The sequence below is a fragment of the Leiobunum rupestre genome, chromosome 9 (assembly GCF_980474605.1).
Source record: "Leiobunum rupestre chromosome 9, qqLeiRupe1.1.hap1, whole genome shotgun sequence".
In the NCBI taxonomy this organism is placed as follows: domain Eukaryota; kingdom Metazoa; phylum Arthropoda; class Arachnida; order Opiliones; family Sclerosomatidae; genus Leiobunum; species Leiobunum rupestre.
In genome coordinates this window covers 16,311,887-16,456,065 of record NC_143392.1, presented here as the reverse complement: position 1 = coordinate 16,456,065, position 144,179 = coordinate 16,311,887, and the positions used below count along the sequence as shown (strand labels likewise).

Genomic DNA, 144,179 nt, shown 5'->3' with positions numbered 1-144,179 from the left:
GTAAAGACGCGTTTACCCACTTCCGGCTCATGACCTCCGAAAAATTGGCCTCCATACGGCCAAGTTGAATTTAAGGTACGAGGTGTATAGTATCTTTACCACTACGAACTATGAATATTTACTTATTCGTAGTTCCACCACACTATTTTTTCTTTGAAAACGAATTTTGAAAGCACTAGCGTAGCCAGGATAATGCTTAGGGGAGGGGGGGGGGGTCACAATTGCCAAAAATAAACAACAATTGTCGTACATACAACCATACTTATTAATATAAATTTAAATGCATGGTGGTTACATATAAAATTAATTTGGTTGAATTATGTTTTACCTAAAAGGTTAATAATCGTAATAATAATGATACGAAAAGTAACATAAGAACCAAAAGTGTGTCAGCTGTATTAAAATTTTTAGTGAGACCTAGTCACACAATAGACTACATAACCTACTAGTTGGAATCGTACTAGCAACATTATATTTAGTCTATATTCTCTCTTCGATTAATTCACCCGTTGACATACGTTCTAAAACGCCTCACTCGGTGGCGCTGGAGTACCTCGAATTTGATGACGTATTTTCTGACCCCCCTTCGTTTCCCTTCTTTACTTTGGGACAAACTCTTATTAACTACTATACCGTTCTGACTCACTTTTGGGTCTTATGCTACTTTTGATGATACCAATATTCAAATTAAAAATCAAAATTAAATCGAATCAAATTTATTTAGTAAAGAACACAATTTCACATTCCGTAGCTGTAGAAGTAAGTAGTGACTTTTAAGTATTTAATTTATGCGGTTTTATTCGCCATTTTTTTGCTAGGTACGGCTGTAATGGTTCATCGATGGCGCCAGTGTAACGACAGGAATTTCCAATAGGTGTAATCTTTAGTATCATTTTTTATAGAGCTAGGGTGGTATCGCTTGATATTCCGATTACCCAGTGACCAAGAATCTCACATACATTTATTTTTGCGTAACACACTCGCGAAGGGTCATTGAACTGCCGCCACATAGTATACAGAATAAAGTTTCTTACGGCGGCTATTATCCGCGAATGTCGGAATAAACGGAATTTTTTTTAAGTTCAACCTCAATCCAAAATAAGCTTTGACGGATTTACCACGCTAAATTTCTCTGGCTTGAACTAGTGAAAGCTGGTTCGCGTCCGATCGGGAAATCGATTTGTTCATTGGGTCATATGCCAAAAACAATAAAGGCAGGTTAAGACACTCCGCGGAGGAACTTGTAGGAATGTAAATCGTAAACTTGTAAATGGAATATTTAATAAAAATGTCAAACATCGATATCACCTTTGTGTGACCAGAAGCGTATAATATATTTCGAGATAAGTATGTGGACACCGGATCACGGCTTAAAATATACGCATTTATTACTCGACTTGACAATGTAAAATGACAAAATGACAATTCATAGGGATATTTAACGATTTAGGGAGCGGTTGGCTCGCGTGGCTTGCAGGGCTTGCCACCACCCTCCTACGCATTGTAACCCGACCACCTGAATTAATGGCTTTAAAAGTAGCTTGATGACTTAGGCCTAAGGTGGTACCTTGGGTATTAGCTTAGCTGATTATTATTACTATTATTATTATTATTATTATTATTATTATTAACCATATTTTCCTTATCTAAATTATTATATTAATAAGTAACTAATAATACCAGAAGTAAATGAACCGAGGTTATCAGACTGCTATAGTCCCCATGTTGGAGGCGTTTTCTTTATGAATTTACATTTTGACCTCGAATTTGAAATTTGGCGCGCTCCTAAGCCGAAAAAGTTTTTTTTTTATGAAACCATTTTTTATACATTGAAATAGCTATACCCACAATTCCCAAGTGCAATTTATCGCGTCAAAAGACCGGGATGGAAATTAACTTTTATTTGACTCGATTTTATCATAATTTTCATATGGAAAACGACCTCCAACTCTGAGCGCTATTTCGATAACTTCGGTTCATTTACTTTTGATAATACGTATAGCGCCACGAACTTTGTTTCGCCTGAAACGTGTTTCGAAAAACCAGCGGTACATGTACCAAGCGAATAACAATAGCAGTAGTGTACACTTATCACGTAGACATATCTTATACACTTCTGGTATGACGTAATATGCTTCTACGAGCGTAATTTAATGTGGTCTTGTTCAGCTACGTTTAGACAGATGGCACTGCGACGTTCATTTGACAAACTCACGGGATTCTAAAAATTCTAAATAAAAAAGTTATCTATAAACACGCTCTCAGACTTATTTTTAACGTAACTAGCGCAAGCTACCTCTAGCTTCTGATAACTCTAGTGGCGGAAATGTTAAATTAGGTGATCCAACATAAATATGGATCTTTATATTCGTTATAAGATCCGTGCTGCCATAAGCCTTAAAATATAGTTAGGCCTATATTATGGTACAATAGGTTGATTCCGATAGTCAATGGAAGAAAATTTCGTCCCCCCTAGCTATCTAGAGTTTTTCCTATCCGTTTTGCTAAAGAACAATTTAGCAATCTTCTTTCAAATTCCTTAAGTGTGTCTAGATAACTAGCAGGCTACCAAAGCGCTATAGACTAAGAATGGTGTAAAAAAAGTCTTTGCATTATGTCAAGAAAAACGCGGTATCTTCCCTGGAATATACCGATAATTGGTGGCTACTTTTCGCTGGTTCCTGGATTTCGGAGTATGGTAAGAAGAGTAACGCTATGACTTCATTTTGCTGTTGGCTCGCCACCACCCTCCTACGCATTGTAACCCGGCCACCTGAATTAATGGCTTTAAAATTCACTTGTACTGTATGCAACAAGCGTTCCCCTTAAACCAAGTAGGTTTTTTTGACATCTTAAGGCTTAGAAAAAACACGAAGTTCTGTTTACACGTGAAACGTTTCCATTACTTCAACAAGCACTATATAAACAGAGACTTGCAGGTCCTGGCTCTCGAAAATATTACCTCTTTTCAATTTCCTTGAAGATGTTTTATTGCGCAGCGCCTATAGCGTTTACCCACTTACTGTCGGAACTCAGAAAAAATAGCTCCCTAGTTACCATGGTAACCAAATATAGATAAGACTACGAGCGCGAACAGTGCGTCATCAAAGTTGGCCATGATAGGACTATGGCAGCTAGCAGCAACAAACACAGCACCCCACACAAGGAGAACGCAGCCCGTCCAACACTGCCTTAGCGTGTTTAAAGGCTAGCTGCGTTCTCCTTGTGTTTTGTCGCTTCTAGATGGCAGCTAGGAGCAACAAACACAAAGAGAACGCAGCTAGCCTTTAAACACGCTAACCCAGTGTTGTGTACAAATTTTATTGGAACAACTTTACGCTGAACGTTTTACGGAAAGGGGGAAGACAATTTCCGTATTTTCCCCTTCCGACGGCAGCAGGCGCTAAAACGTCTAACCAATGAAAAATGTACACGATAAAATGCACGACTATTGACAGGTTGCGTTCTCCTTGTGTGGGGTGTTGTGTTTGTTGCTCCTAGATGCCACCACTGATGAACGCTCTCCCTAGTGACGGGCCTGGTTAATACAGAATAAAATTTTGAGATTTCGTCTGCTATGACAATAGGCGAGATCAGCCACAAACCAAGAATCTAGAGAGACACGCTGCACCTGGTTCATTGTCACGTGAGCTATACCGAAATGCTGTACGTTTGCAGCTTCGAGTCAAATCGACTGCAGCGACACCAATTTTTTACCAAATGAACTAAACTAAGATGTAGCTAAATCTGCGAGGCAACTTTATTGCGGAGGTACAATGAAAATTAATTAACATTTACGCCAAACCTTCATCGAAAATTGTCTTCGTCTTGTTCAGAAATATGTGTGAACTTTGAACGATCAAATTTGCTATGGTTGCCATCAGGGCGATCTTAAGGCATGGGCTAAGTGGGCTACAGCCCAGGGCCCCTAGCCAGTTTTGGGGCCCCGGAAAAGCTAGCCATACCACCTCTATTCTAGGGATAAGGGTTTAGTTGGTTAAATATTATTTATGCTAATTTAATAATTTGTATCTTTTAGTTACGTCTAAAGGAATTTGACTCATCGCCACATCGCGTATCATACGGTACCAACAATTTCTAAAACCTAACAGCGAGTCACTGTCAGTAAAACTCATTGAATTGGGAATAATACTGCTAGAATTACAATTACGATTTCGGTTGCCATGGTTACGCGGGACCTGTTCTGAGAAGGCTGTACGAAATTCATCTTTATAATTAGGCGGTAGCGCCATCTATATTTTGTAAAGTTATATGATTCGCGCAAAAATTCAATTGCAATATAGTTGCCACCACCAGAGACAGTTGCCGCCACGGTTGAACGATATAGTTGAAAAAGTCTCCATATTGAACGAAATTGGTCTCGCGCCAGCCAGATTTAGTTGTACCTCTATTTATTCCCAACTCAATGGTAAAACTCTTATTTTCAGTAGCCCTATGTTATACTTTTGAAATTAAAAGTTTTGGTTTGATTGTTGTGTAGTTGAATTTAGACAACGGACATACAAAGGCTAACCGTTGGGGATCGCAAAGGTCTTAAGAAATATTTTAGCCCAGGGCCCCAAAATGTCTTAAGACGGCCCTGGTTGCCACGGTTGCCTACGTTATTATAGAGGTCCGTGCTCACGAAATTTCATCAAACTATTTCTTACAATTTTAGTTGGCCAATTCTAGTGAATTCACGACCGAAACGAGTCTAGGTGGCGTAACGGCGCAGCTTCTCCAAGGTAGCGACTATGATCTAGCGTCTGCTACAGCTAAATTTAAAAGTCATAAGAACGTTTTTTCTTAAATAAACTTATCAAAATATAAACGAACGATAAAAAATTATAATTAAATGCAAGTATCGTTATTTATAAAGTCAAATTTACTAATTACGATGAGGGAAAAACTTACTAAGTTTCAATGGCGAACCAAAGGGGGCGTAGCGATAGTTTTTAGTATAGGGTCCCAGTTGCCTAGGAAACAGCGAGGTTTAAAAAATCAAGGACAAATGGCGTTGCAAACTGTTGCGTTATAATGAATTTGGAATGTAACTTACGATTTGTTTCACTTCCTTAATGAGGTTAAATTCGCCGAAATTAAGAAAAATAAAGATGAGGATCCATATTAATTAATTAAACGCTCACCTTGAATAAGTTCATAACGAAGTTCGTGAAAACCTCCTTATAGTCCAGATCAGAGAGCCATCTCTCGTGAATCAGAAACAAACGAAAACATTTCATCGCTGTAGGGCGGAGGGGTACTCCGGCCTTTATAATAACGTAGGCAACGATTCCGGTGATCATGGAACTAATCAAATATACGTCTGCAAAAAGTCCCTAGCGTTTAATAGTTCCATGAAGTGAGAAAGGGACAGCTTCCATTAATTTCATTTTGGTTGACAACAATTCCAACGGTAAAGAGGACTCTCAGACTGGTTATCTGTAGAAGTGAAGAGAAGCACATTGTGAAAAACTAAATGAAAAGAGACTTAAATCGGTTTTAAGTCTCTTTTCATTTGATTATCTGTAAACTGGCTCCCAGGGTATAGACGGAGAGTACATCGATAAACGCTTTTGAGTTTCCTTCGTTGTCCGTGGTAGGAATATGGAGCCCTCTATCTAGTGGGGATGGACGTTAATCTGAAAAGCCTAATTTTAAAATTAAATAAATATTTGATGAAAATTAAGAATTAAAAAATTATTAAATGATAATTAAGAATTAAAAAAATTTTAAATGATAATTAAGAATTAAAAAAAATTTAAATGATAATTAAGAATTAAAAAATTATTATATGATAATTAAAAATTAAAAAATTATTAAATGATAATTGAGAATTAAATTTATTAAATGATAATTAAGAATTAAAAAATATTCAATGATAATTAAGAATTAAAATTATTAAATCATAATTAATAATCAAAAAATTATTATATGATAATTACGAATAATTAATTTAATAATTAAATTAAAATTAAAAATTGAATTAAAAATTAAAAATTAAATTAAAAATTAATAATTAAATTAAAAATTAAATTAAAAATTAATAATTAAATTAAAAATTAATAATTAAATTAAAAATTAATAATTAAATTTATATTAAATGAAAATTAAGAATTAAGTTATCATTAAATGAAAATTAATAATTAAATTATTATTAAATCAAAATTAAGAATTATGTTATTTTTAATTAAAAATCACGAATTGAATTAATAACTAAATTAATATTAAATTATAATAAATTTAGAGCGATAGTAGTTGGCCCATGAAAAAGCACGCTTGAATACTGGGAATTGGAAAATCACGGTTAATTTTAGTTCAATGTCGTTGAATTAGATTTCCGATTTAGTTTCGTAGAGAAGCTGGAGCGTTCACGTTCAATTTTGACAAAATGGCGCCGTTGTTGTCGGTTAAATGATTCGGTTTAGTATGTTTCAGACCTTTTATTTTAAGTAAAAATAACCAGCAAGCCGCGTATGGCTGATGTTTTTTTTTATCAAATTCACTGGAATCCATTTCATTTCTAAACATTAAAATATTTATGAACTAAGCCTATCCTAACTGTCGCCTAAGCCCCGACTAAGCCTCTCGTAGCCATAGTTGAACAGAATTCTTAAGGCGCTTTAAAGCGGCTGGTGTACCACAGTAAGCCTTCCGATTTAGGCCACGCCTACCGTGTCAAAATATCGGGAACAGTGAGTCCCCTTTGATTCTTGGTCCAGGATAGGGGCTATACACCATGGACTAAATATTTGGTCCATAAATACACCAAACCAAAGACCAAAAATTATATTTTTAAATCAACCGTCATTCGGTTTTACCGCCATCTGTGCGAAAAATTTCAAGAATTTACCAATAGTTAATTATAAACATCAAAATAATTCGTAAAAATTACACTTATCCATAGTAACTTCTTTAAAATTAACCTAAAAAATCGTAATTTTAATAATAGTTTTGACTAGTTTCACGATACTTGCGATAGATGGCGACTGTTGTCTCGTGCAAAAAAACCCGGGCCTCCGAAATCTTAGCTAGGTTCCCATTATAACTAATCTTTTCCAGCTGGATAACTTCATCCAAACTAGTTTGGTAATATAACTGTATCACAGTATCCAAGCGCGTATGTTGCATTCTCAGTATGATGTGTGTTTTTTTCCGGGCGGGTTGATTGTTAACACTTGACCGACCAATCAATTTTCGCTCTTAACAGTTTTTATGTCGGAAACGTGTTATTTTTCAACAATTTTCGGCGCCTAGAATCATCAGAAAATCCCTTGAGAAAAGTCTCACAACAAACGCCGAAGCCATCCCCGGTCGCTGACCTTGCCATTCCCAATTTCAGAAACCGCGTGTTTTCTAAAATCGATCTTTCATCAATTTAAACAGAAGTTACGAGTTAAGTATCCAGCTAGGCCATTAAAATAAAACATGTACTGTCACAGGTTCGACCGAGGGTTCGACGAGGATTCCAATGGACGCGTTTTTTTATCGTCAAACCGTGGATGTGTACACCGCAAAATTTACCGAGTCTATTAGTTCACTTAAAGGTGTAAAATTTAAAAATTACACCGCGTAGGGATATTTACCTATTGATAAACCATATTTTCCAGATTAAAATAATTAAAACATTTTTTCGAAAAATTAACGTGAGGCTGCGTAAGTGCATGTTTCAAACCAATAACATAATAATAATAATAATATTTATTAGTCAGGAAAGGAAAGTGCAATACACTTATTGCACCCCGAAATACGAAATATACAAACAAAAGTGACATACAATTTGGGTATACAGCATATAGATATATACATTTTTTTATTTATTTATATCTTATTAGAAAGATATGTAGATAAATACTTATCTCTAAAGATAAATATTTTTTACTTCTGATTTAATTAATTGTCCCCTATAACAGCTTTTATTATCTTTGATACTCTATCCAGGTACGCCGAGAGCGGGCCCGGGCCCCGGTAAAATATAAATTTTGTGCCCTAAGAGGGTGGTTACTCCTGTAGATAGCTATCCTTTTTCGGAGAGGAACCCGAGATAAGTATCCCTCGTTTGTTCAAACACGGGCCCCTAGGGCCCTAGGCTGCACGGGCCCCGGTAATTTCTACCGGTTTCCCCCCTCTCTTTTTCTGCCTGACTCTATCATACGAATTTGGTCTATTTTGACACACAATTTCCGGCCCCTAAATTAAGCGTATAACCTTGGATGCCTTAGAGGAAGTATTTAACATTTATATTGATTTGACCTTTATGAGAAAGCGCCGAACGCCTTTCACACGTGAACTCACTGCCCTTTTTTCTGAACGATGTTTTCCAAATGTGTTCTTTATTTTTGCCACGACCCCTGTTACGCCAGAATGCCCCTTGTTACCTCCCTGATGTTGATATGATGGCCAAAAGATATTTTCTAGAAATGCATAATGAAATCAAATTAAAAGTGTAACAAAACCGGTTTTTTGTCCCTATCTTTTTGACCATACCGTAACTCTCTCGATATTCAAGTTTATCCCTATAATTTCCGATACCGATTTATTATTTTGGTTCTTTATTTATATATTTTTTTATTTTTATAATCTTGTTTTTGTAGTTTTGAAAATATATAATAGTGGCTAGTACAAATTTTATCGTCAAATAAAATTTTATTTACTACTACTATTTTTTCTTATCAGAATTTAAGGAATTTCGTATTAAATCTTCTTTATTTTGAAATAATCCGATTTTTCGACTTTTAAATGGGGTAAAAGGTACTTGTACTATAATCCCATGGCGAACTTGACAATGATTTAAAATTGATTACACTTCGGTCTTTTTTTTATTTGACTCAGCGAATGTCGTTCAATTCGTTAAATAAATGGGCCCCTTTTTGTAGCCTTAAGCTTAATTATAAAAGTTATATTTCCAAAAGGTGTTATTATTATTTTTTAATTGTTAATGAGAAATAATTGATTACGATTAAAAGTTCACTCAACCCGTCCCAAACGAGAACTAAATAAATAAAATATAACTAATAGCAAGGATGTATTTGTACTTAAAAAGAATGCCTATTTTTTGTTTTGCTCGCTATCCCCTTTTTGGTCTAAGACTAAGCTCCTCCCCCTTAAAAGTGAATTAAATCCACCCGGTATCTGATTGGTTCTCTAAAACTGACGTGTTCCGACGTATTAGAAGCGCACGCCAATGACGTCATTCCTTCCCCTCACGTTTCGGGGGGGGGGGGGGGGGATTGGATCGTATAAACAGTCAATATAGTCAAATAAAAATAAATTTTTATTTATAAAAACATTTTGTTATCGTTTTTAAAGCTCCCAGTCTAGGAATTTATCAGTTTTGGGTGGTGACATTTTTTCATCAGATATGTTAAGTACTTTAGAAGTTTTAACAGCAGCTCCAAAATGCTTTGAAGGTATTGGCAAGTTAAGGTAACCGAAGCTTCACCGAAGGCATGAACTTCCCGTTCAAAGTAGATTGCTTAATCTCTGTTGTAGCTGCAGGGTGTTTATTTCTGAGTTGTCGGCATACAAGTTTTTATTTATATATTGTTGTTTAAATTAATTGTTTACTATCGTTAAAATAAAAGTTATTTTCCCACGAAATATAATTTTTTTGAGTGGTGATTATTCAAATAAAATTTATTTATTTCATACTTTTATTTACAATAACAGCTTATTTTTAACTTTAATCAGAACTGTATTGATAATGATATTCGCAGGTTTCAGGTGATTATCAAAATACGATTAGGAAGAAAAATATATAGTGCGAGGTGAAATACATTAAATAGTGATATTTATCTGTAGTTACATCGGCAAAATATGGCCTATAAATTATAAATTAAATATTTTATATTTAACATCTTTGAGAAAAATAATCATCTCGGTAAATTTTGAACCGTGATGCGGTGTATCCATCCGCGATTTGACGGGGAAAATTAGCTCCCATAGCGAACTGCCTTTAGCCTGCGAAGGTTCACGTTTCAGTTTATAAGCCTAACGCCAATCACCAATAGCTTCTGTTCAACCTGGTGGGTAGTAATGTGAAATTCGTTGATTCACCATCAATACGTTAGTTCCTTCTTCCTTTAATAGTTAATACAATCGGGAGACCTTCCGCTACGATTAGAAGAAATTTGTAGTTTTAAATCATCCGTTCGAAACATATTAGAAAGTATAAATCTATCCAGCGCATAGTGCACGGCTTACAGATTTCAGTATCAATGTGGGTTCGCGGAAATTGCGCACCGGACTCGCGAAATCATAATCATAAGTGTGTAGGCTTTTGGCTTTGGGACCGCGAATTAGAAGCGCGTCTGGGGTTCGATGACCGGTAAACGACTGGCGATGCTCCCCTGGTTCAACGGCCAATCGCCGCCTTCGGAAAAACGCGTCCTTCACCGTGAAAATTGGCGGGAGAATCCGGAGAAAGTTGGAAATCTGGTAGGAAAGATACCATCCCCGGTATAGTTTCTCCCAACCTCCCCCCTTCCGAGGATGATACTTCCTTGTCGCTAATCTTCCGCGCGCGGAGGGATGATTTAATTTGATGACCTTCCTTCTTCGGGACCGACACCTTTCTCGCTCTCTCTCTCTTTCAGCATTTTGGAAAGTCGTCCGCGTGGCCCCCCTTTCTCTCCGGTGCCGGGGGTGGACGAGGATCATCCCAAATAATTCTAATCATTTCTCTTTCCTTCTGCAGCGGCGGCTTGAATTCCGCAGATGCTTCGTAATATTATTCCCCTTTTATGGTACGCTTGCTACGGGTCGCCCGAAATTCTTCAATTTAATTATGTTGCACGATTTATTGCTACTTGATAGAATGCTATTCGCTTTACTGGATTTTCTACGTTTCTTAAATTCAATTAAAATTTTAACCTAATGTAATGTGCATGAAGGTTAATTTAATATGTTAAAAATATATATTTAGTTGAACATCATTGGGTTTATTTTATTTTAGTATAATTTTTTATAATTTAACTTATTTTTTTACAATTTTATATTATTTTTTATAATTATAGTATTATGTTTTATAATTTAAATGATATTTTACAATTTTATATTATTTTTATAATTTTAGTATAATGTTTTATAATTTAAATGATATTTTACAATTTTAGATTATTTTTATAATTTTAGTACAATGTTTTATATTTTAAATTATATTTTACAATTTTAGATTATTTTTTTAAAATTTTAGTAGAATATTTGGTAATTTTAGATTATTTTTTTTATAATTTTAGACTATTTTTTTATAATTTTAGATTATTTTTTTATAATTTTAGATTATTTTTTATAATTTTAGTAGAATATTTGGTAACTTTAGATTATTTTTTATAATTTTAGTAGAATTTTGGGTAATTTTAGATTTTTTTTATTGTTTATTATAACAGTATTTATAATTATTTATTTTATGTCATTGAATTTATTAGATGAGCGACTACTAACGCAACATTTAACTTCACTAACTTTAACTAAATGTAACTCGACCTTTTAATAATAAGTTCTTTGTCGTTTGCCTAAGATCAAAGTGTAGTATATTTTCGCATCAACAAAATAGACGACTTAGTAAAAAATATTTTATTAATTAAATTAATAATAATCTACTCTTTTAAAAATTTATAATAAAATTTGGGACTTAATAAAAAGCTACTTAGCTAAGATCAAAGTGTAGTATCATTTCGCATCAGCTGTTTTACGTCCAAAATTAACGTTGGATTGGTCTATACGATACCTACTCACTCGTAGATTAAACTAAATCTTAATTTAAACTTATCATACGATTTGTTAGTAATTAAACTGTAAATTATTTTTAAATTGACTAAAAATTAAGAAAATTCAAAGCTACGTTTAATTCAAACTTCCCAAAATAATTCTAATAAAAAAATTATTTCCTAAATTGCTACTTGAGTGCAAAAGTCGAGTAAGTTTAAAAAACCGATTTTGAGAAAAACAAGTTTTTTAGTTTATAATTGCAATAGTACTCTAATAATTGAAATATACTAAAATAAAGGTGTAAGTAAAATTAAAAATTAAGTAATGAATCAGTCTAATGTAAAAATACTTGTGGATTTATTACTTCGAATTTATTTCCAAAAGTCACGTATCTCGACTTGCGTAACTCTTACTCTAATCCATTTGCCTTGGAGGCAAAAGTAACAGAAAAACAGTAATCGTGCAATACCGTAAACAAAAACTGTAACCCGCTACGTCTGAACTTCGAAATTAATTACTATCAATTAAAGGAAACCACAAATTATTGTATACCATTAATTAAAAACACGCCTAATGCATCTGGAAATGTCCCCATGGGAAAAATGTCTTAGGAATCCAAAACAATAACAACGAAAAATGAAATAAAAAAGCGAAAAGTTTGAATGACGGTACCGTGTCGAGATGCGGGGCCACCTCGCGAACGTGTTTATGCTCGCAGCGGATACCCGGTAATCAAGGAAAATGTTTATCATTAAATTCCCCTTTATTGAGGGCCGCTCGAAATCACGGAAAGTGGATCTAAACAAAAGGGAAAACTTGATAATTTTTGGCGATTTGTGGCGCCTCTCGTAATCCCTCCCGGCTAGTTCCAAATCTGCCATTCTTTTTTCTTTTACGCCTTTCCGGGTCGCCCGATTCCCAATTGGCGAAATATATCCCGTTAATTAAAGTAATATGGTTCCCTTTCTGCGAGAAGGAAATCGTCGCCTAGAGACGCGCTCGCATTTCTCGTTCCTCGCCAGAAATTTCGTTTCAAGGGCTTCGACCTTCGAACGACTCGAAAACCGCTAAGTTTGCGATGACGCTGTTCCAATCAAGTCGCGTTTAATTGATTTCATTTTATTTTTTCACATCCTTTCCCGAGAATAAAGGATGTTGATTACCGGTATATCGGATGCTTTTTATTATGTATATTCATAAGCTTAATTATTTAGTTGTGATTTATACTTCTATTAAAGCCTTATTAGATAATGCTATTTACCACTTTACAAATATTACATTATATATGAATATTTAATTTTTTTAGGTCCGTGATAATAACATAATGAAGTATTTTACAAGAATTCTTTGTAGAATTCAAATTTAATTGTTATTTCAGCTTAATTGATTGTTCATAATTAGTATTAGATTAGAGTTAAATATTTTGACTGGCCAAAAATGAAATACTATCTTTAAAATTATAATTTTATTATTATTCTAGCTAAATTGATCGTTCATAATTAATATTAGATTAGAGTTAAATATTTTATCTGGTACAAAAATTAAATTTAATCATTAATATTATAATTTAATTATTATTTTAGCTAAATTGATCGCTCAGAATTAATATTAGATTAGAGTTAAATATTTTATCTGGTACAAAAATTAAATTTAATCATTAATATTATAATTTAATTATTATTTTAGCTAAATTGATCGCTCAGAATTAATATTAGATTAGAGTTAAATATTTTATCTGGTACAAAAATTAAATTTAATCATTAATATTATTATAATTGAATTATTATTCTAGCTAAATTAATCGTTCATAATTAATATTGAATTATATTAAATATTTTTTCTGACACAAAAATGAACCTCAATATTTAACACGTCTACTGAAAAATTAATATTTTATTAAAATTATTTTATAACTTAAAATTCAAATTTAAAGTAACACACACCTTCATTCATAATAACAACTGCTTCTATGATAAAAATAACATGGCACCCCTATTATAAAAGAATTCGTAACTAAAAACTAAATTAATATGATTTTGCTTTGTGAGCTTGTGTATCAAGTACGTTTAAAAGAATACGTAACCAAAGACTAACAATTGGATGGAAAACTATTAATTTTGCTATGCAAAGTAACAATCTGGGTTTGCTTTGCGAGCTTGAGTGCCAAGTCCGTAGGTTGTAAGATCGTTGTAATCGTGTCGATCTCATTTGTAAGCCATAATAGCTCCTTCGTAGGTTCTAAAACCTTCGTAGACCCTAGGCACTGTACCTAACCCTGATTATAGTTATTTATTTGTGGCATCAAATACTTTAATGAAACTTCCAATGATTACAAAAAACGTTAATATAAATCATTTAATTTATGATTGAAGTGTTCGAGCTAAGCAGTACACCATCCTTTAAATCGCCTCGATTGAATATCACATTCAGCATAATAAAATCTATCTAGGGCGTATTTCAATTTGAAAATCTTCGTAACAAAAGCGCCTAGTAATAATATTATTCAAGAGCTATATCATTCTACCAAAAAAATTAAAATATACATTTAATATGATAAAATATTTTAAGTTTGTTGTACCGCATTGAAGGAACTGGCATAATAGAGCCGTTTACATTGTTGTAAAAGCCATAAATTTGCATTTTAAATAATTTTTCGCGTTTTCCCCGGCCGCTTCTTAAGCTTTCGATAAAAGTAAATTTAAGGGTCCATCAGCGTAATTGTAATTCGGTTCAGCGACTTTTCCGCCGTCCCTGTATTAATAGTTCTTACAAAAAGATAAAGACTCTTTTTGAGCAAATTATCCAAAATTTTCACTGAGTTTTTTAACTTCGTAAAGTCACTCAATCAAGAAGTTCTATTCCTCTTTATAAAATCAGAGTATAAACGAATATTTTGTAAAAGTTTTATTATTATATTATTTTTATATTGTCGGAGAGCGCTTCCGGTAAAAAAGTCTTTCTTTTTACCTTTGTAACTGTGGTTTGCGAATAATTCCTTAAATGTTAAAATACGCGAGAAGGCATCGCCGAGTTGGTTGGCCATTTCGTGAGTTTGGCCCGTTTGCAAATTATACTCGAGATGATCGAAGTGTAGCCTCGAAAATTGGTAGTTCACGATTTCGCCACCCCTTTCCCTTAGAGGTCGCCGTATAGTTGCACCCTCGGAGAAAGTTATCATTCCGTAACAGGTGCTTCTAGACGTTTCTTCCTTGACAAGAAAAATGGTCGGTCTCCTTGTTATTATTTAAAATAGCACTTCGAAATCTCTCACGTTTGATTCTGACGAGCTAGCGACTAATGTTCCGTACACATGCTTGTTACGCATGCGCGCGTTTTTCACAAATTCCACACTTTTAATTTTTGATATCTTCGACCATAAACGCGTTGTTTTCCGCCAGGCACATTTTACAGCTTCCTAACTTGTTCCGCAACTCGGAGCCGACAATAGACTCATTTCAACAGCTTTTGTTTCACTCCACGAATTCCTACATTTGAAAGCGAAACACGTAGTCAGTGTTTAAATAAAAATGGATTTTAAGGGAGAGTTTCAAGGTTTCGAACTCGCACTTATAAGCTCTATTGATAACCATGATGGTGTAATCGAAAGAAATGATTTCCTTAAATGTGTCTACTTGGTTGATACAGATACTAAACAAAGTTCTAGTAAATGTTTTAATTGGAACAGTGATTTACCTTGAAAATTTGGTGTGATATGTATTTGTATGTAAAAACGATTTTCTTAAATGTTGTCTACTTGGTTGATACAGATACTAATCAAAGTTCTGTAAAAGTTTTAATTGGAACATAATGATGTACCTTGAAAATTTGGGTGTGTTATGTAATTGTATGTAAAAATTATTTTCTTAAATGTTGTCTACTTGATTGATACAGATACTAAGCAAAGTTCTGTAAAAGTTTTAATTGGAACATAATCATGTACCTTGAAAATTGGTATGTTTTATGTAAGTGTGGTTTATGTTGAATTTTAAACGGATTGACTCTTGGGGAAACTTTGGGATTTTGTGACTTTTGAGTGTTTTTTCCTTTAATTCAATTTTGAGCATTCTGACTTTTGCGCGAGATGTGAACTTCAGATTGTATGGTCATCATTACTAATTTTAGCTGAACTTTATCTCCATAAAGTATTGTGGAAGCATTGACATTCGTTTTAACAACGTCGAGTGTTGCATCTCTATTTTACTATGAGCATAAAAATATATCTACTTCAGCCTTGACCACTGACAAATAAGTATAAAGATTATTGTAAATTCGTTATCAAAAGGTCTATGATTGCTCAGCCAAAAGTCTACATGGTTTCCCTTTTATGATGCTCAGCCAAAAGTCTACATGGTTTCCCTTTTATGATGCTCAGCCAAAAGTCTACATGGTTTCCCTTTTATGATGCTCAGCCAAAAGTCTACGAGGTTTCCCTTTTATGATGCTCAGCTAAAAGTCTACGAGGTTTCCCTTTTATGATGCTCAGCCAAAAGTCTACATGGTTTCCCTTTTATGATGCTCAGCCAAAAGTCTACGAGGTTTCCATTTTATGATGCTCAGGCAAAAGTCTACGAGGTTTCCCTTTTATGATGCTCAGGCAAAAGTCTACATGGTTTCCCTTTTATGATGCTCAGCCAAAAGTCTACGAGGTTTCCCTTTTATGATGCTCAGGCAAAAGTCTACGAGGTTTCCCTTTTATGATGCTCAGCCAAAAGTCTACATGGTTTCCCTTTTATGATGCTCAGCCTAAGGTCTACGAGGTTTCCCTTTTATGATGCTCAGGCAAAAGTCTACATGGTTTCCCTTTTATGATGCTCAGCCAAAAGTCTACGAGGTTTCCATTTTATGATGCTCAGGCAAAAGTCTACATGGTTTCCCTTTTATGATGCTCAGCCAAAAGTCTACGAGGTTTCCCTTTTATGATGCTCAGGCAAAAGTCTACGAGGTTTCCCTTTTATGATGCTCAGGCAAAAGTCTACATGGTTTCCCTTTTATGATGCTCAGCCAAAAGTCTACGAGGTTTCCCTTTTATGATGCTCAGCTAAAAGTCTACGAGGTTTCCCTTTTATGATGCTCAGCCAAAAGTCTATGATGTTTCCCTTTTATGATGCTCAGGCAAAAGTCTACGAGGTTTCCCTTTTATGATGCTCAGCCAAAAGTCTATGATGTTTCCCTTTTATGATGCTCAGGCAAAAGTCTACGAGGTTTCCCTTTTATGATGCTCAGGCAAAAGTCTACATGGTTTCCCTTTTATGATGCTCAGCCAAAGGTGTACGAGGTTTCCCTTTTATGATGCTCAGCCAAAAGTCTACGAGGTTTCCCTTTTATGATGCTCAGCCAAAAGTCTATGATGTTTCCCTTTTATGATGCTCAGGCAAAAGTCTATGATGTTTCCCTTTTATGATGCTCAGGCAAAAGTCTACGAGGTTTCCATTTTATGATGCTCAGGCAAAAGTCTACGAGGTTTCCCTTTTATGATGCTCAGGCAAAAGTCTACATGGTTTCCCTTTTATGATGCTCAGGCAAAAGTCTACGAGGTTTCCCTTTTATGATGCTCAGGCAAAAGTCTACATGGTTTCCCTTTTATGATGCTCAGCCAAAAGTCTACATGGTTTCCCTTTTATGATGCTCAGCCAAAAGTCTACGAGGTTTCCATTTTATGATGCTCAGGCAAAAGTCTACATGGTTTCCCTTTTATGATGCTCAGCCAAAAGTCTACATGGTTTCCCTTTTATGATGCTCAGCCAAAAGTCTACGAGGTTTCCATTTTATGATGCTCAGGCAAAAGTCTACGAGGTTTCCATTTTATGATGCTCAGGCAAAGGTCTACGAGGTTTCCATTTTATGATGCTCAGGCAAAAGTCAATGATGTTTCCCTTTTATGATACTCAGCCAAAAGTCTACATGGTTTCCCTTTTATGATGCTCAGGCAAAAGTCTACATGGTTTCCCTTTTATGATGCTCAGCCAAAAGTCTACATGGTTTCCCTTTTATGATGCTCAGCCAAAAGTCTAAGAGGTTTCCCTTTTATGATGCTCAGCCAAAAGTCTACGAGGTTTCCCTTTTATGATGCTCAGCTAAAAGTCTACGAGGTTTCCCTTTTATGATGCTCAGCCAAAAGTCTACATGGTTTCCCTTTTATGATGCTCAGGCAAAAGTCTACGAGGTTTCCCTTTTATGATGCTCAGGCAAAAGTCTACATGGTTTCCCTTTTATGATGCTCAGCCAAAGGTCTACGAGGTTTCCCTTTTATGATGCTCAGGCAAAAGTCTACATGGTTTCCCTTTTATGATGCTCAGCCAAAAGTCTACGAGGTTTCCATTTTATGATGCTCAGGCAAAAGTCTACATGGTTTCCCTTTTATGATGCTCAGCCAAAAGTCTACGAGGTTTCCCTTTTATGATGCTCAGGCAAAAGTCTACGAGGCTTCCCTTTTATGATGCTCAGCCAAAAGTCTACATGGTTTCCCTTTTATGATGCTCAGCTAAAAGTCTACGAGGTTTCCCTTTTATGATGCTCAGCCAAAAGTCTACATGGTTTCCCTTTTATGATGCTCAGCCAAAAGTCTACGAGGTTTCCCTTTTATGATGCTCAGCTAAAAGTCTACGAGGTTTCCCTTTTATGATGCTCAGCCAAAAGTCTACGAGGTTTCCCTTTTATGATGCTCAGCCAAAAGTTTACGAGGTTTCCCTTTTATGATGCTCAGCTAAAAGTCTACGAGGTTTCCCTTTTATGATGCTCAGCCAAAAGTCTACATGGTTTCCCTTTTATGATGCTCAGGCAAAAGTCTACGAGGTTTCCCTTTTATGATGCTCAGGCAAAAGTCTACATGGTTTCCCTTTTATGATGCTCAGCCAAAGGTCTACGAGGTTTCCCTTTTATGATGCTCAGCCAAAAGTCTACATGGTTTCCCTTTTATGATGCTCAGCCAAAAGTCTACATGGTTTCCCTTTTATGATGCTCAGCCAAAAGTCTACGAGGTTTCCATTTTATGATGCTCAGGCAAAAGTCTACATGGTTTCCCTTTTATGATGCTCAGCCAAAAGTCTACATGGTTTCCCTTTTATGATGCTCAGCCAAAAGTCTACGAGGTTTCCATTTTATGATGCTCAGGCAAAAGTCTACGAGGTTTCCATTTTATGATGCTCAGGCAAAAGTCTACGAGGTTTCCATTTTATGATGCTCAGGCAAAAGTCTACGAGGTTTCCATTTTATGATGCTCAGGCAAAAGTCTACGAGGTTTCCCTTTTATTATGCTCAGCCAAAAGTCAATGATGTTTTCCTTTTATGATGCTCAGGCAAAAGTTTACGAGGTTTCCCTTTTATGATGCTCAGCCAAAAGTCTACGAGGTTTCCATTTTATGATGCTCAGGCAAAAGTCTACATGGTTTCCCTTTTATGATGCTCAGCCAAAAGTCTACATGGTTTCCCTTTTATGATGCTCAGGCAAAAGTCTACGAGGTTTCCATTTTATGATGCTCAGGCAAAAGTCTACATGGTTTCCCTTTTATGATGCTCAGCCAAAAGTCTATGATGTTTTCCTTTTATGATGCTCAGCCAAAAGTTTACGAGGTTTCCCTTTTATGATGCTCAGCCAAAAGTCTACGAGGTTTCCATTTTATGATGCTCAGCCAAAAGTCTACATGGTTTCCCTTTTATGATGCTCAGCCAAAAGTCTACATGGTTTCCCTTTTATGATGCTCAGGCAAAAGTCTACGAGGTTTCCATTTTATGATGCTCAGGCAAAAGTCTACATGGTTTCCCTTTTATGATGCTCAGCCAAAAGTCTATGATGTTTCCCTTTTATGATGCTCAGCCAAAAGTCTACGAGGTTTCCCTTTTATGATGCTCAGGCAAAAGTCTACATGGTTTCCCTTTTATGATGCTCAGCCAAAAGTCTACATGGTTTCCCTTTTATGATGCTCAGCCAAAAGTCTACGAGGTTTCCATTTTATGCAATTTCCCAGCCAAAAGCTCAAAAAGTAGTTTCAATACAATTTAGTACATTTCACAAATAATTTCGTTATTTATTGACGTCACTATGAATATCTGGTGTAGTAATCACTTAACCCCTTGTGACATCATTATGGCTAGTTCTGTTACTTACACTGTCGGTGAAATCTTTAAATCGATCAGTGAGACTTCAACCCGGAAACCCATCAAAAGAGCAATTTGTGATAGAAATCACGAGCTTTTTCTCCCCAAAAAGTACCATTTGATCACATCTTTTCTCTGTCCTCCGTTTGTTTGCGGAAAGATGACGATTGGCGGGACACCATCATTTGGCTCTTTCGCTATATCGGTACGTCACGCGTTTGCGTGCGGTTCCTTTTCCCGCCAATATGGAAAGAATACCAAAACACCGCCTTCATCGTCGTCATATATTTATTAACGCGAGCCCATTCAACAATGTATTTATTCCTACTTAGGGAGAATGACTATCCACGGGTATCATGGTCTAGCTTTCTGCTGGTACGAAGTGAGGTGAGGGGAAAACGTCACCGACGTGTAAGAAGACATCTGTTTTACGGAACCAATGATACGAGTTGGAAGTAGCTTACTGTTGGAGCGTGATGTAGAATAGTAGCAACGTTCAAAATCGCCTCGACTCAGTCATTCTCCTTAAGTATAAATAAATAGATTCTTGGGTACATTCTTATCTTGGGCAAATCGCGATCAGAGAGCGTGCACCCAAAAAAATCCACAACGTCGTTTAACATCCCGTACGGATGTTATATTTAGATGGCTGGGTGCACGGTGCCTACGCGGTGATGGCTTTTTCTTCGCTAAGGTCATTGCCAGGCGCGCGCGCTGAGAGAAAGTTCGCCATGTATACGCCGCTAACGGGAAAATTGTATTTACTTAAAATGTGAAAGGCATTTTTGAATGCGGAAAATTTGGTTCTTTCTAATTTCTTCCGTTGTCGCGCGCAGTTTAGATTGTTGTGTTTCGATAAAGTACAGAGGCAACGCTCGCTTTATATTTCAAATACAAATATCTGTTTAAGCGTATCTGCCATCGTTTATGGTATTATTTTAATAGCGTCTATAGGCGGTGTTATTACCAATATTGATGTAAATATTTGGATTATTTAGCTACACTCGTGGCTATTTATTTAAATAAAAGAGCGTTTGTGTTATTGTAATTAAGTTATACCAGATGCATATACTAATAAGTAACCTCTAAGTATGACACTTTAAGCCTTGCTCATGCTATTTTCCTCACTACATCCTTTCTTAACCAAAGATAAATCAGTAAATAATAATCAGCTAGGCTAATACCCGTGTCACCACCCAAGGCCCAAGTAATCTAGCGACTTATAATGTCTTTAAACAGGTGCGTAGGAGGGTGGTGGCAAGCCTTTAATGCCGAGCGAGCCAACAGCTTCCTCAACTAACTATTACCGTTAACCTCTACAATTTTTTATGGAAAGGGTAAACGGAAGAACTCGGTGGAAAATCCCTTTAACCAGTGGGGAGATAACTTGCAAACTCAACGGAAGGAGTAGTTCTGAGTTTTCAACTAGTGCCACAAGCTGGGATCGAACCCGGCTCCTCTTGCTGCCACTCCGCCACTCCACCTTGGTGGAGTGGTTAAAACGAATAGCCACTCTGTAACCCGGAAGATTAACCGTCTTTGTGATTTGAACTTTTCTTTTGGTCATCCAAAACGAGTCAGAGTTCAAATTCAGCCAATCATATATAGTACTCCAAAAAATTTCGTCTGTTGCGTAACCATAGTGCGACTAAATACGCATTAGGCCTAAAAATTGTGGTATTCAAATTAACACGCTAAATTCCCGGAATATCACGTAACCGGAAGTTGGGGTAGATTATTTCATGGAGCCACTACCTAGTGGCGCTATTTCGAAACTTTTTAACGTCACTGTGAAGAAAGGATGTTGTAAAAAATTTCTCAATGTCATACTTATAATTATAATATAATATATTATCTTACGAGAGAAGTATTAATCTACGCTAATAAAATGGAATATACACCTTTGCACACCTCATTACGGCTTAGCATTTATCATAAATTTAGAAATGAAACTGCGTAGGGATATTATCTTATTTATAAATCTTATTTTACCGCTGTAATAGTGTTAATAAATTCCTATATGACGTATTTCACCCAACACAAAACGTATTGTGAAAACACATGTAATTAGAATAATATAGAGAAATAGATACTTATGTCGTAAGTGATATTATTCACTTTTGATTAAAGTTAATATTGATGAACGAATAAAAAGCTCTTATTGTAAATAATAAAGTTAAATAAATCATCATATGATATTTAAATAATGTCCACAGTTAAAACTCCCCGAATTACATTAACTGTCTATACTTATCTCTTAAGACATATTATTCAAAACGGGAAAAAAAATATTATCGATTTTCTATACGGGTGTAAATTTTTTTTAATTCAATCTATGATAATAAATAATAAAATAAAATAAAATAATAATAAAAGAAATTACTAGCCATATAAGCCTAAAAAAATACTTAAAAAAATATATTACGGAAAAAGGCCAGGTTTAATTTAAAGTGCGTTTGTCATCTGAAGATATTTGTCCCCTGTTTATTTTATTGTTTATTTTATTTATGCTTTCTTTTGCTCCCTCTGCTTTTCTGTAATTCGCCGCATATATAAATTGTTTTTAAAATTTAAATTTATATATTTTTTTAAATATCTCATAATCGAGTGTTAAACTGTTTTATAGCTTTTGTTTTTCTTTTTGTGTTTTGTTATTTACTACATTGTTCTATTTGAGATTTAATATCGATTTTTTAAGATAGTTAATTAAAAAATAATAATATATAAAAAAGGGCTATAAGTAGCTGTTGACTTGGCCCTTCACAACATTGTATCACAAAAAAATCATAATAATAAACTGATTTGATTTGATTTGATTTGTAATATATTTATGATTAAACTAAAAATGGATGATTTGTATTATATTTATGATTAAACTAAAAATGGATTGCCTAGCAAAATAATTTGACCATATTATATTGATCGTAATTCGTGTAAGACGAATATTCTTTGATTGTATTTTAGCTGATTGGTAACATTCTGTTTTGTGGTATCACTTCCTGATGAGGGTATTTAGATACGAGGCGGTTGGGAAAGCCAGAAGCTTCTTCGTGGGGAAGGTATCTGAAGAGGAAATGAATTGCGAGGCGGCGGGGAATGTGACACCGAGTGCAAATTTATCGCGGTAGGACCACTGACTTTTTTTTACCGTAAAAGAAGTTCCCTTTTTCAAAAGGGAATGTTGAATATTTATTGGAAAAATACGGGGATCGGGTTTTTACAAATTAAAACCGAGAGTATCGACTGTAATTGAAATACTACTAGTGGTAGTATTAATAATACCATTGATTAAACTGGGTGGGACCCCTTTTTACCCAGGTATAATGGGTAGGGTTAGTAGTTAAATAAAATTTCACCAGATGGCATTCTTAAATGTGCCAAGATGGTAACTGTTAATCCCCTACCGTGTTTTTCCCCTTAGCAAATGTGGTAAATGAAGAATTTCTGTTAAGAAATAATGTTGAGCTTTGGATTATGTAGGAGTTAGAAGTCAAGGATCATCGACATGAAACATATTTTACCTAAAAACGTCAGTTCAAAATCCTAAAATTTAGGTGCATATTTAACGTACATATGCAACATTGCGGGTGCTCAAATGGGCGATCTCTATAATATGGTGACCTTTACCTTCAAATGGTCTTCTCGACCTTCAAAATGGTCTTCTCGACCTTCAAAATGGTCTTCGCAACATTCACAATGCTCATCTCGAATATACACTAAAATCTTATGATAAAAATAACTACTATAAAAATTCCAATCTTGACCTTGAGAACGGTCATCTCGACCTTCAAAATGGTCATCTCGAATATACACTAAAATCTTATGATAAAAAAGAACTACTATAAACATGGGAATCTCAATCTTGATAATGGTCATCTCGACCTTCAAAATGGCAACTTTTTGGTAATGGAAACTTGGACACCCATGTGTTACACGATCCATATGTGGAAATTTAATAAGTGGCGGCATCAGTTACCCGTACGTCAAACGGGGACGTGAACGTCACTTACGGTAGAAAAGTCCGGGAATCACCCGCTTCTTTGAGACGAAGATAACTTGTTTGAAGTAGCAGGATTCTAAATTGAAATGGCAAATGACATTGACAAATTCGCGGTGTAGTTCGTAGCGCTGTTTGCGGGAAACCGGAGAAGTATCTTCCGGCTATAATTGATACCCTTCTGTCGTGTGCGCCAAGCTAAAAGCCACGCCGCGGGATTAGTACTCATCATCATAGATCATTGTTACAATCAAGGTCAAAGGTGACACTCTTCTACCACGGATTAACAAGGCGATGGCGGCTGGAGAAGGTAGTAAAATGCTAAACTTTTTTTCCCGTCGATTCAAGCTGGTCAAAGTTTTTCATTTTTTATCTTTGACGTAAAGTAATATTTATCGTTTTGAAACTTCTTTGAGATATATTTTTAAACTAGCCGACGGTTTTAATCCTACCCGAAACTCTTACAATCCAATCTACAGCTGCCGTCTGCGTAAGGTACTGAAGCAGATTTTTACTCCGACTATACATAATAGTAGGGAGCATTCTCGCTCGGTGGCAGGGTCCAATTAACACGTGTCACCGGGCGTGCGTCGTGCGCCGTTACTTTTTTTTTGAGATACACAAATCGGTGTCGACCCAAGGCCTTAGACACCAGCACACGATAACTGATTAATCAGAGTGAGATAACTATAACGGCCACGCCAACGGGGGGATCCGTGGGTACAGGGGTGGAGACCCCCGTGGTGGAAGTATTCCGACCACCCGTTGGAGGATTGGTGGTCGTCCTCACACGGCCATCCACAAACTCTGCCTCCTAGACGCTTGGGATTACAGGAGTACGCCACTACTCCCGCGTACGCCGTTACTAAATAGAAGCGAGAAGGTACCCTAATGTCGTCTGGCACCACCTTCAGCATAGTCGTGGTAAAAATATTCCTCATTAATGCATTTCCTATATTAAATTTGTTATTACCGCTTCTAGACGAACTTGTTTATCGCATTTCCGTGAAATTGATAACAATGATGGGGAGTTTGATGTAAACTATAAACTACGAAAATATAAAATTATTATTATTTGAAATGTCGGGGTTTTTAGAGATACGCGTTTATTTTAAATAGATCTACATTTTATGGCATTTTTTCCTTAGGAATTTTCTAACGATGTTTAGTTGGTTTATCGCTTTTTTGGCAATTGGCTTTTTAACGTTGATAGTCGTGTCGAAGGACTTATGCGTAGTTTAATTTTATGTACAGATATTCCATTCGTGATCGTGAACGACGATCGCGATGTTTTCAACTGATTCACCAACGTTATGAGCTCCGGATTCGAGAAAATGATTGTATAACACAAACAATACTTACCTTTAAATCTTCCAATGCCATTGAAACTTGTCCATTATTTTCATCAGAATGGCAAAAAAATTACAAAGGTAAATATTGTTTTTATTATTACCAGGAGTATATAAAATATGTCTTAGATACAAGTATTCCGCATTCTACATTATTTCGCGATACGAGAGGGGGGAAGTAAAAAGTCCGTGCTAGGGAACAAATGAGGTATCGGCCTGATTTGATAGAATTAAACGTGAGGAGAATAGGCCGTTCTTTAAAGCTAGGAGCAACAAACACAAGGAGAACGCAGCTAGCCTGTAAACACGCTAACGAAGGGTTGTGTACGAATTTCATTGGACGAGCGTCACGAGCTTTTACGCTGAACGTTTTACGGGCGGGGGGGGGGGAAGACAATTTCCGAATTTTCCCCTTCCGACGGCAGCAGGCGCTAAAGCGACTAGCCAATGAAAAATGTACACAAGAAAATCCATGACTTTTGACGGGTTGCGTTCTCCTTGTGTGGGGTGTTGTGTTTGTTGCTCCTAGTTTAAAGTAACATTGGCCTTATTGTTTTGATGTTGCTGCTGCGTCACGGGTGACGTATCGAAGACGTTTATTATGATAAGCCCTGGACATAAGAGTAAATTCGACAAGGCACCCTGTTTTTAAGCCTAAACTGAACTGAGCTTCTACGTATTTCGTGACGAATGAGCTACATAAAAACAAGTTCAGCAAGCATAGCTTATTTTATTGAAAGGCCTATTGGAAGCAACGCTTAAAATCATTTGAACATAGTCATTAAACAGGTTAAGCATACCCTCGAAAATCTGTAGGGATAATTTGTAGGTTTGTAGAATATACAAAATAAAGCCGTCTATTATCCCGAAGTAGAAATTAATAAAGTCCTTGTCTAAACGATAAAAAAACGAACTCTTCGTAACTTCCGAACAACACTGTTCTTAGAATCCATCCTGTAAACATAAAGCATTGAACCCCAACGCTGTTTTATTTACGGTTAAACCCGTCACACGGTCGTCATAATTGTCTAATTAATATTTCTGCTACATTTTCATTCGATAAATTATTTTGTTTTAAAGCTTCAGGCGTATGCCTGGATTGGCGGAAATGAAATGTCCACTCTTTGTTTACGGGAGAGTCTTCTCTAAGGATACGTAAGTTACTGTGTACGGGAGACGAGGATACGTAAGTTACGATGGGTGAAATTATTTCATGTTTTTATTATCATCGGATTTTCGAGTCACGATTTAGTGAGAATATTTTATATCGTTGTAAATAAATTCTGGTGTATTTTCTTATCTGCCTCCAGTCATCGATGTAAACAAAAATGCCTTTCGCTCAAAAGGTCGGGGTTATTACACTTTTTATCCTGACCCTTCCAAATGTAATCCTTATATCATGGATACATTTGGATCAAAGGTCACATATGTTACTGTAGTTGGAGAATAGTAAATTGAAGGGTTGATACAGAGGTATAGTGTAGGTGTAGAAGGTGTAGTGTAGGGTTGATACAGAGGTATAGTGTAGGTGTAATAGGTGTATTGTAGGTGTAGAAGGTGTAGTGTAGGGTTGATACAGAGGTATAGTGTAGGTGTAATAGGTGTATTGTAGGTGTAGAAGGTGTAGTGTAGGGTTGATACAGAGGTATAGTGTAGGTGTAATAGGTGTATTGTAGGTGTAGAAGGTGTAGTGTAGGGTTGATACAGAGGTATAGTGTAGGTGTAATAGGTGTATTGTAGGTGTAGAAGGTGTAGTGTAGGGTTGATACAGAGGTATAGTGTAGGTGTAATAGGTGTATTGTAGGTGTAGAAGGTGTAGTGTAGGATTGATACAGAGGTATAGTGTAGGTGTAATAGGTGTATTGAAGGTGTAGGTGTAATGTAGGGTTGATACAGGTATAGTGTAGGTGTAATAGGTGTATTGTAGGTGTAGAAGGTGTAGTTTAGGTGTAATAGTATATATACACTAGAGTTACTTAATAATGAACCAAATTTCCCTGATGTAAGAGATTTAGAAAGCTACTGTTGAAAAAAAATCAAGAGCCTGCCAAGGAACATGTTTCAGACGAATAAACCGATCAGAATAGAGAGATACTTTTCGTGTAAGATAAATATTATGTACTTTTGCGATCGTTAAATTTTTTAGAAAAACGCAGTTTCTGTGTATCAATTCTCTTTGGTGAGATTACGTGTTAAAGGTCACCACATTTTTCAACAAAAACATCACGCGTTGTAAAACAATATACATGTTTATGCGTTATTTTACGCGAGCTAATCCCAAAATAGCGCTCTATTTTGCAGCGCATCTCCCATTTATAGTAATTCTTCCTCGCTGTTAGGGGTTTGAATCGTACCCTCGCGTTGAACCCCTTTATTTCGGAACCAAGAGCACGAAATCTAACGCCTCTTTGGCCAGTTTTCTACTTAGATATGCGCCTATAAAATAACAAGGCTCTCGAAACCTTTCCAAACCGAAAACGTAAAATTCTAAAGAACCGCCAGTTAATTCTATATATTTGATGTTTCTGGCTTTTATCACTGTCGTATCTGCTGTTGGCCTTATAGATCTTCCAATCGGCTTTGTTTCGCCGTTCAAAATTCCCAATTGAAACGCCAGTTCGTCCCGAAATCGTGAAATCGGATGAGGTTTATTCTCTTTTCCCTTTCGTCACGGTCGTAGAAATTCCGCAAATCTCAATCCTACCTTGAAAAAAGGTTCCAAATTGGACGATTTCGATGGTTATGGAGTTGCGGGAATGCGTTTACAATTGTTCGACTACATTCCCTTCGAATGTGTTTAGTATTTATTTCTTGACACGCTGAAAAAAGTCAATAGGGTTTATGGCTTTTTGGAATCACGTTTTTTTACTGTTGCTTTTTCTCTAAATTGACCATAAATCGAGACTTTAGAAAGTTAACATAAATTGGAAAAGAACACAACTAACATAAAATCATCTACGGCTTACAATCTCTCAAATCGGATCAATTTAAATCCGGGTATTTTCTCTATTTGTATGTTTATTTATCCCGAGGGGCTGATCACTCCGCGTAATCGGTGTACAGAGCCGTACCTTTTACTGTACTAATGGGATTACGCGTAATCTTTGAAGTCCCTGCCTTTGGCAGTGCTAATCTAAGCGTAATCTGGTGTACAGATTTTCTAAGAGTGGTTAGCCCCTCGATTTATCCTAAAGTTGTAATATCAATAATTTATTTATTTATGCTTATGGAGAATTACTATGTTGATACGATTTTTATTTTCCAACCGTCTTTCTCGCGATGGGGTAAACCTAGACCAGGGGTCAGAATTTTCACTCAGAAGCTCAGAAAAGTTCATTCTGAGAAACTGGACACTATAATTATGACCGGATATAGAATAATTGATTTTTGACCATTCTGAGCCAAATAGTCAGAATAGTTTCGAGGTACCTTGCCGACAGTAATCAAAATGATATTAATGTGACACTATACGATCCCGAAACAGATTATATTTAACGTGTAAAACAGTGGGAATACGAAAGAATGATTAATGGTAAGTAATATTTCGTCATTATTGGTCATTGATTTTTAATAGTTATTTTAGTACCTACTCATTTGAAATTGCACTCTGGAGCCAAGGCCTAACAGAAACACTTGCTTTTTTGTTTTAATTTTTTTAGATGCATTTTATGCGGCAAATAATTCTTAGCAAAAGAAACGCGTCTGTTTCGAATCTTACGCTAAGAATTTTTCTGACTCGGAAAAAACTAGACGCACCCCTGGATGCCCGCAGAATCGTCTTAACGCAGTCATTATCCCTAAGTCATAAGTGTATAATATTGTTATATAAAAGTGACACTTCCTATTCTTCACATGCAAAAGTTTTATTGAGAGCGTGGGGCAGGTCACTTCCTTGATTTACGACGCACCCCTCAAAAGATTAAATCCGATTTAATCGTACTTTAGTTTGGATTTTAATGATAAATTCTCGATTCAACCGATTATATTAATTAAAATGATTAAATCTAATTAAAATGATTAAATCTAATTAAAATGAATAAATCTAATTAAAATGATTAAATGTAATTAAAAAGATTAGATCATGATTAGAATGATTAAATCTCGTTTAAATGATTAAATCCCGATTAAAAAGAGATTAGATCATGATAAGAATGATTAAATCTCGTTTAAATCGTGATTAGATTTTTTAATCTTGATTACCTTGATTTAATCACGATTACAATGATTTAATCATTTTACTATGATTAAGACGCACCCAAAATGGAAGTGACCGGCCCCTCGATTGAGAGCTATTCACAAGACAGACTTCATTACGGGCTTCGTCGTATTTTGCGTCCTCTCGCTCCCGCGTCACACTTAGCCTTTGACAGCGCCTCGCTAGGGGGATATTTTCTTTTCGTGATGACTCCGTTACTACCTCTCAGGAAAATATCCCCCAAAGTGAAAAACTTATGGAAAAATATTATAGACTAATGCTAAGTACAATTAAATCGAGGGGTAAGACAGTCTCAGATAATCTGTACACCGAGTTCGCGAGTTCCATTTAGCACTGTAAAAGGTACGGCAGTGTACACCGAGTTCGCAGAGTGTCTTACCCCTCGAATTAAATACATTCACGGTAATATAACAAATCCGTTTTATTTTCTTTATTATAAAGACCAAGTTCTTGAATATCCTTTCCGTGCCTAAGCATATTGAAAAATGATTTAAATTCCAAAGCCTTCAGGGGTAAATATCGAGTGAAATGGACATTTCCGACATATTTTTTATTAAAATAATATCAGTTGCTAGTCGAGACTGCCCTTCGAAATAAATTGACGGACACGCCCCGGTGTCAAACCATAACTCTTTAATATTATTCCAAAAGTTTGTCACTTTTGGGAATATTTTATCGAGAGCTAGGAACGAAGAGACAAACCTGCTCCTAGCGAGGCGCTGTCAAGGCTACGTGTGACATGTTAGCAAGCGGACGCAAAATGGTGACGAAGCCCTCAGTAAAATTTTTGCATGTGAAGAATTGGAACTGCGTATAATGCCCAAAACAGCGAATTCTTCGTTGGTATCAGATGAGTTTACGCGCGTGATATCGGATATTACGTTGACTTCTTATTTATTTTGTTCGTGTTGGCGAAGAGATGAGCAACTGGCGGGGAGTCACTGACCCTTCTTCTTCGGCTTCCTTCCGATATTTGGTGGACACACTTTTCTCTTCTTTTTATTCGTTTCGGACGCGCTTGGTCGATTTCACCGCGAATCTTTTTTTTTGTCCCGGGGGGGGGGGGGGGGGCGGATTTTTTGACTTCATCGATTATACAGCGTCTCCCCCCCTGCCGTTCACTTTTATTCGCGGGACGCCCCCTTTTTTCCCGACATTAACCTTCCTTAACCCATTTCAAGCTGGATCGCTTATTTCGTGATTACCGCCAATGTTGGATATACTTCATTTTTAGTCTGATTTGGTTTTTTTGCCCCGGATGACGGAGGTTATGGAATTGGGGTACCTTTCTCTGCGTATGTAGTAGTTAAAAGGAATCACCTATGGACTGCATTGCAAAGGATGATAAAATTTGCGAATAAGTAGATTAGTTCATTATGAAAAGGGATAAAAAAGTTACACCCTAAACAAAGTAGTTGAATTGTTAAATTATGTTGAAATTGATTTGTTTTCAACGGAGATGTTGTTCGGTTCAATATGAGTATTACAAATTATAACTTATATTTTAAAATACCGTTGTTTTTTATATTTAAATTTGTAATAATTTCAGAAATGTCTTTGGGGTTAACTAAATTTTGTTTAAAATCAACAGTATTTATTGTGCACAGTATTTAAAATTTTACAACCCGACTATAGTTTAGGTTTATTTAGGCCATCTTCAGCGGGACAATACCACAATACTGTGCACAATAAATACCGTTGATTTAAAAAACAAATTATTTAATGTCTTTGATGTTAATGAAATGTGAAAAATTGTCTTTGGTAATGATCAAATTTTAAAAATTGTCTTGGTTATTAAACAATTTGAAAAAATGGTTATGAAATTTCATTGGCTGAGGATTACGTCATTTTGATTATTATTCTTAGATGTTAATCAATTGTCAGGCCTAGTTTTTCGCAGTGTTTTGGTTAATTTAGATTAGGTTAAGGTTAGGTAAGACTAAGGGTTAAACGTACTAAGGTCATATTGTTTGTCTTTTGCTGGTATAATCATTTCTGCTTGCGAGATAAATTTTAACCTACGAAAATCCGCGCTATTAGTCACATTTATGTTTTTACAGTAACACAACTCAATGTTTTTGGATTTCATGTGCTTAGTTATTTTTTAATTATTTAATTATTTTAATGTTTCGTATTGCCCTGGCAACCAAAATGTATAGGATAAGGCTTAGTAGTTGTCTGCAAAGTTGGTATTTGCGAGAAAAATATTATTATTCTTCTTCTTGGATTTCAAGAGGCGAAATTTATGGTATGTAGTGAAATTACCTAAACTCTAGTCAGCTTGTTTATTTCAGTTCTCCTGAAGAATGTATTTTTTTGGAGCAGGTTATTCTGGGATGAAACTAATCCATTCAACAAACTGTACTTAGAGATTTTAGTTTCTGCCGGTCTGTTCTCTCCGCTACAAATAAAACGTTCCAGAAATTTGGCAGAAAACGCCGATAACAATGCTCTCGGTTGCCGGGATGGGCGGCAGGAATGGGAAGATCAAACGCCTTTCCCTGCCCCCCCCCCTTTCGCAGCAGGAATCTTTCGCCGTAATGACATTCAAATTGATGCGCCATTAGCTCAAATCGGCCGTTTTATAATATACGTCTTTTCTCCTCGTGGCATTAAGATTTCCTTCGTAAAGCTATATTCCGTCGTCTAAATGCAAAAATAACGTATCACGAATTACATGGTTGATACTGTAACAAAGTTATTTAAAGCTCCACAAGATCGTTTAAAAATTCGAGTGGAATTTATTATCGTCCCGCTTCCCAAAACACTTAGCGCATTAAATTCTACGATTAATTCTGCGATTAATTCTGCGATTAATTATGCGATTAATTCTACGATTAATTCTACGATTAATTTCACGATTAATTCCACGATTAATTTCACGATTAATTCCACGATTAATTAGGTGATTAATTCTATGATTAATTCTTTGATTAATTCTTTGATTAATCCTACGATTAATTATGCAATTAATTATGCGATGTATCCTACGATGAATCCTACGATTAATTATGCGATGAATCCTACGACTAATTCTTCGATTAATTCTACGACTAATTCTTCGATTAATCCTACGATTAATTCTACGATTAATTCTACGATTAATTCTACGACTAATTATGCGATTAATTCTTCGATTAATTCTACGACTAATTCTTCGATTAATTCTACGACTAATTCTTCGATTAATCCTACGATTAATTCTACGATTAATCCTACGATTAATTATGCGATTAATCCTACGATTAATTCTACGATTAATTCTACGACTAATTCTTCGATTAATCCTACGATTAATTCTACGATTAATCCTACGATTAATTATGCGATTAATCCTACGATTAATTCTACGATTAATCCTACGATTAATTATGCGATTAATCCTACGATTAATTCTACGATTAATTCTACGACTAATTCTTCGATTAATCCTACGATTAATTCTACGATTAATCCTACGATTAATTATGCGATTAATCCTACGATTAATTCTACGATTAATCCTACGATTAATTATGCGATTAATCCTACGATTAATTCTACGATTAATTCTACGACTAATTCTTCGATTAATCCTACGATTAATTCTACGATTAATCCTACGATTAATTATGCGATTAATCCTACGATTAATTCTACGATTAATCCTACGATTAATTATGCGATTAATCCTACGATTAATTCTACGATTAATTTCACGATTAATTCCACGATTAATTAGGTGATTAATTCTATGATTAATTCTTTGATTAATTCTTTGATTAATCCTACGATTAATTATGCAATTAATTATGCGATGTATCCTACGATGAATCCTACGATTAATTATGCGATTAATTCTACGATTAATTCTACGATTAATTCTACGACTAATTATGCGATTAATTCTTCGATTAATTCTACGACTAATTCTTCGATTAATTCTACGACTAATTCTTCGATTAATCCTACGATTAATTCTACGATTAATCCTACGATTAATTATGCGATTAATCCTACGATTAATTATGCGATTAATCCTACGATTAATTATGCGATTAATCCTACGATTAATTCTACGATTAATTATACGATCAATTTTATTATGAGCTCTTAACAAATAAAATAAGATATCAAAGTCTTTTAAGCTGACTCTTTAGGATATCAAAATGATTCTTTTGGAAAATGATCGCCGAAACGTACGTGGTTTTGGCACTCAGATTGTGATTTCTAGTTCAAATTTGCTACACTCTAATGTAGCTCGTGTTCGGTTTTTATATCATTTTTCATTTTAAAGAACCCGGCCATACAATGATTATGTTTGTTTCGAAAGAACGTCTCTTTTTTCTTTCCGCTGAGATTTAAACGCGAGCGTTTCATACATTTCCTAAAGGCATTATTTGCTCCATTTAGGAATAGGATGTTCAAACTGCTTTTTACGCTTAAAAAGACAGAAATATATTCGTTGGTTTAATATTCTACTTTACTTTCGATTGCTGATTTCGTCAGCTTAAATCGGAGTCTAGCTGTACTTTTATCCAACCGTATCAGTGTTGGGCACCGCTCATCTCAGCGGATTTGTTATTATGAGCGAAAATGAGCGGTAAAATATCTTTTTAAAAGAGCGCAAAAATGAGAGGAGCGCCAATTTTACCGCTCAAAAAAGAGCGGAAAGAGAGGAGCGAAAGTTTTACCGCTCAAAAAAGAGCGGAAAGAGAGGAGCGAAAGTTTTACCGCTCAAAAAAGAGCGGAAAGAGAGGAGCGAAAGTTTTACCGCTCAAAAAAGAGCGTAAAGAGAGGTGTGAAAATTTTACCGCTCAAAAAAGAGCGGAAAGAGAGGAGCGAAAGTTTTACCGCTCAAAAAAGAGCGTAAAGAGAGGTGTGAAAATTTTACCGCTCAAAAAAGAGCGCAAAGAGAGGAGCGAAAATTATACCGCTCAAAAAAGAGCGGAAAGAGAGGAGCGAAAATTTTACCGCTTAAAAAAGACGTGAGCGTGAGCGGCTCTTTGACGAAAATGCCCAACACTGGTTAAACACAACAGAGATGAAAAGTTGAGACCGTTGTAAACAGCTAGGCTAATACCCAAGGCACCACCTTAGTCCTAAGTCATCAAGCGACTTTTGAAGCCATTAATAATAATCCTGTTGATCTTTATTTTAACTGTCGTGGTTAAAATATAATAATCTGCATTGGAATACACACTTATAGGACTTCTAACATCAATTTTTGTTATTTCCATCGGCAATCCTCCGAGAGCCAGAGTGCCAACATATTGTTGAACCCTTGGAAGGATTTTTAAAGCAAGCAAAATATATGGTGCTGCATCCTATAAAATTTAAATTTCAAAGCTCCGTGTAATAGTTATCTATAGAATTTTAACGATAAATTTAATTTCCAAAAGGTTTCGCTTATTCAAAATATTTTGGGGCCCCTTGGTAGGATTTGGGGGCCAACTTCAAAATTTAAAATGCCTACACCTTGGTGCACCAAATAAGCGAAACCAGAGTACTGTTGAAATCTCTGACTATTAATTTTTTTTTTTTATAAAACAAACAATATAATTAACTGTCAATACAATATTTTTAAGAACTGTTAATTAAATGTTGAAGGAATTTTTCGTTGAGACTGATGACACCTAGGAGCAACAAACACAAGGAGAACGCAGCTAGCCTGTAAACACGCTAACGAAGGGTTGTGTACGAATGTCATTGGACGAGCGTCACGAGCTTTTACGCTGAACGTTTTACGGGCGGGGGGGGGGGGGGAAGCCAATTTCCGAATTTTCCCCTTCCGACGGCAGCAGGCGCTAAATCGACTAGCCAATGAAAAATGTACACAAGAAAATCCACGACTTTTGACGGGTTGCGTTCTCCTTGTGTGGGGTGTTGTGTTTGTTGCTCCTAGATGGCACACTCTGGTAAGACTTCCGTTGTATGAAAATCGACCCTCTAATGGCATTACCGCCGTGTAAGGATCTTCTCCCGTGTCAAATGTGTAATATATGTATTGTACTCAATTTAAGTAATAAAATATTTATTTATTACGGAAGACTCATGAGTAGTTTATCACCAGACATGGATCACATCCTGGTGAAAGTGAACTCGGGCTAAACTTTAACTTTGAAAAAGAACTATCGTAATCATAGTTGCAATTGACTCTTTAATCTTTAGCTCCGCGTAAGAACTTATTCGGATAGATCATGATTCGAGCAACACAAAGAAGCTTCTCTCTTTTGGGAAAATATCAAATTATTTTCTCCCAAAAGGTCAGGATGGCAACATTTTCCAAATGGCCTTTCAAAGTGGTTACTTCGGGGGTCGTTGGACCCGAAATATGGTGGGCCAATTTAGTCAGATATAGTCTACCTTTAAAGATAGAAGGCCACCTGCCCGGAACCCTCAGTCAGGTACCAAACCCTTTTTCCCTAAAATAAAATAAGACTATAAGGCACTTATTATCGTACTTTTATTTAAACTTTACCTTCCGTATAGTTTTAAACTCGGTGTCCGGTCGGGATGATTTAATTGATAAAAATCCCAAATCCAGCGAGGCCCGTAATGGGGTTGTTAGCTAAAAATTGATTCGACTTGAAAGTGGAGGACTTGACCTTTAGGGGTTTTTTTTCTATTTAATGTCAGAATAGTAAAGGTAACATTGAAAGTTACTCGGTACTCTTTATCAAGATATTTTCCAGCAAGACTGGTTCGCGCGCGTTTTGATTTTAGCCCGGGGTGCTAGCGTCGTTTGACTGTTCGGTGGAGGGGGAAACTTATTCAGCCCGCTTTCCGTTTCACCGTCAAGTAACGAATGGTCGCGGAATTTAAGAATGGATAAAATTGTCGGAAACCAGATAAAGAAAACGCCATTTGAAGTTCGCGAAAGTTCACTGATCTAGTAGACACACTGTTTCCTTTCGCGTTTCGCTACTTAGAGTTCGAGTTATTCCTGTACGGTTTAAAGGGTATTAGGCAAAGGTGACGTAATTAACCGCCAGCGATCGCCACCAGGAAACAATTACTTTCTATGGTTGATTTTTTTCTTAGATCTAAGTTTATATTTAATATTCACCGTTTCCTTCATCAAAATTTAACGAAACATTTTAATGATCTCGAAGGAGATTATAACGGTAATTGTATTTACGGGGGAAAAGTTCAATCGCAGGAAGCGCGAGGTTACGGTAATTCTCATTAGCTCGATTTACATATTTAGAAAGCGTTCCTTTTTTCGGTCCAAATGAACTCTTACCGTGTCTCATCATTGTTCTTTTTTTGCGCGAAAATTTTGGTTTTATTGCTACGCTCATAAAAACAGTTTCCTACGCCTGTAGCCGACTTGGACAAAAATGGTAGTTTATGTACTGATTGAACTGATTAGGATATTTTTACTACTTTTTGAAATCCAGCACGTAAAGGTGAAAAGTTTAAAGAGAGGTTTAAAGTCTATAAACCTTTAAGTTAAGGGTCTATTTTTCATTCCTTTGGATGGGAAAATTGTTATTTAAATAATATGTAAATAATTAAACCATAATTATAAAATTACGATACAAAATATCAATTCCTTTGAGTCAAATTATAAACTAAATGCTTAAGCGGACGACAAATATCTGTTTATTTTTGGTATCAGCGACCGCATGTCGAAGAATTTAATTAAAATCATTTACGCCGGGATTTCAGACCGCCACGATTTTGAATTTGACCAATACTATCGACAGTTTGATACTTCGATAGTAGCCTCTTCTCCACACGTACATTGTCATTTTGACGAATCATGATTGTATTGACATTTTTGCAGTATTCATACTTAAAGAGAGTATAAATTATGAATAAAAAATTAAGGTTGTATTGATAGGAGCAGAAATTTCATTACAAATTACCATTTCACACTTAGACAAATCTTCACTGTTTATTAGCTTACTCGGTGAATTCTTATCTTCCACCATAAGTAACAAAATAATAAAAAGTATGACGCTTCCTCTTGTTTTAATTCTAATTTCCTGACCGAACCTTTTTTGACATTGACACTCTCACCTAGCTCCGACTAGGACACGCGACTAAACTTTGTAGTATATTATCGTCCTTGGTAGTCGTATATTTTGCCTTGGACATATTTAGACACTAGGGTGCTCTGTGCTGAGTTAAATCTTATAATAACAATAAAAATAATCAGTTCGGTGATAACCTTTTATATTTTTCATATTTGTTGGTAATATGAGGGGCAGATTACTTTGTTACAGGGTGTCCTAATAATCATGATTAAAAATTTAATCATGATTTAATCATGATTTAATCTTTGTACAGCCAAAGCTACAGATTAAATTTTAATCTAATCTTTATTATGATTTAATCCTACCAGGGTGTCCTAATAATCATTGGAGTGAGCTGCACCTCGACCTATGCTTTCACTAAGCTCGGAATTTAGCAAAATTCAATAGGAATAGAGTGTAATTATCACCCTAAAAATCCAATCAACAGTGGTCCTAGTGGCAAAAACATTAAACTATTTGATCTACCATCGAACATTCAATGTTAGAAAATATTTTTTTTTCAATTTAAAACTATTCATTTCCCTCATTACAATCTATAATACAAAAGAGCTCTTTATAAATTTCGTATTTTTTCAACATTAAAAACATCATCAAAATTAGCAATATTTTATGTACACTAACATTAATTAGTATCAAACATACCAAATCATTTCTTTACTTTTTACCCGTAACCTTGATCAAGCAATTAAACATCCCAAAAAAAGTAATACTTAAAATTCGAACATATAAACGCCTTAATTTAAGGAAACTTCTTGGAACTTTTTAATACAAATTTTGCATACGTACTTGGTAATTAAGTTTCCTTTTTCTTGCGGAGTGTAGGTATATGGCTGTCATTTCTATCGGCCTTCTTAAAAAAACGTTTAAGCGGCCCATTTGGTATCATTTGAAGCGGCCAACTAAACTGGTTCTTTTTATAATAAACTTCTTTTTCCTGCGCAACCCTTTTTTTAATTTCTATTAACTTTCTTTCAATCGCGTCTGCAGATTTCCCCAAAAAAAATTGAAAGTAGATTTAATAGTCTATGTCGAACCGTTTTATCTATTGAATAGTGGGTCACTTGTCAGTGGCGGTTTAATAGACTGTACCCAAACCCCGTCTTTGCTAGTACTGCGCGGTTATTAATGTTTCGACTTTAGCCCGTCTGACGACTTTGTCTTGCTCCAAAGTATTTTTTTTTTGGCTGTGAAATATTCGGCGTGTTGATTTCAATGGCGGTTTTTTGGTGGAGCCGAATTGGATCAAGGACGGTTGAAATCATTGTTGTTCTGGCGTGGGCTATCCTTTCCACGAAGGAGACACGACGTGAACCGATTTTGTCTTTTCTTTGAACCTTCCTACACGAGATGCCATTTCTCGTTCTTGGGCTTTTATCAATCCACACCCTTTCATGGTCCCTGATTATATAAATCCGTTTGAACTAGGCAGTTGAACCTACTTTATGGAACGTTAACGCGAACGGCTAACTTTGGATCTTGAATACGGACTCGAACTTGGGCAGAAAGCCACGGACATACGGTAGTAGCGTAGGGACTCAAACACGGGCAGAAAGCTAGGGACATTAGGTAGCAGCGTAGAGACTCAAACTTAGGGACAAAAGGTAGTAGCGTAGGGACTCAAATTCGGGCAGAAATCTAGGGACATAAGGAGTTAGCGTAGGGACTCAAGCTCTGGCAGAAATCTAGGGACATAAGGTAGTAGCGTATGGACTCAAACTCGGGCAGAAATCTAGGGACATAAGGAGTTAGCGTAGGGACTCAAACTCTGGCAGAAATCTAGGGAGATAAGGAGTTAGCGTATGGACTCAAAGTCGGGCAGAAATCTAGGGACATAAGGAGTTAGCGTAGGGACTCAAACTCTGGCAGAAATATAGGGATATAAGGAGTTAGCGTAGGGACTCAAACTCGGGCCGAAAGCTAAGGACATAAGGTAGTAGCGTAGGGACTCAAACTCTCGCAGAAATCTAGGGACACAAGGAGTTAGCGTAGGGACTCAAACTCTGGCAGAAATATAGGGACATAAGGAGTTAGCGTAGGGACTCAAACTCGGGCCGAAAGCTAAGGACATAAGGTAGTAGCGTAGGGACTCAAACTCTCGCAGAAATCTAGGGGCATAAGGAGTTAGCGTAGGGACTCAAACTCGGGCAGAAATCTAGGGACATAAGGTAGTAGCGTAGGGACTCAAACTCTGGCAGAAATATAGGGACATAAGGAGTTAGCGTAGGGACTCAAACTCGGGCCGAAATCTAGGGACATAAGGTAGTAGCGTAGGGACTCAAACTCTGGCAGAAATATAGGGACATAAGGAGTTAGCGTAGGGACTCAAACTCGGGCCGAAAGCTAAGGACATAAGGTAGTAGCGTAGGGACTCAAACTCTCGCAGAAATCTAGGGACACAAGGAGTTAGCGTAGGGACTCAAACTCTGGCAGAAATATAGGGACATAAGGAGTTAGCGTAGGGACTCAAACTCGGGCCGAAAGCTAAGGACATAAGGTAGTAGCGTAGGGACTCAAACTCTCGCAGAAATCTAGGGGCATAAGGAGTTAGCGTAGGGACTCAAACTCGGGCAGAAATCTAGGGACATAAGGTAGTAGCGTAGGGACTCAAACTCTGGCAGAAATATAGGGACATAAGGAGTTAGCGTAGGGACTCAAACTCTGGCAGAAATCTAGGGAGATAAGGAGTTAGCGTATGGACTCAAAGTCGGGCAGAAATCTAGGGACATAAGGAGTTAGCGTAGGGACTCAAACTCTGGCAGAAATATAGGGACATAAGGAGTTAGCGTAGGGACTCAAACTCGGGCCGAAAGCTAAGGACATAAGGTAGTAGCGTAGGGACTCAAACTCTCGCAGAAATCTAGGGACACAAGGAGTTAGCGTAGGGACTCAAACTCTGGCAGAAATATAGGGACATAAGGAGTTAGCGTAGGGACTCAAACTCGGGCCGAAAGCTAAGGACATACGGTAGTAGCGTAGGGACTCAAACTCTCGCAGAAATCTAGGGGCATAAGGAGTTAGCGTAGGGACTCAAACTCGGGCCGAAAGCTAAGGACATACGGTAGTAGCGTAGGGACTCAAACTCTCGCAGAAATCTAGGGGCATAAGGAGTTAGCGTAGGGAATCAAACTCGGGCAGAAATCTAGGGACATAAGGTAGTAGCGTAGGGACTCAAACTCTGGCAGAAATATAGGGACATAAGGAGTTAGCGTAGGGACTCAAACTCGGCCCGAAATCTAGGGACATAAGGTAGTAGCGTAGGGACTCAAACTCTGGCAGAAATATAGGGACATAAGGAGTTAGCGTAGGGACTCAAACTCGGGCCGAAAGCTAAGGACATAAGGTAGTAGCGTAGGGACTCAAACTCTCGCAGAAATCTAGGGATATAAGGACTTAGCGTAGGGACTCAAACTCGGGCAGAAAGCTAAGGACATAAGGTAGTAGCGTAGGGACTCAAACTCTGGCAGAAATCTAGGGACATAAGGAGTTAGCGTAGGGACTCAAACTCGGGCAGAAATCTAGGGATATAAGGACTTAGCGTAGGGACTCAAACTCGGGCAGAAAGCTAGGGACATAAGGTAGTAGCGTAGGGACTCAAACTCGGGCAGAAATCTAGGGATATAAGGACTTAGCGTAGGGACTCAAACTCGGGCAGAAAGCTAAGGACATAAGGTAGTAGCGTAGGGACTCAAACTCTCGCAGAAATCTAGGGACATAAGGAGTTAGCGTAGGGACTCAAACTCTGGCAGAAATATAGGGACATAAGGAGTTAGCGTAGGGACTCAAACTCGGGCCGAAAGCTAAGGACATAAGGTAGTAGCGTAGGGACTCAAACTCTCGCAGAAATCTAGGGGCATAAGGAGTTAGCGTAGGGACTCAAACTCGGGCAGAAATCTAGGGACATAAGGTAGTAGCGTAGGGACTCAAACTCTGGCAGAAATATAGGGACATAAAGAGTTAGCGTAGGGACTCAAACTCGGGCCGAAAGCTAAGGACATAAGGTAGTAGCGTAGGGACTCAAACTCTCGCAGAAATCTAGGGGCATAAGGAGTTAGCGTAGGGACTCAAACTCGGGCCGAAAGCTAAGGACATAAGGTAGTAGCGTAGGGACTCAAACTCTCGCAGAAATCTAGGGGCATAAGGAGTTAGCGTATGGACTCAAACTCGGGCAGAAATCTAGGGACATAAGGAGTTAGCGTAGGGACTCAAACTCTGGCAGAAATCTAGGGACATAAGGTAGTAGCGTATGGACTCAAACTCGCGCAGAAATCTAGGGACATAAGGAGTTAGCGTAGGGACTCAAACTCGGGCCGAAAGCTAAGGACATAAGGTAGTAGCGTAGGGACTCAAACTCTCGCAGAAATCTAGGGTCATAAGGAGTTAGCGTAGGGATTCAAACTCGGGCAGAAAGCTAGGGACATAAGGAGTTAGCGTAGGGACTCAAACTCTGGCAGAAATCTAGGGACATAAGGAGTTAGCGTAGGGACTCAAACTCGGGCAGAAATCTAGGGATATAAGGACTTAGCGTAGGGACTCAAACTCGGGCAGAAAGCTAAGGACATAAGGTAGTAGCGTAGGGACTCAAACTCTGGCAGAAATCTAGGGACATAAGGAGTTAGCGTAGGGACTCAAACTCGGGCAGAAATCTAGGGATATAAGGACTTAGCGTAGGGACTCAAACTCGGGCAGAAAGCTAGGGACATAAGGAGTTAGCGTAGGGACTCAAACTCTGGCAGAAATCTAGGGACATAAGGAGTTAGCGTAGGGACTCAAACTCGGGCAGAAATCTAGGGATATAAGGACTTAGCGTAGGGACTCAAACTCGGGCAGAAAGCTAAGGACATAAGGTAGTAGCGTAGGGACTCAAACTCTCGCAGAAATCTAGGGACATAAGGAGTTAGCGTAGGGACTCAAACTCTGGCAGAAATATAGGGACATAAGGAGTTAGCGTAGGGACTCAAACTCGGGCCGAAAGCTAAGGACATAAGGTAGTAGCGTAGGGACTCAAACTCTCGCAGAAATCTAGGGGCATAAGGAGTTAGCGTAGGGACTCAAACTCGGGCAGAAATCTAGGGACATAAGGTAGTAGCGTAGGGACTCAAACTCTGGCAGAAATATAGGGGCATAAGGAGTTAGCGTATGGACTCAAACTCGGGCAGAAATCTAGGGACATAAGGAGTTAGCGTAGGGACTCAAACTCTGGCAGAAATCTAGGGACATAAGGTAGTAGCGTATGGACTCAAACTCGCGCAGAAATCTAGGGACATAAGGAGTTAGCGTAGGGACTCAAACTCGGGCCGAAAGCTAAGGACATAAGGTAGTAGCGTAGGGACTCAAACTCTCGCAGAAATCTAGGGTCATAAGGAGTTAGCGTAGGGATTCAAACTCGGGCAGAAAGCTAGGGACATAAGGAGTTAGCGTAGGGACTCAAACTCTGGCAGAAATCTAGGGACATAAGGAGTTAGCGTAGGGACTCAAACTCGGGCAGAAATCTAGGGATATAAGGACTTAGCGTAGGGACTCAAACTCGGGCAGAAAGCTAAGGACATAAGGTAGTAGCGTAGGGACTCAAACTCTGGCAGAAATCTAGGGACATAAGGAGTTAGCGTAGGGACTCAAACTCGGGCAGAAATCTAGGGATATAAGGACTTAGCGTAGGGACTCAAACTCGGGCAGAAAGCTAGGGACATAAGGAGTTAGCGTAGGGACTCAAACTCTGGCAGAAATCTAGGGACATAAGGAGTTAGCGTAGGGACTCAAACTCGGGCAGAAATCTAGGGATATAAGGACTTAGCGTAGGGACTCAAACTCGGGCAGAAAGCTAAGGACATAAGGTAGTAGCGTAGGGACTCAAACTCTGGCAGAAATCTAGGGACATAAGGAGTTAGCGTAGGGACTCAAACTCGGGCAGAAATCTAGGGATATAAGGACTTAGCGTAGGGACTCAAACTCGGGCAGAAAGCTAGGGACATAAGGTAGTAGCGTAGGGACTCAAACTCTCGCAGAAATCTAGGGACATAAGGAGTTAGCGTAGGGACTCAAACTCTGGCAGAAATATAGGGACATAAGGAGTTAGCGTAGGGACTCAAACTCGGGCCGAAAGCTAAGGACATAAGGTAGTAGCGTAGGGACTCAAACTCTCGCAGAAATCTAGGGGCATAAGGAGTTAGCGTAGGGACTCAAACTCGGGCAGAAAGCTAGGGACATAAGGAGTTAGCGTAGGGACTCAAACTCTGGCAGAAATCTAGGGACATAAGGAGTTAGCGTAGGGACTCAAACTCGGGCAGAAATCTAGGGATATAAGGACTTAGCGTAGGGATTCAAACTCGGGCAGAAAGCTAAGGACATAAGGTAGTAGCGTAGGGACTCAAACTTGGGCAGCAAGTGAAAGAAGTCCAGGTTTTAATATTTTTTAGATAGATTTAAGGTGATAATGAACACAAAAGTAGTGTAGATTTTAGTCAATTTCAAGTATAATCTGATACAAAACAAACATTAATTAAAAACTGAAGACGTAGCGTAGATCATTAGTGATTTTTTAGTACATTATTGAGTTACTTTTGTTTTCTGCATATAATAAATTGAAGGGTCAGCTATTACTTTTGAATCGACCACAAAGTTGGAGGGGCAATTACACTAAACTTTAAACAATATAATTTAATCAGAGGAAAGCAACATTTACACTCGTCTGATTGGGAGTTGGATTTGAGGTACATATTAAAGTGTGATTTGATAATATCTGAACGTAAGTACAGATAATTTGATATCCGATTTATCATAATTATTTGCTCTGGACAGCTAACGCAACTGTTTTCTGAGAATCGGCTGTAAGCACTAGGTTTTTGGCCCAGAAATTTAGCCCATTTTTGAAGTAGAAAGGTTACCTAGAATTTGAGGTAAAATTTAATATTATCGATGCCATCTCTTGAAAATAATTGACACAAATCTGAAGAAAAAATAATCCCTAAGAATGAAAAATGTGAAATGGCTAATTTCCATAAGGCGCAGGATGCATTCCAAATGCAACGCTGAAACGTTCGGTATAACAGTCCGGATGTGGTGTAGTTGGGATTGGGAGAGAACCCTTTTGACGCTGGCAATCAGAATCTATTTGTAGAGAGAGCTCGCACAGAAGCAGGCTTTGAAGGCCTCTAATTATACCCGCATGACCCTCTCCGAGGAACATCATTTTCGATAAGAAGAATCAAGTTCTCTTTATACGAAAGAGACCACCCCCGCTTTATAGGCGAAGGAATGGGCTATTTACACATGGCGCCGCGTACCATTATTATCATGCAAGAATTGAATGGAGTCCCGCGGTCGGGGGAGACGCGTAATAGCTGGAGCGTGAAACAGAATTAAGATTTCCTGGAAAGCTCTTCTTCTCATACTTTCACGGCCAAAGCTTTCCCAAGACTACCAGCGCTTCTTTTAACGTTATAACTGTATAGGTAGCTGCAGTTAATACCGTTCACCTTAATTATAAGACAAAGATACGGTCATCTGGTTTGGCAACAGTGTTCAGAGAATAGAAAACTCACCAGCGTTGAAGAAGCCGCATCTCCATGCATTATTAACGTTATTAGCTTAAAAATTGTATCTTCGCTAGCTGCAGTCGAGATGTCAAAATTTCTTTCTGAAGTAAAAACTGTGTGAGGGGAAATACACCAGTTATTGATTTTCTAAAACTATTTTATAAGGAAAATGTATTTAATAAGTTCATCTTTAGTTGTAGTAATAACGGGGTAAATGATGAGATTGTTTGAAATCTGCTTTAAGCCGGCGCAGGAACATGTTTAGTTTTTTAGTTAGGTAAAAGATAATAAGAGCTACAATATAAACTTATGATTATAGCATTACACCAAACTAAAACGTTGCTTTTAAAAATTTCTAAGCATATTCAAACGACAATGTTCAACTACCATCTAGGAGACCGCAACTTAATTAACTTTTAATTAACAAAATAACTGTTTTGTACCAAAAATAACGAAACGTTAAGAAGTTTCAACAAAGTCACATTTTTTTAGTCAAGTGTAAAATCCCCAATATTTCAGTGTAGCCGAGATCGTGAGTTTTTTTTCTTTTATATACAGATTTTGTGGTTTTCAGGATGGCGGCAGCAATCGGAATGACCTTGCTAGGTTGAATTCTGAGGTCGAGGACGAAACGGCAACGCTTGATGGCGATGAAAAATGCAAAATTACTTTTTATTCGCGTTTTTTTTTGTTGGCTTGCTTAAAAAGCGCGACCAATTTTAGCGGCTCCCATGTTTTTCATAATCTCTCACACATCGGCCACACATCCATTTTCCAAGAAAGCACTCCCACGCCCAGCGACACTTCGCTCATTCTTCACTCAAAGCGTGCGGATGCGACGCTGTTTGTCCTTTCCAGAAGATTGTTCCTCGACAGACTTCAGAAAGCAATTACGAATCGTCCCTCATTGCTGGTTTTTTTCGAAAGTGGGAATTTTATTGAGTCATTGCCATGTCTCATCCCCCGGGTCGGGTCACGTTCACACTACACCATACTCTTCCTCCGGTGAATCTTTAAACGGGCGGCTTCGAGGGCGTTTCCAATAGAAGGGACCAAACGTATAGCAGCGTTCCAAACTTCATTACGGATTGCCTAGTCTTATTATTTTGTGAGGTTTATGTAATTCGAATAGGTAGGGTTAGGTCATGGTTCGTAAAAAAGGGAACTATAAGGTTGATTCGATCGCGTGGTTTTTTATCAAAATATTACGGCTTTGGCGTTGCTAGGTAAAATCGTGACGTCACCCAGATAATTTCGTATTTAAAATCAACTAAGGCTCATCTGGGTGACGTCATCAATTTGAACTCTTACAGAAATTTTTTCAAACATCTTCTTGATCGAGACCCCCTTGGGGTTAGGCTACGTCAGTGGCGGATACATATGGGTGGCGTTTAAGCTTAAGCTTTGAATGTGACTTGATGACTTGTTATTATTACCATAGCTCAAGATGTCTTTTAGCGCCCCCCCTTGAGTTTTTTCTGTATCCGACCCTGAGCTACGTTAATTTACTATTTGAATACTACTAAGGTAATGTCCTTTGTCTCTATTTTGAAAACAGGGGTGTAACCCCCTAAACTAAAATGCTAGTTACGACTCTGCTTTGAATGTGAAATTTGGAAAAGCTTCGCAAGCACCACCTTTGAGTTACTAACTGGAAAGGCTTCCACCATAAACCCCCGTAATTCAAGTTGACGATAAGTTAATTTCGCCAGGCTCCACACCAACAGTGCCGAATTAATCCATGGAAGGGCCCCTTAACTGCTCAACACCCCCCTCCCTCTAGTGGGGTGTGGGCCCTTGCTCTTGGTGGTCCCTTAGGCTTCAGCCTAGTCAACCTTATGTATTTTTTGTTACTGCCCCCCGAATAAAACCATTCATGACGCCCCTATTTGGCCCGTAAGAGTATTTCTGTCCACTGAAATTTGCGATCCATTGCTACGTCTAGTCCACACGGGTTTTATTATCATTTTCGTGATTCGTATTTAGTGCGAATGTATTGAAAATTTCCCCGGGAATTTGATTACGGAACTCGTATAAGTCAGCGTTGAGATACACCTTTTGTTCTTTTCGATGTCCTCAGCGTTTCGGAATTCACCCTCCTCCCCACGGAGACCTTGGGGAGATTTCTTCTAATAACTATCAAAGTGCCAAACAATGACCAGTATCTTCTCCGTTTTAGAATTGGCAAGAATTCTTCCCGGTGGGTCCCCTTATTGCGCGTCGGTGAGGCACCGTTGTTCTTCGCGTCGGTGTGTCCGAATGCGCCGAGGGACTTCCACACCGTCTCTAATCGCTTCAACCATCCGTGAAACCCGGCGCGGAGGACCGCGTCAAGGTCTCTTGATCCCCCATCATAACCCATTATACTCACATCCCTCGTATCTCTATACTTTGTAACAATCGACGAAATATATTTTGCTCGATGACCAGCGCGTAACAAATTTTTCTTTGTAGCGGTAATTTCTACGTCCAAATTTTGGTTTTTCCAATGCCTCCGGATTTTTGTCTATTTTCGGATTCTTATCTATGTAGTGGGTGCGTAATATGGAGTTAGAAATCACCTATTTTTACGTTATGAACTTTCCTCATGGTGGAGAATTTGTTAATTATGAAATTCCTGTACTCTCCGATATTTCAGGATTGTGGTCTATTTAGTTATTCTGATCTTTATGAGTTGTGTACTATTTACATAGGCGTATGTCGGGGCTAACATGTTATTTTGCGCACCGTAAGCATTGTAACAGTATGTTATTTTTAAGCAATTTTCGGACCCCATAATCATTGTACCAGTGGGTTATTTTTAAGCTATTTTGGCACCCCATAATCATTATACGAGAATGTTATTTTTATGCTATTTTGGCGCCCCATAATCATTGTACCAATAAGTAATTTTGAAGCTATTTTGTCGCCTCATAATTATTGTACCAGTATGCTATTTTTAAGCAATGTTTGCGCCCCATAATCATTGTAGCAGTATATTATTTTTAAGCTATTTTGGCACCCCATAAACATTGTACCAGTATGTTAATTTTAAGCAATTTCTGCGCCCCATAAACATTGTACCAGTATGTTAATTTTAAGCAATTTCTGCGCCCCATAATCATTGTACCAGTATGTTACTTTTAAGCAATTATTGCGCCCCATAATCATTGTACCAGTATGTTATTTTTAAGCAATTCTTGCTCCCCATAATCATTGTACCAGTATGTTACTTTTAAGCAATTATTGCGTCCCATAATCATTGTACCAGTATGATATTTTTAAGTAATTGTTTGCGCCCTATTTTCCTTTTATTTTTTGACTTTCGGGTAAATTTAAGGTCAGGCCGTGACCCACCCGGCCCTTACCGCGTGCACGCCTACGACTATTCAATTAAATATAGCGAATTTTGAAGTTATGAACTTTCCACGTGTTGGAAAATCTGTTAACTAAGAAATGCCTTTACTCCGAAGATTTCCTGGTTTCTTTGTTTTAATTACCTTCGTGATAAAAACGACGAAGGAGTGCGATCAAACGGAACCGTTCGAAAGTACGCGTTATTTCTCATTATTTGAAAGTGTATGCATTTTAACGGCTCGGCATCACTTGACCGCGGGAGGCTGTCCTGACCCGGCTCGCTTCCTGGACCCCCTGTCCCCTCTCGCTCAATATTCATTATTTCATTTATTTAAAACAAGGCGACGATTGTTCCGTCTGTTTTCTGTAACTCGCCGGGAAATCTGGGGACACCTTTTTCTGGTCCGCATCGTGAAGCGTCAACTTTTACACTTTTTGTTGTTTCAATTGTTCGTTGCTTTCTCGTTTCTAAGACATTTCAAGTTCATTTGGAAAGTTAAATTTTTCTTTTTACTTTTAAGTTCGTTTTATTCAATTACGACCGTTATACCTGTTTACGTTATATTGACAAATTCCAAAGTACGACGGGGTCTCCTAAATAATTTACTACTGTTTGCTAGAGCTTTTGTCTTGGCTTTTCAAATAGCTCTAAGGAACTGAGATACGCTCTTCAAGTTCTTGCTCGAGACTATGTTTTGGTCTTGAGATTAACATAAATGCACCGATATAGGATCTACAAGTTCTTGCTCGAGACTTTATGTCTGGAGCTGCGAGATAGTTAGGCTTTCAAAGTTGTTGCTCGAGACTTTATCTTGGTATTTGAAATTGCTCTAAAGGCTCCGATAAAATATCTCAAATTATTGTTAAAGAGTGTCTTGGTCTTTGAAATTGCTCTAAAGGCTCCGATGTAGGATCTTCAACTTCTTGCTCGAGACTTTATGTCTGTAGCTCCGAGATAGCTAGGCTTTCGAAGTTCTTGCTCGATAATTTATCTTGGTATTTGAAATTGCTCTAAAGGCTCCAATATAAGATATCCAAGTTCTTGCTCGAGACTTTATGTCCGGAGCTTCGAGATAGCTAGGCTTTCCAAGTTCTGGCTCAAGACTTTATCTTGGTATTTGAAATTGCTCTAAAGGCTCCAATAAAAGATCTCCAAATTCTTGTTGAAGACTTTGTCTTGGTCTATGAAATTGCTCTAAAGGCTCCAATATAGGATCACCAAGTTATTGCTAGAGACTTTATCTTGATCTTTGAAATGGCCCTAAATGCTTAGATATAGGACCTCCTAGTTCTTACTCTAGACTTTATGTATAGGTCTTTGAAAGTACGGTACATTTTTACATATTGGTAGTTAATAAATGATCGATAGTAGAAGGATAAATTTGAGAACCCGGAATACCAATCTTACTAGCTAATGTCTGTTAATATTTTCTGTGGATTGTTCACTATTTTAAGTCCAGTCCATCGATTTAAAATAAAATGATGTGAGTTTAAGACGAATAAACGTACAAAGTAAGCCGTGTACTTTTAAATTAACTTTTTGCTCCGCCTCAGTCGAACTATAAGTTTCGCTAATCTTATCTACCGTTCATTATCTCGCAGCCAAGGAATGACTGAAGTCAAAATTTCCGCGAATCTAATCGGCAAATTTCGAAGATAGTCAAAATAAAACCATAAATCGGTGGAAACGCCACCTCTACAGACCACCATGATATTCCTTAGTTATAGCTTATAAAGTTAAACTATCCCAATAATGGCTGAGCCAAATTACTACGACTTGTTGGGAGTGGGCAGGAACTTTACGGAACAAGAACTTAAAACGTCATACCGAAATTTGGCCCGGAAGTACCATCCGGACAAGAACCCCAATGGACTCGAAGAAGTACGTTGTGCCGCTGTTTATCTAGAAATGTCAGCTTGACAGTTTTGCTAAAAGAAGATGTCGAAGGCTTCACCCATCTCCTTCTCCTTCCTTAATTGAAAACAAACTCAATTTAGGATTTGCTTCTACACAGTTCAAGAAGATCGACAAGGCCTACAGAGTGCTCATAGACAAGGAGAAACGGCGCCTGTACGACCAGGGTGGCGAGAATTACGTCTGGGAGACCTTCAACGACGACGAATCGGAATTCACTTTGGAGGATTTGGAAGCGATTCTCAGGAGCCAAGTTCCAAACAAGAAAGCCGATCCTGTAAAGATTGAGCTTCCGGTCGAGCTACAGGATGTCTACAACGGAACCGTTAAAAATGTCCCAGTTTCAGTTATCGTGCCGTGTTCTTTCTGCTATGGTATATTTTTACGCTTTCTCATATACGCGAGAGTCCCATGCTAAAAATGGACAACCATTTAGGTTTGTTTCTTCGTAAGCGATGCACCCGATGCAAAGGTCAAATGAAAATCACCACTAAGTCGGTCAGGGTAGAAATCAAGAAAGGTACTCGCGTCTTCATTGTCATATTGCCTCTTTTGTTTTGAACCTTAGCTATTTAATCTTCGCAGGCGTGGTGAACAATCAGGAGATCACCTTCATAGGTGAGGGTAACCACGAAGACGACCGCTTGCCGGGTGACCTGATTTTCGTGGTCAAATTTCAGCCTCATGGTCTGTACCATCCGTGTGGTTTCAACGATTTGGCGTGTTCCCTCATCCTGACGGAAAATGAAGCTAAACGTGGTTTTTCAAAGACCCTTCCCAGTTTCGATGGTCGAATTCTGAAACTAGACTACAAACGAGGTTGTACCCTTGGGAAATTAGGTTTTCGATTAGTTTTGTTCATTGATTTGACTCGTACTCTAGGGCCAGTCAGGGACGGGTTCAGAATGATGGTGGAAGACGAAGGAATGCCCGACTACTTCGACCATAGCAGGAGAGGAAGACTCTTCGTCACGATATCCGTGGGCGACAACGAAGCCTTGCGACAGGTTACCAGCGGCAACTACCAAGATACAATTGGCATCGTGGTAAGTGTAAAAAGGCAAAACCCGGCCATCCTTACGCGTTAATCAGGGTCGGATTAAGACCTTGTGGGGTCCTAGGCCCAAGCTAATTTTGGGGCCCCCTTTCAGTGGCGAGTGAAGCGAGCTACGCGCTCATGCAATTTATACTTAACAAATGGATGGAAAATACAATTGCAATGTAGACTTTGCGTATATTTTAGTGACGTTAATAAATGATTGTTTTACATGGAATCGAAAAATGTGGGCGCATTGACTAAAATTACTCCGGAAAAAAAATTGTGAAAAGTAAATGATAAAATTTTTGTACTTTTAAATTTTTCGAAACCTCCTGGGGCCCCTAGTAGGCTTAGTGCCCCTTGTAAGCTTAGTGCCCTAGGCCCAGGCCTTGTCAGCCTATTGAGTAATCCGGCCCTGGCGTTAATCCTCATTATTTTCAAGCGTTAATTGTTTCCAAATTTCAGAGGAGCGTGATACTGATCACGCTAGACGACGGCGACAACTACCGAGCTACGAGACGAGACTTCATTTTCGGATTAAGTCGAAATATTGTTATTTCCATCATGATTTTTATAGTGGTTTTGATTATCTTGTTTATATTTCTGGGGATTTTTGAGTTTTAAATCGGTTTGATCGTCTGCCACTTGATAAAAACCATTAAATATTTAGTGTTTGTTTTATTTTTTGTACGTTGTAAGCGAAAGCGCGTCGAACACGCGAGGAATAGATAATCAATGGTCGCTTAATTTCTCAAATATTTTTTCGCTCTATCTTCGTGGCCAAGCGGAGTGTGGCTAGCCTAGCGTAACTTCCGCAAAATGCGTCAAACCGTAAACGTCTTCCCCGGTTCCTCAATGTATTCCAATACACTTTCTTCGGTTGGAACTCGTATGGTATTAGCGAAAAAAATAAATTGTCAAATCTCGGTTTTTTTTCGGTGAAAAACGACGATATTTCGGAAACTAAATTACAGGTTCGGATAATTCGTTTAATTTCTTTTGAAAAGGGAATCCCGAGCGAGGTATACGCTGTCATATCCGACGTTTCTTTTCGAAATAAAACGTATTTTCGTGATTCGTTTGACCTTTAGATTTGGAAGGAAAACACTACTTTAGAAGCCACAAATTTTCCCACCAATTTTTTTACGTACTAAATTTTTAAAGTATTGATGTTTGGAGGGTGGGTTCAATGTATTTCTAACGCGGTGAAATCCTCGATCCCACCCATGGCGCCATATATAAATATAACATTTAAATTTGTAATTTTTTTCTCAAAAATCTCCTCGTTTTAGCATATTTGGACAATTGAAGGGTTTTAGCCTATGTCGGTAAAATGTTGGCAATCGGTTCATTTTAGCCTATTTCGTGAAACTGTTAGCAATTGTCTCATTTTAGCCTATTTCGTGAAACTGTTAGCAATTGTCTCATTTTAGCCTATTTCGTGAAACTGTTAGCAATTGTCTCATTTTAGCCTATTTCGTGAAACTGTTGACAATCGTCAGGTTTTAGCTTTTCTACAATGAAAATATTGACAATCGTCAGGTTTTAGCTTTTCTACAATGAAAATATTGACAATCGTCGGGTTTTCGCTTTTATAAAATGAAAATATTGACAATCGTCGGGTTTTCGCTTTTCTAAAATGAAAATATTGACAATCGTCAGGTTTTCGCTTTTCTAAAATGAAAATATTGACAATCGTCGGGGTTTTCGCTTTTCTAAAACGAAAATATTGACAATCGTCGGGTTTTCGCTTTTCTAAAACGAAAATATTGACAATCGTCAGGTTTTCGCTTTTCTAAAATGAAAATATTGACAATCGTCGGGGTTTTCGCTTTTCTAAAACGAAAATATTGACAATCGTCGGGTTTTCGCTTTTCTAAAACGAAAATATTGACAATCGTCATGTTTTAGCTTTTCTAAAACGAAAATATTGACAATCGTCATGTTTTAGCTTTTCTAAAACGAAAATATTGACAATCGTCGGGGTTTTCGCTTTTCTAAAACGAAAATATTGACAATCGTCATGTTTTAGCTTTTCTAAAACGAAAATATTGACAATCGTCGGGTTTTCGCTTTTCTAAAACGAAAATATTGACAATCGTCATGTTTTAGCTTTTCTAAAACGAAAATATTGACAATCGTCGGGGTTTTCGCTTTTCTAAAACGAAAATATTGACAATCGTCGGGTTTTCGCTTTTCTAAAACGAAAATATTGACAATCGTCAGGTTTTCGCTTTTCTAAAATGAAAATATTGACAATCGTCGGGGTTTTCGCTTTTCTAAAACGAAAATATTGACAATCGTCGGGTTTTCGCTTTTCTAAAACGAAAATATTGACAATCGTCAGGTTTTCGCTTTTCTAAAATGAAAATATTGACAATCGTCGGGGTTTTCGCTTTTCTAAAACGAAAATATTGACAATCGTCGGGTTTTCGCTTTTCTAAAACGAAAATATTGACAATCGTCAGGTTTTCGCTTTTCTAAAATGAAAATATTGACAATCGTCGGGGTTTTCGCTTTTCTAAAACGAAAATATTGACAATCGTCGGGTTTTCGCTTTTCTAAAACGAAAATATTGACAATCGTCATGTTTTAGCTTTTCTAAAACGAAAATATTGACAATCGTCATGTTTTAGCTTTTCTAAAACGAAAATATAGACAATCGTCGGGGTTTTCGCTTTTCTAAAACGAAAATATTGACAATCGTCATGTTTTAGCTTTTCTAAAACGAAAATATTGACAATCGTCGGGTTTTCGCTTTTCTAAAACGAAAATATTGACAATCGTCATGTTTTAGCTTTTCTAAAACGAAAATATTGACAATCGTCATGTTTTAGCTTTTCTAAAACGAAAATATTGACAATCGTCGGGTTTTCGCTTTTCTAAAACGAAAATATTGACAATCGTCATGTTTTAGCTTTTCTAAAACGAAAATATTGACAATCGTCGGGGTTTTCGCTTTTCTAAAATGAAAATATTGACAATCGTCGGGTTTTCGCTTTTATAAAATGAAAATATTGACAATCGTCCGGTTTTCGCTTTTCTAAAATGAAAATATTGACAATCGTCAGGTTTTCGCTTTTCTAAAATGAAAATATTGACAATCGTCGGGGTTTTCGCTTTTCTAAAACGAAAATATTGACAATCGTCGGGTTTTCGCTTTTCTAAAACGAAAATATTGACAATCGTCAGGTTTTCGCTTTTCTAAAATGAAAATATTGACAATCGTCGGGGTTTTCGCTTTTCTAAAACGAAAATATTGACAATCGTCGGGTTTTCGCTTTTCTAAAACGAAAATATTGACAATCGTCATGTTTTAGCTTTTCTAAAACGAAAATATTGACAATCGTCGGGGTTTTCTCTTTTCTAAAATGAAAATATTTACAATCGTCGGGTTTTAGCTTTTCTAAAACGAAAATATTTACAATCGTCGGGTTTTAGCTTTTCTAAAACGAAAATATTGACAATCGTCATGTTTTAGCTTTTCTACAATGAAAATATTGAAAATCGTCGGGTTTTCGCTTTTCTAAAATGAAAATATTGAAAATCGTCGGGTTTTCGCTTTTCTAAAATGAAAATATTGACAATCGTCGGGTTTTCGCTTTTCTAAAATGAAAATATTGAAAATCGTCGGGTTTTCGCTTTTCTAAAATGAAAATATTGACAATCGTCGGGTTTTAGCTTTTCTACAATGAAAATATTGAAAATCGTCGGGTTTTCGCTTTTCTAAAATGAAAATATTGACAATCGTCGGGGTTTTCGCTTTTCTAAAATGAAAATATTGACAATCGTCATGTTTTAGCTTTTCTAAAACGAAAATATTGACAATCGTCGGGGTTTTCGCTTTTCTAAAATGAAAATATTGACAATCGTCATGTTTTAGCTTTTCTAAAACGAAAATATTGACAATCGTCGGGTTTTCGCTTTTCTAAAAGGAAAATATTGACAATCGTCGGGGTTTTCGCTTTTCTAAAACGAAAATATTGACAATCGTCGGGTTTTAGCTTTTCTACAATGAAAATATTGAAAATCGTCGGGTTTTCGCTTTTCTAAAATGAAAATATTGACAATCGTCGGGGTTTTCGCTTTTCTAAAATGAAAATATTGACAATCGTCATGTTTTAGCTTTTCTAAAACGAAAATATTGACAATCGTCGGGGTTTTCGCTTTTCTAAAATGAAAATATTTACAATCGTCGGGTTTTAGCTTTTCTAAAACGAAAATATTGACAATCGTCGGGGTTTTCGCTTTTCTAAAACGAAAATATTGACAATCGTCATGTTTTAGCTTTTCTACAATGAAAATATTGAAAATCGTCGGGTTTTCGCTTTTCTAAAATGAAAATATTGACAATCGTCGGGGTTTTCGCTTTTCTAAAATGAAAATATTGACAATCGTCGGGTTTTCGCTTTTCTAAAATGAAAATATTGACAATCGTCGGGGTTTTCGCTTTTCTAAAACGAAAATATTGACAATCGTCGGGTTTTCGCTTTTCTAAAACGAAAATATTGAAAATCGTCGGGTTTTAGCTTTTCTAAAACGAAAATATTGACAATCGTCGGGTTTTCGCTTTTCTAAAACGAAAATATTGACAATCGTCGGGTTTTCGCTTTTCTAAAACGAAAATATTGACAATCGTCATGTTTTAGCTTTTCTACAATGAAAATATTGAAAATCGTCGGGTTTTCGCTTTTCTAAAATGAAAATATTGACAATCGTCGGGTTTTCGCTTTTCTAAAAGGAAAATATTGACAATCGTCGGGGTTTTCGCTTTTCTAAAATGAAAATATTGACAATCGTCATGTTTTAGCTTTTCTAAAACGAAAATATTGACAATCGTCGGGGTTTTCGCTTTTCTAAAATGAAAATATTGACAATCGTCATGTTTTAGCTTTTCTAAAACGAAAATATTGACAATCGTCGGGTTTTCGCTTTTCTAAAAGGAAAATATTGACAATCGTCGGGGTTTTCGCTTTTCTAAAACGAAAATATTGACAATCATCGGGTTTTAGCTTTTCTACAATGAAAATATTGAAAATCGTCGGGGTTTTCGCTTTTCTAAAATGAAAATATTGACAATCGTCGGGGTTTTCGCTTTTCTAAAATGAAAATATTGACAATCGTCATGTTTTAGCTTTTCTAAAACGAAAATATTGACAATCGTCGGGGTTTTCGCTTTTCTAAAATGAAAATATTTACAATCGTCGGGTTTTAGCTTTTCTAAAACGAAAATATTGACAATCGTTGGGTTTTCGCTTTTCTAAAATGAAAATATTGACAATCGTCATGTTTTAGCTTTTCTAAAACGAAAATATTGACAATCGTCGGGTTTTCGCTTTTCTAAAACGAAAATATTGACAATCGTCAGGTTTTAGCTTTTCTAAAACGAAAATATTGACCTTCGTCGGGTTTTCGCTTTTCTAAAATTAAAATATTGAAAATCGTCGGGTTTTAGCCTATTTCGTAAAGAAAATGTTGGAAATCGGTTCATTTTAGCCTATTTCAAGAAAATGCTGGAAATCGGTTCATTTTAGCCTATTTCAAGAAAGTTTTGACAATCATCGACATTTAGGCTATTTATAAATGAGATAGTGGCAATGTTAAAGTAGCCTATTGGGAAAAGCTACTTTAAAATTAGGTAAAATGTTGACAATCATCGCCATTTAGGCTATTTATAAATGAGATAGTGGCAATGTTAAATTAGCCTATTGGGAAATACAATCGTGTAAAGTAAAGCTGAAATCATAAACTCGTAAAACTGGTCAAATCGGACGTATACAATAATTGTTTCGCGATCCAGATTTATTTTTGTGTTATAGTCCTTATGATTACATTTTATCATCTTCCTTGAATATCGCTCATTAGGAACCGGACTAGCGGCGTTGCCCAAATCTCTCGACTCCCAAAAGGGTGCTTGACCATGGAACGCGTTGTTTACCTCAGTTGGGAAGATGGCAATTACCGCGATGAAAGACGCTATGATATTATATCACGATGACGCGTCTAATTGTTGTTTACTTAGCCGCCTGGGCCGCGTAATGGCCACCTTTCTCGTACCATACTCTTCCCGCAAATGTGTTTATAATATGAGGTATATAAATCCGCTAATTGAATCGATTTTAATTTCAGAGGTAGTGTTTTACGGAAAATGGTTCCGAAATAAAGCGTTGTTTTTCTAACGGGGGGGAAAAATACAGTTTCTTTTTGGGAAAAGGTACGAGTTCAACTGCCGGAACGCTCGGCGGCCGCCATCCCATCTTCAAACCCCCGCTCATCACACCAATTTTGCGCCTCGCAAACGCGGAAGTCCCAACTTTTTAAAGAATCTTCATTTCGTTTATAAGAAATCGTTTTTTTTTGGGAAAGCGCTTTTCTTCGGCAGCCCACGTATTTGAAGATCACCAACTTTTCTAAAGATATCTTTTGTTTTAAGAATTCATCTCTATAAAAGTAACGGATTCAACTTCGTTTTGTTTTGTAAACTATCCGTCTGTGTTTTTGCGAAAACCGTGAATTCCGCAGCGTTATCTTCGAGGGACCCGGTAATTGCGGGGTTTATACCATACAAGGTTGTTTTGTTGCGAAATTTTGGCTATACTATCAGAAGTAAATGAACCGAAGTTATCGAAAGAGCGCTCAGAATCGGAGGGCGTTTTCCTGATTAAAATGATGAGAAAATCGAGTCAAATAAAAGCTAATTTCCACCCACCGTCTTTTGACGTGATAAATTGCACTTGGGATTTGTTGGTATAGCTATTTATATGTATAAAAAATGGTTTCAGAAAAACCAAAACTTTTTTTTTCACCTTGGAGCGCCCAAAATTTCAAATTCGAGGCAAAAATTTTACTTCTTAAGGAAAACGCCTCCAACATGGGGAGTATAGCAATCTGATAACTTCGGTTTATTTACTTCTGATACTATCTCAATAGAAATCGGTGAAATTATTCTGTTTTTAAGAAACTTTTTGCATAGACTGAAAACGTGTTATATATTTCAGAAAGTTCTGATGTATATTGATTTTTACAGCAACTATATAGTTTTATAGCTCGGATATTTTTCAACTTTTTAGTAATTATCAGGTTGGATTCCTTTGTTAGCTTAAGAAACGAAATAACCAAAAGTGTGACTAGTAACATTGTCTATATTTTAATTGCTACCACTTTTTCATCTCCAGTCAGGGATGAACAAGTGATTAGAAGGACTAGTAATACCATAATACTTACATGTAGTCTTTGTTGGTTTAATTTCCAATTGGTAAACCCTAATTCAAATTCTTCCACTCTCGGAAAATTAAGGTTGCTTCACACGACTTTGAAAAAGATTACCGATTCAATTATTAATTATTTTTGGCTAATATAGATTTAATTTTGAAAATGTTTTAAATTTGGAGATGATTAAATTCCAGGAAATATAGTCCATGAAGTCGCTACCGAGTGGCGCCAGTTCGATATTTTTAGGCGTCACTATTGAGAAAGGGAAACACGATTACACAAACGTCATACTAATGGTTACTATGTTACTTATGTTAGTAGGTATTTAGCATAAACGGAATCCTTCATATCAAATTATAATGGGTTACCCATTAAATAAAAAATAAATCAAATTTCGGTAGAAAAATATGCAAATGCAAACCCGCAACAAAATACACTTAGGGGAAACGTGTAGCGTAAACAGTCTGTACACAATAAAGCTATGTCTACCCTCCCGCACATTCCTTCTACACGTTTTATAGGGTGTGCTTACCCTGTCTATTATTTCGGCTTAATTTACATAAAGTTTTTCATCTGTCAAATTTAATACGAAAATGCGTGGCAATTTTGCCGATTTATTCTGATATTTCTGTAGCAACATCGATTACGAGATGTAATCATGTAAATGCCGACAAAAACTCGCGTTCGTTTCGCACGCTATGAACCCTTTCATATTTTGTACTGAATTTTTTCCATCACAAAAATGGGATTATATATATATTTTCCCAAAGAAGTTCGGAAACAGATAATGCTCGTAATTCATTGTCTAACCAACCATCCGTGTCTAAATCGACGTTTTGAGTGAAGAATAATTTAAATGGAGGGATGTTTTACATCGCTAAAGAATAGATTGTTGTATTTGGAGTAATTTTGTTCTTAGAATTACGGTAATTTCGTTATTAATTTAAGTCTGTACGTTAAGGTTCAACGGGAGTTCGTTATACTCGTGGATTGTTTTTTCTAATTAAACACCCCAATTTATTTTAAAATCGACGACGTAATTTTTAAAGGTAGGAAAGTTGTAAAGGGTAGGGCTATGGGAAAGAATCTCGTTTTTCCAGCAGCAATGGTCAAACGTGGGTGATCCCAAATCTGGCGCCGCCAATTTTAGAAGTTGAAAGGTGGGCGCTTTTTGGCATGGCCACACTGTAAGGCTACCCACCGAAATATTTCAAATAAATTTGGCCGTTCATTGACATAGCGCCGCTGATAGCTATCGGTTTCGCTGAAAATTAAAATCGACCAAGAACGAATTCATGGTAGAAAGATAACGTATAAGTGTAGCCTTCGCCTAAATTTCTGTTATAGAAAAATGTGACTATAGTCACTAGCTTATGTGTATGGGCTAATTCAACTAACAAGGAGACGACCCGAGGTGTAACACACCGATTTTGTTCAAACTCGGGGGTTCGGTAGATCTTCATGTAACTTGAAACACCCTAAAAAATTTTAATTTTTGAAAATGCTAAAAATAGAAAATATAAATAAGAAAATAATGAAAAAGTTCGAAGTTGATTAAAATATTTACAGGGGTACCCTTACATTTGGTCAGATTCCCATGTTATATTCAATAGGAAAATTTCCATTTTGTATTGTCAAAAACCTTTTTGGTTGCCATGGCAAAACGGTTGCCTATGGAGACATTTCCCTTTAGGGTGTTTCAAGTTACATGAAGGTCTACCAAACCCCCGAGTTTGAACCAAATCGGTGCGTTACACCTCGGGTCGTCTCCTTGTAAGTAAATTAAGTAGTTTTATTCTTGTGTTAATAATTAAATGAATTTTATGTTATTTTAAGAGAAGTTTTTACTGTATAAATTAAGTAGTTTTATTGTTATGTTAATAATTAAATGAAATGTCTGACGCGGTTCCATTTTGGTGTCCCCTATCCAGCCTTAAAGCTAAATCCAAAATTTTGTAACACAAATTTAAGCAACAATTATTACTTTGTTAGTACGATTTAAAAAAAATTGTTAGATAAAATTAAGTTTAAATTAGTTCCTCTACTAAGCAAGGTTAGCAAAAACTAGGTTTAAGAAACAATATTAACTTGTTTTTGTTTAAAACACTTTTCATTGTTTAAAACTGGTTTTAAATCTAACTTCGTCAAACGGCACATGTACTTTGCCTAAAAATAAAATTAAAATTAAAATAATCTCATAAAGAATTTTATGCAATAAAAAATGTTTAAAGCATTTTAAATAAATTGCAATTTTTGTTTAAAACTTTCCAACCCCGCTACTAATCCATTAAAAACTGTTGAAGTGTCTTTTGGCTTACAGCAATAATGGTTCTACAGCTTTATCCGCACTTTACATATATATTGCATCACGTAATTCACCACATCTTTGCATAATTTTAAACGTCTTAGCGGTATTACAGGGGCATTAGACAATAGTTAGATTATACTGGCTCAAACCCATTGAATCGCGAGACCTCTAAAACTTCAAGGCCCCCCGTAGTATACAAAAAAATTAATTATTCTTCTTTCAAAACTCGAGTTTTATGTATTATAACTTTCCACATCGCTCCGCTTTCCCCAAAAAAAGCTGATATTTAACGTTTTAAAACTCATTTCAAAAACTTCGATAAAATTCAAATTAACAAAAAAAAGCGATTTATACGAGATAAATGAATGTTTTAATAAGAGTTAATTCTCCGTTAAAAGTGAGAACGCTTGGTGCCAGGGTCATCGGGAGTCGTTTCAAGGTCGCGGTCGTAGATAATTTCAATTCAGCGGGAGATTTATTTGGCGGTGGCCGGGCTGCAGCTTCTATCGCGAGAAAGAGTCAAAAGACGCTATCTTTAAAAGATTTATGTATATTAATCGTCCATGGTTGAGATGCGTTCCGCAGGGGGGAGCCACCGTCTACGCAAACCGTTTATGGAAAGCAATAAAAGTATATCGAACTCTGAATTTTCGGCTTTCTAACGTTTTTTTGGTTGAAAAAAAGGGAAGATTTTGTAACTGGTTTTGTGGCGGTTTCGAAAGGTACCACGGTTCTGTAAAGGCTCCGTGCGATGGTGTTCATTAACGGCGTCTTTAAAACGATTAGTCGATTTTTATTAATTTTTTAACGAGCTAATTTAGATGCGACCGTCGAAATTTTGTAATATTTAAAGAAAAAATAGCCTTACCTTTTGAATACGTCTTTTTAAAGAGCAGTTATTTTATTTAGTATTCAATCGGCTTTCATCCGCCGCTACAGCTAATTGCATAGCTCGACCTATAATTATCGAGAAAGTTTGTTTTCATTATTATGACTTTATGGCGGAATGTAACCCAAAACCATCACTAATTCGTTGAATATCCATCAGACAATTTTTAAATGGCCGTACGTGTAAGATGAGCGAGAATCTTTTACAATAACAGATTAGAACGAAATTAGTTTTTTTGTGGTCAGTGGTGGCGCTAGAGGGTAGGCCAGGTAGGCCACTGCCTACCTTAAAATTTTGAGGGGCCCCAAAATCATCCTATAAATGACCCCAAATTGATCTAGGGTTTCAAAATTGTCCCAAGAGATAAAATTATTTATAAATAACAATGAAACAATTGTCGATAATGTATTTAGAAATTTTTGAGGTATCTCCTAGTAAATAAAACCAGTTCTGTTATATTTAGGCTCGTTTTACTGTTGTTAGAACTTTTTTGTTCGTCATGTACATCACTGCTTTATTTTATTGAAACATTTCGTTGAGAAAAGGGGGTCCCATTTATTTGGTTTGCCTACCCTCGCGAAAATTCCCGGCGTCGCCACTGTTTGTGGTAAGATCCATCGCTTTATTACCTTCACACCTCAGCCTAGGAGCAACAAACACAGCACCCCACACCAGGAGAACGCAACCCGTCAAAAGTCGTGCATTTTCTGGTGTACAGTTTTCATTGGTTAGACTCTTTAGCGCCTGCTGCCGTCGGAAGGGGAAAATTCGGAAATTGTCTTCCCCCCTGCCCGTAAAACGTTCAATGTAAATGCTCGTCCAATGAAATTTGAACACAACACTGCCTTAGCGTGTTTAAAGGCTAGCTGCGTTCTCCTTGTGTTTGTTGCTCCTTAGCTAGTTATTAAAGTCGATAAAGATTATAGAATTTGAAGTCCGCGTGGGAAACGCGCGTGCCAAAAGCTTAAGCTCGTGACGCCGAGTAAAACATTTTATCCTTTAATTTTTTTATGGTTTTATTTTATGGAAACCGCTTATATTGGACCGTAAAATAGAAAATTGTGATATTCCTGGGGTCATTGAAAAAGGTTACCATGGAAACCAAATCTCGTGATTGCACTAGCTAAACTATAAATTGTGAAAGCCAGAAACTCGCGGGGAATTCTGCTCCTATCCTCAACGATTAATCCTTGATCATTCTAAACAAACTAGAAATTGGAACTATAATCAAGCACCCTGGTCCGTTGCACTTTGAGTGAACAGTTCTCCGTCTAAAAGGGCCGCAATTCATTTTCAGCTTACATAAATCCACAAAGCGCAATTCGAAGAAACCTTTGAAAAGAACCCGACACTGATGTATCGTTCTATTGTGGACTATTACAGCATTTCTTCTTGTCTGATGGCAAGAGAAGCGTGCTTGATCTAACGACCATTACGCCGCTCGGATGAGTTTACGACTCGGAGCTCTTGGTGCCTCCTCTATTGTTGGTCACTTGACTCTGGCGAGATTCTATTTACGTGAACGACATTGATGGCTTAAGAATAAAGAGGGGACTAGCTTCGCTCTATACTATTTCCCCGAACCATTTGCTCAAAGAAAAGCCTCCAAATCAGTTTTAAATAAGTTGCCAAGAGCCAGAATCACGCGTGGGGCTTGCTCGCAACTTAAAGGTTACTTAAAATACTTGTTAATATGTGAAAGATCGTTGTGAAAATATATCCATTCAGTAGTCATATGTCACTGACCACAGAGAGTAGATACATATATATATATATATATATATATATATATCCCAGGCAGTATAGGCAAATACATATGTATGACCCTAGACAATAGAGTTATATGTCCATATATGACCCCAGTCAGTAAAGTCCAATCCATATATAAATATATGACCGATGACAGTAGTCACATATATGACCCAAGACAGTAGTCATATATGACCCAAGACAGTAGTCACATATATGAATCAAGACAGTAGTCATATATGACCCAAGACAGTAGTCACATATATGAATCAAGACAGTAGTCATATATATGACCCAAGACGGTAGTCATACATGACCCAAGACAGTAGTTATATATATGACCCAAGAGAGTAGTTATATAAATGACCCAAGACAATAGTTATATATATGACCCAAGAGAGTAGTTATATATAATTTATATATGACCCAAGAGAGTAGTTATATATATGACCCAAGACAGTAGTCATATATATGACCCAAGAGAGTAGTTATATATATGGCCCAAGACAGTAGTCATATATGGCCCAAGACAGTAGTCATATATGACCCAAGACAGTAGTTATATATAGGACCCAAGACCGTAGTCATATATATGACTACTGTCTTGGTTCATATACAGGGTGTCTCAAAAGGTTATGCAAAAGGAGTTGTAGGGGGTGAGTTGAGAAGTATGCCTGTTTTTCCCCATTTTTTTACGATGAGTTAAAAGACCGCCAGAGAGCTTCAAAGTGTGGCCTACTAGCCCCTGGAAGTAGGCTGCAACAAGCGCAAAACCAAGCAGCTGGGAAATGCGAACATTAAGGTTTGGGTTCGTGTGATAGGTAAAAAAGGACTTTGTAAACAAATAGAGGTAGCAGCGTACAAAAGTAAACTTAAACTGTATTTAAAGTCCCTGCAGCTTCCAGAGGCTAGTATGCCACACTCTGAAGCTCTGTGGCGCTCTTTTAACTCATCGTAGGAAAATGGGGAGAAAACAGGCATACCTCTCAACTCACCCCCTACATCTCCTTCAAATTTGAAACATCCTGTATATGACCCAAGACAGTAGTCATTTATATATGTCACCCAAGACAGTAGAGTTATTTACACATGTATGACCCCAGACGGTAGTTATAAGTACATATACGAGACCAAAAAGTAGAGTCATATATAGGGCCAAAGACAGTAGCGTCGTATATGCGATCCAACAGGAAGGATCAAAACGTTCCTATAGGTAGCGCAAGGCGTAAAAAACGAATTAGTTTTACACATCGTTGCTCCCACAAAATATATTTCAATCCAAGGTTAAGCAGCGCAAAAGGTCAAAGGAGCCGAAGAATATAAAACCTCTAACTATAGGATCTCTCTCACAAAAGCGTTTTAAGGTTCAGGAGTCACACGACGAAATTGGGTAATGCCTTTTTGTTTTAAGAATTTGTGTATTTTTTCGTATTGTTACGGAAAAGGATGTGCACTCTGACAGGTTAATTAGACAAAATGAAGTGACTGTACGATGGTCCTCTTCAAAGTCAAAGTTGCCCGCTCAACCCTAAAATATAATTGGCTAAATAACCCTGAAATTAATTTAAATCACTTATAGTGCCTTGTGTAGCCCGAAGGTCATATTTGTGTTTTAACACAATTTTAATTTCATAACATCTTGCGTTTATCATAATTGAATGGAACCAATTTTAGTCAAATATGATACAACCAGAATAGGTTCCACATTTTATTATTTACATAAATATGATAAGTACGGTAATATACATTTCTTACTGTACTATTTGTAATGGAAATCTACTAGATAAACTTAATAAATATAAAACACGTTCTATTATCCGTCAACCAAATATTTTTGATTTTATTAAAATACGTAAACTTCTAATGTAAAATTTGTAGTGAAAACGTATTAGATAAGCCTAGAATTAAAACTAGCAGAAATATTGTAGCAAATATTTTCCACACTTTATGACTGACATAAATAAGCAAAAATGTAAATTTTGAACTATTTATAGTAAAAACTTATTAAATAAGCTTCAGGTGAAGGGTTGTTAATATACTTGAAGCCGTGAAAATCTTCGTGATCTTGCCATTATGATACAATCTCATTAAAAATTAAATTATTTGCGTAAGATTCCCATCTACACTTTGTCTTTTTAACTTTTCTGGCGAAGTTACTTTCGAATTTGTGGAAGGCGCGATTGTTTGCGAAAAGGCACATTCCAGCAAGCCACTCCCAAGATGCCAGAGAGAAAATGATGAGATTGCACGCTTCTGCGCTGCCCATTTGAACAAACAAATCCAGAGAAACAACCATCGTACCGGATTCGAAGTTATTAAGTCAGAAATCGTGGAAATAATAACATTACGAATATTTGTAGGATAAAATCATCTTCTTTCTACGCAGCTAGTTGAGAAATAAGCTGCATCCTTTTTTGAATGTATGTGGGACTCCCTCGTAAACCTTTTTTCCGAAAACTTTCTGTTTGATTTACTCCCGCTGAGTGTCGACCTTTTTGAACCTAAATTAACGAGTGGGAGCTTCTTTTTCCCTTTTTTGCACTTTATTTTCCCCATTTCTTACCTCTAACCCAGTGATGGGCATCGCTCAACCAGTTTGTGAGGCTTCGCTCATTTTGAGTGAAATTGGGCTGAGCTAAATCCGCAATCAAAACTTAGCGCAAGAAATTAAGTGACTAACGCCGATTCTGTATCTCAAATGAGTGTGAAAAGACCGTACTGTCAATTCTGTCTATCCATTTAACACGAAAAAGGAAGAAATGTGCACGAAAATAGAGGGTCGCCAATTTCACCTCTCAACTGAACGTGAAAATAGAGGGGCGCCGATTTCACCTCTCAACTGAACGTGAAAATAAAAGGGCGCCGATTTAACCTCTCAAATAAACTTGAAAATAGAGGATGCCCGATTCCGTCTCTCAAATGAGCACTGGTTTTGCGTATCAAATTAACGTAAAAAGAGAGGGCTCCCATTATTATCTGCGTGAGCTGAGCGGCTCATTCTGCAAAATGCCCATCACGGTCTATAAGTAACCGTTGTCTATTGAAATTCCGCGCTTTGTAAACGCCCTGGACGTTAAAGATAATTTGCCGATAGGTTACGAAGTTTCGACCAACGTTAAACTTCAACCAATTGAAAATTAGCCGATGATATTGTGTTAAATAACTTTGAACGACTGCCAGATATTTTTTACACTGCGCAATTTTTAAATTTATCCTTTTGAAGATTTGAAATTTTCGTTATCTATGGTAAAGACACGTACCAAAACCCGGCAACTTTATTTATTGAATTTCGGAATGAAATATATTAAATTTCGACGTTCGTTTTCAAAAAAGCTTCTTTATGATAGTTACTTAATTTATCTTGTACGCCATTAATTTTCTTACACAATAAAACGACGTGGAATAGGCAGCGAATAACATTTTATCTAACTTTTACGTAAGTAAATTCCAATTCGGGAAAATGACGATATTGCACAAAAATTATCGTATGAGTTTTTCATTTCCTGAGATTCGAACAGCGTGCAAATAACCTTTAATTTGAAAGTTCTTCACACCTTTTTTAGCGAAAGAGGAGCTATTTTTTTCTGTAATAAAAAAGTGTAAAAAAATTAAGCAAACGCGCTTTTGGAATAAATTTGCATTTGAAACGGACTTAAAAACTAGAAAGAGGTGAGAACCAGGAAAACGTCCGCTTTCCGTGACAGTAAGGGTTAGCGAATAGTTCAGCCAAAGGTGGGAACACGGAGAGTCTAATCTTGTAACATTCTGCGCGCTGTTTATCGAGATTTTACTTACGTACAGTCGTAATCAATGTGTTGTATATTTAAGGAGAAATATTTTCGAAACCTATATGGGTATGATTCATTATATGATAATGAAGATTGTCGTGTACCCAGAACCGGATAGGAAGAGGGTGCAATACGCGTATTCCCGGCCCTCGTTGTTGCCCCAGCCCTCCAGAGGGAGCAATGATCGTATTTCATTAAAGTTAAATTAAGGGTTTTGTCTTTTTTTGTGTGGGACCACAATTAAAAGCGTATTCGGGCTTTAATTAGTCGCCAAAGATTGTATCACTTTGTAATTATATCGACACCTCGGTCGCAAATTTTCATACTTTGACTGTTATTCTTAATTCTTGATACGCTTCAAAATATACGGGGTCTTCACGCGGATAGCTACAGGCAAAAATTAAATGAATTACTTCAATTAGATAGTGTCTAGAAGGATTTTGAATATAACCGCCAATCTATTTAAATTCATCTTACAACTGTAGGATAAAGTCTCTTATTGGAATGTTTATATTACTTTTAATTTGGAATTCCAAAATACTTTCAATTAATCCTTGGGCGTTTTAGACGGTGAGAGCTCGAAAAACACGAATCCATGTTTTTTAATCAACGAAAAAGTTTGCGGTGATTACATCCCAACATCATTTAATACTAATCTCCACCATGCAAGGTGTTCCGCGGTAGTAATTAAAGTGAAAATTCTCCATACAACAACTGCCTCTCTCTCGAAATTCTACCTAACGGTTTGTGTACCCTCGAAGGTATAGTGTCCAATTTTGCATCCGTACGAGAATCCACCCGCCTACTAAATTTCTAAGGCTTTTCGGTAAACGCGGATCAGGCTGCAGTCTGTCATCATCATTGGCGCAAAGGGCGCCAATGTCATCATCATTACAGAAGCCCGCGGAGATAAGCAACACTCTCGCGTCATAACGGGAGCAGCTACAAAACTCTTCCGACTCGAACCCTGATCGTATTCTTTCCCTATCCCGGTTTTCTTATTTTTAAAACAATATCAGGGTACATCAATTCCTGTTTGGCATTTAGGCCTTTTCTGCCCGCATACTTCTCGATCGTTTTGAATTCGTAATTACTTTTCCTGGCTGTTTCTCGCATACGGGAAGCTGTTGCCAAGATATATCATTTCTTGGTTCGGGGTGGAAAGAGAGAAGATGTGGAATTGCAATTTGTATCGGGCCGCATGCCGCGTGTTTTCATGGCGAACGTAGCTTCCGTATTCGAATGCTTTCTCTGATATTTAATTGCGTATAAAATATTTGTTTTGAAAGGAAATTTAAGATATTGCCATTATCTCGTTTGATCTATGGATGGAATGAAAAGATTATAGGCCTTTGAAACTCAACTTTTTTATACAGTAGCGTAGTCAGAAATTCGTTGAGGGGGTATAGGATGATAAAATATTTCATAGGGGGTCGAGAATGTTTTGAAAGTAAGGGCTGCCAAATTTGGCAAACTACGTTTGAGTTGGCGAAATCGGAAAGCTTCAATTCGAACTTCAAAACCCGAAACCCTTCGTCCGAATTCCTCCGAAATTTTCTAGTTGGGGAAGTTAGCTTCACACCCTAATAATACAGACTTCGCTATACGCCCCTGGGAGTTTGACATGGAAATCCCTTGTCTACGCCACTGAAATAGGGACTATGTGGACGCTATAGCTTGTTTGTTTAACCAGGTCAATGAAATGAGTGGAAAGTATACAACCCCGTAATTCAAGGCCTTCGTCGTAAGCTTAACACTCGGAAAATTAATTTTCTTATGTAGATTATAACCCTTACATCTTTTACATAAAATATTTGCGGTAATTTGAAATTCAATAAAGAATTTTAGGCGTTTTGTGTGACCGCTATACAGTTTTTGAGTTTTCCAAGGTTTATAGAAATTTTCGTGGATAAGAGATATTTGAAATTTAGATTTGGCAAACCTGGTAAAGATTTAATTATAATAATAATTGTCCAACAATAATTTCATGATAATAATTTTTCGAGTTTCAGGAAGTATAGATAAATTTCTATACGCTGTGGTACGATTGCTTTTAACATTTGAATGATAGTTATGATCTTCACGCTGTTTTCGAGTACATGGACTACAGCCGAATATACCCCTGACCTGTATGACCTCCTACGCGTGAACCTATGAACAAAAAGGGTGATAAATATTTTTCGTTCTGAATTCCCAACACTTTATTTATCTCCACCGAAAAATGTGTTCGAGTTATTGAGTTCCCATATTCTCTGGATCGCGAAGTTGTTAAAACGTTCTATCGTAACCCTCGGGGTTAGACATACCCTTCGACACCCCGCCATCGGGGTCCATCTCGACGCGAAAACCAACCACACGACAAGATGCCTTTCCTATCTAACAGGGTTGCGATAAGGCGGAATGGAGCGCGCGGTTTACCCCTTACGTAAAACAATTTTAGGGGACTTTCCTCGCTTTAGCACTCAGCGTGCGCGGGTTCGCGAATCGGACAATCCCTTAGATGGGCAAAGGAACGTAGGTAGAATACTTGACTCGACGGTGTGTGAGTGTTAGTTTGTCGAAGGAAGGGGCAGCCGGGGGGACGCGAGACTTAACGTTACGGCGTCACGGTTCCTCGATCCAATGAGCTCGACGGTTGATGATGGAATTGCTGGGAGGGAAGACAACGGACTGCGGGCGCTGAGACACAGACTGGCGGGGGGAGACACGCGCTGTTCCGCGGGAGGAAACCAGCCGCAGCGGGATTGGGGAGACGCTTTCCTGGCTGTTTCGCCAGGTAAGAAAACACGTTTAGGGAAAAGGGAGTAGAAAAAAGAACGTTTCTGATATTTGGAAGGGGGTTACGTCCGAGTCACGTGACTACGCCATCGAGTTCTTGCCCCTTCCTCCGGTTTGTCCTGGTAGGGCCAGAGTTGCTTCGCGGCCGCCGTGTAGTCAAGACACTTCGCATAGTACATCCCGCGAGCGCGTTACAGCGCCCCGTTACAGGGTTTTGACTACTTTACTACGCGCGAAAGCTACGCCGAGTGAGCTATCGCGGCCTACTATCACTGCTTAAACGCTGCGTGCTAGAGCGGGCTCTAGTCCCAGCAGCGTTTAGCCTCCCAAACGATGGGTAAGTTCATGATTTTCATTCTCTCGTTTAAACTAAAACTGTCAGTGTGGAAATTTCGCGGTCCATTCTCGATTTCTTTGTATCTGTATTTTTGTTCGTCGACCGGGTTTCATCGAGTTCCGCCGAAAGAAATATTGGTGTTTACATCGTTACCTAACTTACCAAACTCGGAAGACGGGGTCTTTTCCAAATGTGAACTTATTTTCGGAATCGTGTGAGCTAGAAAAAGAAAGACCGAGCGATTCCTCTATCGGACGATAACTATCCGGACGTGAATCTCGAGTTTTACATTAAACCTACAGTGGATGGTCCTGATAAATGAACTAGGATACTTTTGGTGCGCCGCCTAAGGCTTCGAATGGCTTCGGAACGATGGATTTCCTAATTTGGCCAAAGATAACGCGAAAACGGAACGCGGTACCTGACCCTCTTTGAAAAGTGCGCGAACGCCGCTAAGTGGATGGCATTTCACCTCTGACATTTCACCTCTGACTGCAGTCGAACCAAACGCTCCATCTACATTCTACCGGCGTCTCACCATCGACGCGAAAATACAGTATAGATAGAAAAATTGAGAATTGGACCCCACGATTCGAAAGAATTTTCTTCAAATTCTTCGTAATAGACGTTTCAATGAAACTAGGTTAACCCCTGTTATTCCTGTTTCTAGCAACGGGTCTCGGGCTTCGCTCTCGTATTTAAATCTCTCTTCGGAGTATCACGTAAATGGTTTCTTTTCTTCCAAAATCGTTCCCCCGTTTGTAAGACGCGTTCTTCCCCTAATTTCCTTCGAAATTCGTGATGCTTTATTTTTTCTTGTCCCTTAAGTTAAACCACTTTCCAATTGTTGCTGCAAACCCGTACTAGCTTTTTTTGGTCGTAACGAGTCTGCGTTAACTCGATTAAGTTTGCGTCATTTTTATTCAAATATTAATACTGTCTTCGGTGGGAACAAAATCATTTCGTAATACCAAATCCAAACCCTAAGAATCCACGCCCTCCGATTTGGAACGTAAAAAACGATGAGTCTAGAATGGACATTTGAACCTTTCACGATCCGTCTATTGTTTTTAAGTATCGGTACATCCGGTATAGTTTTATTTACAAAAAAAGGGTGAAATCGTAAATTTTATGGGCCATATTGTTCTCACGAAATCATAGCTGATTTTTTTCCCAAATAATTTCTTTTCACGGTACGCGGCCGGAATTGTCACGAGCAAAGTGTTTCTCGCCATTTGATATTTTCCAATCCTGGTTCGAAGCCTTGGGGAATCGCGGCTAGATGGTAGCAATTAAAGATGGATTACATGTACTATCCGAACTACCTTGAGCAATAGGAGGAACCTTTTACGATTTTGTAGCGCGCTTGCTGGATATGGCCAAGTTTTTTTCGCTCTGTATAATAGTTCTCGGGGTATATACGGACTGCGGTTGATACTCCTCCAGTCATCCTCGAGCGATGCCTCCTTATTTTGAATATGGTTTTAAAGGATGTTAATACGGTCCTGGAAGGGTTATTTCTGACGTCGTTTTTTTCTAGGAAGGCGTATTGTTAGGGTGATGATTATATTCTGATTTATATGTGTCTGCACTTTTTGGTATTTGGGTGCTTGAAGAGCGCAATAAGATATTAATTCTCTAATGTTTAATGTAATATCCGGTTGCGTTTGTTTACGCGTATCGAAGCTTAGGGCTCATTTTTTGGTGGTGGGAATAACAAAGATTCAATTTGGAGCTTAAATTTATTTTTAATTGAAGGTTTGTGCTCCAGAAAGGAAAAGAAAGCTAGACTCTTCGTAATGATAAATTACAATATTTCTTAAAATTTACTTTAATTAAGGGTTAAATAAAATAATTCAGTTTATCTCAGGTTGAAATTAAGGAATTTAGTTTAATTAAGGAATTTAGTTTAAATCAGGTTGAAATTAAAGAATTTAGTTTAATTAAGGTTAAAATTAAGAAATTTAGTTTAATTAGGGTTAAAATTAAGGAATTTAGATAAATTAAGGTTTAAATTAAGGAATTTAGTTTAATTAAGGTTAAAATTAAGAAATTTAGTTTAATTAGGGTTAAAATTAAGGAATTTAGTTAAATTAAGGTTTAAATTAAGAAATTTAGTTTAATTAGGGTTAAAATTAAGGAATTTAGTTAAATTAAGGTTTAAATTAAGAAATTTAGTTTAATTAGGGTTAAAATTAAGGAATTTAGTTAAATTAAGGTTTAAATTAAGGAATTTTGTTTAATTCAGGTTAAAATTAAGGAATTTAGTTAAATTAAGGTTTAAATTAAGGAATTTAGTTAAATTAAGGTTTAAATTAAGGAATTTAGTTAAATTAAGGTTTAAATTAAGGAATTTAGTTAAATTAAGGTTTAAATTAAGGAATTTTGTTAAATCAAGGTTTAATTTAAGGAATTTTGTTAAATCAAGGTTTAATTTAAGGAATTTTGTTAAATCAAGGTTTAATTTAAGGAATTTAGTTTTTTACTAACTGCAAAGGTTAAAGGTCGAATTTACCTTTCCAAACTAATCCCAAACTGTCTTATAAAAACATTATTGTACTTAAGACATAAAAAAAATAAACTCGATTTTGACCTGAAGCAAATTGGCCAACTTTGCATATACTGAAAAAGCAATAGAGTAAGTCCTCAACCGGATGTCCTTTATGGTCAAAAGTATTCAAAAGTAAAGCGCCCAAAACTTTAATTATATCCAGCGCACAAAGAATCGAGAATAAATTAAATTAACGTCATAAATAAAAGGATCCTTTTATATTGAATAAAAAATGAGCTCGTAAAATAGGAATCGGTTCAATGAAAGGGTTAGTATTCACCCCTTCGTTAAGATATTCCAGCGAAATGAATTTTTTAGTTTGAGAAGGTCGCTGAAGCGTGTACAAATATCGGCTCCGAACGTTTGCATCTAATAATAAATCGGCCATAATTCTTTTATCGGGAGATTGGCGGTTGCAGCGCCCAAAACCAAGTTCCTTTTTATACCGCTGGAGGTATTTGAACGCCACTTGGCTGGAATATTTCAACCTGTTAGGCCGGTTTCCACTCCAAAGTTTGCCCGTATCTGTACGCGAGAGATCTGCCTTTTAGCATTTTCATAAAATCGCCACATTTTTTGCTATGCCCAATCCTCTTCAAATCGTATTTAAGAATCTACGAAAATATTTGTTCAAATTTGCATCGCTTTGAGCCATGGAGGGCGTGTTCGAAGGCAATTCGCGTAATTCACGGAATGAAAAGTCGATCAATCGCCAACTTCTTAAAAAAATACGTTATTAAAGGATAAATTTTTGTATTTTGGTATTTTTAACAACGGAATTTGATAAATTTGTTTAGAATTTAAAATTAATGTATGAAATTTTACGTTTGATGTTTAGCCAAATATTAAGAATATGGTTTTAATCATATTATATTTTTAATTTATTTCGTATATTCATATTAACTGATTCTCATTACATTTAATTTTTTTAAATTTGAAAAAGATTTAAAAACAATTGTTGGTATAATTGTAAGCTAACGTTTGATGTTTTTCCGAAATTATATAAATTGCAATTTGATTAGATTTCAACGCAATAACGGAATTTCAAGGTTAGATCAGCACCAGAGGGAAATCGCACTGATGAATATTTCAATTTTTCCTTCGAATGTGTAAGAATTACGTAGAATAAATGCAGCCTAAAGACACGCTAGAAATTCCTAGTATTTCCCTGTGAGAGAGGAGTGTTTTAGGGGTAGGCCCGTTGACGTTACAGACGATTGTATTCTGAGGCACGTATGGCTAAAACCCAAAACCGTTCCGGATTTATGCTTAAAAATACTTTCCCCATTTTTTGGTTAAAATGAAAAAAAGAAGAGCTGACGAGAAAGTGAATATTAAATTATTTCCTCTTAAACCGAAAAATTCCCACAACGTATTCTATTTCCCCTTTATCAGTGCGGCCTCGCGTGAAATTTCGTGTTCTTTCTGTTAATATTACAATATTTTTTAATATAAATTTGTGGGTTATCTTTGATCGGAAATTGTTGTATCCGTTTGATAGTCTAATAGGTATTCCATTCCTTTTAATAAATTATTATAATTCAATTTATTAATTTATTTTTAGATATTTATATTAAATTTATAAACAAATTAAGCTATCGCTAAAAATGTGTAGGATAAATTTGTAGAAGTGTAGACGTAGATTTATTGTATACAATCTACACTTCTACAAAACCCCCTACATGTTTTCAAGGAATGGAATATAGTAAAATATTCGTATTTTTAAATTCCTTTTAATAAATATGAATAAATCGTTATTTATTACGTATTGTATTAACAGTATTATTATGCTATTCGGTTATTGAATGGAATATAGTAGAAAAAAATTTAATAATATGGTTATAGCAGAAATATTATAAATTATGATAATTTTTAAATATATTTTGAAAGATCTAATTCATTAGTTAAATAGAGATAAAATAATTCAAACTTAATACCATGAAAGGTTGACTTGTTATGCGTAAAATATTCGTATTGCTAAATTCCTTTTAATAAATACAAATTAATGGTAAATTATTACTTATAAAATGATCAATTAATATTTTTGGGGTTCATATTAAATTATTTAAAAATTTCAAATGTTTTTAATAAAAATATAATTTATGATAATTTTTAATTTTCTAATAATTTTTAAATAAAATTCTCAAGATGAGTTAGAACAGGTACTAAAACCAAAACTAATTTAAAACAAGGAAAAGTGGCTTGTAGACGTAAAATAATCGTATTATATAAGACTTACATCAACACCGCCAATGAAACGGAAGTGTTTTTTAAAAAATAATACGATGTACTTTCTCTCCGTACAAAGTAGATAATTTAAAATGATGGCGGAAACTATTGGTATTTTTCCCGTTGCGAAGCGATATTACAGAGAAACCTTGAAACCAGCCCGGCTACTAGACAATAGGAAAATTACGATTGCCATTTCCATTTCATTATAGTCAGATAAAACATTTACCATTTTTATTACCATTATTATTATTTTTTGGTGATACGGGATCATTATCTAGTTTTATTACATACCAATTTAAAATATGAACAATTTATTAATAAAATGCTATATTTTTAAAAATTCGAGTCTAATTAAAATGAATGTCTCAAAACAGTAGATTTTAAAATCCGTGACTAGATCGACAATCTTCAATCCATAAAATTTTCTTCAGTCCTATTAAAACATTCTATCAATTATACGTGACAAAAATATACACTGAGTTAAATAAGGGGAACCGACTAAATGTAATTTTCCCAAAAAACGATTCTTAACTACAGTAGCATAAGTAACATAATAACAATAAGTATGACAATTAGCGAGATTTACAACCAAACTGATTTTCATAGTTATTGCGCAATCAAGATGTTTTCTTAGCACAGAGCCCTCTAGTGTCTAAAATACGCGAGACTTCCGCTAAGCCGAATTATCTGCTTTCCGATAGATAGGCGGAATATTAGGCTAAAATGATAAAAATTTAAAAAGTTTTTCTCGGCGCCACGAGCTCATCACGCGTGATTCACACGCGGGCTTCGAAACAAAGCCAAAGCCCCTCGCGACTCCAGAACGTGCTCTCCGATATTAGGTTTAAATTTTTGTCAAAAAGTAGTCATCCAAAACGGTAAGTCGCGAGTCCAATTCACAACTTGAAGATAGTTTCAGTGCCGAAAAAAGGTTCGGTTAGAAAATTAGCATTAAAGAAATAGGAAGTGTCATACTTATTGTTATTATGTTACTTATGATAGTAGTAATAAGCCTGGTCATAAATTTGTCGTTTATCATTTCCTCGGGTGAGCCTACAATTTGGACGTCCCGTCTTGTCATCCCCAACTCTTTGAGCCCCCTTCCGAATTATTTGTTTTATTCTTTTACTTTAAAGGTGTATAGTAGTTACGGGGTCGGTAGCTTTTTGGTTTAAAAATGTCGATTAGCCCGTGATGGATCCTCTTCTCTCTTACCACGGTGTCGACTTTATAACACTGTATACTATAATCAAATGCTGGCGCTGCATCTATGGCTGCCGAATTGTCTGCTAAAGGGAGATTTTAGGCATTAATGTTTTGGCAGAGCCCTCGGGCAAATATCCGAAATTGAAGGGCTATTATCTGATTTTAATGTTATTTTAATACCTTGGAGGTCTCGTTTTGAAAACAATGACATGGGCGCTGGTAAACGCGATGTTGGAGCGTTAATTGGTTAAAATGTTTTTCAGCGTAATTGGTCAGAGATCGTGCAATTTCTAATTCAACGTTTGAAACGAAAATTGCCTGCAGTTATTACGAATTTATTACGAACTTACTATAGCTTTGATAGTGCATTTTACGAGGGGCTAGCTACTTATCCGCTGTACAAGTAGCGGGAAATAGAAACAATTATATTAATGGGAATATCTGAAATATTCGGAAAAAATTAAATATTTGGAATATCTGAAATATCTGGAATATCTGAAATATCTGGAATATTTGGAATATCTGGAATATCTGGAATATCTGAAATATTTGGAATATTTGGAATATTTGGAATATTTGGAATATCTGAAATATTTGGAATATCTGAAATATTTGGAAATATTGGGAATAATTGAAATATTGGGAATATCTAAAATATCGGGAATTTCTGAAATATTTGGAATATCAGAAATATTGGGAATATCTGAAATATTGGGAATATCTGAAATATTGGGAATATCTGAAATATTGGGAATATCTGAAATATTGGGAATATCTGAAATATTGAGAAATGTTGAAAATATTTTTAGATCTAAACCAAGATTGTTAAATCCTAAAATACAGAAAAGAAATGTATGTAAATGAGAAATTTGGTGTAGATATATTTTCGAAGAAAAGCTTGGCATTTTCGGTTATACCCCCCAAATACAAAACCAGATCTTTATATTATTTTGAGCAGGAATTCTCAATTTACCAAGACGTAAAATAAAATCTTGCAAATTAGGTGTTTCAGTTCGCATTTTTACGTAGGAACGTAATAGCAGCTTCAGCTCAATGCCACCCGTAAAAAGTGTTTATGATTTAGGATCACACCTAAGCCTTAGAACCCACATTTTATCCTTGGAATCTTAATTATTTTTCTTTTGCCTCTCTGTGTTTTAGGGAATAGTGAAGGGCTAATTTTGTTTTACGTTGTATCGGAATATCCGATCTAGGATGTGAACCCTTGACCTCGCCGTGATCGGTCATTCCGCGGCTATCGCTTTGCGATCACAAAACGTTGACCGTGAAATTTTCGCGATGAAAAGCTCTATTTTCATCTCGGATGTTGCCGCTTTATCGTCAATTATGAACGCTTAAATTTATGATAATGATTTATAGGCGTGGTCCGTGAAAAACGGACTGTATCGGATTAGATTGAAATCCCACGAAAAATAATTCTTATCACTCTTCCTTTCTCGATAGAAAACACCTTTTAATTCGGTTATAAACGTAATTTTATATACTTCCGTACACAATGAAAGAAAATAATAAAAGCATTAGCAAACGGTTTTTGGAAAAATTCCCCAAACATAATTTATTATCCATTACATTAATGATATTAGGATTTTTTACCGCTTATATTACAATTGACTTCAGAATAGGTTTATACATTATAAATTACTTAGTAAACGTCTAACATATAAATAAACTTATTTGATTGTTAGTGCGTTATGATTTTGTTCGTACAGTGCAGGTTGCGCCGCGATTATTTAACGTCATAATGTTGTAAGTACATTTTTGGTCGATGGTAGAGAAATAAACTATATGCAATTTTCTTTTGACGTAATGGTCGTTGTAGTGGAAGGATAGTATCGGCTCCTAGTCCCCCATTTTGCCTTGCCTTAGAGTAGATCCCGCCATATTGCCTCAAAATTTAGTGAATTCCACCTACATCACGCCATGCCTTGCCTTTCGTAAATCAGTTTGAATATTTTCGAATCAACAAATCATTGAAATCAAAAACCCGTCAATTTGCTTTCCGTGATGAAATAGCTTTTAATAAATATGGAATCCAGGCTTACTTCGAGGGCCTCATTTCCTGCTGAACGTGAGGAATTTAGATGGTTAATGGTTTCGCTTCCTAGATGTGAATGCACTGTTTCTTCGACACCTTTCATTTTTATCTCAATGATATATGGAATTATGTAGTACTTAATTTAACACACACACTCGCTCTCCCCCCGTTTCTGGCCCTTATGGCACGATCTTTCCGTTTGTGGTTGGATTTGTGGCGCACCGCGGGATGGCGGATGAGTTACGGTTTCATCTGACGGATGAGAACTGTGGGTTGTCCGATCTGCTCTGGAATAATCGTAATAAATAATATCGAAGTCAAGAGTGCGAGGGCCCCTACATCCGCGATCATTGGACGAACCGCGGAGAGGAATAGCAGATGCCCCATTAGGCACAGTGCGTTTTCTTATCAAACATCGACAAACTTTCTCCTCATTTCGCGTGTATACCTCTTTCGATATGCTCTAGCTGGGCCTCCCAAATAACCACCTATTTAGCTTTGTTTCCTAGAGAATATTAAATACATTTTTTGTTTCGTTCGTATTTGGGAAATGTATGGCAGCTAGGAGCAACAAACACAAGGAGAACGCAACTAGCCTTTAAACACGCGAGACTTTTGACGGGTTGCGTTCTCCTTTTGTGGGGTGCTGTGTTTGTGGCTCTTAGATGGCAGTTAGTTTTTGTTCGTTTACTTTACTGGGGCATTTTGGCAGGTGTATTACCTCTGAAACACTTCATATAAAATCAAAAGTAGACCCAATACTATAATAAAATTTTTCCAAGATACGTTAAGGTTTTATTATATTTGAAGAAGAAAATTTAAAGATATTTAATATTTAATAATTTATAAGAGAGGTTAAACTAGTGGCCGAAAACGTGTAAGAGTGTTGACGTAGCTTTATTGTGTTCAAACTATACTTCTACAAGTTCCCCCGTTCACGTTTACGGGCACTAGCTTAACCTGTCTATTAACAAAGGTAAAACACAATTTATTAATGATAACTTGGAGTTTACTATTTTTATTAATTTTAGGTCCTAATTTTAAAAAATGTGGAATGGTTCAACTTCTGCTCGAAATTATGTCCTAAAATATCCAACCGTCAGAGCCTTAAAATACACCACCTAGGTATTCAAAAAAATTATTACAATTTTAACACTGTAGAATATTCGGTCATTTAAATATTTTTATAATCAAGAAAATTGAAATCATTCTTTAATTTAATCCCAAGCGCCTTTTTCTTTTTAATTCGATGTCTTTCCCATACTTATTATCGGCGCGACTAGTGTGGGCTTGGCAACTCGGTACAAAAACCCCAACCCTTTTTGTTCTGTCGTAGTTCTCTCCGGTGGGTGTCGTTCGAATGAGGCCGACCGTTCGTCCTTCGCATTTTAATGTAGGAACTTACATTTGGTGAAAAAAATAAACGTAGGCCTCCTCGGAGCACTGAGATAGACAGAAAGCACGCCATGTAGACGTTGTTAAGGACTCGGAGGAGTGCCCCGCCTGCGGATTATATCCAAGTAATTCTACGCCCAACATTTTGAAAGTCCCTTTACTTCAATCTACCTGTCTCAGAATTTGCGCCTAGTCCTCCGCACCCCCCCCCCTCACGGCTTCTTTTTTATAATCTGAAAAATAAGATTAATTTCAATAGGATTTGTTTGCTCCGGAATTTGTTTTAGTCGAATAACGCTAGCTACGATGTTAGCGACGTAAAATATTTTATCGGGAGCGGGTTTGAACAATGGGAAATTGGTGGCAATTGTCTTAATTAACAATGAGGAACCAGATTCGATTCTTTTTAGCGAGTTTGCTCGCGTTCGATGCCTGTTTTGAATTTGAATTTATTATTTTTTTATTATTTTACTTGGGAGGATGGCATAAGAATTCGATATTTGAGAAACCCTTAAAAATTGTGGTTCTAGTTTTTGGGATTTTTTAATCAGATAATTTTAACATTTTCGAGTTTAATTATTTGACAAATTTTCGAGTTTAATAATTTGACAAATTTTCGAGTTTAATAATTTGACAAACTTTCGAGTTTAATAATTTGACAAAATTTCGAGTTTAATAATTTGACAAACTTTCGAGTTTAATAATTTGACAAACTTTCGAGTTTAATAATTTGACAAACTTTCGAGTTTAATTATTTGACAAACTTTCGAGTTTAATAATTTGACAAACTTTCGAGTTTAATTATTTGACAAATTTTCGAGTTTCATATTTTGACAAATTTTGGAATCTGATAATTTCACAAATTTAGAAATCTGATAATTTGACAAATTTAGAAATCTGATAATTTGACAAATTTTTAAATCTGATAATTTGACAAATTTTTAAATCTGATAACTTTAAAATTTTAGGATCTGATAACTTTAAAAATTTTAGGATCTGATATTTTTACAAATTAAAAAATCTGATAATTTTATAAATTTTAAAATCTGATAATTTTACAAATTTTAAAATCTGATAATTGAAAAAAAATTAAATCTGATAATTGAAAAAAATTAAATCTGATAATTAAAAAATAAATAAATCTGATAATTAAAAAAAAATCTGATAATTTTGCAAATTTTAAAATCTGATAATTTTACAAATTTTAAAATCTGATAATTTTACAAATTTTAAAATCTGTAATTTTACAAATTTTAAAATCTGATAATTTTACAAATTTTAAAATCTGATAATTGAAAAAAAATTTGAGTTTGAAAATTCTGAATACAATCAAAAAGCACTCTGTTTAGTTACATAATGAATTTTAGTGCAAAATTGAAGTGGATTTTAATTAAAACCTGTACAAGATAATTAAAAGTCTTCTAGCTCGTGTATATATCTAATGTACACATCCATCCATTAAACCCTTTTTCTTACTCCAAAATAGACTGAATGGAAGGCATTTTACGCGTAACTTCCTCTTAATTTTGCTGATGGAAACTCTTTATTTGTGAAGAAACTCACCCCCGAACCGATAAAAATAACTCTCAAAATGACGCTGCTTATTATCTCACATTATTTTTAGATTTTTCTCGTAATAGATTTCCTTTTAGCGGAAAAAATAAAAACAACGCGAAATAATTCTGTAAGAGGGTCGTACGTTGGAGGGGTTCCTCAATCCGCTAGCGTAACTTCATATTAATAGCGTTAACTTTACTGACACGCGGTTCTCAAAAAAATTTAGTATAATACGTAGCCTCGCCCACATTTGAAATCCTACTTGAGAAACAGGGTCAGTTTTTACTGGACTAGGCAACGTATCTTTTGTTTGATTTTGGTCACTTTTAGCCTCATCCTCTCTAGTTAAAGAGGAGAAAGAAGCTATTATTTTCGATACTGTCGTTGGTGAATACACCGCGGCGCTAGCTCCGAATAGGACCCTGCTAAACAGAGATTTAGTTGGTATGTCGTTTGAAACAAGTTGGCAAGCTTGCCAAAATATACCTCTCCTCGGAAGAGTTTTTAATATTCAGTGAAGCGTAACTGTATCCGTGGTTCTGTGGTAGAACGCTCACCTATCGTTCAAGAGGGCTCGGGTTCGAATCCCGGCCGGCTAAAAAATTATACTTCACCAAATGACAAAAAGAGGGCGCTTTTGGAAAAACCTTTTCTCTGATTCTAAGAAACTGCGTACGCAGTGATTACCCTTTGCCTCGAAAATGCGAACGCGTTCGCAGGCCTGACAGACAGACCCACCCACAGACAGACACGGTGGTTGTATAACCCCTCCTAGGGTACAAAGTCCCCTCGGAGAGGTATAAAGGGGATGGGGATCAGGATAATATTATGCCCTTGTTGATCTTACCCTTCGGTTTATTTTCTTAACGTTTTAACTTCTAAAATTAAGCTTACGTTGTGTTTTACTTTCGTAAGTTCGTTATGTTTTGGTTGTTGTACACAAACAACTAGGTGTAATGAAACAATTGCGTTGTTTTTTAAGCAAAATACCCGCTCGTATTGATTCGGTCGATAAAATATATCGTTCTTATAATGCGAATAACTAGTTTCTGCGGAGGTTTTTTTTATAGTTTTCGAGCTAAATGTACGTGAGGAATTTTTTCAACGTCCGATTTCCCAAAATTGGCGGTTCTGGTCCACTTGCAACGGATGCGTATCCTTAGGCTGGTTGTATTGATGGGTCCCTGGTACACCCCCTTTTCATAGCCCCCCCGCTTTCCCACAAACACCCCGAAAAAACTCGATAAAGTTGAAAGTGGACTTGTGAAAGCTCGCGACTCGAAAATAAGACAATTATCTACATTTTTACAGATGAAAGGAAACAATTTTGCAAACTTTTACAAATGATTAGAAAATATTTTACATTTTTACAAATGATAAGAGAATACTGTAAATTTTTACAAATGATTAGAAAATATTGTAAATTTTTACAAATGATTAGAAAATATTGTAAATTTTTACAAATGATTAGAAAATATTGTAAATTTTTACAAATGATTAGAAAATATTGTAAATTTTTACAAATGATTAGAAAATATTGTAAATTTTTACAAATGATCAGAAAATATTTAAAAAAAAATACAAATGATCAGAAAATATTTAAAAAAATTACAAATTATCAGAATTGTTTTCTTTTGATAAATTCAAGTGATAAAAAATATTTATTTTATAAATTCAATTACCAAAAAACATTTTTATTCCGTTCCATTTAATGGTTTTTATGAAATACACATCCGCGTCCAGTAAATCAAAACATAAATAAATATTTTTGTTGGTGGAATTTCCTCGGCTCATTGACTAATTACTGTAATGACACCTCCCAAATGAGTGCGCGTAAAAAGCGACAAAATTTACTTTTCGTCAAGAAAATGGTTTTAAAAGCGTGCAATTTTCGTCGGAGGGTTCGACCTGAAAACAATAAATTGAGTTCACTCCCGCCGTTTAGCCTTAATTGTTACTTAGTTAAAAGACACTCGAGTTTTTTATAGGTAGTTTTTTTGTCACGTTGAATGGGAGACCCCGATTTTGGGTGCTAAAGATAATAGCCTTTGATAGATATCCCCGTTGTTTTGACGGCTCTATACTCGCTTCGCGTTTAGCTAATGACGCCACCAAACGCGGGGGTCTGGGTTAAGTCTACGGGCCAAGATATTCGATACCTTTGTTCGAAGGGTTTTGTTTTAGTTCTAGCTGGCAGAATATCACCTCTTCGTGACATACTACGCAAACCAGTTTTTTCCCATTCAACCCTCCGTCGTAAGTGTTTTTAGGTGTCTCTCTAGCCTTTCAAATTGAGGTGAGGCGTCTTCTACAAAATGTAAATAATTTTTAAACTTAATTGTAACGGTAAAACGGAAGTAAAGAAAACTTAATTACACAATTTTTTCCCTCGCGATATTCAAGTAATTCATGTTACCTAACTTCAATCTTGTATTAAAAATACAAGTATCATTGAGACATCTTGTATTAAAAATAAAGGGTCATTTTTAAGAGATCAATGTTAAATTAAAATACAAAAATTAAACTGAAGAAACTCTCATGGTATAAATAAATTTATTTTATTAATTGGAGACGTTTCGAGCCAAGGACTACTATTATAAATTTAAAAGCACGGAATTTTAAATTACGTCTTTTTTTTGCTCAAATTTTGGGGTAGGGGCTGGGGCTATTCAGCCATACAGCCCAAAATAACCATTAATAAAAATAATATAAAATGCGTCAGAAAATGAAATAAAACAAAACCAATACCAAATGGAATACAATAAAGAATACATTACTAATCACAAAAATATAACATAATAAATTGAAAATAAAAAGCTTTATTTATGGTAAATAACTTTCGCATTTTGGCCGTTAGGTTTAATAGTATCTAGGTGTAACTGACCCGAGTGAAGTTAAAAACAAGTTGTAGCTCGCGTGTTAGAAGATGAATTTTCGATCTAGTGTGGGTATCCATTTCCGCCGCAAGGGGCGCGTCGGTCTCTCCCTTGACCCCGATATTTTCGTATCATTACAGTTTTCGTTCTTGTCCTCTCATACATGGTCGCGCAGGTGGTCGGGCTGCTAACTAAATTTAGAGCGCCACCGCTTTTAATCGTTACATATTCTGGCTCTCTTTCGGAAAGACCTACATTTTTCTAAAACGAGTTTGACTTTCGTAATTTCGTAATTATAGTTGTTTCCCTAGTTATTCGGGGAATTCCGAACCCAACAAATTAAATATTTTCTTCAAGATGCCATGGGATGGAATTCGCCATTGCTAAATTGAGTACGAGGAATTTGTAATTACGTTATCTTGATTTATTGCGCTTCTTATTGTATAGAGCTTTAAGAAATTGACTCCCAACCCTTCTATCGAAATTCTAGGGTCGAAAAGTGTCATTCGTAACATCTATCGAAATAATCAGCAATTGAGACCCTTTAACACCGCGTGGGAGGGTTGTGGCTATCCCTGCTACAGATAACCACAAGCGTCCCAACACTAACTAAATTTTGCTTTAAAACTCGGAGGAAAACCCCTTTAACAGACAGGGAAAGAGCTTGCGAACTCAACGCAGAAGGAGCTGCTCCAAGTTTTTACCCAGTGCCACAAGCTGGGATCGAACCCGAGCTCTTCTTGCTGCGAGGCGAAAGTACCTTATGAAAGTTATGCATCGAATATCTCAATCCAGAATGATATTCTTTTAAACAAAATACGGTTAACATGTAAGACATAATTTACAGTGTCTTCTGTCAAGGGAGAGACCAAAAATCGTATATCCGAAATACCATTTATCACGGTATTAGTTAACAATACCCAATTCCCCAATCACATTGTGCTGTCATTAGTTCTATTACCGCTGGACATTCGAATGAATTTTGAACATGTAGAATCTATCCACGCGGCAATTCCGTAGATTATTATATCTATTGTATAAGAGATATGAGATCGCAATTTACGAGGTGGGGTTTCCGAAACACAATAAGAAATTTTCTCTTCGTAGACACCAACTTCCTTCTGTCCAAATGGACTAATCGTGAATTACGAGTGCGTGTCTTCCAGCCAGAAACGCTTCTCACAGACGCTAATAGAATCTGCCTCGGGCCATGGCTAGAAAAAATCTCGCTTAATAACATTTTCCCCTTTTTTTGCGTCAACCGAGGCTTAGGTCAACCTTTCCCCTTTTTTTGCGTCAACTAAAGCTTAGGTCAACCTTTCGCCTTTTTTACGTCAACCAAGGCTTAGGTCAATATTCCCCTTTTTTGCGTCAACCAAGGCTTAGGTCATCAACCATTTAGCTTCTAATATTTTAATCGATGCTCATTAGCATTATAATCGTTCGAATAAAATCTTCGATGAATTCCCAAAGTCCAAACGGACTACGTAACAGACGACGATAATATCATGCGCTCAATAAATCAATAATTAATTCGTTTGTCCTTGAAGATCTAATTAAAAGTGGCGTTTGCGAGGATTTATATTATTATCTGGGGAAGCTGGCTTTCGCTATCTCCCTCCGCGACTTGAGAAGTCTGTCGCCCGTGGCGAGCCAGCGCGAGAGAGTGACTCCGGCGTCTGCCACCGGATATACTTACGTCAGAGAGATGATAGCAGGAACTCCAGTCGCGGGAAATGTCACGCGTAGTTCCGAAGTTACTTACTAGTTAAATGAACCGACGTGGTTAGAGGGGCCGGGTGCTTACTCAACCACCAGGTAAGGTTGTCTGAAATCGCTACAGGGTATATATTAAACACCTGAGTCATTCTAGCCACAATCTGGATAAATTTACCTTAGAATTTATCATTTCGTTTCCTGCGACGAAGAAACTCGATTTAGGTGATAATGTTTACCAGCATTCGGTTTACCATCATTTGGTTTTCTTATTTCGAAATATATCATGTTCAGTTAAGCCTCCAAAGGTCTTAGGCGCTGAATTAAGCCCAAGGTCTTAAGCGCTGAATTAAGCCCCTAAAGGTTTTAAGCGCTGAATGAAGCCTCTAAAGGTCTTAAGCGCTGAATTAAGCCCCTAAAGGTCTTAAGAATTCCCTTAATCATTGCTGTACCATACCCACACAACACAGACTCAAATCATACCTTTATATGAAAATCAAAACCCATAAAATTGTCAAAATCCCCAATTTAATCTTCAATGATGGAAATCTAATATGATTGATACGATGAGCCTTCGAAACCGTAAGGTTAATTTGAACCTTTCCTTCAACGAGTAGGCGCCTAATGTTCCAACACCCAATATCTCCTCAAAAAATTCAAACGAGAAACCTGTCGCGTCTGTAAAATGGAGCGATTTCATTAATATTGAAATATCTTCCCACGAATATCTTAGCGTTAACTAGACGTTAATTATTCATATTCCCCCCGCGGGGTCTATACTTGTTACAACCCGTTATCCGCATGCGTGGTTCATTTTTGGGCAAACGCTCTTCCTCTAAATCAAGACCGGCTTAAAAGAAAAATCGAGCTAATTTCCGCAATTATTTGATCTTGATATTTTCCCCCAAAATCGATATATCGGTAAAGGCGTTCTCCCGGGGCAATTCCGTTTCGACCAGAGACATTCTCGCTGGCGTCTCCTGTTTTTCGATTAGTCGTGATTAAAAGGGGTTGTTATAAGTTAAAAGACCGGAATAGACCCTCTTAAACGCATCACGAATAATAAATTTCCACCTTTTTTCGTTCGTTTCTTACTGATGCGCGCCACCAATTTTTTCACGGGCAGGTGTATTTTTCCCCTTAAAATGAAATTTGGAAAGACTCGAAGAGGAACTTGTTTACATCGAATGTCGATGCTCTTTACCGATGTACTGAGCCCTTAGAGAGATACGTAAGCGAAGAGATGCCTATCTGACAAAAGAAAATCATTTAGATTTTCTAGAATGGGAAATAGACTTATTTTATTAGAATTTTTTTATTATTTAAATTTCCGTAGATGGTCTTTTTATTATTTTATTGTAATATTTGATTCAATTTCTTTGCAGCTCGGGTGGCGATGGGAGTCATGACGTGGTGGCTTGGAATATTTCTAATCTCTACGGTGAGTACAAGACTTAATTTTTTAGTGTTTTGAGTGTTTTAAATTAAGTATTTCGATCTTAGAAATTATGGGCTAGATAGTTTTACGTAACTTTTCTTGGCTTTTTAAAATTCTGCTTCTGAAAATGGTATTTCTAACGCCAATTAGCGGTATTTTTTTATCGAAGTACGTAGCAAATATTTATTTATTTGGATTAAGGAGAGGCTATCATAAATAATTTGTAATTTGGTGAAGATCATAATTTAGAATCAAAAAGGTAGAACCAAGAAAGCCTTTGTTTTGATGAAACATGTTTATAAAAGATCCTAAATATATTTGATTAGTTTAAATATTAAACGTAAAAGTTACAGTCTTAGAACCAAAAAGTCTTTGTGTAGATGATACTCAAAACACGCGTTTATAAAATATCTTTAATATATTTGCGAAATTTAAAAGGTAAATGCTACAATCGTTGAATCGAAAAGTCTTTGTTTTAAAGACACTCAATGCGTATCTATAAAATATCCTCAATATTTATCGACAGTTTATAAGTTAAGCAAAATTTCGACGTAATTGCTACCGTTTTAGAACCAAAAGACTTAGTTTAGATGAAACTTGTGTGTAAAAAAACTCAATATATTTGGGCAGTTAAATGATCGTAGTTTTAATTAAAATTCGGCCCCGCATGAAAGTTAAATAGCTAAGGTAAATAAGTGTGTCTTCAATTTGCAATTTTTCGCGATAATTGCATTCCTGTCGCCAGTACATCCACCTTCGATAACGGCGTAACTTTTGGGAAATGTTGAGATTTATATGGTCAGCCCCCACTTATCGTCCGTGGAACGTGTGCCTAGAAAGTTCCCCAAAAAAGAAGGGTTCACGGGAACTTCATCATTCATTATTTCCCCGCTGTAATCCGGAGCCGGGTACAAAAGTGTTCCTTGTCCGTGGCTAATCAGCCGGTTTAGGGTAATTTAGTAGAGCGCCGAAATTGAAGGGTTCGCGCGTACGATGAAAGAGCTTCTTTTGATCAGGTTGGCTTTTAAATATTGGTTCCGCGAGCGCGCGTTCACCCGTCAGGTGCGAATCGCGCGAAAGTCAGCTAGTTGGAAATGAGAAAAAAAACACGCCAATGTCGTTGAACTAGAGGCATTTTTGGAAAGCGCCACTCGTAGGTTAGGCCACTTTCTCGGCCTGGCGTGACGCTCACCGGTCCCGTTCCCCCGTCGGAAAAATATACCGCCTCAATTCGAATCTTTATATTCGCTTTTTTACGACCCCGAGCGAATGACGACCCTCCCCTTTGGCCGAGTTCGCATCCGACGACTTTCACTTGTTGCTTTGTTGTTTCACTTTTTACCTTCCATCCTGTAACGCTGGACCTGGCGGAAGTGGATTTCGAGCTATATTTTTGTTCGTAAGCAGGATGTTAACTTTGTTAGGTCCAGAAACAACCTATGCCGCTAGGTGGTGTTCGTGCCACAAAGCTCACACGTGTTTTTCTCCAAAGTTAGCTAATGAATCAATGAATCCATGGTTTTTATTAGTTATTTGTTGGGTGGTTTTGATGGTATGATTTTTATTTTCAATTGCGATTACCATCGTCAAGTTAGTTACGCTCGTGAAATGACTGACGTTTGGACATTAACGATAATTTAGGTACAGAATCGTGATATACTCTCGATTACAACGGGCTCTATTTGTTAATTTATCGCGCTTCCCTTTAGCGAAACGTTTAAAACCTTTGCCGGTAAGCGGCACTTCCGCGTAATGATATCTTTGGGTATGTCACGCGATATTTCAAGCTTGACAACTAATAGTTAAGGTCGAGTTTGTTGTAACGCACCGTGACCATAATCCGTAAATCGCGTTTCTTTCTCGAGTGTGAGAGAAGGGGAGATAGCGAAACCGGATACGTCTCGAGTACTGATCTGGATATGATGCCGTCGAAAAAGAGTGTCCGCTGGCGCTCCTTGACAGTGCCCTCGTATCTGAACGAAAAGTGCCAAGGTGAACGTAACCAGAAACTCGAGCCCCCGAAAACGTTCCTTTCGATAAGAATTAAGCCTCTGATCACTTCAGCTTTTGGCAATACGAGTAGAGCAGCTAGACTTAAAAGTCCGTAGTCGAGTGGGAACGTGTTTGGCTAGTTTCGGCCCTGAGATTCCCCGCCAAGGTATGCCGAATAAACTCTATTTTCCCCCGTTTTGCTAGGACTTGACGTAAAAAAACGGAGGTAGACTCTTCGTACGGGTAGGCTAGCTAGAACAGTTTCCGAAGCCGACCGGGCATTAGACAAATGGTTTTGGAGAAAGTGACGAAAAGCACTCGACCAAAGAAAAACGTTTTTTTAACGTTCATCATCATCTTCTTCGTACTTCCATGTTTCACTGAGTTTTCCATCGAGTTTTTTCCCCTAAAAAGTGAAAAGAACGTTTTTTCTCTGTTTTTTTCTTCGTTTTATGGGCAAGAAACGCTGTAATTCTTTTGGAAAGTTTATTAGACGCCATGTCGAATTGAGGAGGGGGTATTAGTGGCTCTCTAATTCTGTTCCATCGGAGAGGCGTTTGCCACATTTCCCCGTTGTTGATGATGAGGTCGACAAAGTTCACCGACTGTTAGAAACGTATCAGAGATGGTATTGTTTGGCAGTCTTGCCTCCTCATGAACATCAACGGAATATTTGTCCTTTCAGTGTTCTCTTTCAATAAGTAATTTATAGTACGTGTGGGTTGATTTTGGAAACTTACCTGTTTCCTGTGAAAATATGGTTCTACCATCTTTTTTTTAGTAATTTCTTGGAATTTTTAATTTTTTACTATAGTTTAATTTCTGTTTGTGTTAGTTTTATTAACCTGCTGAGAGTAGTGTTGTCTTAGTGATTTAATTTCTGTTTGTGTTAGTTTTATTAACATACTGAAAGAAGTGTTGTCTTGGTATTTTAATTTCCATTTGTTAATTTGTCATAACATACTTCAAACAGCTTTATCTTAGTATTTTAATTTCCATTTGTCTTAACATACTTGAAGTAGTTCTTATCTTAGTAATTGAATATCCATTGGTCAGTTTGTCTTAACATACTTAAAATAGCCTTGTTTTAGTATTTCAATTTTCCTTTGTCTGAACTTACTTGAAGTATTAATTATCTTAGTATTTTAATTTCTGTTTGTGTCAATTAGCTTATTGAGACTAACATTACTAACACAGGTTTTAACCATTCTTATATAGTTAGTGTACTTTCTTGTAGAAAACAACACCCATACCTTTCCCAAAGAGAAAACAAACATGGCGGCCATGGCCAAAACTATAGAACAGTACAAGCGTACTCAATATCGGGGAGTTTCGCTTAACAATTAGTCTTTACTCTTAAAATACATTCTAGAATATTCCGACTTGGTAATAAATTATGGCAAAGGCGTTTCCCCTGAAATGAGTAACGGTTTCCTTTCCACCAACACGTCTGATGACGTATGAAGATCTGGTTTGAATGAAAGTATAGAAGTAGGTTTTGTTCTAGATCATATTGCAATAATAGTTAAGATCGCCGCGGGACTAAAGTCTAATGAACGCCTTAAAGTATTAGCCTAAATCGACGGCCGTTTTCACAATCGACGGCCAACTCTCTCCTCCAAAAACAAGGGCGATTCCGTGAACCGCGGGAGACGAAAGGCACGGTTCACCCGAACCCAACTCCCTTTTACGGACAACTATGCTGCTTTTTGAATGTGGTTTGACTTCTACGTCTTCCGTCATGTGTTCGACTTCGATTTCTAAGAAACGTAATCTTTTTGAGGTTGTCTTCTTTTGTGCGACGAACATTCCGCCCCAGGTATAACCTCACTTTTTTCATCCACATCAAGACATAACCCGTTCTTTTTGAATTATCTAAGCTTTGTCGGATGTCTCGAGCCGTATTCAAATTGAGTTTGATCTGACACTAGCGTTTTTTTATATTGCTCGCTTAAGAAATGTCGGAAATAAGAAAATTTTATTAAAGAAATTCGGCGAAACTTATCGATTGCCAATTCCGTTAAGATATATCTCGTAAATTAATTCTTAAACTTTTAATTTAGTCTCAAACCGGTCTCAAGCCTAGCCAAGTTCCTGCTTCGACTAAATGTCTTCAGGGTTTAAAATGTTCTAGAACAGCTTGGGAACTTCGCGTGGGTGTAGTCGAAAAATCTTTTATAAGGGCCGCTTTAAGAAAAGGCTTAGCCAATAACCAAAAGAAATTGAGCAAGAAAAGTATGGCGAAAAAGAAAGTGAAGAGTTATAAAGACTAAGAAAAGCGTTAATATCTAGAAGGCGTTTTCCGATCGGAAAAGGTCAACCTTTTTACCAGTTCTCAACTACGCCACCTCTTTTATATAACGACCTATTTGACCCTACACGCGGTGCTATCGTTAGATTTTGAAGGTGCTCTTTTGAAATCGCCGTTTTTCAGAGTTTTTTCGCGTGTGAACAAGCTGAATGGAAGCAGCTAGTACGGTGTATTTGAACTTTTCGTCGAATCGACCCACGTTTTGACTTCAATCTTCCACAAAAGTGAAGGAACTTTTACGATCAAGCTTCGATTAAAAAGAACAGCGGGAAGACGCGTTTCTTAGTCATTAAACCCATAAGACAGTCGCCCACCGCAACTTTGTAACGTTAACAAGCCCCGACTCCGGAAGGTAAACTCCAAGCGCGACGGCATTTAGTTAAGAAGTTTCAGTGGGCGACCTGTATAGTGTAGTGGGAGATTGTGTGTGGGGTAAATACGCCTGTGAGAATCAGGCGCGGTTCGACAGTACTGGTGACGTCATTAAGGATGTACCAAAAATCTACCACATTTGACGTGTATACCAGAATATGCCAACTTGTTACGTTTAACCCGTGGTTGGCTTACCATATACTTCCACGGTATCTCGGGAGATAATGGGTGTAACCACGTTAGGATGAGGCCTTGGTCATGACCCTACTGCCCCCAATACCACCCATCTCCCGAAATATTATTCCAGGCATTTCAAGGACCCGAGTTGCGCCCTTAACCGCGACCTCTGCTGGGATGAAAAGTCAATTTTAGGAGTGGACCGTGTTTGTTAAAACCGACGTTACCCGATACTAGTCCGCCCCTTCGCCCTGGCCCTCGCAGCCGCCTTTCTCTTCGCTTCCAAGTAACCGACGAAGCGTCACCCATAGCCAAGGGCCCCTTATAAAATATCGTGAATCTTTCGGATATAGCGCTCCTGGCGATTTGAATTAGTTAGGGGCCCCATCGTGGTACGTAGGCCGGCTTTTTTCTTGGAAGCGTCTGCCTGGTAGCCAAAATACCTTCTCGCACCATCGCGTTGTAAGCGACCATTTGATTTCGAATGCCTCAGACGTCTATAACGTTTTTCCAAAGCAGTTATTACCTAAAAAAATACGCTCATGTTTTATTTATACCGTCATAGAAACAGCGTCTTCCATTTTTGAGTATAGAAGACAGATCGTAAAGTAAAAAGAAATACCCCTTTCGAAGCGTCTGCTATCTAGAGCAAGGTCAATTTGGTGGGGAAAGTGTTTTTCCAACATATTATTCCCTCCTATTACTTCCAAACCTTCTCTTGTTTCTCTGGAAAAGGTTGATGACGATGGTGGGCGGGGCTTCAGTCTTAAATCCTCGCCAGCAGCGAAAGGGAGACAGAGATAATTATTTGTGTTAAACGACTTTTAGTTGTTGCGCCGTAGCTCTAAATACCAAAAAAAAAAACGGTTCGCGAAATAACTATGATTTAGCGCCCAAAATATTTGTTAATTTTTTTGCGTCCACGCGAAGATAAGCCTTGATTTTGGGACGAGGCTTAAGGAAAGATTTTTCGCGTTGCACGTGCGCGTCACTTAATTAGCTTGATTTAAGTGCCCAAAATATTAGCTTCGTTTTATTTATTTTGGCGTCAATGCGAAAATAAGCCTTGGTTACGGGACGAGGCTTAAGGGGATTTTTTGCGTCACTTAGAGTCTGGTAACGTGATATCCGGACATTTCGAGTCGATGTAGTATAAAAATAATCGAGACAATCGCCATTTTTTTGTCTGTGGAAGTTCGTGTCTAAGCCAACCCTTTTTCTTACGTTTTACTCGCGGACAATAGGAAGTCAAAGGCTAACTTATGGCAGCGAGAATTTTTTCGCGTAGCTTTTGTTTGACAGTGAAATTAAAACCTTTTAAACGGTATTTGAGCTTCGGGCCTTGGAGAGAAAGTGATTGGGAGAAAAGTCTAAAATATATCTATTGTTTGTCGGTGTTGAATATTCCCCCTTTCAAGCTATAGGCGTGCCGGATTCGTAATCAATTTAACGTGGCTCAACCGCGGGTTTTTGAACCCTATCAAATGAGATCTGTGGGCTTGCAACTTATTTACGTCTATGAAAAGATGAGTAGCCATAAGACATTGTACCCGGGTTGAAACTTGAGATAAACTATGGTACAAGAACAGGTGTTGAAGCCTTATTTACCCAACAGCACTATTATTATTAAGCAAAACGCTGGCCTATTTGTTTCTAAGATAAGTATTCGTCTTAATATACTGCAATGTTATTTCATTGAAACATGTACCTTCGCAACCTCCCACTGATTTTTCTTATATGAAAAATAGGGCTTTTAAATCGGTAAATATCCCAATCAAGCGTAATTTATACTTTATACGTTGCCAGGCGGATTTGCACACGCGGTTAAATTTGGGCCGTTTTTCGGTGTATACTTCCGCGGCAAAATATGTCCCATTGAAAAGTGCCTTGAACCTGTGAAGATACTCGTATCATTTTAACGACATAGATAGATACATATCCTGTAAAATTTCAAAATTTCTGTCAATATTTAAGATTTAAGTTATGGCAACTTAATATTTTGTTACGAAACGCGACGTAACCCAAAAAAAACTTCGAAATATAAGGTTATGAAATGTAGTTTAGCTCATCTAAAATTCTCCGCGTATGAGTTTCGCAATGTTTCACGAGCGCTCCCTTTTTATATCGGTATATCCGTGGAAATTTAGAAATGTTATTTACTTCAGTGTATAAAATGAAGTAAGAAATAAAAAATGACAGATTGGGGTCACGATACGCGGGGCCTATGTTCGAGGAGTGCTTGTCCCCATCCACCCCCGTAGACCAGAAGTTTTCGATAGTCCCTGTACACTTTCCATTGAGAGTTATCCGTGACTGCGATTTTTCTCTTTTTACACCTTCACGCCAAAACGAACCTAATTTTTAGCGTCAAAGATTTAATAATAGAAAACGGGGGTGAGAGATAAAAAGGGGAATTTTTATCCGCCGTTTGATTTGGGGGGTGGGAAGTCTAGAATGGGAAGCGTGGGTGTTCTTTCAATCAAAAGTGACGGAAAAAAATTATTCGAAAAAAATTGTAAGATTTTACACGATTTTACTCTTAAGAACGTGGGATATTTTTTGTTATAAATCCTTGATATTTGGGCTGTTAATTTCGTTAAATTACTTCTGGAATTATTATATATCCACTTTTGATAACGTAACTAGCTTTCGTTAAACCTGGTGGATGAAATTTTAACTTTAATTCACATTAAAAACGCCTTAAGAAGTACTCGCAGTACACCCGTGTAAGGTTAATTTACAAGCTGCCAATTTTTATGTCGGTACATATCGTTTTCAAATCACGAATAACCTTTTTAATATTCAAATATTTTTTTAAAAAGGTATAATTATAATTAAAAGGACAATACAATGAAAACCGTTGTTAAACATTTCAATTTATAACGTCAAAATCGAAAATTATCGTAACAATACAATTCCCAAGACGTGAAAACGTTTAATAGCAATTTAAAAATAAATTGTATTTATATAATGGAAAGCGTATAAGATTGTAATCGCGCGGGTAAATTTTCACGACCACGCTGTTCAATCTGTATAATTTGGCCCCTATCGGCGTTCATTATTGCGTAATTTAAACTCTTAAAACTATTCATTAAAACCGGGGGGAGGGGGGGGGCAAGTAAATGTCGACGCACTAAGCGCCTTGAAATCCTGAACCCTTTGCTTCCTGAAAAATATTCTGAGTAAATATAAAAGTTTGTTATAGGAGAATGCACGCCGGTTCAAAAACCCACAAAACAGTGGATCGTGACGAAAGTCATTGTTGAGAAAAAAAATCTTTAATACTTTGACTTTTTCCGAAAGCGAAACTATCTTTTAATTACGATCCGGAGTAAATGAGTTGTTCGCGTTTAAACTTCAGCCGATAATGATCGACTTTCGGAACCCCCCCCCCTTAGCCCCCCCCCCCCCTTTAGCTTACATCACTTTGTTCATTTTCTATCTCGGCGTGTGATTTAAGAATTCGATTTGGAAAATAACATTTCATCCGTTCTCAGACGCCGATCGACGATTCGTGATTTAGTCATTTGGATTTTTTTATTTAGTTTAGTGTTCATGTTCGATTAGTTTTTTTATATTTTTGTTCGTGTAATTTCTGTTGGAGATAGTTAACTATATTTCGCGTTGGCTCCTGATTTCTGAAGTATCTTGAGATCGAACTAGCTGGTCGCCGCCCGGTCTAACTGACGCCACTTTCATCGCGTTCAATCATTTTGTTATTTTTGAGGGAATGGGTTTTTTTTTTTAGTTTATTTTGTAATTAAAATCTTCTTGATGACCATCCGTGTCTGTAGTAACCACAAGTACTGTTTGTCATTAAAGATTATTCAATCCATGACTATATTTCCAATGCCATAACGCCAATATTACGCTACGTTTGCAAACAGGAAAATTGAAAGTTCGTTTAACCCTCGGTTTAACCTTTGAACGCGACCAGGGAAAGCGAAATATTCCTTTACCTTCGAGAGCAGCAATGTCAAAGGCAGTTGTTACCCCCGGGTAAGTTTGCCCATTAACGCGCGCGTAAAAACCAAACAAAGCCCATCCTTTCTTACCAATAAATTCAAGCATAGCGGAAGGTCTTATATTATTTACTCGGAGGTCGATCGAGGGGTTTCCAAATTCATTCTTTCTTACGTTCAAGTCGGAGAATATCTTTAAAAGGGGTAAATAGACGGAGAATTCTGTTTGAATAATATTTCGGCGCGCAACGCCCAAACCGAAAATTAAGCGAGAAGAGTTACGTAGTAAGTGAATCATTGTCCGTTCCGAGTACAACGCCATCTCGCGAAGAGCAACGGCCACTTGAATAATGGCCGCGAGAATTAGGGAAGAGTTGATGGCCCGAGTAGTTCTGAGCCGCGAAATGTCCCTCGCTTAAAGGATAGCGGGGCGTGGTTCGTTCGAATCCGGAAAATAATGGTCATTTGGAGGGGTCCGGAGCCTCCTTTTCTATATCAGGAATCGACACCTCGCCGCTGTCTGCTCTCTTGCCTTTTGCGCCGAAGTGGAGTAGGCTATCATTATAGCGCCGATTTAGTTTTGCAAAGTGCTACCTAAAGCCGATAATAAAGGAATTTTCTGTTTGGAAGAAGACTACCAGTTGGCCCTACCCGCAAATAAAACGAATGTTTATGGTTATTCCAACCATATTTGCCATTGATGACTTCGCGCAATTTCGCGGTGGGATGTTATAAGAGCTCGTTTCAACGTGAGAACTCCGCCGGTAATGAATTGAAAGGATACTAAATATAAATTGAATTTTAATCGCTTCGATATTTACGTCATTAAATATCTTTGACTCCGTCCCAACGAATTTCTCGGTCGTCCAGTAGAACTGTCTTCTGTAGAAAATAGAATAGAGGAATAACTTTAGCGTTGATAAGGTATCTCGAGGTTCTAAAGCTTGTAGTCTGCGCTGGGTATTTCCGGCTTAGATATATTTCAGTATCATTACAGTACCGGAAATTAATAGTCCTAAACTACCCCAAGAAGATAAACCAGTAAATTTGATATTTCTCATCTATATGCTTTCTTGCCTCTGTGAACTCTTGTACACAGGTTTTATAGCTGCTATTTTCTCCTGCACATACAAAACACGTTTATATCTGACAGTTTAATCCTTCTAGCCTCACGTATTTCGCGACAATCCTTCGATAAGATATCGAAAAACTCGAAGTAAACGAACGTCTTCGTAGAAAAAAGTTCAAAATTCAATAATCACGACTTCCTTTTCCTGTTTTAATGGTAGAACGATGAGCCAGCGGGAACCCATCCCTTAATTGACGTGTGCAGAGTGGCTGAAGAGAAAGTAACATCCCCGAAAAATCGTAAATACTTACCCTTACAAACGCGTCCCCAAATGTTGCCCCTTTTTTAAACTATTGGGAAAGAAGCGCTTTTTGCAAGATTGATTACCGTATTGTGAATTCGATCCGAGGCTTGATTTTGAAACAACCTGTATTTTTACATTTCTCCCCCGGGCAGACCGTGCTAGGAAAATGCGAAAGCGCAAACTTGCAATAAATACTTCAAGTTCCTTTCACTCCATCTTTACCACGCGTGCGAAGGTACAGCGGATGGGTACTCCGCGGAATATCTCGTAGGTAAAAAGGTAGTGTTACGCAAAACGAGGCTGAAATGAATTTCAGCTTCTGGTAGGTCTATTTCCGGATCTTCTACAATGAGCTTCAATTTAGTCCCTACCCATGCATTTAAAAAAAAATTAAATGCACCTCCCAACTTTTTTTCTTGTTAATTTTAAGGGGAGGTTAAGCGAGTATTTGTTTAATTTAACTTCTGCGTATGGGAATAGGTAAAATAATAGTTGTTTAATATTCCATTTTTTTTGGTAATTGTTAGGGAGGTTATGACCTCCAACGCGTTCTTGTTGGAAGATCCGAAGATTTTAAGGAATAACCTCTGTAACAAACCACGAAACCGCGCAGACAATGTCAAAAGCCATAAGAGGGGAGCGGCCAATATTCAAATCATTTGGGGTGTGACCGCAATGCTAGAGGTTATAGTCCTTTAAAACTAATATTTCTTTACGGTATATTTACGGTAAGGCTACTCCGTTTAATGGTAAATTAATAGTTGTAGTAAAAATAAAAATGACGAAGTTCAGTAATGACACTGCATTTATTTTAATGACGTTTTACGAAATTATTTGCACAATATTTATTATTATCTATGTCGTTATAAGTATAAGTTATGACTTTCCTTTACACACCTCTTTCTTAAAGTGGGGAAACACCTTTTCCCCATATTTAAGCCTTAGTCGTCAAAAACTGAAAATAGGCCTTGGCTAAGGTAGACGCGTTTTTCCCCTGGCTTGTTTATATAGTAAAAAAGCGTTTCTTAAAACAGAAGCGAAAGGGGTGAGAAATGTAGGAGAGAACCTATATTTCTCGCTCCAGTGATAGCTCAAGTCGTGCCTTGGCATTTATCAGGAACGTTTACATTCCGTGAGTTGAAAGGGCGCCGAATCGGCAAATACCTGTTGCCCCGAAAACCACGCTCGCTTTCGTTCTAGATAGTCACTCTACATATACTCTAAAAGCATACTGTACAAAGTCAGGGTCATACGCTTTGCTGTCTAGAATGTTTGGCGATAACCGCGTGAAGCTTTTGAGGGATTTTTTGCGTCGTCTGCCACGTTTTTGTTAAAAGCCATTCTCTTCTTTAAACCGTCTAGGCTCTAGTTACGTAATTTTTTATCTTTAACGGTCAGAACGTCGTTACGTAATTGTTTCTATAAGGCGTGCGTGCAGTCGGATACGTATTTTCGTAAATTTATCTTTTTCTCGACTCACGCTGAGGGGAGAATCGAGACAGCCGGGAAAAACGTTTCCCTAATTGCTTCGAAACAAAAGTTATGAAATTGGCAAAACGCACGGAAAGTTCAATTCGAAACGGTAATTGTTGAACCCTTTAAGCACTGACTCGCAGTTCGAGGTCGATGTTTTTACCCTGTTTTTTTTAGGTTTTGGCAGTTCGTCTTCGATTATCATGGTTAACTAATTGGCTGACACCCGAAACAGTAGTTTCGATTACTTCTGAACGTATAACAAGTGTTTTAATAGTGTACTATTTGGAGTTATATTTTATTACCTTAAGCTTAATTGGACACAAATTATACAATAGAGTAATTCTACTTCGTAGCTTTGACTATATATGACCGCCATTTTGTGCGGGTTTTTTCTATATGCGAAAAAGCATGGATGACGTCGTGTCACGTGAGACTGAAATCACTAAATAGAAAAAGAAACTTATATAGAACTGAAATTTTTACTATTCGTAATTTGCTTGAGGGTATGGCTTGTGTTTGTTGTCATGGTAACTAGTTTAGGTCGCCCATGTTGGTTACGACGTTATCTGTGACGTGTAACGGAGGACCTTAGCTACGAAGCTACGAGCAAGCACCGAATATGACGATTTTTTTTATTTATTTACTTGTTAAAATATTTTTGCATATTTAATGAGTTCGAAGCGTGCAATTTGGAAGTTTTGGCACGATCTGATGTACCGCTACTCTTCGGTAACAAAAATAATAAGTTTCGTAATCGCGATAAAACAATGATAATCGTCCTGATGTCCTTGTGGCCTTAGCATCACCCAAACATTACATTTACATCAATTAATCGTGCTAAATGAAAAATTAAAAGAAAACCGTTAGAAATCCCGCCGAATCAAATCCCTCAATTGAGAACATTTCCCAAGACAGAAACCAGTTTGAAAGAAAGAGTAAGAACGAAATGTAAGCAGCCGATTTTAAAACCAGAGAATATACGCTTATAAGAACAACAAATTTCCGCTAACCCTCCGCTTCGAAAATATCACAATGCAAATAGGGTTAAGCTGCCCACATCGGGATATCGTGGCTTCATTTGTTTTGTTAATTTGCCTTGTTTCGGTTGTCTGTCTAGCGCGCGCAGCTGGTTTTTTCCGTATTTGTAAAGAGCGTGACTGCGAAGGGAAGTTATTGTCGTGGGCGATAATCTCATTTAGATTAAAATATCTTCCTCGAAAAATCACCGCCATTTTTGACGACCTATTTATCGCGTTCGTAAACTCGTTTCGAAGAAAACGTTCAGCCTTTATAACTCTGTATCCAGTTGGCCATGGCCGATTGTCAGCTTTCTTAGTTTCTGTTAATAGTGTTTTTGGTAAAACATCAGAGGCAGGAAGAGGCGGATAATTGCCGATCTATTAATTTATGATCCGGAGTTAAGCCTTGGGTTTTTTACACCTTTCGCGTTGGAGTAATGGTGGGTAATTATGTATTTCGATATTGGATTGGAAATGAATTATGAGATCAAGAGTAAGATAGAAGTAAACTCTGGAATTATAAGTCTAAAGGGTGTTCACTAATGCGAAAACCTACACCTTTATCTCTAGTAACACGTGATAGATGAAAATTATATCAAATGCCTGTAGAAGTGTTTCACACGCTTAACTTCGGTGATCTACAGGAAAATTAATATTAGGGGCTCACGGCTAAGAAGATAATGTTTCACCTAAAGCTAGGCTTACCAAATATCAAAAATGTTAGCCTTTGCCAATGTGTTTCGGTGGCCTGTGAAAATCGCCATAGACGAAGTTTGGCGGACTGACGGCCCAAGCCCGGCTATTTTCAATTTTCCAGCCCATTTGGAAACCTAGCTTTAGAACGAACTCAAACTTTAATTATTAAAAAAGTTTAAAATCTTAATTAGAATTAATATCAAATTAAATTTTATTAAACCAGTTACGTACCGGTTTGTTAATATTTTTTGCCTCAAGGTTTTTTCTAAAGTACTATATAACGACGTTAATATAGCAATTAAAGTCTTTGCCTTAATTATAGCCGCAATTATATTCAAACAGTGGGAAAAATCATTTTTGAACTTGAACTTAAAAGCAACTGTTATTCGCGTAATTTCTAAATTATTAAAACAAGTAATGATTTTTTCCATACAAAAGTAAAATAACGTGAAAGCCTAACCACCAACGGGAAATTTCTTCTTTTCTAGGCGCCTATTTTCCCCAATCGAATCAGCGGGTAACCCTCGTAATTGGGCCAGCCCTAGCTGTGACCGGTTTGAAAGTTAAAAAGTTCTATCTTTTTCACTTTCACTGTTGTCCTACTTTGATCCGCCACTCACCGGCATGACGAAACTCTCGCATCCAGCCTAAGTCTACTTAACTTCGCGGATTCCGTAAGACGAACTTTGCCTTAATTTAAATTAGATTAGCGTCAGGAAAATGAGTTCGTTTATGCCACGAAAATAAACATTAAAATCTCGTTAACTTTGAATGCAAATGTTTTTGGGAGGAGGATTATCGTCCGCGCTTAGTTATTACACGATTAAAATAATTTGAATATCATTAACATAGCTTACGACGTCGTTGAAATTGCTTTGTGATGGTTGAGGTTCGATGTCCTATGAGTCGTATTGATTTGAATAATCCGGTCCAAAATTTATTTTTCTTTGCGGCTTATATCATTTTTTCGTCTTTAAACGTGATTTATCTAGCAAAGTCCTTGAAGTTAGATTTCAAGGTTATTCCATTTTCTATTCGCCCACGCCATTAACGTATTATTTCGGTAAAATATTGGAACAAAACTCGACAACGAGAGAACGTTGTTATTTTCTGTTTTCTTTGTAAAGAGAGTTGGTTGGCGTTTGAATACGTAATGGTGATCTCCGCCATTGTCGGAAATATGAAAAGAATGCAAGGCGGTGTTCCCCATCAACACTCTGTTGTTTGGATACGAAAGCGAACCCTGTTTACGCTTATTGCGAAAAGGCGAAAGTTTGCCGCCTCAAAGAACGACGCCTATACGCGTTTGGCTTACGAGTACTTGTATATGTAAAATACAAAAGAAGCTAATCTTATTTTTTTATATGTATATATATTCAGTCTGAGTTCAACTTTCCCATTTCTAAAGGAAATGAACTATTCGTCAACTTCCGTTTCTAAGACAAGTATTAACATAAGTGTATAATTCTTATTCCTTTACTAGGTGGTTTTTTTTCGCTTGTCCCAGGACAAAAAGTGTAAACTTTTTACCCTAAAACGTTTTATTCGCCTGTTCTCGGGGTAAGATTTACCCTGTCCCGAATTTTGTTCGCTTGTTCCAAAGCTCTAAGTTTACACTTTTTACTCCTCCTCGAAAGGAGGTGTAGAGGGAGTAATCTAGCTTTGTCGTCTGCTTAAACGAAAACATGACTCGTTTAGGCCTCTTCACATGAGGCAAGCTTTTTGTAAATAACCTTTAACCTTTAACTACTCCATTCTTACTCCAACTCGTTTTTTTCGTCAAGACAGAATTGAAGTAAAATGACGTCATATGGCTACACTTTTTAACCTGCTCAAAAAACCCAGAACAGGCGAAAAAAACCACCTAGTGTGTCAGATTGTAGAAATAATTACTGACGCGTCAAGTGGCTAGACTTGTCGTCATACAGATAAGCGCCTCTAGTGAGATAAATAAGCAACTTAAAATCAAATTACCACGTGGCGGAACTACTTTCTGGTCGAACTCACCGTGACTGCGTGGACAAAGAGCACGTGCCAGTACTAATGAAAAATGTGTGGTCATGCTAGAAATGGCTGTCGGTAAATATTTAACACTATGAAGATATAAAATGATGTTAAAACGTAATTATTAACTTATGATAAAAATCTATGGTGAAATAATATGGTAAAGAAGGGGTATAATTTTATTTAAATTTTCCCTCATCGTGTAATTAATTGAAAGCGGGTCTTGTACGGAAGTTCGAAAATTCTTCCAAAAATGTCTTTTATAAAGAATTATTAAACTTTCGAGTATAACCCGAAGGGGTTTACTTAAGGTATAGGTTATAAATAATGGCTTCGAAGCCAGTCTGACGCGTTGGGAAACCACTCCTCGTTAATATAAGTTTAATCAGTAATTCGTGTAACCCTCCCTCTTTAAATTGATTATTAAAGAGTATATTTATCAAAAAACGCGAAGAATGGTCGACTTAAAAGTGAAACGAGTTGATAAACATTCTCGTCGCGTAAGATGGGCGCTGTTAATTTGCTTTTAATACCTGCAACATCGCGTACCCGAGAGGGAGATCGAGATGGTAATGTGGCGTTCACCAGAGGTCGGTAACTCTCAAGGGCGCCAGTGAGTCAGTTTCCCCAGAAAACATTCTTCTTAACCACCACCCACCCCTTTTTATAAATTAATATATACCTAGCTGGCTGTCTCTCTCTGGCTAGCTTTAAAACCCTGAGGACGTGTTTATGAGAAGAGGGAGAGATTTTTTCCAAACCACGATTCCATCCTGAGCCACGAAGTTTATATATATTTTGTAGACATTTTTTATGGTCGTTATCCGAGTATAACGAGGTATTTTTTAAAGTTACGGAAATGGCAGGCTCCACCCGACTGCCCGTGGCAAGGTCGCTTTATAGATCCCCTTTTTTTGGCTCATCTTACTCGCCACCAACAGGTCTTCGTCCGTCTCCATTAAATGGTAAGGACGCCGGGGCCTCCAAAAATCTTCTTCTTCGCGAAGTCGCCTCTCTTTTTCCACCTGGACCCGGTTTCGCCAAATCACGCTTACAGTTCCGACAAGCTGGCCATCGATCACACATTTTACGTTTCACTCGCACCCTTTACTTACGGATTTTGTTGGATTTACCAGAAGTAAATTTGATGAGAAAGCTCGGACTTACTGGCGTAATTCCTTAAATTTGATTTTATATAAATTTAAAAAACTGGCTCGGGAATTTATTCAGAATTACCTAGATTAGTTATAAACATGTCTGGAAAATGTAAATTACTGTATGTAAATAATTATAGTCACTGACTCTAACGTAAAATGTAAATAGTTGTATGCAGCCTGTGTTGCGGCTTAAAAGTCACTCACTGACTTAGCCCATAATTCCTGTAATAACACTTTTTTGAACTAACCAAATAAAGATTATTCTTATTCTTATTATCTAAAATTTAAATGGGATTCCTTAAATTTGATTGTTTCTATTTATTTTATTTTCTTTAAATTTTATCTATTATTGCACAAGACACAGGCTCAAATAATTTTATACACTTTGTATTTCCTGTACAAGTTCTTTTATTATTATCTATCTTCTTCTGTGCATGAGATGTTTTTTAAATTAACTCCATACAGGTGACTTAAAGAGCCGATATAATTTCTCCAAACTAGTGGAAGAATTCGGTGCCGGTTTCGATCACATCAATTAAATTATTAAGTTATTGCACTTTGATTAATTATAATTAAAAATCAATATTATAGCAATCGAAATGAATAACTGCGTTGAAAAACTACTGTATGTAATTTGTTAAAAGTTTAAAAGATTGTTTTGCCTTAAAAACTCTAAATGAATTACTTTTTACAAGTTTTTATGAAATACCAGCAACTGGGGAATTGCTGTATAGAATAAAATGTTAGCCCCAAGTCGAAGACATTATCCAAATATTTGCTTTTGCTAGTTATTTAAAATGGCGTGATTTTAGGATTTGGTTAAACCTTTTTATGTTTTTAATTGAACCTGCCCTAGAATATAAATACGATCAGATTTAAGTTCCCAAAGATGTCCGTCGACGTCCAATACCGATTTCATAACCTTCCCAAGTAAACTTCGACACGCGTTTTTCGAAATAAATGCACGCTTGACGTTATGAATAAAAAGTAGAAATTTTTGTTTGGCTGGTTCCTTTTTAAAAGAAGATCGACTATATAGAGTTTTCGCTTTCTTTTCAACTCGGAGAGGCTTTCGTGCGCCAACATTAGCGATTGGCCACGCTCGGAACCCCTTTAGTCTTTGGGCTTCCTTCGCCTCATCCATAATCATTCTTCTATACGTCTGTCGACATCTCCAATGGCGATGTGACGTCAAGAACCGGGTTTCCGAGCTCCCCCAATCGGGAGTTCGAGGAACTTACGTTTTTAATTAACTCCGTCGAGGTGTTCTCCCTAATTGTCATCAAACTGACATGGCCACGTTAATCGAAATAATAGCTTGTTTAATGACGATACGTACAATGTCAGCCTTCCGAGTATCATTTTCGTATTTTGGTCTGGTCGTGGCGATAGAGGTCATTATCTCCCCAGGCAACCTTAATTATTGGGCAGCGAATTATTGGAATACGGAGTAATAATGTCGTAGAATAATTAGACGCGGTAAGTAGTGATTGGGCATATTCACTCATTTTAGAACGCGTCGGAGCCCTAGAGTGAGACGGTTTCAAATAATTGAGAGTAGGAGCGGAGCTGTTAACTACTAATGAGTTAGAATAATTAAATGAGCGCCTGATTTGATGTGAGAAGACCTTACAGACGAACGCTTCAATCACAAATAGATTGAGCAAGAAAAGAGTGAAGCTATTTTAATTTTTCACTTTTAAAATCTCCACAAGGAGAGTACCCGAGGTGTTTATTGCCAATTTTGTTCAAAGTCGGGCGTAATGTAGACCTATATGAGGTATGAAATTTCCCAAAAGGAGACGGTGCACTACCCATTCGTTTTGCTATAGCAACCAAAAATGTTTTTGATAACTTAAAACGATAAAAAATTTTGAAAATCACGAAATGTGTAATTTGGACCACATTTAGGTAAATTTCATAAAGTTTGGGTAAATTGAAACATTTTTAGGGTAAATTTGTAACAAATTTTGGGTAAAATAAGGGAAAAATCTTATTTTGGTTGTAAGTGGTCAAAAACATTTTCGGTTGCCATGGCAAATCGAATAGGTAGTGCAACGTCTCCTTTTGGGAAATTTCATATCTCATATAGGTCCACATTACGGCCGACTTTGAACTAAATCGGCAATAAACACCTCGGGTACTCTCCTTGTAAGTAGAGCCTAAAAACTGGGTTTTCTTGGATATAAAATCTTAACTTTTTCGTTTAGTTTTTTAGAATTTTATATAACTTTGTTAGTTTGATAAAATTACTTAAAGTTTTCAATATTGTTTAAAGATCTGCTATTATCTGCTTATTTTTCAAATATTTTTCAATAATTTTTTTATTGAGCTGAGCGTGAGAAACCTTAAGCGGGAATTTTTTAAATAAAATTGAGCGAGAGATGAGCTATCAGGAAACACGTTTGATTTGAGTGGGTATGAGACATTATCTGAAACGCTCTTGAAAAGAGTGTCATGTTACCATGAGCGACTTGTGAGCTGATAAAGGATTTAGAAGAATGCCCATCACTGGCCATAAGAGACAGTTTGTCTCAGATTGATTATTAGGCGGAGGAAAGTGGTTGGTACCAGGAGATGTTGAAAGGGTTATTTTTAATGTTCCATACAGTGCTTTCGCTGTTTTAATGGCCCCAGTCGGACTTCTCACGATGGAGCATCCTTCGTAACTCTCGCGATCTAGCGTTTCATTTTTAATAGGGGATAAAAGCTAATTTCACCTTCATCGCCATCACGATATTCATCTCAGCACGATAACGGCGAGAGCCACAAGCGCATTCGTTGTGGCCAGCAGGATGGCGCCATCAATGCGGGAGGTGTCCAAAATTAGCCGATGACGCGCCGTATATACGATGACTCTAGCGTTATAAAATACCCTTAATAGGATGTGGTGCGTTTTTTGCGAATTCGAAGGGGTTGGGTTCTTAACTTCGGCGCTGCACCTGAATCGTGAGACGCTTTTTATAAGGTGTTTTATCCGTAGATTTTTGTTTAGACAAAGGCTTAACAAAGACCTTTATCTCGAAAGTCTGTCACGCGTATAAAGCCGCTTTCGAACCCGTGATTGCCATACCATTTCACCGACCAATGACGGCTTGGGGGACTTTTCAGCGTTTAGCAATGGTCGTGGATGATGGCAGAAATTGGAAATCGCGATACACGCTATGAAATTTTCTATCACATTACGTTTGACCATGAAACGCCAATCAAACGCGTTTTTAAAAATATTCCATTTTACCCTAACAACCGCGTCGTCGTGAAATTTACATTAAAAAATGTTTAAATCGTGTTTATAATTAGCCATTACAGGAACGCTGGTTTTCCTCGAAGAGCAGAAAAAAATTCGATACAGTAGCTATTTATTGATGGATAAGGTTAAAACGGTCGTGTCTCTCGATGAAGACCTCAAAACTAACGTCCGAGAAGTGGGCCAAGTGTATCCCGAATTATTAAAAAAGAAATTGACGGTTTTTGTCTCGTGGCCGTCGTAAACAATGTCATATTGTTCACGTTGAATGAAATGTAAAATGAAAAACTTTTCCCCGATAATTTAATTATTATTTTTTCCGGAGTGAAGGCCTTTGGTCACTTGGGTTTTTTGAAAGTCGATTTGACACGGCGGCGTCCGAAGAAGTTACTCAACAATGGATGGGCTTGTAATTGCGTTTTAGAGACTTCAGAGTAGAAAAAACGCGTACTTGGTGAAAGTTTCGCGTGTTTGGATAGACACCCCCGCGTGGAATTATTTCCTCGTGATTGCGAACAATACCCTTGAGCTTAGCGGTAATGTATTTAAAATTAAAATTATCCCCTCCCGTACTGCCGTAACGGTGAAATTGACCCTATTTAAATGCGTTCCGGGTCTTTCAAAATGTTACCTTCGACTGCGTATACAAGTACTATTGTCTCCCAGCGAGACTTCTTCTTGGAGAGAAGATGGTACTTATTTGATGACCCTATAGTGTCCTAACCTTGGAGAAAATTTGTTCGACGCTCTCCTGAGTAAATCTTCTAAGGTATTTTTACCTCGACTAATTTAAGCTTACACCGTTGTAAAAAGTAGCTAGACGGGTGAGGTTTACTCTCGTCGATTAGACCTTCAAGTTTGGGCAATTCTTTTTTTTTAAAGTAGCCAAATAGCAAATCAAATGAAAAGACACGGATTCTCGAAACCTACGCTGTATAAGAATCTTCGACTATTGTAAACCCTCGCTGCTGGACGAACAATAGTGTCCTGGCTGACAAAGGGTTTAAGGAACAATCGCGGAACTTGTGATAAATAATTATATAATAAGCGCGATTTTTAAATCAACCACCTCCACTTCTTGCTACAGAGGGTTTTTTCCTGCCATTGATTATGATTATCTAACGGTATTTCGTGAGATTTTTTCGCTCGAAACGTTTCAAAAATACCGTTTTCTAAATATTAAAATTAATGGTCTATTTGAATGTTACGTTAGGTTGTTAAAAGTTTACGGTTTATTAATGGTTATGCATTGATATTCAATGAAATTTGAATGATTGGTTTTGAGTAGATCTCTTTTTAAATGATTTCCAAGGTCCTTGGTTTCGGTATTATTGTAATACGTTTTTATACCCGGATTTGAAATATTATTTTAATATCTTTCATTTCTTTATATTTAGTTTATTGCTAAAGATGTTTCATGCCGTATCGAAATAATAATGTTTTTGTTTCTTAGGTGGAAGCCACGTATAGTCCAAATTACGTCTACGCCCATGCTCAACGTGAAATATTTGTCCTAAATTTAGAAGATGGCTACTTCGGTTGCCAAGTCAACGAGTCAGTAGATTTTCTACAATTATTCGAATTGTCAAAATTGTGCGATGGAGTACCACAGTGCTACCTCGGCTCCGATGAAGTCGCTAACGAGCTCAAATGTACCGACAGACGTAAGTTCACCCATAAACTTTCCCAAAACAAAGAGAAACACTTTCTGACGCGCAACGAACCCTCTCTTCAAATCTAGTATTCTGAAATCCATCAAGTAGAGACTTAAGTATCTCCCTCAGCGACTCATGACCCTAGGAATACCCTTCAGAAACTCACGACCGTTATGAATTCCTTTGAGATCTTCACAAGCCTTATGAACACCCTTGAGAGTCTCACGATCCTTAGGAATTCCCTTGAGAGTCTCACGACCCTTATCGATTCCCTTGAGAGCGTCCTGACCCTTAGGAACTCCCTTCAGAATCATACCATCGATAACATAATGACTCTTAGGAGTACCCTTGAGAACTGATAACCTGTAGGAATAACATTCAGAACCTCACGTCCCTTAGGAATAACATTCAGAACCTCACGCCCCTTAGGAATACCCTTGAGAACCAATACTGTACAGGAATTCCCTTTGTAGAAAGCCCCCGATAGATTCCAAACCTACAGCGTTATACAATATTCATTTCCCGTTCAACAAAACAACCGTCAATTACATTGCTTTCTATGTCGATAATTTTAGATCACTGCCATCCTAAGATGCCAAAGTGCATTAACGGCGTGTGTCTGGACCACTTGTGCTATTGCAACGACGGCTTCGGAGGCAAGGGTTGCGAGATGCCCGACGAAAACGAGTGCAAATACCGTCCATGCGACGTCTTCTCGCACTGCACCAACACCATGGGCTCTTTTTATTGTTCCTGTTTCCCCGGCTACGAGGGTGACGGGTTCGAGTGCCAAGGTAAGACGTCACCGTGACATTATACGCTAATTCCCCTCTTTAAAATTTCGCAATGCCAAAACAATAAGGCAACGAGAAGAAAAATAGCCCGAATAAGAGCTAATTATAAATCTTCTAATTAAAAAGATCTTGTATTTGGTCGACGGTGAAATACAGTTCGTTAGCGGTATCACTTAACGCATCGCTGAACTCTCTTACAAAAAAGGAATTAGGCCCAACGAATTCAATCCAATCCAAAAGAGAATTTAAACTGATAGGTTGAAATGACGTTTCACGGTCCACGCTTAGATTTACAAACACTTGAAATCGGAGTTCAGAGTACACCTTTTCTCGTTACCATCCTCGAATGCTACCATAAAGTATTTGCAATTTTGAGAGCAGGACCACTTACACACTCTATTGTATTTGCTCGCGATGACCGTTATTTTTAGCGAAACGTTTCTTTTGTTGATCTTGTATAATTTAGCCCGTTGGTCCCAAAACTCTTTGTTATCGAAGACAACGTTTTTAAGGATATAAATTCTCGGATAACAGAAAAAATACACGGTTCCTTTTGTCGTGCCCTAGTTTACACTTCCAAAATAACACAAAAGATCACCGATTTAATTGGAACTAATAATTGAGATTGTCTAACGGTTGTTTTTTTTAATTAACGTTGTACGTACTTTTTTTTAATTTACATTCAGATGGGGTTGATTTTATTGTTGCTTCGAATGTTTTAGCATTTTTAGGGGCTGGTTGTTGATTTCAAAATGAAAAGAAAGGAAAAGTTGTTTCTTTTCCAGCGAAAAACCGTTTGCATATAGAAATGTTCATTAGTGTTTTTCATTTTTCGACAGCTAACCTACTTACGTTACTTTCAAGTTAATTCGAGACCCATTTATCCCTGTGCCGTATGCAATAGACATTTTCAAACGTTGCTTAAAACTGAAGAGGCTGCCATTAAATCTAGGGGTTAAGTCCGCGCTAGGAAACGTGTCAGTGTGTAGACTTAGCTTTATCGCTTACAGTCTAGATAGAGTCCTACCGGTATTGCCTTCCCGTTTTCGAGCGAGGGCTTAGCCTCACTATTAACCTAGAATTTATACCATTTAAAGTTTAAAAGTTTGAAAGTGTTTTAGCCCGGTCAAATGGATAGACAGTTGTTCGGTACAACTCCGTAACGCGTTAGTCGTATCTTTCTAAACACTTTCTCTTTGACTTTCTAAGGCTTATGGTAATTCACGACGGGTATAGTTTAAAAATATGCCAATAAGCGTCTAGTTGGATGGTTGAAAAATATTCCCAGAGGCCAATATAAATACCCCGAGGTGTAAGCACCCTTCAAGGCGTTTCACTCGAATGAATCCTTATTAGTTACGCGCGTGTAATTAAATACAAGCCGGACATGGTTATCTGATAAGAATCTGCCACTTTTCTTATTAATTTAATAAGCTATAGAAAGGAAAGGTAAACGATCCCTCAGGTACCTTGGCAGGGTGGGAAGAAAGGTTGCAACACTCGCTGTAATTGAAATAAACTTGGTTGTGTCTTCGACCCCAGCTCACGTGAAACGTGTGACTCTCCTTACAAATTAGGCGGGTCATCCCCCGTTTATTCCTCATCCCTTTCTCTCCATTTTGGTCGCGACGATGTTACCGGAAGCTCCTTTCGCGGCGAGAATTAAGCGAAGTAATTGTCGGGGAAATGATCATCTCCGACGACTCTTATTGTTACGAAGGTGAGCGCCCACCAACTCGTTCTTCTTTAGCACACTGCCACGCAGGGTTGCGTTCTCATAAACGCCACCGGAATAACTTTAAAAAGGGTGAAACCTTTTGCTTTGTTTTGCCGAGTTAATTCGCTGGGCGGAAGGTTACCTCCTGGAATCCATATAAGGATGAACAGGAGGGTCTGCAGTTTGGAAAGTTGGCTAACTTTTAAGGCCTATTTAGATGTGCCAACATTTTGGCTTAACTTGGTTGGTGAGCGCATTTTTTCAAGTTGCGAAAATGTTGTCTTAAGTGAAAGGCTGATTTTCACTTGAACAAAAACGACCCCAAAATTCTCCGTTATAGGCCTAATACAATATTTTTGCGTCAAAGCTCGATCTCACCTGCGTTTTCGCCTTAGTAAAAACCTCCGATAGGCCTAATACAATATTTTTCCGTCAAAGCTCAACCTCACCTGCGTTTTCGCCTTAGTAAAAACCAGCCCTAAGCCTGGTTTCCAAAGAGTAATACACGAAGGATTTTTAGAGAAAGGCAAATTTTATTGAACTTCTAGTTTCAATAAATTTATGGCTTTCAATTTTTCTATAGATATTTTTTATATTATTTATCGCGTTAAAATACATTATGTATTCATCTCAAGGATTTAAGGTCTAACGGAAACCAATTTAACAAGATGTTTTCATACTGAAATATTCTCTTCCGTGTCTACGCGTAAATTTCAGGGTTTATTTAAACTTTTTCTTTTGAAATTTAGTATAGTCAACCAACATTCCTCAATAATTCTTAAACCTTAACAAATCGAAAGTATAGTTATTGAAGAAGACCCAATCAAGGCCATCCTTATACAAATTTTTGCCCCTTTTATCGTAAAACTGTTATTCAACTTCTTTATTACGTAAAAGAAAATTTCGAATCCGCTACATAACGATGCGAAGTCAAAAAGGCAATTTTCCGTTATTCCGCAAGTATGGCGCCCGGCTTGAAAAGAAACCGACTACAGTGTCCCAACCCTTTTCAACCTACGACGACTGAATACGGATGAAAAGGCTTCAGGCGGACAGACTAGCTGATAGATAGACGTTCCTATTCCATAAAATATGAACTACCCACGCGTCTGCTTTGCCAAAAAACATTATTTCGGCGCTTTTTCCTGTTTTGCCCTGACGTACATAACGAAAAGTTTCAACTTTTGACGACGGTAAAAAAAAGAACGAGACTCGGAGCATGCGCTGGCAATTAGTTCATTTCTTATATACGCTCCGCCCACGGAACTACTTTTTTTTTCTGGTATACGCCATCACGGTTGACGGAGGTCAGACACTTATTTTTCCTAGAAATCAACTTTTTATCTCCTTTTTTTTACATAAAAAGGATGATATAAAAATTCGTGGATTTTTTGGGTAATCTTTCTTCCAAGATGAGCAGATGGTTCCTGGCGTTTTAATAAAAGAAATAAAAAAGAAGAAAGATAATTTGAGGGAATTATTGCTCAGGTAATTTCAAATTATCTAAAAGGGTGGGAAGTCCCTTTCGTAGGATTGACGTGTAATTTTAGTCTTATCGAATCCTTTCGGAGTTACAAAAGAAATATTTAAAGTTAGAGAAATACTTTACAATGCGGCGTTATTAATTTAAATACTATATCCGTGTTAATTTAACGAACAATTTTGAAAACGTCCCTGAGAAATCTCCGGGATACCTCTAAATTTTAACAAGACGAGCGAACCGCGTCATGGAATATTTAGCCTTTTTCCGTTAAAGGAAAAAACCCTGTGGGTTTCTCTACTTCTTTCCTTTTAAGACCAGTTAAAACGCAGTCGAATCCTTTTGACTGCTAACCTTTGACCTTCCGCCTACTTAAAAAAAGAGGTATAAAAACCTACCCGCGTAAAAGCTTTTTAACCTAAATATTGACTTGGCGGGAAAAAACCATTGTCGGCGAGTATTTGAAGATGGTACCATCGGACGACATTGACCCAAATGCTCAAAGTGCCATACCGAATGGCTATCAAATAGAGCTCTGGCAAAGACAATATAATGGACTTAAATTCCGGAGAAGCGGTCGGTCGTGAGAGGACCCCAATTGCGTGCCGTATGTTTTATTGAACGGAAGTTTGGATTCAATGCCGTCCACAAATTTGGACACCTCTTTCGAAACAACGTCTTAACTTCAAAAAATCTGTCGCTTACGTAATTCCCACAACCATCAAATCGTAATAAGAATATAAATTTTACGGCTAATTTCGAAGCCATCAGCGTTCTAAGTAAGCGCAGATGTTCGGCAAAGGATGCTAAAAATCTTACAATTTCACACTATGACGGAATCATCCTTGGCAGCTTTACCCAAAATCTGCGAAAATCCAAATCAGCAGCTGTCGATATCTCACGTATAATAACAGCGCAGTTGTCTCTAGATTATTAGAAACAAATTTGACCTTTATATCGGTCGTGATTGGCACATTATTCCTTCATCTAAACACAACCTAATCAAGGATTTTTCCCCTTAAAATATTAATCAGTTTTTCTTATTAGTAGAAAGTGCGTTTTCCCCCTACAAATGGCCATCTTCAACCCACGAGAGTTTCGCGTTCTCTCGCGTGATTGATAGGCCTAACGACCCAATTAGGCCTCGGTGTATTGTACAAGCTGGCTTCTTCTTTTAGAACGAGCGTTTTTCGCGTGTATTCGATCCCTCCTCGATTTCGCGGTTGCGTTTCTCTCGTGAAATAAAAGATAAAGGTTAAGTCGATACATGCTTAACGTATTATACTGATCCCAGCAGACTCGCCACCATTTTTTATTTATCGGCGAACGCAAAAAGGTTTGAAAATGTCGAAGGCCAACTAGTTTTTAACTTTCCTGTAAAGACTACCACCTTTTAAAAACGTGGGGGACGGAATCTATTGGCAACTTTTTAAAGATTTTTAGCTTAACCTTTTTGTTTAAGTGGTCTCACGAATTTTCAATGAAGTCTTTATTATCCTTAAACACCGCGCCACGTCTGTTGAACGATATATAGGTGTGGCTGTTTATTGCCGATACTGATTGACTCATTAACAGCTCAGTTTAGCAATCGGGACTACTGATTTAATCATATTGCCAAAGACTGATATTTAAATAAATAACAGGATATTATGACGTCAGTTCTACCTTCGTAAAAGTCGTAAGCTTCTTAAACCTACGTTTTCCATCCCACTGGGTTTTTCTTAGATTATATTTTACGTTTTAGGTTACTATAATACACTGACTTCTTTGAAAAGTTCAAAATAAAGTCAAAATAAGGAGTTTTCCCTATTTAAAATAAAATCTTAAAATAAACATAAAGCCAAGTCGCTCTTTCAGGTTTTTTAATAAGTAATTATTAGTTATTGCTAAGACTTTAAAAGGTTTCTTCTACAAGCGGAAGTCTCAAGTATTTGACCAAAAGAAAGGATAAAGAAAATCAACCCTTTCTCGGCGATAAATATAGGCCTTGGAACCCCAATATTAGGAGGATATACCAGAGTGGGCGAATTCTACAAACGAAAGTGAAATTCCAACGTTGTGTCTTTAAAATACGCAAAAATTCACTCTCATAGGGCGGGGGGATGTGTGTAAACAGCCCTGCGAATTTCTTTAACTACACGTGGAATTTGATAAAATTGTCTGCACCCTTGTGGAACTAACAAGCGGTAATTTTCTTTGGTCTATCGCAGTTTGGCGAAAATCGGCTAGGTTTTATTATCGCCCGCTGTTATAAACGAAATTCCTCAGTTGAAATTATGAAAAACGTTGTTGAATATATATAAAAAAACGACGAAATGTTACAGACGACCGCTTTTTGATACGATATGATTCTCGAAGCGAAAAGATGTTGGAGTAACACCTCGGGTCATGGTCGTCTCTTTAAGAACGTTTCTTATGGTAAAGACCACCCCTTTCTACAAAAATATCTTTTCATACCGTAAACTTCGTAAATTTTTCGTCCTACCCTTTACAAAAGTTGAGAAAAGGAGACCCCAACTGAGACCTTTGACACATTCCTAAACCGTATAACTCTTGACTTTCAAAAGGTTTTCACTCTGCGGGAATTTTGGTGGAAAATCTACTTTAATTCAAAGCGTATTTGCTTTAACATATTTATGTCTTTGGCCGTCAACATGAATCGTTAGACCTAGGCCTATTTTGTAGTTGACATATCGGAATTCCTTTTACGCTTTTGTTCGTGTTTGCTTATTTAATTTATATCTCTGACAGATATCAACGAATGCGAGATCCCGCGTTTGGCTGGTCTGTGCGTCGAAAATTCAGAGTGCTGTAATTTACCAGGACATTACGTTTGCAAGTGTTTAGCAGGATATTCCGGGAACGCTACAGTCGCTTGCGATGGTAAGCCTTCAAATTTTGATAAGTGAAACAACTTTGCAATTTAAATTACTTTAAACACTACATAACGCAAGTTCTTTTAAGTAGTGGTTAGACTGCAGGGCAGGAAATAAGAAATTAAAGTTATCGGACATTAGTGTAGGGAGCGTGGCATGCAGGGCTTGCCACCACCCTCCTACGCATTGTAACCCGGCCACCTGAATTAAAGGCTTCAAAAGTCGCTTGATGACATAGGCCTAAGGTGGTGCCTTGGGTATTAGCCTAGCTGATTATTATTATTATTACCCCCTCATTTAAAAAAAATTATCGGACATTGTCCAATAATTTTATTTTTTTTTCAATTTGTAGAAAAAAACATTCCCAGTATATTGAAAAAGTTATCGGACAAATGTCCAATGACCCCCCTAAGATTTGAAAAAGTTATCGGACAATGTCCAGTGTCCTGTGCTTATTTCATGCCCTGGGTTAGAGTAATGTAAACAATAGACACGAGGGAGAAGATCCTTTCACAGGGGAATCGCCATTAGAGGTCGGGTTTTAAATACTAGAAAGAATTACCAGATGGCACTAATTGTTAGAAATTTTCCATTATAAAGAAAAAGCACCAAAAATTGTAATTAATATTTTTTTGCAGATTTTTTCTACCTTTAAAATAATGCGATAAGTAGATTTTTGAAATAAATCGCTAAGTAATTATTCCCCTCACAATAAAATGTTTATATTGGCGTTTTCTGTGGGAATAAAAACAAATTTCTAACTTATAAAGTCTTCGCTCTAAATGTTTGTTTCCCCGTAAGCAATTTATAAATCACTCTATACATATTTCTTATTTTGTTTTGACATTTGAACCACTTCACTCTGGAGTATTTTGCTCAATTGACACAAAAGTGGCGTAACAAATTGGTATATTAAATGCGTAGTTGAGTTCCCACGTTTAAAATTGAGCGATGGTCTTATAGCGTTTTCCCAAGAAGGCTTCAAAGGGGATTTATTTTCACACCTAAACTAAAATACCTTTATAAAGTGTTTGTCGATTATCTTTGAGAAAAGAATGAAAAATTCCAAGTTCCTGTTCCACTTAGCTGGTCAACATTATATACTCCCACTTCACCTCTTAAACAAATAAAAAAACCTATTTGGGCCACTTTATAGGCCAAGATATCGGAGAACAAGAAACTGTACTATAGGGTATAGTTGATTTAGTATAGATTACTAGGAAGGAAAAACTATAGTTCACGCGTTCGGAGCTACGTGCCCAGAATCTCGAATACAGACATTGGGCGCTTTTACGAATAATATTTTATCTTATTTTCTCCTCTCGTAGACGTGGATGAATGTCTGAACCCTGACTGTTGCGGGCGCGGCGCTCAGTGCCACAACGTCCCGGGAAGTTTCCACTGTACCTGCCCCGTGGGTTACTCCGGAGACCCCGAAGTTGAATGCTACGGTAAGTGTCAGCCTAATCGTCTCGGGGGAGGCATTAAGACAACTACTTTCTTTTTCACGCTAATTTCTTTACCCGGAAGATTTACGAGTATGTCTAATGGTTCTCGGGGTTTCGGGGTCTAGATCGTAACTAGACTTTTTGTTCTTACGAATAAGTTATTGTCCTACTGAAGTTGGCTATTTTAGTAGACGGACCACCCAGTTCGAGCGGGGAATAGATACGCGGGGGTTAATTCCACTGTCTTGTTTGTAACGCCGGATGGTCACCGCGGTTTTTTTTTGGTTACTCCCTCGTAGACATTGATGAATGCAGTCGGAATCCATGTGGTCCGGGGGCGTTGTGTTCCAACGTCGTCGGTGGTTACACCTGCGCTTGTCCGCACGGTTACCGTGGTAACCCAACACCAGAAGCCGGTTGCGTCGACGTAAATGAATGCGAAGAACTAAGCTACCCGTGTGGCAAAACGTCAAACTGCGTCAATACACCGGGCAGTTTTTACTGTCAATGTCCCGAAGGCTACACCGGCAATCCGAGACAAGGCTGCGTCGGTAAGTTTCGTTTCAAAGTTTCAAGGTCAATGTAAGGTCAAACTTATGTCTAATTAATGACCGCGAAGGTTGAGGTTGCGAAGGTATATTATAAACACAAACTGAAGAGCGGCTTTGTTATCGGTCGTCCAACGATTTAAGTTGTAATTAATAACAGCGTCGGAGGTGAAATAATTCTCACGTTGGTCCGGGGCTAATAAAGGTTTCAGGTTAGATAATTAGTCGTGGCTCTCGTTTAATTAATGATTCTTGATAGAAAGCGTGCTAATTGGGTGGATATCTCTTCGAAGGAGTCCACAGGCGACTGATTAGATTCAAATTTTTGTTTTTATTTCTCGGTTAAACGCGTCTTTTGATAAATGATTAATAGACAGGCAAAAATGAAACCGGTTTCAATCTCTCTTAATAAGTAGATGTGGACAAAATTTGAGCTCCCAGTCCCAAAAATTGGAGCCTGGAGAGAGAGGGGGCTGCTCCTCGCTAGCATTAATTGGAAACGATCTTCATCTCACGAAAATCCCATAGAAGAGATCCTCGACCTTTTCTGGATGGTTTTCAATGAACGATAGGCCGAGCGTCTATTATCTATATCGCGTTTATTGTCTCAAATTAATTAGGTTCTTTTTGTGGTGTAACGTGGGGAATTAAATGGGTATATATATAGAAGGCCCTTAACCTCGATCGTGATTGTTTTTTTTTGTGATCCGCAGACATCAATGAATGTCCCCACGCTTGTGGTGCCAACACGGAATGTACCAACACGCCCGGAAGTTACAAGTGTCAATGCAAACCAGGATATAAAGGAGACCCTTATTTGTCAGCCGGTTGTTACGGTACGTTCTAAGCGTTAAGCGTTAAGGTGATGGTTTGGCCATGGACAGGGATGGGGGTTCAGTTTGCTTCGCGAGGTGACAGTTTTGAAATGGTTTCCGACCAGTTCTTTTCAAGCAATGAATATGGATGATTTTATAACGATGATTGCGTAGTTTCCCTTTGGAGTTTTATGAATTTTCAAATAGTGACTTTCAATCTTCATTAAGATTAATGATTAAAGGTGCCGACGACTGATTTAACAATTAGGGCGTATTTTGTGTTGTAGATGAGGATGAATGTACCAGGCCTAATTCATGCGGACAGAACGCCGAATGCCACAATTTCCAAGGCGGCTACGAATGTTATTGCCATAAAGGCTATACCGGAAATCCCTTGTTGGGATGTACAGGTTCGTGTAGTTGAGGTGGAGTTTCTGGGTAATTGGTACGTGGTGTTTTAACTTAGTGTTTTGGGGGTTCTGTAGATATTGACGAGTGCCAAAGCAGATCCTGCGCGGACAAAGCCGCATGCCAGAATTTACCAGGATCTTATCGTTGCGAGTGTTTGACGGGTTACAGGGGAGATGCCAGGGAAGCTTGTACCAGAGATTCCGTCAATGTCTCTTGTCGGGGTGACCACGAATGTACGTCCAACGCTGTCTGCGTCGGTTACAACTGCCAATGTAAGAAAGGCTATCGAGTACAAGGAATCGAGTGCGTGGATGTCAACGAGTGCCGTACGCCAAATATCTGCGGTCGGTACGCCAGTTGTAAAAACCGAATAGGGACTTACGAATGCGTCTGTAAGACTGGCTTTGAAAAGACGGACGCGTTACCACAAAGCGGCTGTCGAGGTAGGCCAATCACCATTACTAATCTAAGGATATAATTAATACCGAACTAAGTTAACTTTGCAACAATTTAATCCGTAATATTTAATACGTGTACTTTGTTTACCGATAATCGTAATATTTCTAACCGTTTCCATCTTTGATTACCACTCTCTTTTTCGCCTTCTTTTCCGTGACGAATCGCACTCTACAGACATAAATGAATGTTTGTCGTCGAAATTTCCTTGCGGCGCTAACGCCAAATGCATCAACCGAGATGGCTCGTACGAATGCAGCTGCCCAGATAATCTTATGGGCGACCCCAAGGAAGCTTGCAAATGTACGATACTTTCTCTCTAACTGCGTAACGTTTTTCTGATTTCGTTTTACTGACGTTAACGTTTAATAGAAATAACCACCTACTAATACCTTATTTATCATCGCGATACTAAATAAAATCTTTGATCAATTTAGCACCGTGCGATGGAGTTCAATGCGGGGCTCACGCGACCTGCCACGTTAACGGTCGGGAAGCTGCCTGTATTTGCGACCTTGGTTTCACCTTTGACCCCACTAATGTCGGCGCTGGTTGCATTGGTAAGTTTCGTTTAAATTTGATATCGATTTGACAGTTTGATCACCGAATAAATGAGCCCTCGATCGTAGATATAAACGAATGCGATATAAGTCACGGTCCATCCGGCCTCTGCGGTCAAGGCGCTATATGTACCAATGTACCAGGAAGCCATCACTGTTCGTGTCCTCCTGGTTTTACAGGAGACCCATTTAGATACTGCGAAGGTACGTTAATTCGCTTTTAACCAATAGCTTGGTCTATTCATTTATGTTTTAACGTCGAAATATTTAGACATAAATGAATGCGACACGCGTTACGGTCCGAGTGGAAAATGCGGAGACAACGCGGTATGTCGCAACACCTTGGGCAGTTTCACTTGCGCTTGCCCGGCTGGGTTTACCGGAAATGGGAGGGTACGATGTCAAGGTAAGAGAAAATTCCGCAGATTTGCGCTCCATAAATAACGAGGAGCGGAAACTATACCCATTATTTTTGCATTTCGCGACTTTTCAAGACATTAACGAGTGTTCGCAAGCCTACGGTCCTAATGGCAAGTGCGGCAGCGGAGCTAAATGCACCAACACGCCCGGCAGCTTTCAATGTCGTTGCCCGCCCGGAACGAGCGGCGACGCTTTCGATAAATGTAATTATTACCTTCAGACACCGACTGAGGAATTTTTCCCGTTCGCGAGTACCTTGGCGAGCTACGGATGTCTTAACGTTTTGTCAATATTTTAGGCGTGGTTCCGGTTGAATGCAGAGAGGATGACCAATGTCCCGGTAAAGCCAGTTGTCTCGACAGCAGGTGTTACTGCAGGGCCCCCAACTTCGGAGAGAATTGCAGAGGTCAGTTTAGTGACTGCGTTTTAGTTATTGAATCGTATTAGCTAACTCTGGTTTGATTTATAGACCCCTGTGATGAAGTTTTCTGCGGTGACAAAGCCAATTGTCAATTGGATCACACCGGTAGAGCCATATGCGTTTGTAACGCTGGATATACCGGTCGAACTAACAGTCTGCCTGGCTGCGTTGGTAAGCCTATTAACGTAACAAAGTGTAAGTAATATCTCTAACACGTACTTTATCTTAGATATTGACGAGTGTAGCGCGGCAAGGACACCTTGCGGACAAAACGCCTTCTGTCGAAACATACCAGGCTCTTTCGAATGCATCTGTCCACACGGATATTTTGGCGACCCGGCCCGTGGTTGTATATCGAACGAGCCTCAAGTCATATGTTCCGAGAAAGTGCCGTGTCCAGCGCAGGAAGAATGCGTCACAACCGGCAAAATGAATCAATGTATTTGTCTACGAGGCTATACGAGAGATGCTCAAACGGGAAAATGCCGAGGTGCGTCTTTTCATCTTCTTTCGGCGGGGGGAAGAAAGCAATTTCATTCCATAAAAATCGCATTAACGTCGAGAAAAATGTTTTTTTTTCCTGGTAGACGTCAACGAATGCTCGGAATATAAGGGCAAATCCCCCTGCGGACTTAACGCTTTTTGCATGAATCTTGAAGGAAGTTACGTCTGTCATTGCCCCGCTGGGAACACCGGTAATCCATACACGGCCTGTTATCCAGAAGGTAATCATTGTACAGTTTTCCCTCTGTTTTGAACGTTTTCTCCTCCTTGATAAATTGACGATTTCCGAGGGAAAACGGTGTAATTTGAGCGTTTATTTTCCAGTTATCTCTTGTCAACGCGACAATCAGTGTCCCGGAAATACCGTCTGCCTCGACGATGGATATCAAGGAACTCATTGCGCTTGCAAACCTCCTTTCGTTCGAGACGGCGAATATTGCATGCGTAAGTCGCTTAATGGTTATTTTAATTAGCTTGATTATTTGGAATAGTTGTTTACAAATTGTTATGTTTGGGGAAAAATAGTTGTCAGCAGGAATTGTTCAACCACACATCCGTGTCCGGAAAATCAAGAGTGCGTTTTCACGGGTCCAGGTTATGGATATTGTATCTGCCCCAGAGGGTTTACGTTGGATAACAGTGGCTTCTGTCGAGGTTTGTCTCTCTTTATTTCAGATTAGCGGCAATTTATCCGGGTACGATAATTTTCTACCCTATTAGATATCAACGAATGTACCGAAATTCAAGAGTTCTCGGCTTGTGGTCGAAATGCCGAATGTATCAACAGTCTCGGTTCTTACGAATGCGTTTGCCATCAAGGCTACACTGGAAACCCGAGAGAACATTGTGAAATAATACGTAAGTAGATTTTCGAAGAGGTGTTTTACATTAAAATAGCTTCGCGTGTCGTCTCTTATTAAGATAATAATTGGTTTACGCAGAAATTCGCTGTCACGGTGCTGACGACTGCCCCCAAAACATGCAATGTAGCAAGGGTCAATGCCAATGCTTACCACCTTTCGTTTTGGACGGACAAACTTGCAGACATCCTTGCGACTGGAAACAATGCGGACAGTACGCTTCTTGCGTCTTGTTACCGAACGGACCAGAATGCCAATGCGTTCCCGGTTGTACTGGCAACCCTGACACGGGATGTCACGACATTAACGAGTGCACGGCTAACCTTCCCATCGATCCGAACGGCCCTTGCGCCGTTGGTGCTACATGTATTAACTTATTGGCGGGCGTTCTTTGCGAATGCCCACCCGGAACTCAAGGTGACCCATACAAAAACGGATGTGTCGGTAGCGCTGGTTGCTCCAGGGACGATGAATGTCCCGCTAGAGCGGCTTGTGATTCCAGGGCTGGAGGCGTATGTGTTGGTACGTGGCATAAAATATATAAATTGATGGTTTTCATTGAAAGTTAAATAATGTTTCCGTTTAACAATAGATCCTTGTTCAACTGGCCTTTGTGGCCCGAATGCCGATTGTATACCCGAAGGACACACTGCCATTTGCAAATGTCAACCCGGTTTCACAGGAGATCCTTTGGATTTGGAAAGGGGATGCGTCACGCGTAAGTATTTATCTCTTTTTAATTAAATTTTTAGATCAAAGATGACCTTTATTAATGTATTTAGCGTGCCACGGTGTTTATTGCGGAGTTAACGCTCTGTGTATCGTCAATTCTAAAAATTTGGGCATTTGTCAATGTCAAGAAGGATTTGTTGGAAATCCTTGGGCCGGCGCCGGCTGTCATCCAGGTATAGATCATTCGGCTTCTTCCAGCATTATTCTTTATAAGTTTGATTTTAAAAGTTATAATTGATATCATTATTAGATTATCGTTGTTCGAATACAAGACCTTGCGGACCAGGCCAAGATTGTCACGAAGGCATTTGCATTGGTGTGTGTTGTTTCATAGACTTTTTATATCAAAATTAATTTCCGAGTCTTTTAATTATAAATTTAACTTTATTCAGATCGTTGTCTCGACGTTCAATGCGGTATCGGTGCAAGATGTAACAAAGAAACGGGATGGTGTTCGTGCGCTCCTTACTTTATAGGGGACCCTGCTAGACTTTGTATGCCGGTCGTTTTACCACCAATTTGCGTGCCAAGTTGCGGCGTTAGTGCTCATTGTATTTACGGAACTCCGAACCAGTGCGTCTGCAATAGCGGTTATAGCGGTAATCCTTATCAATCTTGCGGACAGCAACAAAACTGCGAAAGCACGTCTTGCGGCTCTAACGGTCAATGCGTGGATGGAGCTAGCGGGGTTGACTGCATATGTCCAGCTGGTATGCAAGGAAATCCGTTTATTGGTTGTAATGGTAAGACGATAATAACTAAAAACATTTTTTTTAATTATTACCATTGGAAATAATCATCGATTTTTCCGTTAGATGTGAATGAATGTTCTGGCTCTGGAGTCTGTGGAACTGGTGCTAGTTGTATCAACAGTGTCGGTAGCTTCCAATGTATCTGTCCTTCTGAAACTAGTGGCAATCCTTTGTTTGCCTGTACCTCGAGTTCCGGGGGCGGCTTCTTCCCACCAATTGGAGGTGTTATTCCAGGAGGTGGTGGTACCGGTGGTGCCGGTGGTAGTCCTCCAGCGGGAGGAACTGAAGGACAACAACCTACGACACCAGGCGCGCTCCAACCACAAAATCTCTGCTACGTTAACCAAGTCATTTGCGGCCCTCACGCTTTCTGTACGGATGGAGTTTGTAATTGCGAAACCGGTCATGTTGGAGATCCTGATGACCCAGTTAATGGATGTTCCCGTAAGAATATCATTCTTTTATCTCCGATTTTAGTGTACGTTTTATAATTTATATTTTCCCATTCTTCAGCACCTAGAAGTACATCAATCCCAATTATCCCTACCGCTCGGCCAGTTTCGACAGCACCCCCGTACATACCAACCGGGGGTTCGGATATTCCTCCTGAACCATTGCCAAATCTGTGCGAAGAAGACTCTGTCTGTGATGATAACTCAGCTTGCTTTCAAGATGAGAAAGGACACCAATCCTGCATGGGTACTTATCCGCTTTAGGGTCAGAATTTTAAGTTTCGTTCTTTGTACAATAGTGTTTATTCGAACTAGATGTCTGCATAAACACTCAGTGCGGGCCAAACGCAGTCTGCCAAGGGACTGGTCACCAACCTACTTGCGTGTGCATAACAGGGACGAGCGGCGATCCAAACGACTTGGTTACTGGATGTCAACGTAAGATATTTTATTTAATAGAATAAATGTAACTTTTAATTTACGTAGCTAATTGAGTTTTGCATCTTTAGCACCTCGCACAACGACACTACTTCCAGTTGTTCACGATTGTTTGAATGACTTGGACTGCTCCGACGATACCATCTGTAACGTTGATCGAGATAACATTAACCGCTGCAAGAGCGTATGTCCCAGCAATATTTGTGGACCTCACGCCATTTGCAGTGGTCAAAACCACCGCGTCGTTTGTATTTGCCCACCCGGTTACGCCGGTGATCCGAGAGATTTGATCAGAGGTTGTATAGCCCACAAATGTCTTAGTGATGATGACTGCTCTCAGGAAACATCTTGTCAGGCCCAAAACGATGGCGTTAAGAGCTGCGTTTGTAAGTAGCTTTTAAGACGCGGGTTTCAGAAACATGTAAAAGTGATTACTTATTGACCATTTCATTTACTTTCAGCCGTATGTCGAGACCATCTATGTGGACAACACGCAATTTGCGTAGGAAAACTACACAGACCACAATGCGAATGTGAACCGGGAACTAAAGTGAACCACGACGACCCGGTCCATGGCTGTCAAATCGTGTCTCCAAATATTTGCGAAAATAATCAAGGGTGCATCGAAGCGGCTGTCTGTCGACCTGACGATTTTGGAGTTAAGGACTGCTTCGGTAAGACTTAATATATTAACGAGTTTAAAAAAATACGGTTTTAAATTTTAAACTTTATAAATTTAGATTCCTGTGAAAACACACGATGCGGACCAAATGCGCAATGTATTGGACGCGGTCACAAGCCCGTCTGCGAATGTTTACCAGGATTTGCTGGGGATCCCTACGAATTTGCAAGAGGCTGTACAAGTACGCTTTCTCTCGTAACGGTTAAAGTACACGCGTTCTATTTACCAAATTTTGCGTCTTTCTACAGAACAACCCGTCGATCTTTGTCGAGATGACGGTCAATGTCATTCGGACAAAGTTTGTCGACGAACTGAAACTGGCAAGAACGATTGCATAGATCCTTGCTCAATCAAATCCTGTGGTCCAAACGCAATTTGTACATCCGAAAATCACATTGCTACTTGCAGTTGTCCACCGAGATTTTCAGGCGATCCAAATAATCCTATCAGAGGCTGCCAACGTAGGGCCAATTTATAACTCGCAAAACCAAATATTTAAAACGGAAAAATTAATTGTTTCAAAATTTCTTTTTTAGCTGATCTGTGCAATACTGACAACGATTGTTCATCGACTCAGGCCTGTAGGAAAAATAGTCAAGGAGTGAAAGATTGTATCGGTAAGTCGCTTTTACAAAGATGATATTATTTCGCGACGTTCTGACTCGTTTTTATCGTTCAATTTGAAGATGTTTGTATTGGTAAACGTTGCGGCCCTAACTCCGAATGCGTTGGTGTTCAACATGTCGCCCAGTGCGGTTGCAAACCAGGATTTGAAGGAAATGGAGAAAATAAGAGAGTTGGCTGCCGACCAAGAGACAAATGTAAAACAAACAGTGACTGCTCGGATACGGAAATTTGCAAGGTCAATCGAAACGGCGTTAAAGATTGCGCGAGTAAGCTACAAACTAGGAGTTTTTGCGAAGTTACGTCATTAGGGTACGCTCCACGATTCTCATCTGATTCGTTTTTATAGATCCCTGTTTGGAGACGAATTGCGGACCCAATTCCGTTTGTAAAGTTTCCAACCACATTCCCGGGTGCTTTTGCCTGCCGAATTATACTGGTGACGCTTACAGTCGGGTCACTGGTTGCGAAGAAATCAGACAAACTCCTCAAAATCATTGCGAAACAGATGACCAGTGTATCACAACCGCCCTTTGCCGACCAGACGATACTGGAGTTAAAGACTGCTATGGTTCGTATTGGGCTTAAAATATTTACTAGACTAGTTTTCTAACCCTTTATTTTATAGACGCGTGTGAGAAAACTACTTGTGGACCACACGCTACTTGTATCGGGGTGGATCACAGACCTCAATGCGTTTGCGTTGAAGGCTTCGTTGGAAACCCCTATGATTTAGGAAAGGGCTGTGACTGTATGTCTATTTATTTTTATGAAATTTGGAAATTACAGATTGTGCCCTAATTAATTTGTTAAATTGTAGTAAACCATGAATGTAAAGACGATCGCCAATGTCCAAATGACAGAGTTTGCCTTCCTGGCACCGATAACATCAGAAAATGTGTTTGTAAGTAATAATATCTTGGTTTTGGTCATTTTGTTCTTGAGGCTTAATTTCCTTCTCTTTTCGCAGTGGTATGCGTTTATGCTCAGTGTAGTCCATCAGCTATTTGTGTCGGACAAAACCATAAAGCGATATGTCAATGTCCACCTGGCTATACCGGAAATCCAGTTGATATCACCGTTGGTTGTAAACGTAAGCTTATATTAAGCTAAAAACCTTTTTCCAGTACTTATTTAAATGTCTTCTTCGTTTAGCGTTTGTACCTAACGTTTGCGAAGGAGACAACGATTGTTTACAATCGCAAGTTTGCAAACCAAATCCGGGAAGTTATTTGGACTGTTACAGTACGTATCTTTACTTTCGCACAAGCTCACCTACGATTTGAATGATTAATGTAACGTTCGATTTTAGACGCTTGCGAATTCGTGGCTTGCGGACCAAACGCAGTGTGCAAGACATCAAATCATAGAGCCATATGCGAATGTTTACCAAATCATAAGGGAGACCCCTTCAATCTTGTCAACGGATGCAAACGTAAGTGTTATCAGTGAAAAGGCAAAGCATCGGTACCCTGTTTAATAAATGACCTTGCTTTATAGCTCCTCAAAATGAGTGCGACAGAGACGAAGAATGCCCCGCTACGGATGTCTGTAGGGCTGATAATACGGGAACTCGTAAATGTGTTGGTGAGTAATTTTAACTAAAAATATGTTAGTTATATCTTTTCTAATACAATTGTTTTCTTAGCCGTTTGTAAGTTCGCTACGTGCGGTGAAAATACAAGATGCGTAGCTGTAAATCACAGACATCGATGCAGATGTAAACCTGGATTCGTCAGAGATCCCAGCAACATATTGGCTTGCATTCGTAAGTCCTTATTCTTTCTTAGTCTTAGCTTTTGAAATACGCGTTAACACGATTTCAATGTTACGATTTTAGCTCCGGATAAGGTTGACGAATGCAAAGACGACTATCAATGTCCAACATTCCAAAATTGCAAACAGAACAAAGTTGGAGCTTTGAAATGCGCCGAAGTTTGCATCGATTTTACCTGTTCGCAAAACTCGGCGTGCTTACCTCTTAATCACAAAGGCCAGTGCAATTGCATGGAAGGGTACACCGGAAACCCAGCTACCAGAGACGGCTGTATACGTAAGTAATTTGTACATTTTTTGTAAATATTTTCTATAATGGTACATTTGATTCAGCTATTCAACGAAACGAATGTGAGGAAAACACAGACTGCTCTAGCTTAAATGACGTCTGTCGATCAGAGGAAGACGCCAAGAAGTGCATGGGTAGGTTCTAATTAACCGGAATGCTCGTTTCTCTAGCGCTAATATCATTTCCTTACAGACGCCTGCCATTTCCATCAATGCGGTCCTAACGCGAATTGCATCGCCAAAAATCACGTAGCTCAATGCCAATGTCCTCCCGGTCTTTATGTTGGAAATGCCTACGATCTTGATCAAGGATGTAGAGCGGTTGAATGTCTTAAAGATACCGATTGTCCCGATAATCGTTTGTGCAATCAAGATTACACTTGCAAAGGTAAGCTATAAATATAAAATACATTTTCCGAATGTTTTCTAGATAAATAAGTTTTTCTGTTTCAACAGATCCTTGTATTGGTCAATGTGGAGCGAACGCCGTATGTTTGGCTCAGAATCATCAAGCTACCTGTCGATGCAAACCTGGTTATACGGGCGACGCTTACAGACAGGGTTGCGTCTATCTCAAACATTGCGAATCTAATCCTTGCCATCCAACCGCCAGTTGTTTCGATAATCCTGGAAGCTACACTTGTCAGTGTAAAGGAGACTACATTGGCGACCCATACAAAGGAGGCGTCGGCTGCAGACACCCAAATTCGTGTCCCAATGGAGATGGAGACTGCGCCGTAGACGCCGCCTGCTTACCAGATCCGAGTGGAATCCGAATGTGCAAAAACCCTTGCGAACCTAGCCCGTGCGGACCCAACGCTTTATGTCGAGTCGCCAACCACAAGGCGCAATGCGCGTGTCCCTCTGGTTTCAGGGGTGCCCCGGAAGTTCAAAATGAAGGATGTCTTCGTGAAACCTTCATTTGCTACTCTGCCACCGAATGCGGGGATTCCCAGGCTTGCGTCAACGGACAATGCCGATATTTCTGTTCTCAAGATAAAGAATGCGCTTTGGGAGAGAAATGCATCAATAGCCATTGCGTTATTCCTTGCTATGGTCATAATAACTGTCCACCAAGAGAAGCTTGTCTTCAAGAAGGATATTGTCAAGCCGGTTGTCGTAGCAACGACGATTGCCCAGATGACAAGGCCTGCTCCCAGAATCAATGTAAAAATCCTTGCGAAATTAAAGGAATTTGCGGTCCTAACGCCATTTGCGTGGTTAATAACCATGAAGCGGCTTGTGGTTGCCCTCCCGGCTTTGTCGGAAATCCATCGCCTATTTTGGGCTGTATTCGAGTCATTCACGTTTGTTCCGCGAAAATCGCTTGCCCGCCAGGACTTTCTTGCGTTAGTGAAAGGTGCAGAGCTCCTTGCAGTGAATGTGCCAGTGGAGAAATTTGCATCAATGGGGCCTGCTTCGTTACGTGCACTTCTGACAGTAATTGCGTTAGTGGTGAGCTCTGTTTGAACCAGTTCTGTCAAGGTAAACATTTACATTATCAATAGTTTAAACGAAGTTCTGTTTCACTAATTCGTATTTTTCCTTTTTGTAGTTGGTTGTAGAACAGACGGTGATTGCGGTATTAATCAAGTTTGTTCGGCCAATCGCTGTACCTGCCGAGCTGGTTTTATACCATCAGTTAATGGATGCGAAGATATTAACGAATGCTATTCGAATGTGTGCCATTCAACTGCGCTTTGCGATAATACCCCAGGAAGTTACATCTGTCGCTGTAAAGACGGCGATATTGGCGATGGTCACACCGGTTGTCGAAGCCCAGGCGAATGTCCAAATGGAGACCGTGACTGTCCTCTCAACACTGCCTGTGGAAAAGATCAACAAGGAATCCCGAAATGCATAAGTATGTATAAGCAGTTTAAGCAGAGCGCAATGTGTGTGACCTACACTTTCGCTTTAAAACTAGTGATGTTCATAATTTGTATTATTTTGTAACAATATTTCTTTATTTCATAGACCCCTGCGATTCTCAGCCGTGCGGTCCGAATGCGGAATGTTTTGTCGAAAACCACCTCCCTCAATGCACTTGCCCAAAATCCGGATTATACACTGGTGATCCTTACGAACGAGGCCAAGGTTGTTACCAAGTTGAATGTCTTCAAGACAACGACTGTCCACAAGACAACCAGTGCTTGAATTTCGAATGTAGAAGTACGTTACACAATTTTTAGCCGCTTAAGCCCTTAGATAGATTGCTTACTATGTATTTACTTATGCAGATCCTTGTGACCAAATTGACTGCAAACCATACGGTACTTGCGTGGTGAGAGATCGGCAAGCAGTTTGTCGCTGTAGGGATGGCTATGAAAACAAAGGCCGTCTCTCTTGCGTTGATATTAACGAATGCCTGAGACATCCGTGCCATTCGTCGGCCATCTGCGAAAATGCCCCGGGAAGTTTCTCTTGTATTTGTCCTCAAGGACTCGTTGGAAATCCTCTTGTTCATCCCGGATGTCACGATCCAAACATATGTTTCAATGGAGATAGAGATTGTACGGACACGGCGGCTTGCCTAAGAGTTAATGGTCAACCATACTGTAAAGATCCTTGCGAAGATCCCACTGTTTGCGGTGCCAACACCAACTGTCGAACCATCGCCCATCGTCCAGTTTGTTCATGTTTACCAGATCATACCGGCGACCCTCGATACCGCTGTGAACCAGTTCAGTGTACCAGGGAGGAGCACTGCAAAACAACCGAACTCTGTGCCGAAAACAAATGTATTGACGTCTGCGCCACCAAAACGTTCTGTGGTCAAAATACTATCTGCGTTGCCAATGACCATAAGCACACTTGCAAGTGTAGGGATGGATTTTATGGTGATCCAATCGCCGGTTGCAGACGTATATTATCCTGCGCCGAAGATCTTGACTGTCCAGCTGGAGAATTTTGCTATCACCGAAATTGTAGAAGTATGTTAAATTGTTTTTCGTATGATTTTCACTTTCAGAAACTAATGTTTCTTAAATGTAGCCACTTGCGTTTCTGACCGAGACTGTGGAGCTAACGAAGGTTGTGAAAAGGGCCGCTGCATAAGTATGTATTGCTTTTTACGCCGTCTTCAGTGTTGAATTTCCAATCGATTAATAAATTATCTGGTTTTTTTAGCAATTTGTAGATCTGATGCAGAATGCCCTCAGGGCCAAAGCTGCTCAAACAGAAAGTGTATTTTAAGTATGGTTAATTTTGTAATTTTTCCCATATTTAGAGTTCGATATAACTAATGTTTCCTTAAATTAAAAGTTGACAGATGTTCAACTAACACCGATTGCTCTGACAGCCAAGAATGCCGTGCCAGTCCAAAGGGTTTCAACGATTGTGCCGGTACGTCATAGGAAGATTTATAGATCTTTAAATATCTAATAAAATGTATTCTGACTAGATACCTGTGATAATGTAATTTGCGCTGTGAATGCAATCTGCGTATCCAGAGGACATACAGCGGTATGTAAATGTAGGGAAGGTTACGTTGGCGAACCTTTAGATCGAGGCTGCGAAAAGGTCGAATGCAGAAGAAACGAAGACTGTGCTCGAGTACAATCGTGTGAAAACTATAAATGCGTTGATCCGTGTCGTAAACCGAACATCTGTGGACCTAATGCCTTCTGTGTCGCTCAAGATCATAGTTCCGTGTGTCGCTGTAGAGATGGCTACGAAGGAGACCCAGTCGCTGGTTGTCAACCCATCGATTATTGTACGAAGAGACCTTGCCACTCTAGCGCTTTGTGTAAGAACAAATTGGGAGGTGCCGAATGCGACTGCCCTCTTCACAGAAACATTGGTAACCCATACTCGGAACCAGGATGTCGAGGACCCAACGAATGTCCAAACGGAGATCCCGATTGCCCACCAGATGCGTCTTGCGTTCGACGAGGCGGGGACTTGCCAATGTGTAAAAGTAAGAAATGGCATTCATAAATTGTACATGCCATAAAAACGTATTAAAATTAACGTATCTTTATCAGATCCTTGTCTGGAACCAAATGTTTGCGGTGTTAATGCTCTGTGTAGGGCCGAAAACCATCGTCCATTCTGTTACTGTCCACCTGAATTTACTGGAAATCCTCAAGACTATACTAGAGGGTGTGTTCGAGTACCGGTTCCTTGTGAACAAGATCAAGAATGTCAACCTGGGCTTGTTTGTAACCACAAGAGGTGTAAACGTGAGTTATCTAAATGCTTGTTCAATACCTCAATTATAGTTTATTGAAGACTAAAGTTTCGCTTCATATCACGTTTCTAGCTCCGTGTAGAGAAGATCCTGAATGTGCCCATAAAGAAATTTGCGTACAAGGTCATTGTCTACAAGGCTGCCGCGAAGACCCCGATTGCCTCGGCGGCGAAATCTGTATAGCTAGAAAGTGTATTGCCGGATGTCGAACGAACGATAACTGCCTTTTCAACGAAGCTTGCATTCTTAATAGTTGTAAAAGTAAGATTTACAAATAACTAAATGGCGTGTATATAGGGAGATTAACCCTCACCCTTTTTGTTAGATCCATGTGAAACGCCTAATGTGTGTGGCGTAAATGCTATTTGCCGTGTTCTGAACCACGAACATGAGTGCACGTGCCTACCTGGGTTTACTGGTAATCCAGTCGCTGCCTGCTACAGAGTCCTTCCAATGTGCGTTTCACCGAACGACTGTCCACCGAATCACTTCTGTTTGGAAGGTAGATGCAGAGTTGAATGTGTTCAAGATCAGGACTGCGCTATCGGAGAACAGTGTTATAGTAATCATTGCGTTGGTACGTCTGCAGTATTTTGTTTTTGTTACGAAGGTACAGATTACATAAAGCATTTTATTTTCATAGTACAATGCCGTCAAGATGACGATTGTCAAGATAAAGAAATCTGCGTAGGCAACCGTTGTCAAGTTGGTTGTCGATCTAGCGTTCAATGTCCTGATCATTTGGCTTGCGTGTCTAACAACTGTATTGATCCGTGCAAAGGAAGCGCAACATGCGGTCCAAACGCGGAGTGTCAAGTTGTCAATCACCGAACTCTTTGCAGTTGTCCTGTTGGTTTCGATGGAAGGCCAAATGCCTATGTCGGATGCATTAGGAAGCAAGAAAACTGCGTCAATAGCAACGAATGTAGACCGGGATATGTTTGCTTCTATGGTTTCTGTCGTCTTCTCTGTCAAGAAGATCGTAGTTGCGCCGTCAACGAACGTTGTTTCGACGCCAGATGTGCCATCCAGTGTCAGAGAGATAGGGATTGTCCGTCTGGGGAAATTTGCGACGAAAACACTTGCATAATTGGTTGTAGATCAGACGTTGAATGTCCATCTAAAGACTCTTGTATCAACAACCAGTGTATTGACCCTTGCGCTTCGCCGACCGCCTGTGGCACTAATGGACTTTGTCGCGTCATCGACCACCAGAAGCAATGCGCTTGCCCACCAGGAACCAGCGGAGATCCTTACGTCTCTTGCACTAGAGTTAGCGTTTTCTGTAAGGCCGACGATCAGTGCGGAGTAGCCAATATTTGCGAGGCGTCAGTTTGCAGAGTTACCTGTAGCAGTGATAATGAATGTTTCGATGATGAAAAGTGTGTCGAAAGAAGATGTAGCGGTAAGCTATATAATAGTAAAGTGCAAAAATTGATATTTTACTAATCTCAAATGGCTTTTTATTTTTTAAGTGATCTGTACGCACGACAGCGCTTGCCCTGATGGATACATTTGTGAAGGAGGACAGTGCTTACGTATGTTAATTTCAGTTTACTAATTAGTAAACAAATTGTTTAATAAACTTTATGCCTTTTTCTATGTTCAGCTGGTTGTAGAAATGATTTGCAGTGTCATAGTACGCAAGCTTGCATAAATTACCAGTGCAGAGATCCATGCGCCAGTCCAACCGCTTGTGGCACAAACGCTCAATGTCAACCCGTTGATCACAGACCACTATGCTCTTGCAAAGCTAAATACACTGGAGATCCTCAAGTTGGATGTACTCTAGTTGAATGTATCATCGATTCCGACTGCGGCACAGCAAAAATTTGCCAATCCTACAGATGTATTCCTGGTTGCCGTAATGATCAAAACTGCTTGGACAATCAAGTGTGCACTTCTAGAACTTGTCAAGATCCTTGTCAGTTCAGTACGACTTGTGGAGTCAACGCTCTCTGTAAATCAACCCAACACAAAGCTCTGTGCTCTTGCCCACCTGGCTACACTGGGAACCCAATCTTGGAATGCCAGCAGGTTCCTGACGTTTGCGCCAGAGACGATGAGTGTGGTGTTGGAAAATCTTGTATTAATACTAGATGCATTGTCGGTGTTGAATGTAGAACAGATGATGAATGTCATCTCGGTCATATATGTGAAGTTAACAAGTGCTATGGTAAGTTGTTCTGGCTAACATTTTTTTCATATAATACAAGTTTTAAACATCTAACGTGATTTTTTTAAATATAGTTGGCTGCAGAACTGATGACAACTGTCCATTGGATAAGAAATGTCATACTAGACAATGCACTAACCCGTGTTTGATTCGAGGTGCTTGTGGTCTCAATGCAGAATGTAGGGCAGTTTACCATCGACCAGAGTGTACTTGTACCTCTGGTTATTTTGGAAATCCGCAAATTGAGTGTAGAGATTGTAAGTATTCTTTAATATTATCACGTAAGATATAGGTATTAATATCAATCTATTTTAATTTTAATCTATTAGCTGGAAAACCATGCAAAACAAACGCTTATTGCTCCATTGGTGAAATTTGCCAACAAGGGCAATGCGTCGTCGCTCCTGGATGTTCATCTGATAATGATTGCAGACAAGGTCAAATTTGTGAAAACACTAAATGCATATGTAAGTATTTTCTTTAGATAAAATAAATTTTGAAGTCTATCAATTTCACTCTTAATAATTTTCAACTTTTATAGTCGGTTGCCGAAGTAATAGCGATTGCGACTTCAATAAGGCTTGTATCGAGAGAAGTTGCCAGAATCCTTGTATCCCTGGTAGCTGCGGAGTCAATGCTGAATGTTTGGCGGTTAGTCACGAGGCTGTATGCAGATGTCCGGCCGAATATACTGGAGATCCGAGACAACTTTGTCAAATCTGTAAGTACTGAGAACCACTGAATTGGATGGTACGTTGAACCCGCGCTCATAACGTTTATGCTTGCAGTTGATGAAGAATGCAAAATTGACGATGAATGTGGGCTTGGAAAGATCTGCATTAGAAGCAAATGCGTTGGTATGTACATTATTTAACATGTTAAACTCAATTCCTAATGATATAGGCATTCAATTAATGAACTTCTTATTCCAATAGTCGGATGTCGTTCCGATGACCATTGTCCATTCGATAAAGCGTGTATCGAGGGCCGGTGCACTAATCCGTGCCACACCCGTAATGCTTGTGGAATCGATGCCCTTTGTAGACCAGCTAACCACAGAATCGATTGCTCATGTCCTCCCAATTACAGTGGAGATCCTAAACTCCGTTGTCTTCCAGGAAAGAAATATCAGTGTATCGAATCAAGCGATTGTGGTCAAGGATTTACTTGCGAAAACCATCTTTGCATTAGTAAGCTTAATTCCTTAGGCGATTCATCTAATTGAGATTATCTAAATCTAAAGGCGCTACTTTTGTTACTGTTCTAGTTATCGAAGTGGGCTGCAAGACAGACTCCGCGTGTAATCCGGGTGAAATTTGCGAAAATGGAAATTGCATCGTTGGTTGCAGACGCGACAACGATTGCACTTTCGACAAAGCCTGTATCAGATCTCAGTGTATCAATCCATGCTCGGTACAGAACGCTTGCGGTCGTAACGCTCAATGTCGTCCCGTGGTTCACAGACCGCTCTGCTCTTGCATGCACGGTTATAGTGGCAATCCTTACGATTACTGCGTCGTTATCCCAGCTCAACCATCCAAAGAGTGTATTCAAGATAAGGACTGTAGTTTCGGAAAAATTTGCGAAACGAATCGTTGCGTTATTGGATGCAGAAACAACGATAATTGCGAGTTCAATTTGGCTTGTATCAATAGGCAATGTCAAGATCCTTGCCAATTCCCAGAAGCTTGCGGACAAAGGGCTCGTTGTTCCACCGATAATCATCACCCAGTATGCTCTTGTCCGGCTAGACTTACTGGAGACCCTTACATCAGATGCGACGAAAGTAGGTTTCATTTAGTTTTCGCATTTTTATTTTATAAACTAAAATTAATTCTGAACGATATTTTTAGTTCCACCCGACTATTGTGTAGGAGACAGCGATTGCGGAATAGCTCAAATATGTGAAAGCAGCAGGTGTATTGACGCCTGCCGTACCGACGACACTTGCCCCTATGATAAGAGCTGCATCAACAGCCGATGTCAAAATCCATGCAGTTTCTTCGGAGCTTGCGGTGAAAACGCCGATTGTACTCCGGTCAATCATTTGGCCAGGTGCTCTTGTCCTCCTGAATATAAGGGAGATCCAAAAACGATTTGCACAACTCGTTAGTGTTACTTTCTCTTGGATTTGTTAAAAATTAAAACTGGTCAAATTGATGAATACTTTTTAACTGTCCTTGTAGAACGACAAGACATAAAGGAAGAAAGATGTCAGACGGACGAAATCTGTGGTGTTGGATACATCTGCGTTAAAGGCGATTGTATAGAGGGTTGCAGAACGGACGCCCAATGTTCGCCTGACGAGGCTTGCTCTAGACGTGTGTGCCAAGATCCGTGTATTGTACCAGGTGTTTGTGGGGTCGACGCCACTTGCAGAGCTGTTAGTCATAGACCAATATGTTCTTGCTTGCCTGGATATGTGGGCGATGCACAAATCGAATGTCGATTGCGTAAGTGTTACTTACACAATTGGTCTCTCAAGAATATGATTACTAAATTCATTAAATTATTGTCTAGCTCAAAAACAAGAATGCAGTTCCGATTTTGAATGTCAAATACAACACATTTGTGAAGCTGGATCTTGCATTAGTAAGTGTCAATCCTTATACTAAATGTATTTAATAGCAATGGTTCTAAAACCGTCGATATATTTCTTTAGTTGGTTGTCGTACCGATTCTAACTGCGCCTTGGAAGAGGCCTGTATCAACGGAATATGTCAGAATCCTTGCAGTTTCTACGGCGCGTGTGGACGTAACGCCATTTGTAGGCCTCTCAATCACAAACCCGAGTGCGCTTGTCCGGGAACCTTCAAAGGAAATCCGAACGTTGTGTGTGTACCGGAAGTCACCCCGGCAGAGTGTTACAAAGATAGTGAATGCACCGTTGGTTATATATGCGATAATAACAACTGTATCGCTGGATGTCGTCACGATAATAACTGTCCTTCCGATTTGGCCTGTATTAACGGTCAATGCCAGTCACCCTGTTTAGCAAGGATTTGTGGTTCAAATGCAGAATGTCGACCATCCAACCACAGACCGATTTGCTCTTGCCCTGCTAAATATATTGGCGATCCTTATCATCAGTGTATTTTACGTAAGTTCACATAATTTATTACTAAATTCAAACGTATATTTATGTGTCTCAATTACTGTATAGCGCCGCGCGATTACTGTGAACGAGATGAAGAATGTCCTTTGGGAAATATATGCGAAAATCAACGCTGTAAAATCGGTTGTCGAATTAACTCCAACTGCCGTTTCGAAGAAGCTTGTATTACTAAACAGTGTCAAAATCCGTGTAACATCTATGGGGCTTGTGGCACCAATGCCATTTGTAAACCGAGAAACCACGACAGGCTTTGCCTCTGCCCGCCTGGTTTCACCGGAGAACCAAGAAGCCAATGTTTTGAAAGTACGTTATCTAATTATTCGAGTTGGTTCTACTAGCAAAATTCCGTTGCTATTTAAAGAATCTTAAGGTGTAACGAACTTCTTTTCATTGCAGTTCATGTACCACCTACTTGTACCGCTGACACTGACTGTCCAAGGGGCCAAATCTGCCAAAAAGGTAGCTGCATACCTGGTTGTCGAAGCGACGTTCATTGCCCAGAAGATGAAGCTTGCGTGCATGGAAACTGTCAAAATCCTTGTAGTTTCAGTGGTGTTTGTGGTAAAGACGCCTTATGCGCTCCAGCAAATCACAGACCACACTGTTCATGCCCAAGTGGATTTTCTGGTAATCCGATCGTCGCCTGTTCAGAATTACGTATCGAAGTCTGTAGAAGAGATGAGGAATGTGCTGTTGGACATATTTGTCTAAAATCGGACTGTATTCGTAAGTATTTTGTAAGTTTGATTCAATCTGGAGCGTAAGTCAATTTTATTGTTTGACTTTTCAGCTGGTTGCCGTTCACACAGTAACTGCCCATTCGATCAAGCCTGTGTTAATCGTTTTTGCCAAAACCCTTGCGATATTGGCGGAATCTGCGGGGTTAATACTCACTGCAGAGCCGTTAGTCATCAAGCTATCTGCACGTGTTTGGCTGGTTATACGGGTGATCCATTGAGACAATGTCACAGAATTGAATACGAGTGCGTTGTTGATGGAGATTGTGGCAGCGGTTTCGTTTGCGTTAACCACGCCTGCAAAGACATCAACGAATGTCTGAAGGGACGTGGTCCTTGCGCTCTCGGAGCCATGTGTACTAACCTTCCAGGAAGCTTCAGGTGTACTTGTCCAACTGGACTCGTGGGTGACGCTTACCGCGAAGGATGTAAGACTTCAAAAAAATAATATATTTTGGAAGTGGCATTAAATTGTTTATAAATGTATCAAAAGGTCGTCAACCAATTCCAAGATGTACACACGATGCTGATTGTAGCTTCAGCGAGGCTTGCAATCTCGTTAGTGGTGAGTGTTACGATGTCTGTACGAAACCGGGAGTTTGTGGTAGAAAAGCAATTTGCAAAGGAATCAATCATCGAGCCGAATGTTACTGCCCAAGTGGACTCAAGGGTGATCCGTACATTGAATGCGTCTCTGGTTTGTACACCAAATGATTTTTAAAAAGGAGTAATAACTTGACTAATTAATATTGGTTGGTTTAGAACATACTTGCGGCGGGTATCAAAAATGCCCTGGCAATTTGCAATGTCTCGGTGATTATTGCGGTTGCCCACAACCGTTCCTCCAAGTTGGATCTTTCTGCATTCGTAAGCGACCTATCTATGAGCCTTGGTATTCTCTTTAGCCTTCTCACCGTTTTACTTTTTCAACAGTAACCAGTAGAAACTGTACCACCGACAATCCTTGCAATGCTAACGAAAGGTGCGTTTACACTGGACACGGAGGTGTTTGCGTGTGCCCTCACGGTTACGTATTGATGAGAAATGGTGTCTGTCGAGATCTAAACGAGTGCGAAGAGGGATCTTTCCCTTGCGGTCCTGGAGCTCAGTGCTTCAACACGGTTGGCGGCTATCGTTGTCAATGTCCACCAAACACGCAAGGAGATCCTTATAATTCCGGATGTAAGTTTTCTTTCTTCACACTTTTACATTAACAAATACTAACTTAATTTTCCCGTCAAACATAGGTCAACTTCCGGGCGTTGAATGTAGACAAGACTCTGATTGTGACAAAGAAAAATCTTGCGATTTGGCCAGCAACAAGTGTTTCGATCCTTGTATTATTAAATGGCCTTGCGGACGTAGCGCTTTCTGTAGAGTATTGAACCATCGACCAGAATGCGCTTGTCCTCCGGCGTTCACTGGAAATCCCCTCGTCACTTGCTATCCATGTAAGAGATGAAATATTATTATAATCAACAAGAAATGTTACATTTGAAAATTTCATTTTTCATTTACAGTACGCGGATGCAAAGTTGATAACACATGCCCCGGTAACTTGATTTGTCAATCTGACAGCAATTGCGGTTGTCCAGGAGAATTTCAGAGAATACGCGACTTCTGTATACGTAAGTATTTTGTGAATTTGATACTTTTAAAAGTAACCTTTCAACGAAATGTTAAATTTAAAATTTATTTTATTTACAGTAACCAGTATCAACTGCACTACTACCAACCCGTGTCCAGACAACCAGGAATGCGTTTATACCGGAACGGAAGACGGGTTCTGCGTTTGTCCAAGAGGTTTCCGTCTATTGCACAGCGGCGTTTGTATTGATATTGACGAATGCAAAGAAACACCGGACGTATGCGGTAACGGAGCCGTTTGCGTTAACACATTGGGAAGTCACGAATGCAGGTGTCCGCCAGAGTTTAGAGGCGATCCGTACCGAGAAGGCTGCGTTCGCATTGAGACTGGTTGCAAATCTGATAACGAGTGTCCGTCACACGAAGCCTGCGATATCCCGTCCAGAACTTGCTTCGATCCTTGCCAAAAACGACCATGTGGACAAAACGCCATTTGTAAAACTGAAAACCATCGACCAGTTTGCAGTTGTCCACCTCGATTCACCGGCGATCCACTCACCTACTGTCTTCCCATCTTGGAGTGCGGTAGGGATTACGATTGCCCCGGAAACTTGGTCTGCTTATCCACAGATTCTTGCGGATGTCCTTCGACATTCCAACGTATTGGAGACTACTGCATACGTAAGTATCATTTTAAAATAATATTTCTACTCGAAAAATTTGGCTTTGCGTAATAAAGCCCTTTAATTCAGTTACAAGTCGAAACTGCACAACCACCAACCCGTGTCCTCCAAATGAAGACTGTCTGTACACCGGTCCTGAAGCCGGTTTCTGCGTCTGTCCTAGAGGGTACGAACTTCTTCAGAATGGAATATGCAGGGATATCGACGAATGTCCAACCCCGTGCGCTCCAGGTGCCATTTGTACCAACTTGCCAGGCTCGTACCAATGTACTTGCCCACCCGAAACAATTGGCGATGGATACGTCAGAGGATGCGTCAAAATTGACGTTCGTTGTAGATCCAACGATAATTGCTCTTCGGACAAAGTTTGCGACACTGGCAGTGGAAACTGCATAAGTAAGACATTTCAATTAACTAAAAAAGTAGAGATGCTAATAGCGTTTTTATTGTATAATAAGGTCCGTGTTACGATTGTGGTGAAAGAGCCATTTGTACCGTTATAAACCACGAAGCCCATTGCGTATGTCCACCTAATCACGAAGGAAATCCATTCGATAAGAATGTCGGTTGTGTCCCTGAAGAACCGATTGAGACTAGAACCGAACTACCACCGTCGGACTTGTCGGTGATGTGTTTAGCCGACGGTGTCCAAGTTTCAATGCAACTGGATGGCTTCGACGGGGTTCTTTACGTCAAGGGCCACAGTCAGGATCCACAGTGTCGCAGAATTGTCAGCAGTAGTGAACGTGAAATCATTGATTTCAAGGTTCAATTCAGCACCTGCGGATTGATACATATTAACGTAAGTTAAATGTTTTCTTTGGCTTTTCACGGCTAAATTTAATCGCGTTATTTTAATTTAATTAGGGTGAAGCGTCCTTTATCCTAGTGATACAGAAACATCCAAAATTAGTAACGTACAAAGCCAGGGCGTACCATATTAAATGTGTTTACAACACTGGAGAGAAAACCATCACTTTGGGCTTCAACGTCAGTATGATAACAACATCGGGTACTATCGCCAACACCGGGCCACCGCCGACGTGCCTCATGACCATTTGCACAACAGACGGCAAGGAAATCAACAGTGCCGAAATTGGCGACGATCTAATGCTTAAAGTTGAAGTTCAACCAGATTGTAAGTAATTTTATATTTATAAAAAATAAGATAAACTAATTCTGTTTTCTTTTAGACATTTACGGAGGTTTCGCTCGAAGTTGCACGGCTAAGACGATGGAAGATAACCAAGAAATTCAATACGAAGTAACTGACGCCGATGGTTGCGCCACAGATCCAAGCATCTTTGGAAATTGGGACTACGACCCTCAAAAGAAAGTGTTACTAGCTAGATTCAACGCTTTCAAGTTCCCTAGCAGTAATAACCTAAGGTTCCAGTGCAATATCAGAGTTTGTTTCGGATCCTGTCCTCCGGTAAGTTTGAAATTCCATTCTGTTGTATCAAGATCTAAGAGATTTACTAATAATACTGTTGGCGAAAATATTATAGGTTAACTGCGATGGTGTGGATACTTATGGTAGAAGACGACGTCGTCAAGCCAATAGTAATGATTTCTTAATCGGGGAGAGTTTCCAAGAGGGCTCGCTTCGAGAAGAAATCATGGTGCAGTCCAACGCCATCTTGACTTTGGAGAGAAAGGAGAGTCAAGTAGCACCACCCACAGAAGGTTTGTATTTAAACATATCTTACGATTTTAGGTGTATTTTTCTAATATTTACGAGACTGCCCTCGTATAACTGTAAATCTAACGTCGTTCTTTCTTTCGTCGTTTAGGTCCGAAGGTGGAAGAAATAGACAGTGTGTGTTTACCCAAATTGGGACTTATAATTTCATTGGTCATCACGACCTTATTAGCCTTGGTGGCTGTAGCCGTGGCCATTTCGTGTTGGCTAATGGCCTATCGAAGGAGGCCAAAGAAAACGGGCCCCTTACCGCATCCACCTGATTTTCCTAATCCACTTTATACAACGCCGGAACCAGTAGCGGAACCGACACCCGATTACTACGCTTCAACTCATCGTAGTCTGTGATTAAAAATGTAAGAAATAGACGGAACTATTTACACGATAAACACGTAGAAGGTTGGTGAGAATGACTCTTGGTTGTAATTTATTCGATTCCACTGCCTCTTCTTCGATACACACGTTAAACGAAAACGACTTTGGCTACAGAAGCAAAATTCCTTCTACTGTTAAAAGCTAAACAAAAACGCATTGGAAATCGTTAATATTATTATTGTAAGTGCCAAAGGACGTGCAGCTATTACGAAAAAAACACAAATGACTCAACTTAGTTAAAGAACTACGTTTTCTTTAATTTTACCAAGCGTTTTTTAATTACAAAGTGATCTAATGCTTTGGTGAACAGATGAATATAGGTGCGGGATTAACCATTAATTTGTTAGCTCGGTTTTAAATCAAACGTGGTTTATTTGGCTCATTAGCTAGCTTATTTTTTAATTAGGGAAATGTAGATGACAACTAAACCACGTTTGACTTAGGCTCTAAATTGTTTATTCTTTTAAGTTATTTATAAAAAAAATGAAAGTCTGTTGTTGTTTTTAGTTAACATTTTCTAGCATAAAAAACTAGTGATTTTTTTAACTTTCTCATTAATACATTGTGGTTGAGCCACAGTCAGGGTATATTGTTTACCCAAAAAGGCAGCTAATAAGAATTGTGATGTAATTATTTTTGTCCTATTTATGTGGTGCTGAAGTGTTACATAAACATGTGCGTGTATGGTATTTGTGTATATATTTAACTGGATTTTTGGGAATGATTTGTGATCTCTCCCATATGTTAAATTAATATTTTATTTAGAAAAAAGAATTCCGTTTTTCCGCTCAGAAATATTTTAAAGAAATTAAAAAAATTAGAAAGATAGCACCAGTGGGACTGCATTGTAGAAATTGTTCTTTGTCAGGGAAAACGGGTTGGACACGTTTTCAATCAGGGGTCGGCTAATGTAAAAGACGAATGTATGATTCTGCTAAAATTTGCATAAATAAACTAATCGCGACTATTTTTGATACCTAACAAAAATAAAACTTATTCTACCATATGTTGTCTCTTATTTTGAATAGTAGTCTTACTAGACATCACAGTTTCATTGTTCGAATTAGGAATCCATACATCTACTTTTTTTTACTTTAGGTATTTATTTAATTAAAATTTACAAAAAAAGGAAAGAAAAAAATCAAAAAAAACTAGAGGTGGACCAAATAGTCTTCCAGGGAAGCACCCGGCGGGAAGGTGTGCAACACCGAAGCGGCATTACCGCGTTGAACGGCGACCGCGATGCGCTGGATCAAGAATAAAACGGAGCGCGGTTCACCAGTGACGGAACGAATCCTACGGCCTATGGCGTGGATCAGCGCCAAACCCTCGCGGCCGAAGGAGCCAAGGGTTTCAATGGCCACCGGTTTAAATCTATAGCGGTGCGCAAGCGCCGCGTATTTGGAGTTCTTCTTCGTTTCAGCCTGGGTAGCGGCCCAGAGAGGGGCTGTTGAAGAAGAACTCAAATCCCATACCAAGGATTTCCCTCCGGTCTACGGGATTAAAGACAAACCATCTGGCCGTCATCCCGAGACCGGCCAGACGGCTCCAAAATAGATGGAACACCCGCGGACGCGAGTGCCCGTTTCAAAATATCGTTGACGGCACTGTGGCGGGAGCGACGGCCCGAACTCTTTTTGCAGCTGAGGCCATGAGAACCGAAGGAGTTAACCAGGCTACCACAAACGTGGGAGTGCGGCACACAAATTGTAGCTCCCAACCGAAGGCCGACGGCTACGCGAAAGGAATCATCAGAGAAATGGGTTCCAAGAGAAGGAGACGGAAGAACATTTAGCCACGCACCGGACTCAGCCGAAG

At 38.3% G+C, this 144,179-nt stretch overlaps 2 protein-coding genes across 3 annotated transcripts; both read left to right on the top strand.

Annotated features, from left to right (window-relative positions):
- The first annotated feature begins 49,907 nt into the window (after nucleotides 1-49,907).
- LOC149926689 (dnaJ homolog subfamily A member 4-like) lies at nucleotides 49,908-51,880 on the top strand. The gene is made up of 6 exons (XM_090158699.1): nucleotides 49,908-50,139; nucleotides 50,273-50,546; nucleotides 50,609-50,692; nucleotides 50,758-50,991; nucleotides 51,055-51,218; nucleotides 51,677-51,880. The coding sequence occupies exons 1-6, from the start codon at nucleotides 50,011-50,013 to the stop codon at nucleotides 51,833-51,835; spliced, it is 1,044 nt and encodes a 347-aa protein (XP_090014825.1). The 5' UTR covers nucleotides 49,908-50,010; the 3' UTR covers nucleotides 51,836-51,880.
- An 18,209-nt stretch (nucleotides 51,881-70,089) lies between these two features.
- Nucleotides 70,090-143,365, top strand: LOC149926688 (uncharacterized). Of its 2 annotated transcripts, XM_090159193.1 has the most exons (86): nucleotides 70,090-70,272; nucleotides 87,247-87,302; nucleotides 108,539-108,749; nucleotides 109,316-109,534; nucleotides 115,483-115,614; nucleotides 116,936-117,058; nucleotides 117,355-117,606; nucleotides 118,317-118,439; nucleotides 118,706-118,828; nucleotides 118,904-119,272; nucleotides 119,463-119,588; nucleotides 119,723-119,845; nucleotides 119,915-120,049; nucleotides 120,117-120,251; nucleotides 120,340-120,468; nucleotides 120,564-120,671; nucleotides 120,735-120,857; nucleotides 120,916-121,176; nucleotides 121,274-121,411; nucleotides 121,515-121,634; nucleotides 121,716-121,844; nucleotides 121,911-122,048; nucleotides 122,132-122,572; nucleotides 122,643-122,768; nucleotides 122,833-122,955; nucleotides 123,033-123,098; nucleotides 123,175-123,525; nucleotides 123,598-123,978; nucleotides 124,048-124,233; nucleotides 124,302-124,424; nucleotides 124,496-124,810; nucleotides 124,886-125,098; nucleotides 125,165-125,287; nucleotides 125,355-125,567; nucleotides 125,643-125,723; nucleotides 125,793-125,999; nucleotides 126,080-126,301; nucleotides 126,359-126,481; nucleotides 126,551-126,634; nucleotides 126,701-126,823; nucleotides 126,886-126,975; nucleotides 127,043-127,165; nucleotides 127,231-127,317; nucleotides 127,379-127,498; nucleotides 127,571-127,783; nucleotides 127,840-127,929; nucleotides 127,988-128,182; nucleotides 128,251-129,279; nucleotides 129,350-129,658; nucleotides 129,772-129,966; nucleotides 130,035-130,727; nucleotides 130,789-130,851; nucleotides 130,924-130,989; nucleotides 131,059-131,139; nucleotides 131,198-131,713; nucleotides 131,781-131,978; nucleotides 132,059-132,247; nucleotides 132,312-132,563; nucleotides 132,630-133,391; nucleotides 133,462-133,524; nucleotides 133,596-134,162; nucleotides 134,237-134,419; nucleotides 134,492-134,629; nucleotides 134,704-134,883; nucleotides 134,951-135,019; nucleotides 135,098-135,352; nucleotides 135,430-135,948; nucleotides 136,016-136,270; nucleotides 136,349-136,615; nucleotides 136,683-136,754; nucleotides 136,825-137,262; nucleotides 137,326-137,580; nucleotides 137,674-138,003; nucleotides 138,068-138,442; nucleotides 138,508-138,711; nucleotides 138,777-138,881; nucleotides 138,948-139,196; nucleotides 139,262-139,465; nucleotides 139,535-139,642; nucleotides 139,722-140,282; nucleotides 140,354-140,680; nucleotides 140,743-141,086; nucleotides 141,152-141,422; nucleotides 141,478-141,716; nucleotides 141,793-141,970; nucleotides 142,078-143,365. In XM_090159193.1, the coding sequence occupies exons 1-86, from the start codon at nucleotides 70,269-70,271 to the stop codon at nucleotides 142,332-142,334; spliced, it is 19,062 nt and encodes a 6,353-aa protein (XP_090015319.1). In that variant the 5' UTR covers nucleotides 70,090-70,268; the 3' UTR covers nucleotides 142,335-143,365. The 2 variants fall into 2 exon arrangements, with proteins under 2 accessions (XP_090015319.1, XP_090015320.1); XM_090159194.1 differs by lacking the exon at nucleotides 119,463-119,588.
- Nucleotides 143,366-144,179: the final 814 nt, after the last annotated feature.

What these genes read in the sequence shown, in the direction of transcription:
- LOC149926689 (XM_090158699.1), top strand. Translation starts at nt 50,011, where the DNA reads ATGGCTGAGCCAAATTACTACGACTTGTTGGGAGTGGGCAGGAACTTT. An exon ending in ACCCCAATGGACTCGAAGAA is followed by an intron (nt 50,140 to 50,272) that starts GTACGTTGTGCC and finishes GCTTCTACACAG; the next exon opens with TTCAAGAAGATCGACAAGGC. An exon ending in GAAACTAGACTACAAACGAG is followed by an intron (nt 50,992 to 51,054) that starts GTTGTACCCTTG and finishes CTCGTACTCTAG; the next exon opens with GGCCAGTCAGGGACGGGTTC.
- LOC149926688 (XM_090159193.1), top strand. An exon ending in TGGAGTTAAGGACTGCTTCG is followed by an intron (nt 125,099 to 125,164) that starts GTAAGACTTAAT and finishes TTATAAATTTAG; the next exon opens with ATTCCTGTGAAAACACACGA. An exon ending in AGTTGAAGTTCAACCAGATT is followed by an intron (nt 141,423 to 141,477) that starts GTAAGTAATTTT and finishes GTTTTCTTTTAG; the next exon opens with ACATTTACGGAGGTTTCGCT.